The sequence below is a fragment of the Chaetodon trifascialis genome, chromosome 3 (assembly GCF_039877785.1).
Source record: "Chaetodon trifascialis isolate fChaTrf1 chromosome 3, fChaTrf1.hap1, whole genome shotgun sequence".
NCBI classification, from domain to species: Eukaryota; Metazoa; Chordata; class Actinopteri; order Chaetodontiformes; family Chaetodontidae; genus Chaetodon; species Chaetodon trifascialis.
The window spans coordinates 31,990,941-32,133,819 of NC_092058.1; the positions used below are offsets into that span (position 1 = coordinate 31,990,941).

Here is a 142,879-nt window from a genome sequence, read left to right on the forward strand (position 1 = left end):
TATCTTTTTAAGTGTAGTCTACAGCATACAAATTTTACAATTGCTACATTTGCTGGATGCCAGGAGAACCAAGTAGCTAAGCTTATGTACACTTCACTATACCATATAGTGAATTACTGACTGGAATTCCGTGCTCTCATGATTGTAGGTGGGCCTGTCATGACAGCCATCATTATGGCTTTTGGGGATCTTTCATGTGTGCCCAATACAGAAAAGCATACTAAGAAACATTTCCAACAGCGCTGGAAGGTATCATTCTAAGCAGCACAGAGTGGCAGGCAGCCTAGCCACTTCTCATTTAGCTGTCTATAAAGCTTCAGACTATATACATATTGCACAACTCAGTGGTGTAACAGGAACAGCTCCCTCATGAATATCTCAAGTCACTAGGGGTTGACCTCTTAAGAAGCATGTAGCCTGTTGGCCATGCCTCGTTGGCTGAGTCTTTGAGTCTTAGAGAGGGTCATGGTCTGGATTGTGACCTCATTTTCATGAGCTAGCTCCTCCTCTTCCCCCTCCTGGCCCCTGACAATGTGCTGTATGTCAGCCTTAACAGTTTTCTGCTCCCGGGCCAACATGAGGACCATGTCTGCATCCATCGTCTCACCAGAGGAGAAAGGGTGACACACAGTCTCAACCAGTCCAATGACTGTCCCCAGTACTGCAAACACCGAACCCACCAGGTAGACCTTCAGCAAACCACGGCTGGGTTTCTGACTCAGCATCTCTTTGGCAAAGGGGATCAACTCGTGCATGTTTTCCATTTCCACTGGCTGTGCTTCAGTTGAGATGCAATGGGCTGCAGAAAAAAACAAACAGAACACACGTCAGTGAAAAAAAGCTGTTTCATGTTGTATTCGTGTAAAACCAGCAAACAGCAGATGGGTCCAGCTGTTTTCAGAGGTGTATATATATATATATATATATATATATATATATAATATCTCTGTTTCATATCATTGTAAATGCAATATCTTTGGCTATTTAAACTGTTGGTCAGACAAGAGAAGCAAATTAAGGCAAACAAAAAAGCAATTCAATGTGTAAGATGTTGTTCGAGGCTATAGGCAACTCTCTGGCTATTTGAAATTACACAAGCTATACTATACTAACAACAATCTAATATCCCATTACTGTAAGAACAAATAATAACTCACTGTGATGGTTGGTTGTTCTACTCACAGCTTCACCCTACTCCCAAGTTCCAGTTTGTGGCAAGAACACACCTTCACTGACTCTGTGGTCATTTATAGCCCCAGTCTCTCCACCCACACAGTGACAGCTGCTGAATATTCAAGAAGCATGGAGGCTGGTCTCAGGAAACCAAAAAAAACAGGCATTGAGCCAGACACTTTGACCCAGTTGTGTCTAGGCTTATTGCACAGCCAACAGTAAGACTAATGTCTTAGTCAAAGAATAGACTTTAAAATCTTACTGTTGGTTTATAAAGCATTAAATGGTCTAGGACCAAAATATATTCTAGATTTATTGACTCCATATGAAGTATCCAGACCTCTCAGGTCATCAGGGACAGGTCTATTGTGTGTTCCCAGAATCAGAACCAAACAAAGTGAAGCAGCTTTCAGTTATTTTGCTCCTCACCTGTGGAACATTCTCCCTGCACACCTGAGGTCGGCACCAAGTGTCAGCTCATTTAAATCAGGGTTGAAAACATTATTATTTGCTACAGCTTTTACTTAAAGTAAATGTATTTGCTCAATGGTTTTAATCATTTTAAATGCTAAATTATTGTCTTTTACTGGTGTCTGTTTTTAATTTTCCTTCAATTGTATTTTATTTTTATTTTTTTGTTCTCTTCTAATCAAAATGTATGATTTTTATGCTTCTGTAAAGCACTTTGAATTGCCTAGTGTATGAATTGTGCTATACAAATAAATTTGCCTTGCCTTGCCTAATGTTCTTACTAATATTGCATCATACACCAAGATTGTTAGTGTGTTAATTGTAGCCTGTCAACTAGTGAAGTTCTGGTGAGGTCACATGGGTGCCATACCAAATGTACAGGACACAAAACAAGACCAGCACTTAATAGTTCACTTTGTTGATTCTGGTCAGCTCTCAGAAAAGCATTAAGATTCCATCAACCTATGTCCATAGTGTTACAGTTCAAGTTCCTAGCACAACTAATGACATTATTTCTGCCTCAGAAAAGCGTTCTAAAATAGTAAAAACTATTACACCTTTTCATAAGTTTACTTTACTATAAATGTTTCAAAGACTGCTACAAATGATGACACAAGAAGGAATGGGAAATAATTATTATAAATATTAAAATTAGTGTACTATTCAATCAATGGTCAAGATGGTATCAAAAGACAAAAAAAGAAATGAAAGAAAACAGGAATGAGCATGTGATGTTTGTCAGCTGTCTTGTTGTCAGGTCAGTCCACTGTGGCATAAGGTGGCCTTAAAGCCATACAGGCTTTAAGGCCTGTATGGCTTAAAGCCTGTACAGATGAAGTGTTTCCCTTCATCTGATAGAGCCCCTGTGAATCTACACCATCAACAGCGAGCAAATCAGGGGAAAGGTTGTGTAAACCCAGTTACCCGGCAGCATCTCAGCTGCTGCAACACTGGCACTGTCAACTGTGGAGAGTGGAGCCGTAGAGTACAGTAGACAGAGTGGAACGCACGTACCACACACTAACCATGGTGAGTAACATGGAGCAGTACAGGAAGTGCAGAGATGTTTGTTCTGAATCACATCTGCTGACATCTGAGAAACACGATCCCTAACTATGTATGCCGGCTGGTAGACACTACATGATCAGCTGTTTTGTCTTCTTTTCTTTTTCACAAAAGACGAACCAAAGGGTGTTTGTTAATGACATAATACAATAAGACAAACCTGTCTGTGTCCTGTCTGAAATGATGGCATAGACAGGTGAAGAGGTACTCTGTCATCTAAACACAGTAATCTTTAACTTCACACCTCAACTTTTTAATGCTGTCACCTATCATTCTAGTTCACTGGGCCAGTCAAATTGTCTCTATTCATAACACTGTTAGTCTATAATAGACCCTTTTTTGCAGATTGACACAGTTGTAGTTAATAACATCGTTAAATGCCTTCATGGACATTTCAGTTTCAGAGCCTTGCTTTTGTGCATGCTGGCTCACTGGGATGGCTTACATGTATTACATTTACACAACTAAATGAAATGGAACCATCATTATAGTCCTCAATATTAGTCATACCTGTGTGTCTCCTGACAAATCAAACTGTCAAACTGTTGAACTAGCTTCTCTGAGTAGCATGAGTGAAAGGTGTCTCTTTGGGATATGCCCCCTCATCTATTCTCAGAAGCACTTATACCATTATGCCATCCCTGAGTTGTGATGTCTGCCTTCATATGCTGCATACACTATACTGGATGGTGTTAAAGGCAGAGCTAAAGTCCACAAGACAGACCCAAGGCCCGGTTGAGGTGGATAGGGTGGGGATGGGTGGATTGGAGATGGCGGATGGATTCACAGGGATGGTGTCAGGGCTGTCCTGTTGTCTTTGAAAATGAAAGCAGAAGTCAACCTTACCACCAGATGCCACTAAATCCTACACACTGGTCCTTTAAAATCGGTGTAGTATTCCTCTTATAAGATAGCTAGGCTGTGTCACATCTTTCTCTAAGGCTCAAAGAGTAGTGGGGGATAAAGCGCAAAGGGCTTCTCAACTGCTGCTCCAGATTTGCCACTTCTGCTCACAAAGGATCTTTATTGAAACAGCTCCTCCTTGTCTAGACAGACTGTTTCTGCACTGTCCATCAAGTTTTCTTTGTATTTTTTAAATTAGCCTTCTGAGAATGACTGTTCTTGGCAATTAAGCTAGTATATAACAAGCTTGGTAAAAGAAACTGCGCAGATGTGCACACTAAGTTCTCTTTTTGTGACATATTATTGAATTATTCATATTTTTGTGTCAGTTCAGATTGTAATTATTCTACAGCTTGTTGCGGTAAATGCATTGCATTCAGCCTCAAACTTTCACCTTTCTCAAGGTAATTTAATTAAACAAACATTGTAGTTTGCATCTAGCTGTACACAACTGTTGAAGAAGCTGCAGCAGCCTCAAACTATGTGATAGCATAGTTACAAGCTGTGCCTGTGTGCCTGGACTTGAAGGAGTCATAAGGAAGTCATAAATTCATTCGGAGAGAATATATATCACAGAATCTCTTTGTTGTTTACAATATATATGATGATCACAGAAGACCTTGCCAGCTGGAACCAGATCTTGTCTAAACCTTTTTATAGTGTGTGTGTGTGTGTGTGTGTGTGTGTGTGTGTGTGTGTGTGTGTGTGTGTGTGTGTGTGTGTGTGTGTGTGTGTGAGACCAGGTATTTATCATGTTGTGGGGACAAAAATTTGTTTACACAGTCACATTGTGGGGACTGACCTCCCTTATGGGGACAAAATGCAGGTCCCCTTAATGTAAATCATTAAATTTTAGGGTGTAGACTGAGGTTAGGGTTATGGGTTAGGTAAGGTTAGATTAGGTACAGGGTTAGGAACAGGCAAGTAGTGGTTATGGTTAGGTTTGGATGAGGGCAGTTAGGGTTAGGGTAAGGCTCCAGGAAATTAATGTAAGTCTATGTAATGTCCCCACAAGTGATATAAACACAACACGTGTGTGTGTGTGTGTGTGTGTGTGTGTGTGTGTGTGTGTGTGTGTGTGTGTGTGTGTGTGTGTGTATGTGTGTGTGTGTGTGTGTGTGTGTGTGTGTGTGTGTGTGTGTGTGTGTGTGTGTGTGTGTGTGTGTGTGTGTGTTAACAACATTAACAACCTTCAGAGCAGAAACATTTACAGGCATATGTTCAGGCACACAGAAGTGTACTTAAAGGCTATTATGTGATTGCGGCCGTCTTTAGACTGGATTCTTTTTCCCACTGTCTTGGGTGTTTCCTGCTTATCTACTCTTCACTTCGGAAGGGGAGGTGTATTATGATAGCAATAACTCCAATAAAGTAGCCTTGAAGAAAGAGAGGAAAACACCAGGCTGTTACCAAGAAATAAAACACAGCTACAGGTACTATCCAGTGCGATTGAAGGCGTGACTGTACTTGTCTGAAGTTGTATGTGCACGGTAGCCTATGCGTGTTAGCTGAGTCAGAAGACACACCCTGTACCTGGACTTAGTCAGTGTGTCTGCACAGAGTGGAGAAAAACGTAAGGTGTGTGTTCAGCTGTCCTCGGGCTACTATTTCTTTTCACATAGGTGATGATCAGCAGGCCTCCAGCACACAGCAGAGTCACCACACAGCCTGTCAAGGCTTAAACACTGCCTTCAGGGCATGTATTGTGTCTGGGGAGGAAAGACATGGCAGTGCTTCAACCCCCCCCCCCCCCCCCCGATATGTGTTCTTTCTTAATGGAAAACACCACAAAACAATGTTTATACAGAGTTATGAAATACATTTTTATAATGAAATCATTACAGACAAACATTTCTGTGTTATGACTCTGGACGTACAATATGATACAGTTGGACTTTGTTGAGACATGCCTGTTAAACATGGCATTTAAGGAATTTAAGTGTTTCACTCTTCTTGTCTCTGTCTGTGTAAAAGAATCTCATCCATACATTTAGTGTGTTCACATCTGTAGTACATACTGACTCTTAAAGATATACCCCATGTTCCAATATAGTCAGTTTTGATGTCTCATTTTTCAAGCCCCTCGCCATATTTCCACCATGCTCTGCATCATTCTATCATGTCCACTGTCTTAGTCTGAGCCATTTTTATTTGCTTTGTTTCTGACTTCTGAGATCTTAGGTTTGTCTTTTTACTTTTGTGAACTTATATGAAAAACAACACTCAAAGTATGGCTACTAGTATTATTCACATGGAATATTCACCTGCATTAGTATGTTCTTAAATGTTCATGTTATTATCTATTACATCCTTTTCAATTTTCATCTGTATTTAAATGAAATACTTCATATTTTTTTTATTATTTTATCTATTTATTTTCTGCTGATTATGACATTTTCAGTGTGGCTTTGTTAGTTGAGTTTAGTCTTTAGATTATTTTAGGTTAATCATTAATACTTTTCATTTCACTTTTCATAGTTTTATTAGTAACTTTCTCTTAGAAGCCATATGGAAATGTGTAATGTGTTGAATACATGTATGCTTGTTATACATACAACAAAGTAAGTCATATGTATATACTGCATGCAAACGCATAACCATTCTCATACGTATAATGCAAACTTTTGGACAAGTTTTTGCACCTCTTCTTATGGCTTCCAAGTACACGACCACTATTTTGTCATGAACACAATTCCAAGCTATTTAAAAAAACTAGCATTTTTTAAAATTACATTTAGCATGTAGTTTCCAAAAAGTCTAAACCTGTGTTCAAATTCCATATTGCATACAAAGTCTATAGAGCAGGACACAGACTTGCTTGTAGCTCTGTGAGGCTGTACATGGTTACAGTAATGCTTTGGTCAAAATGCTAACATCAGCATGTTAAAATGTTCACAATGATGCAAATTTTTGCATCATTGTGAACATTTTTAGCAGGTATAATGCTGGCCATGTTGAACCATCTTAGTTTACAGTCTTAGCATGAAAGTATTTGCAAATAAGAACAAAACACAACTGAAGCTGATGGGAATGTCATTAGTGTTATTTGGTTTGTCACTAGCGTGTCACTAAAGTTATCAGTATTCATCCTCTGGGACCCTGAATACTGACTTTATGCAACATTTTGCATCATTCTTCGGTTAGCCTGCACATCAAGAAAAAAATCTATAAACAATAAATGTTTTTTGTTTTTTCTTTAATAAGTTTAAGTAGATGAGCTTATTTGAGCTCACTTTTAGTTTATTATTTGAAGACAGTGTTTTATTACACTTAGTTTAGCATTTGTTTGTGGCTTCATTGCGTCTTTGTGTTGGTGCCTATGTCAGCCTGCGTGTATGTGTGTGTGTGTTGATTCATGGAGTGAAGGGAGTGGTGAGGAAGGGTGTGACTCTGACACACACTGCATCATATCGTCCAGGTGAGCTGGTGTTTATAAAGCAGCAGTCTGATAGCAGCACACTCTTAAATACAGCAGATAACAGAGCTGATAGAGTACCGACTGCCAGGTGAGTCTCAATCAAGAAATCGTCAAATGGCTTTGATTGTATTGTTGTTTCTAGTAGATTGTTTCTACTTGCTGATATTCTTTGTTTTTCTCATCTGCTCCAGAGTTTTTTGTAGGAGACACACAACATGAAAATATTTTTACTTGTAGCTGGTAAGATTTTTGTCTTTTTTTCTTTTGCTTTAATATTTCTGTTATTCTCTTAAGTGTCCTCTATCAGCTTCATGAAGTGGAACTTTCCCTTTAAACTTTCCACACGCATCCATAAGTCATTGGGAGTCAACAGTATGCACGTTTTCCATCCAGCAAAACAGAGCAGCAACTGATTATTCTGATCATTCCATTTTCCAGCAGAGAGGAGAAACTAACCTGAATAGAGACAGAGGTGCTGCAGTGAAACTGGAATGAAAAACCTGCATACTCTGTGTCTCTGGTCATGATGGCACATGTTTAAAGAGTTGTTATCCTCATCCAAGGAGGATTGAATTAAAGGCAGTGGGACTTGGTTGTCTGTCAGTTAGAACTGAAGAAGGCACTTGGATGAGAGGCCGAACATTTTCCAGTTTCCACAACCAAGTCCAGCTGCCCTTGATTCTACCCTCTTTGGATAACATGACCTGTGGAAGCCTGCTTTCATTAGTCTGGGTCTGCTTCAGGCTCTCCCACCCTGAAAAGAACATTACATCAGTGAAAATGCTGAAAACCTGGACTTCTTCAAATTTAAAGAAAGAAAGAAAAGAAAAATGATAGATAGATAGATAGATAGATAGATAGATAGATAGATAGATAGATAGATAGATAGATAGATAGATAGATAGATAGATAGATAGATAGATAGATAGATAATATTGTGCGTGCGTGCGCATGCGCGTGTGTGTGTGCTGGAAAAACTTTGAGTTGAACGTGACTTTTTCTATACCATAATTACAAGACTAGTCCTTCTTTCCTTGTGTTTTGGACTGTTTGTATGTCATGATAAATGTCAGTATTGATTGTGAACTGGAATATTGATGAACACATTTCATTTCTTATGTGCTGCGTCCTGCTGACAGCCATAGCTGCAGTAACACAGGCCCAGACTGATTGCTCTCAGGGGGCTTGTTACCCACCCAGCAATGACCTGCTGCTGGGCAGGGTTAACCAGCTCCATGCCTCCTCCACCTGCGGCCTCACAGGTTCCGAGATCTACTGCACCCCATACCAGCAGGTAGGAGCAGTAACAGTCCTGTGTTTAAAGGACATTTCATCTTCTTGTTTGCACTATATTAGCATTAGCTGGCTGTCAAATCTTCATAAATCATCTTGATCAAGGGAGAATTCTATGAATATGAAGGCTTGTTGGAAAAGCTGTTCAGTTAAAAGTGGTGGAAAGTAAATATACTCAAGTGCTGTACACATTTGAAGTTCTTGTACTTTACTTGAGTCTTTTCTTTTTCATGCCACTCTCTACTTTTGCTCCACTACAATTCAGAAGGAAATATTCAACTTTTTTCTCCACTACATTCATCTGACAGCTTTGGTTCCTACTTTTCTTTTTACAAATTCTGCTTTCTATATGCGAAACATATGAAGAGCTAAGAAAATATATTTTGCTATGAATTAAACCACCCAACTGTTTTTAAAAGCACAGCTGATGATTAGTTGATTAATCAGTACTGATATTGGTTTAATAAAAACTTCAATATCAGTTAAACCAGGGCACACATACTCACTGGCTCAGCCAGCTGTGTTTACCCAGGCCACGCATGGGTCTCTTACATGGGGTTAGCAGCATCAGGAGCGAACAGTGTAGAGGTCATGGCGAACAGACAGAGGTTCAGGATGGAGGGTGTGGTGGTTTTGGCTCGAATGCCCACCATTTGTGAAACAGTCTGATTTCAGTGCCAGACCATCATGTTGCAACTGTACTCTTTGACCAATGTCTGACAAACTGCTCACCAGCCCATCTGCTGCCTCAGCACAAATTACTGGATTTAAATACTGATTTTGAAAACACACAGACACACCACAGCAGAGGACATGCAATGAGGAAAATTCAAGCCTGCAGTGTTGAAATTTTATTTTTGCTCAAAAAACAGAGAAAAATGCTTCTAATTTCAGCTACAATCTTTTGAATGCAGTACACACCATCTGTTTGCTATATTCAGGTATCATATTAAAGCCACTAAAATAAATTAAAGTGCATTGGAACAATGTTGAACAGCCTCAGTTTGGGACCACCCAATGCTGTTAGATTAGATTAGATTAGATTAGATTAGATTAGATTAGATTAGATTAGATTAGATTAGATTAGATTAGATTAGATTTTAGTTCATTCATATATTTTGAATATATCTTTTTAGACTTTATTGTCATCGTCAGAGTGCAACAGAGAGACAACAAAATGCAGTTACATGTACAGTTTAAATTAGGTATTGTGTACCTGCTGTTACATCAGAATCGCCACAGTCAGAGTTTTTTAATAGAGATGCTTTAAAACATGTTTAATATTTTAGTTTTGTAATAATGTAATAATAAAGTTATGCAACACAGAGCAAGAGGGCAGCAAAGATCAGGAGTTAGACTGTTGCCCAGCAGTTCCCAAACTATGGTCCTAGGTACCACAAGTAGTACTGGATGTTCAATGTGAAATCTTCACCTGCAAAGTAATTAGAAACTCCTGCCTTCAGATAAATGTAGTAGGGGGAAAAATATGTCTTCCACCTGAAAATAAGTACATAAGTCAGTAAAGTATAGAACATAATAACTAAGTTACAACACCTCAAAATAATGACTCATCAGTTCATGCGCACCAGACTAGATAGGACAGCTCTAGTCCAATGAAATGGTGTTAGGTTCAAGTATTTATTCTCTGAGTGAGGCCAACCCCCAAAACCAAGGATGGTATCACTCTATTGTGAGGCAAACGATCCCCATTAAGGCGGGGTAGGGTGCGACCCTTGGGTGTCAACGACAGTCGTCTGCCTCGTTAGTGTCCCATTCTTGTCATTGGGAGGCTCCTTGAGCCATGTGTGAATGGCTTTGTTGTTTATTTTCAGAGGCTAAGTTTTTGAATCTCTTTGGAAGAGATGAAAGGACAGCATTGTATGTGAGAGATAGGTGGTGTCTCAGACCTCCCCCTCTGTTCAGAGATGGTTTTTCAACCTTGACATGGATGGCTTCTCTCACTCCTCTTTCAAACCATCTGTCTTCTCTGTCCAGAATATGCACATTTTTATCCTCAAAGGAGTGTGCTTCCTCCTTGAGGTGCAGGCAAACAGCTGAGTCTAAACCTGAAGAGTTAGCTCTTCTGTGTTGTGCCATGCGTCTGCTCAGTGGCTGTTTTGTTTCCCCAATATATAAGTCTGTGCATTCCTCACTGCACTGGACTGCATACACCAGATTGTTCTTTTGAGTATGAGGTGTCCGGTCTTTGAGATGCACCAGCCTTTTTCTGAGAGTGTTCCCAGGTTTGAAATGTACCGGGATGTTGTGTTTATTAAAGATTCGCCTGAGTTTCTCTGATACACCAGACACATATGGAATGACAATGTTATGCTGTCTGTCTCTCTTTTCTTCCTCTGTCACCCTGTTCTTTCTGGAAGCGGCTGAACTTTTCACAAAAGACCAGCTGGGATACTTGTGGTTATCCCAGCTGGTCTCAGAAAAGAGAGACAGACGGCATAACATTGTCATTCCATATGTGTCTGGTGTATCAGAGAAACTCAGGCGAATCTTTAATAAACACAACATCCCGGTACATTTCAAACCTGGGAACACTCTCAGAAAAAGGCTGGTGCATCCCAAAGACCGGACACCTCATACTCAGAAGAACAATCTGGTGTATGCAGTCCAGTGCAGTGAGGAATGCACAGACTTATATATTGGGGAAACAAAACAGCCACTGAGCAGACGCATGGCACAACACAACTCTTCAGGTTTAGACTCAGCTGTTTACCTGCATCTCAAGGAGGAAGCACACTCCTTTGAGGATAAAAATGTGCATATTCTGGACAGAGAAGACAGATGGTTTGAAAGAGGAGTGAGAGAAGCCATCCATGTCAAGGTTGAAAAACCATCTCTGAACAGAGGGGGAGGTCTGAGACACCACCTATCTCCCACATACAATGCTGTCCTTTCATCTCTTCCAAAGAGATTCAAAAACTTAGCCTCTGAAAATAAACAACAAAGTCATTCACACATGGCTCAAGGAGCCTCCCAATGACAAGAATGGGACACTAACGAGGCAGACGACTGTCGTTGACACCCAAGGGTCGCACCCTACCCCGCCTTAATGGGGGATCGTTTGCCTCACAATAGAGTGACACCATCCTTGGTTTTGGGGGTTGGCCTCACTCAGAGGATAAATACTTGAACCTAACACCATTTCATTGGACTAGAGCTCTCCTATCTAGTCTGGTGCGCATGAACTGATGAAGCCTGCTCGGATGAGAGGCGAAACGTCTTCCAAGACAAACTGACAAAGTCCAGTTGCGATCGATTGACTGCCCTGAAGCTTACAATGACCTGGATGAATGAGAATATTCACAGGCATATTTTCATTCTCTAATAAAAGTTATTTTCCAGCTTTCAGTGATTTTCATTCTAAACCTAAAAAAAACAAACCTAAGATGAAAGACAACACTGAAGACAGGCAGGATAATGTATGTGCTGATGTTACGTAACCTTCACAGCTTACAGTGCTACAGTGTATTTGTGCTGTGTTGAATCTGCCTCTGGGAATGGATAGCTGTGCTCGGCACAGACTCTCTCCAACACTTTTCTTTTTGTTTTGTTTCATTTTTTTCTTTTTTCTTTTTACCTGAGCCACACCTTGTCCAAACAGGGAGGGGCAGGAACACTCAGCTGTATCTCAGAGCAGAGACACACGTGTGCATTACTACCAATAAAGACCAACAATGGCAAAGCCCTTAGCAAGGTCTTAGAAAACTAGTCAGATTTTGTTGGGTGTGCTTCATCGCACTGCTGCAAGTACCAGATTTTGTAATAAAAAAGTCTGATAATCAAATGAATAGATGAAAATGTAAGCCTCTCCAGCAGAGAGTAGTGTTGATTGGTCTTGAATAGTTTGATGTGATGTAGATAGAATTTGAAAGAAGTTTTCATAGTAATGTGGCCATTTTGTGTTTCCATATATGCTGGAAAACCTGGTATCAGGTATTGCAGAATTGTTCAGTAAATTAGAATTTAGCTCATGGCAATACAGTACATAGATTTGGTTTAGCTATTTATCATAATGTCCACTGTAGACTTTACACCTTTAGAATTAAGTACACATTTATGCAACAGTCAGCTGGCAAGGACAACATGCAAACAGTGTGTGCTTGCATGTGTGCTGGAGGTGACACACTGCCAGAAACCTTGGAAAAAGGCCACGTTGAATCACTTTTAACCTACATATACAAAGTTAAGAAGAATCTCCCTGTCATGATAAGTGAGATGAAGTAGTGGTAAAACTGACACGGACATACTTGAGTCGTTGAGAGGGTTAAATCTTTATCACCTAAGATTAGATAAGATTCACTGTTTTGCAATAAGCAAAAACAATACACACTTTTAAATCAAATGCACTGAAGCTGAAGTGAAGTCATTATTGTATGGTGTCCTCACAAGGCTTACAGGACAATGATATAGCTGCGATCAGTACAGGATTCATTGAAGCTGCTGTTTGTAGGTAGGAGGACCTGTGTGTTGAGGGTGAACTGACTATTTAAATGCTGGGCTTTATCTGACTGACATGCTGGTCAGCCTGGGTGAGGAGAGAAGGTGATGATAATTCAAAGATAAAGGAAACTGCTAGTTTAGTTCCTTCCGAAGTGGAAAGAAAAACATCTTTCATATATACATGCATCAGCAAAAGCCAAAAAATAGCTAACTTCTGAAAGCACTACTTGTGAAATGTAATTTTTGTGTTCTTACAAATTATTGTTGCAGTTTATGACTCCCAACAAGTAGGAGAAGCTGTAACCAAGTGACAGCTGAAATCTGAAACCTCCATGCTATCTGAATCTCCTGATGATGGTTTCATGTTGTCTTAATCATATCAAAGATACAGATACAGAACTATCGTCCTTTTTACTACAGTGGTGACTTCAACTGATTAAATACAAAAGTGAATTTCACATATAAGGCATTTTAGGTAACTTATGCATGCAATGATAATAATAAAGATAATAAAGAATAAAGACATGGTAAAATGTGTATAGGTATATATAATGCAGTATTTCGAGATGGGTTTTTTGTGGTTTTGGATGAGTTTTGTCAAGTCTGAGAAAATCAGGTTATCTCAGTTTGGGCTGCTGTATAGAATACAAATAAAGCCTGCATTACAAACTGGGGATGTGTAGTTTGAAAGACATGCACATTTAAAAGACAGACAGAGACCAGGACCTTTCAGTGAAAACAACAGTCAGGGAGCCAGAGGGAACTTTTACCTACAGGGAAAGCAGCCATGGTCTGTGTGCCAGAGTGGCAGTCACGTCCAGAGTACCAGCATAGAGGGGAAGCAAATAAATATTGACTAATGAAAGCAGCGGCCCAGCTGCCAGTGGTGTGAGCACTTATGTGGGGAATGGGGGAAAAAATATATATATATGCAAATTCACAAACATACTGGGTGTTGTTGTTGCTCCAAATGTTAAAGGAAAATTTCATCCTAAAATAGAAATTTGGTCATTATTTGCTTACTTTTTTGTTTGTTTGCACATGTACATGCAGGGGTGCTTTGACTGCCTCTTTAAATATTAGACATACACAATTGTTTCAGTGGAACTGTTGTTGGTGGAAAGTGTATGAATTTTACCAAATTCTGATTCTGTCAGGACAAATTCTGCAGATTACTTCCTCTCCCTGTGGCCCAAAGTCAAGTTTCACTGGTGTTGCAAAGTTGAATTTATGCAAAGCATGATGAGATTCAAACTCGGACAGCACGTAGCTCCTTTCTCATCCGGTACAGGGCAAAGTTTCCCCCACATTATTGACCAGTTCTGTCACAATATTGTTAACACAATATAAAGCTTGAACTGTTGGTCATCAGACTTCCCATCTCAGGCATATTGATTTTCTCTGTGATGTGCTCATTGGCACAGCTTATCTACCTGGCATTGAGGCGAAGTCACAACTTTGGAAGCTGGTCTTATTTCCATGAGTCAATTTCAGGACAAAAGCTTGACACTCACAGTGACACCCATACATACACCCAATATTACAGAGAAACTCTGCAGGAAAGTCCAATGTTACTGATTTGTTTGTTTGTTTGTTTGTTTGTTTGTTTGTTTGTTTGTTTGTTTGTTTGTTTGTTAGAGGAGGATGAAGTGTTGTCCATGTGACTCCAGGAACCCAAACGGCCAGCTGGCCCACACTGTCAAAGATGTCCTGTCCACTTCTGGACCAGATAAATGGTGGCAGACCAAGAAAGGTGAGCTAAGACAGAAGCAGCCTGTAAACTGTGCTGAACAGTGTTCTCTGGCTGTAGGAGTTAAAACAACATCAAGTCAATCTCAAAATGAATTTTAACCTAAGTATGTTTCTATGAACATCTGTCAAAAACAGTGCACCTCAGTCATTTGTAGTGTACCTGATGGACGTGCTTGTTTGTCCTGTAGAGGTGAGTCCAGTCACTCTCCAGTTGGACCTCAACAGCCTGTTCCAGCTTGACAACCTGGTGCTCAGCTTCAAGGTATGATACAGTCTGCAAACACCGCTGGGTCCCATGAATCTGTCTAAAACATAAGATAGCTTATCATTATTTAGTGATTCATGAAACATCTCAGTGCAAACACAGTAATATTTGTTTTATTCTTATATGTAATTTATGGATTTTAAATGTGAATTCTTTACTTTATTTTTTACTGTCAGGGCCCTCGACCCAGCGCCTTTGTTATAGAGAAGACACTGGATAATGGCAAGACATGGCAGCCTGCTCTCTACTTGGCTACAGACTGTCCAAAAGCTTTTCCTGGTGTTCCCACAACAACACCTCTTAGCCTGGAGGACACGTACTGCTACACTCTGCCCCCTACTGGAGCAAATCCATACCAAGATCACACAGTAAGGACAAACACTGTGTGCCTTGGCTCGTTATTCAATATGTTTTGTTTTGTCAGATTATAAAATACTGTTTGCAGGACAACCTCCATCGCCAATACTATCTAAGCTTTTGATTAGTATTACTTTGAAGAGGTTTACAAACAATCAGCAGATTATTTGCTTTTGTATTTTCTCTACGTCTCACCTCAGTTGTTGAAGCACTTTCTGAGATGTCTTCAACACAAGAGGACCACATTTCAGTGTCGTCTTCATTTAATTCTATTTTGTTTTCTCTTCTTTAGATCCAGTTCAGCCCTTTGCGTCAGTATGCTTATGTCCCAGCTCCCAAAAGCCAAAAAATTGAAGGTAAGTCTCTGCCTGTCATGAGTTGCTTCTGTGTCGTGACTGATGCACTGCAGACTCGGTTAAAGGTTATAGCCTGCTGATTAACAGCTGTCTCATCCACAGACACAACTGGGTTAACGGGGCTGAGGGTGAGGCTCACAGAGCTTGGTGATGTGCCACGTCTACCAGGAAGAGCTCTCAGTCGATTTTATGCCCTCAAGGAGATGAGGGTGATAGGAAGCTGTATGTGCCATGGGCATGCCAACCGATGCCTGCCAGAAGCCTACAGCAACCCACTGTCCAACAGCATACAGGTATACAGGTGTTTTAGAGGTTTTGAGGGAAAATTTCAGCCGTGGATTAGTTGATCCACTGTTTTTGTTTCCTCTGACTTCCAGTCTTATTCCTAAGCTTGGATAAACACATCCCAGGCCTACAGCTCAGTGTCTCTGTAGTGGAGACACACACACATGACGCTGATATTGATCTTATCATTGGACTCTGTCTTACAGCAAGTAAGAGGGTATTACAAAAAAATCTCCCACGTGGTGCAGGCTGTAATAGAGATTTTTTCACTTGAAAATGCTTCCCGGGATAGCTGAGTGATGTAATGCACAGGCCTGTGTTGATTACAGCCTGAGTGAATCAGCTGACCTTTAATTAGACATGTCTTCATGAGCCTTTTTTCTGTGCCGTGTTGCAGGTGAATCCTCAGTGTGACTGCCAGCATAACACAGCAGGTGTGAACTGTGAGCGTTGTGCTGATCTCTATAATGACCTGCCCTGGAGACCTGCAGAGGAGGGCAACACTCATACCTGCCAACGTAAGACTTCATCAATACCTGTTACACACCTCTTTAAACAAGGCTGATCAGCATGATAACATCATGGCACACTACAGACTACAGAAAAACATGCACGTAGTATCTGTAACATTACCCAGATTTCAGAAGGCAACCACCACTGCTGAGTGTGAAAGGCTTAGACACCTGGCAGTCAAGCAAAACACATACCAGAACAAATGAGTGACTTTCAAAAGAGATAGCGTGGGAGGGAGCTTTCTCAATATAAGTAACATCAGTGGTCTGCCAATACTTTCTTTTTCAACAGACACGTGTGCACACAGCAAATGAAGTGAAGGACTAAAATCTAAAAAGAAATGTCTGATATCCCAGACTGTTCTGTTTTGGAGCCTCCATCATGTCTGAACTGGACAATAGTGAAGGCCTAAATTGGCCCACAATGGAGGCAATCCAATATATTAGTCACATTTTTTTTAGTAGTTTGGTGTTTTTTTATTTAAAGTGCATTTGTGATATCAAAAAGATCTTTTAAAGCAAGTTAATAATTGGGTTTGTTTGTTTGTTTGTTTGTTTGTTTGTTTGTTTGTTTGTTTGTTTGTTTAAGTATTAAGCCATACTGTAAGAACTGTAAACTGACTGTTTGCCTTCTCCTCAGGCTGTGAGTGTAACAACCACGCCCAGCGCTGTCATTTTGACCAGGCCGTGTACAAGGCCAGTGGGTGGAGGAGTGGAGGTGTGTGTGAGGATTGTATGCACCATACCACAGGGCCAAAGTGTGACCAGTGTGCCCCAGGCTACCAGCCAAACCCCCGCAGCCAAATGGACCGTCCTGATGCCTGCATACGTAAGTGGTTCATCAGCAAAATGAAAAGCACTCTGAGCTTTAAGTGAGGCCCTTCGCACATCGCAGTGTAGAAAGTACAACGCATCAAAATCTGATGCAGTCATACAAAAAAGAAAAATTCTTATTTGCATGCAGGATGACACGTGGTTCAAACTTGAACATTAGAAATGTGCAAAATGTTTTTTATAGTATTTAGATAGCGTCTTTTTTTGAGTGGCTCATGTTTGTGTTGTTGTGTCACCGGCAGGTTGTATCTGCAGTGCTGAGGGGACAGTGAATGGGGGCCAGTGTGATGACAGCTCAGGCTCATGTCAGTGTAAAGTGAATGTTGAAGGTCCGCGCTGTGACCGCTGTAAGAGAGGCTACTATGGCCTGAGCGCTTCCAATCCTCTGGGTTGCTCCAGTGAGTCATCGAATACCTTCATATCACACTTTATAACACAGTCTTCTTTCTTCAGAAGAAAAAATGTATGCATGCTTGTGAAAGTGAGATACATAAGTGCACAAATCTAACATAATTTAATTATCTTTGGATTTGATGTTTTTAATTCCAAAAATCCAAGAACTAAATGTTTTGTATTGAAGCCCTCTTTACACTTCCATTGTTACTGTAACTAATAACATAGTTGAATGCATTTGTGGAATCTGATCAAAATGTCCAATGTCTCTTCCTAACTCTGATGTTACTTCTGCTGTCCAGAATGTTCCTGTTCTCCAGATGGGTCACTGTCAGACGTTTGTGACGCAGTGACCGGCCAGTGTCCCTGTCGTCCCCACTTCCATGGCCTGACCTGTGAGGTGTGTTCCAAAGGGTACTGGAAACCATTCTTGTCAGGACACTGCGAACCCTGCAGCTGTGACCCCACCCGGTCATACAGTGACACTTGTAACCAGGTATGTACTCAATGGCAATCATTTCCCATAATGTAGTTGTGTTCCATCAACAAAACTAAAATGAATAGATATAAACTTCAATAAAACTTCACTGCTCTGTAAATTTTAGGAAATGGTGCACAGAAAGATTTATCAATCCATTATCAGAATATTAAATCATATTGTTATTAATATAATATTCACACACGGTTTGGGCAGGGCCTTTCTGTGTTTGCATGTTCTTCCCATGCATGCGTGGGGTCTCTCCGGGCACTCTGGCTTCCTCCCACAGGCCAAAAACGTACTCATTAGGTTAATTGGTGACTCTAAATTGTCCTTAGGTGTGAGTGTGAATGGTTGTCTGTCTTTGTATGTTGCACTGCAATCGGCTGGCGACCGGTTCAGGGTGTACCCCACCCCTCGCCCGTTGACAGCTGGGACAGGCTCCAGCCCCCCCGCAACCCCAAAAGGGATAAGCAGTATAGAAAATGGATGGATGTTTTCAACACTGTATTATATTCCCACTGAATAATGAACTTTTCAACAAACTGTTGACAGACGAGAACAGAACAAAAGAAATCAAACCTCTCTGTTCACTATTCAATAATTATTACATTTGTTTACCATAAGAATATTATTAACATGTTTTGCTTTTTTGCTTCTTTTTTTCTTAACGTCCCTCCAGTTTTCTGATGCCCCCATAGCACCCCCTGGCAGCCACCCAGGGGGCCCCAGCCCCCACTTTCAAAACCACTGTTCTAAAAACCAGTGAAAAATTGTTTCATGCAGCTGGCAGGAGGGACACTGTGGAGACAGTTGGATTCATTTTTAAGATTTTTAAGATCAGAATGAATTAGGATGGTTACTACCACTACTCTAGCTGCAGTTAGTGCTGCTTTCAATGTTTACTGGTACTGCTAGTCTTCAGAGGTTGCAGATGTTATGCTGCTGGACCATCAGCAGAGAAGAGGATTTGGAGCCATAGTTTGTAACCAGTTTTTATTTGTCCTTATTGGTAATGACACAAAAATCACTTCTGTTTCCTTCCTACCAGGTGACAGGTCAGTGTCAGTGCAGGCCGAACTTTGGAGGCCGCACATGTGGCAAGTGTCCAGACAACACATACGGAGACCCTCTCTTAGGCTGCCAACGTGAGTTAGCACCTCTTTGATTTCTCCATATATTGTTCAGAGCTCATATGTTGAATTTGGTTAATTTTGGATTCACGCTTTAGTAAAGTGGTTACAAGTAAACCTGGCTTGTTCACACGCAAACCCCACATTTAAGGCTAAGTTAAGTTAAGTTAAGTTAAGTTAAGAATTTATTCATCACATTACACACAACATGCATAGTTGAGGAGGGAAACTGCACATGCCATGCAATTGTGAAATTGCTTTTTGACCCATCCATGGTCAGTTCTTCCTCCACGGCAGACCAGGAGCGGTGGGCTGCCAGTCGACCAGCGCCCGGGGACCCAACTCTCATTTGTCACCATTGGTCAGGTGGTGATGCATGTTTTTAGTGGGGCTATTTTTTATGGAGGACACGGGGAGGTGAACATGGGGAGAATGGGGAGAACATGCAAACGCCCCTTATTTTTCCTTGAGCAGCAGGCACCAGCAGCAGGCATGGTGGAGGACACGCCCCCTGCACCCACAGCGGGTTTCGAACCGGGGACCCTCTATCTGTGAGGCGACAGTGTTACCACCGAGCCACCGTACCACCAGTAACAGTAGTAATAGTAACAGAATTATTGGCCAGTATCAGTTTATACAACCACAGCTTAATTATTTAGACATCTTGTGTTTGAGCAGGTGGAGAAGTATTTAGGCAGTTAAAGCTGGCTGCTTTATTCATCCGTCAGACAAAACTTTGATGAAGGAAAAAAATTTGGCATGAACTTGCTTAATTTGCAAAAAGCCTTTGACACAATGAATCATATATACTGTTGTCATAGCCACAATGCATGGGTTTGAGACACAGTGATGTAAAATGGTTCACCTCTTACCTTACAGGAAAAACTCAAGCCTGTGATGTTGACGGGTTATATTAGAACCTCAGCATATATCATGTGGGGTGCCACGGGGTTCTATTCCAGGCCATCTTTTATTTCCTACGCATATAAAGGAAATGCCAGGGCCTGTGAAATGCAGGCTCTAGTTGTATGCTGATGATTCTCTGTTATTGGTATGACTGAGTCAATCCTGTTTGTTGAATATGAGAGGAGGTGAGGAAGCTTTTATGCAAGAGGGCAACAGAATTGAAATGAAATCTGCTGCACCAGTGTTGCTTGTGGTGATGTGTTTTTGTTTTTCAGGATAGTGTTGTTTGGTTTTTATCTTGTACTACTTTGCGTGTTCTTTGTCTTTTGACATTTTAGGACTATGTTTAATGTAAGATGTTTTGTTTGTTTGTTTTCTAGTGATGCATAAGTAAATTCAATCATCTTATCTCTTCCTCCACAGCATGCCAGTGTGATGCTGAAGGAACCCTTCCAGAAGGTTGCGACAAGCAGACTGGGGCCTGTTTGTGTCGTCCAGGTGTGACTGGGGCTCACTGTGACTCCTGCAGTCCTGGACACTGTGACTCCTTCCCTGCCTGCGAGACATGTCCCTCCTGTTTCTTCACCCTGGACGCCCAGAGACAGAACCTCAGCTTAGCTCTGGAGAGACTCTCTCCCAGCTTCCCTTCTCGTCCTGGAGGTGGTGTTGATCTTGGAAATTTCGGGCCTCGCATCCACACCCTGGAGACCAGCCTGAACCTGATTCAGAACTCCATCTCTCTTCCACCCAGTACAGCCAGACAGGTCGATGATGCTTTGTCCCAACTGGACAAGCTCAGGTGACTGCTGAGATCTTCAGAAGAAAACATAGCCAGAACTTATTTTTTTTAATATGTAGACACATATCAGCTGATTATAAACCCTTCCATCATTATTGTAGACTTATTTTCTGTCATTCATTCATTCATTCATTCAATTCAATTCAATTCAATTCAATTCAATTCAATTCAATTCAATTCAATTCAATTCAATTCAATTCAATATTCCTTTATTGGTCCCGCGAGGGGAAATTCCAGTATCACAGCAGCACCAGTAAAGTGGATAGAATAGTAAAAGACAACAAGTGCATGCAAGTTAAACACAACAAGTATATACAAAAGGGTGAGATAAAAAGAAAAATGTCATCCTAAAAAAATTGTAAATAGTATTTACAGACTGTTATGTACCAGTAGTATTGCACAGATTATTGCAAAGGTTATTGCACAGATTATTGCACAGGTTATTGCACAGATTGGATTACTACAGATTCATTCATTCATGTAATTTCTTCAGCCCATTCTAACTCTTGGAGGATAACCAATTAAGCCTAATTGAACGACTCTTGTTTCTGTCTCACAGGGATAAGGTAGAGAAGGTTAACAATGCCCTTTCACCCCTGGCAAGAACTCCTGGTCTGGACTCAGAGCTGGACAATCTACAGGCTCTGCTGGACCGTCTCACTGTTGAATACAAAGTTAAGAAAGATGCAATGGAAAACTCCACCAGTCCCAACAATGCAGGTCAGAAACAAAGACACTAATCACTGCTTTTAGTGGTGGCTCATTGATTGTAGGCCTTAGTTTGCTGCTATTCAAAAATCAGTCTTCTAATAAAACGTGAAATATAGAATAAACACACCTAACATTTCAACACAATGTCTCTCTGAACCATCTCACCATCTCAACCAATTCTCAAACAACAATCTAAAATGGAAACATCATAAAATATAAGTTGTTTTTCTGTCATATTCAGGAGCATTTTCTGCCATCAAGAACGCCTATGATGAGTCTACAGATGCGGCTAAAAGAGTGGGTGCCAGTGAAAACAAGGTGAAGGAGTCAGCTGATGTCAGAGAAGAGACTACAAACCTTCAAAACCAAGTACAACCATCAAACACCAGAGATCTGGACAAACTGAACCAGAGTATGGCCTCCCGACCTGACCTCACTCCTGTTGCCAAGCAGGTAACTACCAGTACATTTCATCGACTTGATGCTGTGATACATGCTATCTTGAGCAAATAGCTCAAGATAGCATGTTCATGTCCATCCCAAAGGTCCATTAGAATCTGTTGTGAAGGGAAAAGGTTGATCATCTGCAGAGCATGAATCTACTCAATTTTAATGGGATCATTCACCGCACATTTGAAGCAATTTGGCAAGAAGTTGTTGATATTCAATATTCCTTTATTTGTTCCTCGAGGGGAAATTCCAATTCCACAGCAGCACCAATAAAGCGGATAGAATAGTAAAAGACAACAAGTGCATGCAAGTTAAACACAACAAGTACAAAAAAGGGTGGGATAGAAAGAAAACGTCATCCTAAAAAATTGTAAATAGTATTTACAGACTGTTATGTACCGGTAGTATTGCACAGATTATTGCACAATGATATATCATTATATTGAGATACTATTGCAGTGCTTATATTTTTTGTTAATGTGACCCTAGCTTCCGTATTTCTCCTTTTAATCTTTACTGTGACTTTTCAGGTATGTGACAGTGCTCGTATTGAACCCTGCACCCCTCTCCAGTGTGAGGGTGGAGACTTGTGTCCACCAGACAGAACCCCACCTTGTAAAAAGGGACAAAAATGTGTGGGTGCCCTGCCTCTGAGCAAGAGGGCTGAGGCTGATGCTAAGGATGTGAAAGATCGACTAGACAAGCTCACTGGGAAAATCACAGAGGCTGCAGAGAAGGTGCACGCACACACTAGCATGATGTGATAATTTCGCTTCTGGTGCTGCCTCCACAGGCACATCACTGTGACTGTTTTACAAAAAGCATGAGTAAATTAAGATTTTCAAAGAATATTCAAGATTATTCTCTGATTAAAACAGTGTACAGTGTCTAAAGCATTATTTAAGTTCATTTCATTTCCTTACAGCTCCAGGAAACACAGGAGACCACTAACCAGGTGAGACTGTCTGCAGAGAAGCTGTCCAATAAGATGAAGCAGGCCAGAGATGAGCTAGAAGAAGACTTAAAGGAGACACATGATGTTGTAAAAGAGCTCAAAGATTTCCTCTCAGGTAAAGACTGTTTCAGTCCAGCGGTAGATGGATGAGTGGATGGGAAGTTCACTTGGTTTCAGTAATCATGAGTGATTTTGAATCATTCATCAGAGGGTGAGCCAAGGTCAGTCACCCCTTTACCATTTTGCCTTCAACTATTCCTGTTTCTGTCTGCACAGACCCATCCTCCAACCTGACCCACATCCAAGACGTGAGCGACTGGATCCTGAAAGCCAAACTGCCTCTCAGCCTGGCTGCTCTGAAGAGGAAGCTGGAGGAGCTGAAGAATCTGGCAGCCAATCTGCCTGACAGCACGGCTGTGCTGAACGAGGCTGATCCACAGCTGGACGCAGCCAAGAAACTGCTGCAAGAAGCCCAAGATGCCAGGTGGGCCTTCATGCTCCATGACCAGACAACTGTTACTGATACTCAGTACTGCTTTCTCAAGCATTATCAGCTTTACACATTCACAGCATTTAAATAGCCAGTGATAGATATTAAACCATTTCATAAGAGCGCAACCTATTGTACACAGAGAAGAAGAGTCCTGGTTTAATCAACATGCTCCATTTTTTTGAGTCTGTATAATGTGGTAAAACATATCATTGCTTTTTATAAAGTTTTATTCAGAACAACAAATCTAAGATAACCAGGAGTGTACTTACCAGGGTTTGAAAATACCAATCCAATCCAAAATTGGTCATGATGCAACAAAGCTTTTTATTTGTATATTCTGTTTCTGAAACTTAAATATTAGTCATCTAATAGTCAGTCAAGAGTTGTTCTCGCAGCTTTTATCATTGCTGTCTTGTAGAAATGAATTTTCAGGTTAAATCTAAAAAAATTTTGGGCTTTCTGAAAGTTTTTTGGGCACACCCTCAGCATGTGTTCTCCTCCTGAGGATGAGTCAGAGCTCTGTTATGTCCTTGTAGTGATGATAAACGTCACACTGATCTAAAGGATTTTTCTACTGGTTGCACATTCACAGGGACAGGGCACAGGGAGTAAAGGCTGACGTGGATGGATTGCTGACCGGCTTTAGCTCAGTGGAGGGCTCCCTCTCTGACCTTGAGGATAGGCTGCAGAACAGCATGGATCTCATAGACAACTTGAACAACAGCCTGACTAAGGTAGGAAGCATGGCTACGTCAAACAATGAATGACATGATCCTGCTCGCCAAGCATTATACTCAGTTTTAGAGTGGTTCTCATCATGCAGGCCAAAGACCAGCTGAGCCCAGCAGAGAAGGCTCTGGACGATGTTTCAACACTGATAAAGCCAATGAAACCTCAGCTGGATGAGCTCAAAGACCTGTTACAGAATGGCGGCCAGCAGGCTCAGAATGCACAAGAAAATGCAGACAATGCAGAGGGTGAAGCAGCTGCAGCAAATCAGGTGAGAGACCTGCTGTAGCTGTTCTAGTTTGAAATCTGAAAATTTACTTTTACAAGAGGCAAGTCTAGAATCTGGGCTGGGGATAAGGGCTGAGAGTATAGCAACTATGAGTCTGCAGTGTCAATGTTGAAGGAAGCTTTTGTTGCCACATGAACTTAGTCAACCCCCCTGCGTTTAGTATTAATGTAAAATTTAAATCAGCTGAAACATTTCAATTGTAACTTATGTTTATGATTAGAAGAAAAGGGCATCATGGCCCTTTTGCAGTTCATTTCAGCAGCCAGTGTTTGCATTTAGAGAAAAGGATTTGTTGAAACATGTGGGCACCCTATTAAAGTTGCTTGTTAAAGGCAGAGAGCTAAATTGGAGTAAATGAGGTCAGCAAAATGTCCACGTAAGTGTATTAATACAAAAACGTGTGCATGTGTAGGACCTGTTGTCTTTGGAGAAGCAGCTGGATCGCCTTAAGGATAAGGCTCCAGCCAGTGGGTCGGGTGGAGAGGCGGTACAGGTGGGGGATCGGCTGGCAAAGCTGCAGCAGGATGCTGGAGTTCTGGCCAACACCACTGAAAACATGATGAAGGCTCTTGAAGGTAATGCAGCAAAACCACACAACCACAAGCCTGGGTTTGAAAAAAAAAAAACTTTTGCTGTCATCTCAAATGAGAGATCTTCTAAAATAAGTACTGAAGTCCTCTTAGAACGTTCAGTTCTATCCCCAGGGGTGAACCTGAATGCTTGATGAATACAGCTGAACTTGGACCTTTTAACCCGCTAGATTCTGACTCGACTACTATTCCGTCTGTGAGCAATTACAAGTAGCAGCCTATGAACCAGGATTTCTTCTAATTTGGATTAATGTTCTGAGGGGACAGTAAACTTACAGAAAAAGACACAAAGCAATGTTTTTATTACTTTGTGTTTCTTTTTTCAATTTACAGTATCTGTTCAATTGCATTTGCTGTTACTTTTATCATTCATTTAAAGGCAGTTGTTTGTCCCAGAGTTTACCCTACATGATGGTCAAATACTTAGTTTAGGTTTTTTCTATTGGCCCTCCTCATGCCTCATGCAAACCTTTTTAAATTACATATGTGTCTGAATGACAGAATATGCATCATGTGTCACAACCAGTTGTAGAATGTCCATAAATCGACACAGTGTTTATATGCCCTGAATTTGCAGTAAACAGAGGATGTCACCATTGTGCCATCAGCTGGAGCTCTGGTCCTGTGAGGGAATGTTTATTTAGTCTTTTGCATGTGGTCACTCCCTGTCACTCTTCTCTTTTTCCAGGTAAAGGAGATTCCCTCAGGTTGCTGCAGGATGAAATCCTTCAGAAGTCAACAAAGCTTGAAGGACTTGACACAAAGCTTAAAGACCTTTTGGCAAAACTTCGGAAGAAAGCCCAGGACCTCAGCACCTGCCAGGATTAAAAGTCACCGAGCTGCTCTCTGAGCAGCGTCTGTTGATGCTGTAACTACAACACTTCAAACCGGCCTTGCACACATTCGCACCTGCTGCTGTCAGAACAAGTCTTCACTTCACTAAAGGAGGATTCTTTACTTACTCTGGGACACAACTATAACTCTTCTCTATAACATTGTACCTCTACTTTGGCAGTTGTCAAAGAATTGTGGGAAATGTAGGAAGTCACTATCTGGGGTTGAAAGAGGTAGGACAGTTCAGGGAGATGTAAATATACTGATGATTGCTCTTCATCATAAAATAACTATGACCACAATGAGCATTCACGACCAGTGTGAGTAACAATGTTTTTCATCTTTAATCTTTAATGATGGAACTGTAGGTTCCATTTACTGATCAGAAACCACAATCTGTGTAAATATCATTCAAAAGCACCATCGCTATCACATTATGTTGGTACATATCAATATTTGGTGTAAAACATTGTGATATTGTGAGTTTGCCAGTATCCTTTTCATCACTTTGTGTTTTATCTAGAAAAAGGCCACAGTCCTGACAGCCCTGCAAACGGCCAACACAAACTTATTTGCCAGCAGTGAATATTGCACCACAATGACTGTATATGTCAGAACTGGAGAAAGGGTGAATGTTAAATTATTTATTTGTCTATTCTGCATGTGTTGTTTGTGCAAACCCCACAATATTTAAATAAAAGCATGTTAATACTTTGATTTCTGTCTCGATGGGAGAGGCTTACATGGTATCGCAGCTATTCATTCAACACAAGAAGAAGCATGACGACTGGTTACTAAATATAATATATAATAATATTGAGAAAATAATACAAAAGACATGTTTGTCACTACATTTGGGAATTCAGAATCAGCCGATGACATCACTAGTGTTGACAGCATCTTTACATTAGCTTGTGGCACTTAATGAGTTCAGTTGTTGAAGAAGAGAGCAGGTTATGCACATGACACTGACTCAACCTCAAAATATAGTTTAATCTCACAAGAAGAGTTGTAAGGTGGAAGTTGAAATCCATCAATGTAATCAATCATAAATGAAAAAATATCAATATAGTATGCAAAATTCTGCCTGCAGTTAAAAATAGATTGCCAGATGTCATTATAGTGTCCAATGGTGGATATCTTGACAAAGATATTGCAGAAAATACAAATGACATGACTCTTAAGTTTGGAGTCTGGAAAAGCTTATCAGCTTTAAAAACTAGAATTGAAAGTACAGCCATGTCAGTCTCCAAAAAAATCCTAAATTAGCTTTCACATTGCATACAGTATGTCAGCTAAGACCATTCAAAGCAAATACATTTTTAATGAATGGCATTTAGTAACATGTTGACAATAATATACAATAGATAATAGTATTAAAAAATATGTCATCACTATAACAGCATTTTGCATGAATTATTAATTATGAATTCTTCTTGTGTCTGTCTTAATGTGGTGTAACTGCATACACACATCATCATTATCATTGCACATTAAAGTGTTTTTTACAGTGTAGATACTGGTGTCTGTCGATGGAACATGTTTTGTGCAGCAGAAAACCATGACAGGCAGAAAAAGCTGAGCACCAGATGTATCAACATCTTCACACCAGGATGGATGCCACTGAGCGCCATCAACTCAAGACACAAACTAAAAAAAGAGATTTTTGAAAATGATTTATTAATTACATCCATTTGCATAGCCGACATCTAAATTCTGAGAAAAGACTCTTTACCTGCATGAGATTTATCTCAGGTTAGCCAGCCAATCACATGACAGAGCATACTCCGGACTGAAGAGGCTGGTCCTTCCTCTGAGCCACAGCATCCAGACTGCAACACATCACACAGATGAATTAGAATAACACAGTGACGGTGCGTGAGAGAAAATCATACTTTCAACAGCTGAATTTCTCTGGCTGAAGGTATTTCTTATAATTGTATTTACACTGAAAAAACAGAGAATGTCAGAGAGGATGTCAGCAGAATAATGTTCACAAATAGTGAATTAAAAAAGCAATAAAGAGCTTTTTCACTAGTTTTAGTCTTTAACTTTGTGCTATGTTGTTTTCAGCATTGGAAAATATTAATACTGCAAGACTGGATTCATCCTGAGAAATTACCAAAAACGACTGGGTTTATCAAACCTGAAAATCAAAAAACAGTGGACCTTGAAAGCATGTGAACAATGATAATATCATTAGTCTGTACAGTTCTCATAACAATTATTCAACCTCGATGGACAATGTTGCAAATCATACTAGAGGTATACTGTCCACTGCACCTGGAATATATCATGAACAGCTTTCAGAACCGACAGACATGAAGTCCTGCTTGATGAATTATCCACATTATCATCAAATAAATAATTCTCCTAAATTTCTAGGGGAGCAATTTGTCAGTCAAATTTACTTACTATTATTAAAATAGCAAAGAGATTTCTTAGGGATAACTTGAAAATCACCTTGACACCTCCTAGACTCATCTATCTATATATGAATTACTAGAATATGTTTGTGGTAACTCTGGTACGTCAGGTGGGACAGGGCAGCAGCTCTTACCTTTTGGATGGCATGATAGAAGCATCAATCTCTGAATGGAAGTTGTTGACTTCTCTTGTCTCATCAACGGTGAGGGCGTTGCCAGGCTCACTGTGACTGGCTCTCAGTGGTGTAAAGACACCTCTATGCAAGTCAGGATTACTGCAGGATAGATGATTGGTGGCATGAATGGGATTGCCATTTGGATCAAAGGTGTCAGCCTCATCGTGGCAGGGTCCCAGCATCTCAAGGTCATTCTGGGAGGAGGACTGTACTATGATGTGGGGCATGGAGAGGGGGGAGAGGGGAGGCTCATTCTGGGACAACTGCAGTTTCTTCATGTGATGGATTACTGTGGCTGCATTGAAGGCTTGCTGTTGGAAATGACACACAAAGAAAGAGGGTTATATTGGTGCCTACATATGACATGACACATCTTTCTTGAATTAGTCAGGACACAGCCTGTCATTAATATGTCACAGCCAGGTTCACATATTAAACTTCTAATACCCTTTCAAATACTCCTGGGATTGCGTCAAGAATAATCTACTTGACCTCAAGTAAATTGGTACGGCTTGGAAACTTCATAATGATATAGTTGAATGTAAATTGTTCAAAAATGCAACAACAGTGTTGAAGAGTGTACAACACTTAAGAGTGTCATTAGGTATTGAGAGTTATTGGCTATTTGTATCAAAGACTTTCCACTCAAAGGCTATAAAAGATAATTAGAAAATGTTGAGTGTATTTTCCCTTTGCCCCTGTTAACAGCCACAGTATGTTCCAAATGCTCATATATTGTTAAATATGGCTACTTACACTACATTTGTTTGTATTTGCGTGGTATGTATTGTTTGCCTATAACTAATAAAAGCAATACAAAGTAGTCCATGAGCCAGCAGTGTTACTTACCTTCCACTTAGATTTGGCAAAGTTTCTCTCCATCTGTTCACAGACAGACTGAAAAATGTCGAGGTCATTAGCTGTGTTTCCAGCAATCCTGCAATCATACCAAAGATACTAGTTGATTTGGAAAACAAAAAAATATTGTGTGTGTGTGTGTGTGTGTGTGTGTGTGTGTGTGTGTGTGTGTGTGTGTGTGTGTGTGTGTGTGTGTGTGTGTTCAAAAAGAGACAAAAGACTAACCAGGGGTGTTTGAGTGCCTGTTCAGTGAGGAAGCGTTTTGTGGGGTTTTTCTCCATCAAATTCCTAATGAAGTCTTTGGCTGTTGAGAGATGGCATGGACAGCTGTTCATTTCTGATTAGAATTAAGTGCTTTCACCTGCTGTTAAACATATCCTTGACCTTTATGTGGATGACCAATACCTCATTTTCCATCACAGTGCAATGCTCATATTGATCATCAAGACAAACAGAACCTGTCTGTTATCCCCTCTTTCATATATTACACCATTTTATAGCTTCTTCACACCTTATATGACATTTACTTTTTTTAGTATGAAATGACCAAGAGAAGCCCCACTCAACACCCCCTGCCCTGCCTCAACCTCAGGTAACAAACAAAACAGAACAAAACAAAGGACACATTAAGGGAAAATAAAATAAAACTAAATAAAATAAGGAGAGAAAATGCATCTGAGCCACGAGAAATAAAAGTAGGTCCTGCAACTTCATGTTTTTTTCTAAATATCTATTTGTATCTTTCCTCTTCATAAGTATGTTCACTTCTCCAAAAGTTTTTCAATATAAATCTAAAAATGAAGTCAGTCCTACATGTTTTCATTAGGAGAACATTCCCATCTTTTGATGTCAGCTAATTTAGTCCCTCAGGTAGGTGAGAAGTGTCCTTGCCCATTTAGTGCTGGATCTATAGTAATCATATCCGACATATCCACTTGTCCTCAAGTGATGATGTCAGTCGGTATGCTGATCTAAGGTTAGGCCTTAAAGATACATGAACAAATCATGATCTATAGTAGTTAACACTGAGGCTAACCATAGTAACAACACTCTTTTTGTCACATTTTATGAAACAACCAGAGCTGCATTGAGGTCTTTTGAAGCAAGTCACAAACCAAGTCTATAGACTTTATAGGAATAGTCTGATGCATGCTGACCTTATCCTGCAAAATAGTATGAGACTTCTTGCTTTCAACACTCCCCTTTAAATGGGACAACAGGGCAATACATCAGAAACAGAAAACTAGTTACTCAAACATTAACCCCATAGGCCTGACAAAAATGACTACAGGTGGTCAGGATTTTGAAGTGGTAACGTGTGTCCACCTTTTTGAAGTTTCACCTCATCACGCCTTCACATTTCAATTCAGGCTTAGCCTTAAGGCAATCAAATATTAAATAAGTTCTTACTAGTTAAATCCAAGTCAAGTTTCAAATTAAATCCACAGAAAAGACTTTAATAAGAAAATATTCATTACAGCCACTTTGAGTCTGGCTCAGCTCCAAGCTGGATTAGCGTCAGTGTATAAAAATAAATGAAACTAAAAGAGAAAGTGCAGTCATCTTAGATCTCTAAACATTTTTCAGCACTGAGATGTGAAATGTTTTCTACAGTTTTCACACCTGACTCAGAGATGTTGTCCCAGAAGGGTGAATGAAAGGCATACTCGGCCCTCATGATCTTTGAAAACAGACGAGTTTCGTTCTCTTCAAAGAATGGAGGGTAGCCACAGAGCCTGCAACACAGAGACGACAACTTAACTCAGCTGATCTCTTTATATCCACTTTTTGAAAATCCCTTACACCTAGATTTTGGATGACTTAAACTATGATGCAGTGTTTTGTTCCTGGTTACAGCAACCTGGTACTCTAAATATGATGTCACTGTGGTTCCTCCACAGTCACTCAGGATCACAGGCTTTGTAGTATATAGCACAATTCCACAAACCAAACTGATGGATAAGTTCTAAAAAAATAAATAAGTATTAAGAAGAGTTTAACTTATAACCTCTACATAACATATGATCAGCTGATCCAGGAGACATGAAAGAACTCTCAGCTATAAGTTTATGGTGGGGAAAATATTTACAGAATCTGAAAATAAATTATTTTGAATGTGTAATGACTATTTATGAATAGCCATATACTGTGCTATGTTACTGTTCAAGAACAGAACTCACAGGATATACGTGATGACTCCGATGGACCAGCAGTCCACTGCTTTGCTGTAGGGTTTCTGGGCCAAAACCTCAGGGGCTGTGGAACAACACATGACAATGGGTAACAGGCAGGTAAGAGGACGAAGAAGCACTGTTCAAAGTGGATTACTTTTACCATGGATGTCCTCTAATATTTAAGTTGTTGTAATTTCAAATGTCACTATCAGCTGCCAGCTGCAAAGCTGCTATAATCCCATAAAGTTCAACTTATTTGAAAGCTAATAAATGAACAAATAATGTTGAATATTATAATGGGTTCGCTTGTATAAATCACACTAATGGCAAATTTAGACATCATTTCAAGTGCAACAACTCTAATAGTCCTGTAGTCCTAACAGAGATCAAATCACAGCCAACAAAAAACCCTAAGCATGTCATTATGACAATGTGAGCTTTTTATCTGCTAATACATTTGACACATTTGAACAAATAATATGATATATTCCCTCTGATTATGAAAACATGTATGCCAAGACTGACTATTTCATTGATTTATGAAAACTGATTTAACTCACCAACATATCCTGGTGTACCGCAGGCCGTGGACATCACACCATGCTCCAACGCCTTGGACAAACCAAAGTCACTGACCATGATCTTCGCATTCTCATCTGTGTTATAGTACAGCAGGTTCTCAGGCTGCTCAGAGAGAGAGAAGGAGAGAGAGAGCAGTAAAAAGTAGGGAAAGACAAAGTGTGTGTGCGTGTGTGTGTGTGTGTGCGTGCGTGCGTGCGTGCGTGCGTGCGTGCGTGTGTGTAAGCCTTACCTTAAGATCCCTGTGTACAATGCTGTTCTCGTGCAGGTAGTTGACGGCCTGTAGCACCTGTTTGATCACTTTACTGGCATCCCTCTCAGTGTAAACCCCCTTGTCTAAAATGCGATCAAACAGCTCCCCACCCGACACCCTGCACACACACAAATACACAAGGTGGTGCATTCTTTCTAAACATGGAACTTTGAATATTTCACTCATTCTAAACATCATTTAGCTTCAATGAAAAGATAAAACAATCTGATACAGAACATTTATTATACTGTCAATGCAGAATAAGAAATGAGACCCATTGTAAATACCATTGACATGAGGTGATAATAATGAGCCCACTTACAATTGCATGACCAGGTAATAGTGCGTTCGACTCTCATAGAAATCCTCCAGTCCCACTACGTTCTCATGCTTTATCCTGAAATAGTAAGAAAGAGGTTGAGGCATCATTTGTGTCTTCACTGGCAAATGTTGCATGTTTATAGTGTTGTTACAGCTGTTATACTTGTCCCTGTTCTTCAAACATGGTTTAAATAGTTCAGGTTATCATGCTGTTATCAGATTAAATCATCCTGTTTGTTCTCATTCAGCTAATAGTGCAAAAGATGTGTGTGTGGTTATGTCGCTCTGCCTATGTTGCAAAATGTACATAAATAAATTGATCCAGTGCCTTTTTGTTGGGATTCAACCTCACATTTATGGGTGCATTGTCGAAAAATAGATGAAGAGTAAATGAAAGCATCAGGTCACGGTTATGCCTGAGACACAGGTGAAATGCTAGCCTGCAAGGAGCTGGCACAAACAGCTTTACAGAATAAAATGAAAATGTATCTAAGCTAACTTTTCTATTGCAAACCATAATACGGCTGTAAAATATAACTCTATACGGTTGGTATTTTGGTGAAAGTAAAGCAAAAAGAGTGTAATCAGTAATGCATTGCTCCAGTCCACACATACAATAATATTGTAAAGGAACTTATTGATTTCAAATATATTTCAAACATACATCACAGGGAGAAAGTTTTAAATCAGTCTTGGAGATCATGTGTTTGAGAAACATGACATCTGTTCTGGGGTTGCACAGGGCAGCTGCCTAGGTCCATTACTCTTCTCACTATACATGCTGCCACTGGGTGACATCATCAGAGAACACAGTGCATGTTTCCATAGTTACACAGATGACACACAACTGTACATCTGTGCTGAACCAAATGATGCTGCAGCTGTAGACTCCATTGTTAACTGTCTTTTGACAAAAAATAAGTGGATGAGCAATAATTTCCTGAAGATAAATGAGGCCAAAACTTCTTTTAGTTCTTTTAGAGCTTCATCCAAATAAACTTTTAACCTTATTATACTCTAGTATCACCTAGATTTAAAAATTTTATTGTGTGATTTTTTTTTGTCTTTATTTGTATTTCCACTCTTGTTTTCATCTTATTTTACATTGATTCTTTATGTTTTTATGTCCATTCTGTTTTTTCCATGTAAAGCACTCACTTGGTGTATGTGATATTTTTCTTGTAAAGCACTTCGAGCTGTAATACCTGTATGAAAGGTGCTATACAAATAAAGTTGATTATTATTGTTGTTGTTGTTGTTGTTATCGTGAAATGAAAGTAAGGGTAACATGTTATTTCTAACATTTTTAAAAAAGAAAAAAAAATTTGGATAATTGCACCAACAGATCATAAGAATTTCTGAATAACCTGCATGTTTTCATTCAGAATCAAAATTCTATCAACACTCTTTCATTATAAATCCCTTTTGCATTTGAAAATTACTTTGTGTATGTGGTTCCCAGTAAAGTGGCTCAGTCATGATCCAGCTAACTGTCAGTAGGACTCTACTTGTGCAGGTTTGTTCTTACAGATGAATTTATGAATTTTAAAATAGTTTTGAAAAACCAAAAGAGCGAGATGTATGTCTATGTAAATTTGTCGTGTCTCGTTTTGTTTGTTTGTGTGTGTGTGTGTTTGTGTGACCAGGTATTTAGCACGTTGTGGGGACAAAAATCTGTTTACACAGTCACAGTGTGGGGACTGACCTCCCTTATGGGGACAAAATGCAGGTCCCCTTAATGTAAATCATTAAATTTTAGGGTACAGACTGTGGATAGGGTTACGGGTTAGGTAAGGTTAGATTAGGTACAGGGTTAGGAATAGGCAAATAGTGGTTATGGTTAGGGTTAGGGTTAGGGTAAGGCTCCAGGAAATGAATGTAAGTCTATGTAATGTCCCCACAAGTGATATAAACACAACGTGCGTGCGTGCGTGCGTGCGTGCGTGCGTGCGTGCGTGCGTGCGTGCGTGCGTGCGTGCGTGCGTGCGTGCGTGCGTGTGTTTTACCTTTTCAGTACATTGATTTCATTTTCCAGGTTGCTATGAACAAGGTGTTTTTTCTTCAGACATTTCAGGGCATACAGCTTTCCTGTGTTCTTCTCTCTCACCATAAAAACCTCTGAAAAAGACCCCCTGCACAAAAAAAGAAAATACAGAGACAGAAAAGTTGAAGTGGGGTTAACTGAGAGATATTTTTTTAAACGACTTAAGATACAGTATACTCGCAGAGTAATACTTTAACATTTCACTCTCTGTGTTGCTTGGTTGGATTTTTCAGTGCAGCTTAACTGTGAACAGTACTTGTGTTTCTGACAGTTCCAAGTTGTCGTAGCACTCAAGTCTGTTCATATGTTAGAAATGTTTTGAGAGACTCCATGGTGCAAATATTCACACTAACTACTTGCAAAATGAATTATCAGAGCATTAAAAATGTAATAACATTTATTGTCCACTTCATAAGTGTGTCTGCAATGTGCTTTGAAAGCTGTGCTGATCTACTGTAATTGGCTGCCTGCAGTGTTGCTCCAGCCTGTGTTCCATTCCACTCTGAGTTCATATTCCAACCCAGTCGTCAGAATAAATGTTGGTATTGTAAGTTTCTGCAAACCACAGATATATTCAAACTGCGTTCTCAGCGTCTTGGTTCCATTTAGCAGCAGCTTTACCATGAAATCTGCCTATTTCATGGAGCCTTTGAGGTTGCACTATGTCAGTCATTGAACCTAACCCCTGACAACTCAGAGTTGAGACCAGGAGGCAGAGCTGCAGTCCTACACGCTTACTGCGCCTCCATTAGAGCAGTTACCCACCCAACACTCCATAGAGACTGTGTCTGCCCGCCGACCACGTAAACTAAGTAAACCAAAAGTACAGAGAAGAGGAGTTAAACATAAGAATCTAATTAAAATTAAAACAACCTCTGCAATAGTACAACAAGATAGGAGAATTAAATGTGGACTCCTTAACATCAGATCTCTGTCCTCTAAAGTTGTTCTAGTAAATGAGTTAATATCAGACCATAATATTGATTTATTTTGTCTGACTGAAACCTGGCTGTGTCCTGAAGAGTATGTGAGCCTGAATGAAGCTACTCCTCCGAGCCATATTAATACTCACATTCCTCGAGGCAGCGGCAGAGGAGGTGGAGTTGCAGCCATTTTTGACTCAAGCCTTTTGATCAACCCTAAACCTAAACTCGACTATGACTCATTTGAAAGCCTTGTTCTCACTCTTTCTCATGAAAAATGGAAAAACGTGCAGCCAGTTTTATTTGTTATAGTATACCGCTCTCCTGGTCCTTACTCCCAATTTATAGCTGAGTTCTTGGAGTTTCTATCAGGATTAGACCTTAAAGCAGATAAAGTAATTATTGTAGGTGACTTTAATGTACATGTCGACGTTGATAATGACAGCCTTAGCACTGCGTTTATCTCAGTATTAGACTCAGTTGGCTTCCATCAGAATGTACATGAACCGACTCACTGTCGACTCACTCCTTGTTCTGACATATGGCATTGAAATCGAAGACTTAATAGTCTCCTCACAGAATCGGACCATCATTTAATAACTTTTGAATTCATATTACCAGACTACCAGCCAGTAGGCAAAAATTCTTATACCAGACTCCTGTCTGATAGTGCTGTAGCTAACTTTAAGGATATGATCCCATCAGTATTTAATTCAATGCTATGTTTCAATACAACAAAGGATTCCTATGCTAATGTTAGTCCCTCCCAGATTGACTACCTGGTTGATCGTGCTACAGGTTCATTGCGTATGACACTTGACTATGACACTATGACTCTGTTGCTCCCCTAAAAAAGAAGAAAATTAAACAGAGGAGGTTAGCTCCATGGTATATTCCTCAAACCCGCAAATTAAAGCAAACTTCACGGAAAATAGAAAGGAAATGGCGTTCTACCAATTTGGAAGAATTTCAGTCCGCCTGGCAAGACAGTCTTAAAATATACAGGAAAGCCCTCCGCAGTGCCAGGGCAGTCTATTACTCTGCACTAATAGAGGAAAATAAGAACCATCCCAGGTTTCTCTTCAGTACTGTAGCCAGGCTGACAGAGAGCCATAATTCTGTTGAATCATGTATTCCTTTAGCTCTGAACAGTAATGACTTCATGAGCTTCTTTAATGATAAAATTCTGACTATTAGAGACAGAATTCATCGGCTCCTGCCGTCAACAGGTACTGTTTTGTCTTCAAACACAGAAACCGTAGAAACTGTTACTCAGTCTGTCGCAGTTTTAGACTGTTTTACTCCTGTCGACCTTCAACTAATTTCAATAATTTCATCATCAAAATCATCAACCTGTATTTTAGATCCTATCCCGACTAAGCTGTTTAAAGAAGTATTACCTCTAATTGACTCTTCAGTATTAGACATGATCAATCTGTCTTTATCAACAGGCTACATACAACAGGCTACTTTACTGTCCTTTAAAGTAGCTGTGATAAAACCGCTACTTAAAAAGCCTACTCTTGATCCAGGGGTTCGGTCGAGGCAGATGGCCGCCCACCCAGAGTCTGGTTCTGCCCGAGGTTTCTGCCTGTTAAAAGGAAGTTTTTCCTCGCCACTGTCGCCAAGTGCTTGCTCATGGGGGAATTGTTGGTTCTCTGTAGATAAAAGAGCTTGGTCTGTACCAGCTCTATATGGAAAGTGTCCTGAGACAACTTCTGTTGTGATTTGGCGCTATGCAAATAAATTGAATTGAATTGAATTATTATTTACATTTACATTTAGTTTTATCTTGTACTCACTGCTGCTTTTTCTGTATATATTCTGTATCACTTTTTTGTTTATTTTTTTAAATTCCTTTATATATTCTATGAATACATCTACCTGTATTTTAGATCCTATCCCGACTAAGCTGTTTAAAGAAGTATTACCTCTAATTGACTCTGCAGTTTTAGACATGATCAATCTCTCTTTATCAACAGGCTACGTACCACAGTCCTTTAAAGTAGCTGTGATAAAACCGCTACTGAAAAAGCCTACTCTTGATCCAGGGGTTTTAGCCAACTATAGACCGATATCCAACCTTCCCTTTCTCTCAAAAACTCTTGAGAAAGCAGTTGCCAATCAGCTGTGCGACTTTCTAAACAATAATAGTTTATTCGAGGATTTCCAGTCAGGATTTAGAGTGCATCATAGCACAGAGACAGCACTGGTTAAAGTTACAAATGACCTTCTAATTGCATCTGATAAAGGATTTGTCTCTGTACTAGTCTTACTGGATCTTAGTGCTGCATTTGACACCATTGACCATGGCATCCTATTGCAGACACTGGAACATTTCATTGGCATTAAGGGAACTGCGCTAAGCTGGTTTAAATCCTACTTGTCAGATCGCTCTCAGTTTGTACGCGTTAATGACGACTCCTCTGTGCTCACTAAAGTCAGCTATGGAGTTCCGCAGGGTTCTGTGCTTGGACCAATTCTATTCACCTTATATATGCTTCCTTTAGGTAAGATTATCAGGAAGCACTCAATAAATTTTCATTGCTATGCAGATGATACCCAGCTATATTTATCAATGAAACCGGAAGAAACCAGTCAGTTAACTAGACTACAAGCATGTCTTCATGACATAAAGACCTGGATGACCTGCAATTTTCTGATGCTAAACTCGGACAAAACTGAAGTTATAGTAGTAGGCCCTAAACATCTTAGAAGGTCACTTTCTGATGACATAGCAGTTATGGATGGCATTGCGCTGGCCTCCAGCACCACTGTAAAGAATCTGGGAGTTATCTTTGACCAAGACATGTCCTTTCACTCCCATGTAAAACAAATTTCAAGGACTGCCTTTTTTCACCTACGTAATATCGCAAAAATCAGGCATATTTTGTCTCAAAATGATGCAGAAAAACTAGTCCATGCATTCGTAACTTCCAGGCTGGATTATTGCAATTCTTTACTATCAGGCTGCCCAAATTCGCTGCTGAATATTCTCCAGTTGCTCCAGAACGCTGCAGCACGTGTTCTGACAAAAACCAGGAAGCGAGATCATATTTCTCCAATACTCGCCACTTTGCACTGGCTCCCTGTAAAGTTTAGAATAGAGTTTAAAATTCTCCTCCTTACTTACAAAGCCATAAGTGGCCAGGCACCTTCTTATCTTAAAGAGCTCATAGTACCTTATTGCCCTACTCGAACACTGCGTTCCCAGAATGCAGGTCTACTTATGGTTCCTAAAGTCTCAAAAAGCAGAACAGGAGTCAGAGCATTTAGCTATCAAGCTCCTCTCCTGTGGAACCATCTTCCAGTCTTTGTCCGGGAGGCAGACACTGTCTCTACATTTAAGAGTAGGCTTAAAACTTTCCTTTTTGATAAAGCTTATAGTTAGGGCTGGCTCAGGCTTGTCCTGGACCAGCCCCTAGTTATGCTGCTATAGGATTAGACTGTTGGGGGACATCCAAAGATACACCGAGCTCCTCCGTCCTTCTGTCCCTCTCCATCCGCACACTCTCATGTCCTACCACGGCGTGTTACTAACTTAGCTCCTTCCCCGGAGTCTCTGTGCTTTGTCGTCTTGCAGGTTCCCATGGACAGTGGCTGAATCTGGATTGTGGATTTCAGCTGCGTCTCCTGCCTTGGCCCTGCCTGACATCCACTGCAACTGCTACTGCTGTTATTACATCCACTGTCACTGTTACTGTGACTGCATGTCTGTCTCTCTGTCTCTGTCTCTCTCTCTCTCTCTCTCTGACTGCTTTTCTTTCTTTCTGTCTGTCTGTCTGTCTGTCTGTCTGTCTGTCTCTCTCTCTCTCTCTCTCTCTTGCTCTTCCTCTCTCACCCAACCGGTCGAGGCAGATGGCCGCCCACCCAGAGTCTGGTTCTGCTCGAGGTTTCTGCCTGTTAAAAGGAAGTTTTTCCTCGCCACTGTCGCCAAGTGCTTGCTCATGGGGGAATTGTTGGTTTCTTTGTAGATAAAAGAGCTTGGTCTGTACCAGCTCTATATGGAAAGTGTCCTGAGACAACTTCTGTTGTGATTTGGCGCTATACAAATAAAATTGAATTGAATTATGGTCATCTGTATGCTTTTTGTTAATTTCTACTACAACAAAACAATTTCCCAGATTGGGATCAATAAAGAAGCAGTCTAAAGTCTAAAGTCTAAATTATGCTGCAGCTCCAGGAATAAATTTTTATTTATCACACATTTTTGGAATTATCTATCTCACCCAGTAATTTGTCAACATCAAATTCTCAGTCATCAGAAACCCTGCAATGCACATGTAAATGTAGCTGAATGACCAAATTGAGTGTTAACTGGGTGTGTCGTCAATCAACGTGTGCTGTCAATCAATGTGTGCTGTCAATCAGGTAGAACAGTATAGGTTTGATTTAAAATGCCAACCTCCATTAAAGACACCATATAACGTTCAGAAGCACATCAGTCAGTCAGTCTAAACCAGGCCGTCTTGAGTTACGACACCATGTAACCTAGACAGGCCAAGACAGTCTTGGCTGTGTTTCAGCATGGCACCTTTTTCTTTAGGCTCCCCAACAGATTTCATCTAGGGTTTAATCCTACATTTTGGCCTCTGAGTCAAGCATTTGTACCAGTGATACTGTACTGCAACTCTGGCCACTAAAATGACTTAAAACCTAATACTGCCAATGGTACTTGCCATGCATTGTGTTCTGAATTAAGGTGAGAATTTGTGGAGGATTTGAGTGTCCTGTGAACATGCTGATTTACACCTGTTTCTACTTTGAAACTTGACAGTCAATCACTTGGAATGAAAACCATGGATAATCCGCAAAAAATCTGCTTTTTTATTACTTAAAACAAACTGAATGCACCTTTGCAAAGCAATGTGAGTCCATCTCTAATGTATTTGCAAAGTAACAGATGTGTTGACTTTCCTTTGTCACCTTTGCATCTCATGTTTACACAAACATATACCTGCACCTGCTTACACAACCTCCCCTCATATACTGTACATTCAGACCACCAATGCACCAATATAGTCACACTCTTAATCCTATAATGAAGTGGTACCAGGATGTTCCTGTACTGCTGTTCTGATGTCAGTGCTACACACACCTGACTCATTCACAGCCAGTTGAGGACTGAGCACTAAGCAGCTTTGAGAGTGCAGGACAGCTTTGAGTAATCTACACCTATAGTTAACAAGCATTTGTTACAGGTCTGGTCTACTGGTCTACCTACATTTCAGAAAATTATGCAGATAAAACAAAACTTTTTCAGTGCAGGACAGGAGAGGAACACTTTGCTAATAGCTACTAATCAAATTTAATTCAAGGACCATTCCAGTGCTTTTAGGGCACTGACAAATCACATATAAGACTGAGTGTGAAATGTCAATATTAGTTTCCACCAACATTGGAAAACTTTGGTATTCTTTACTATTCATATTCTTATTCTTTGTTAGTATATTTAATTGATTTAAAGCTGATGCAAAGCTGCTTGTCTTCTGAACTATACATCAATGAATTTGCAAAGCAGGCTTATTTTGTTAAACACTTCCATAAAGTTGGGACTGATGAGAGACAGATTAAAAAAAAAATAGAATGGCCAAAATAGATGCAGCACAGGCCAAGACATCCCGACTTTCATTCCCTCGAATGGCTGTGATGTTTCTCATAACTGGCAAATTGACTTTGATATGTAACACTAGTGGAGCCGCCCTTTAAATAGAAAAGTCAAAGCTTTCTGTCAAATCATGGCTTACACCCAGGAAACTAAACTACTGGCATAGCATAGTTTGACATTAGTACTGAGGTACCATCTGGACACAGGTATCAAAACAGCTGTTTGGGGCTAGAGCAAAATCAGGTTATTTACCTTAAAATCTAAATAAGAACTAAACTTTTGCTGGCACAAAATGTCAATATTAATATCACACCTGTTCAAGCTTTAACAGCAAAGCAGACATCAGGACCGACAGGTTAACAATGTAAAATCTTCCACTGGTAGGTTCAGCTGTGAGTAGATTACTCACAGAGTAAGAGGCTCCATTGATAAAACAAGCTCTCAGGGAGGTGATGAAAGGGATTAACCACAGCCTGGAGAGCCCAATCTGAGCCTGGTAACTGGGAGATAGATAGCAGTAACCCCTTCCATCCACTTAAACCAGTGACAGCCCTCTGAACTTGGGCAAAATAATTTGTTACTGTAGAACGATCACTGAAAACAGACTTGCGGTATTTAAAAAAATCTGAAGAGAAATCTCCAACTTCAAGGGGAGCTGAGGCAAAGCACAAAGGAAGCTTTTGTGAATGCAACTGCACCTGCCATTTTCAGTCCTGTCCATTGTGTTTTGGACTGTTTTGATCCTGCTTTTTTAAGACCACACCCTCCGCTTCTGCTGCTTCTTGTAGTGCATCTGCAGGATTTTCTGACACAACTGCTCATTCCCACTAGTCATTGTACAAAGCCCAGCTGCTGTCCGAAGTCTGTGCCAATTAGCATTAACAATTGGTATTTGGTGTGAGAAAGACATCAGACATGATTGACAACCTGTCAAATAGCAGTTTGGTGTAGCATGGTGCAACAAGTAGATATGATAAGATAAACTTTACTGATCTCACACTGGAGAAATTCACTTCAAACGAATGCTCATTACTGCTGAATTGATGGTCTTCAAGCATAACTTCCTTCTCTCTTTTTTTTTTTTTGCAACATTTAAATAACCAAGTAACCAAAAAACGTACAAGTGGCAATTCCCTGTCAATGAATCTTGCCACTTGTATGTCGGACTAGTCGTTCTCTTCCTCAGGTAACACACTGAGTAACCACCGTGTCTTTCTTGTCCATCTTTATTTTGAACAGCAGTACTTACGATCCCATCTTCCCCTTGAAGTCAAACACATCCTTGATGTTACTGGTGCTTTTCTTCCAGCTGCAGATGATCTCCTTCCGCCCCATCTTGGCTCTGACGTTGCCGTTAGACTCCTGAAACACAGATGACATTAATTATTTATATGAATTATGGGTTAAAAAACACAGAGATCAGATCCAATCTTATGACTGGAAAGCCACCAGTGTTAACCTGCAATGATTTTCATTTGATCAGCATCACTTTAACATGCCTCTGTCCCTCACATATGAAAGCTAAAGTTCAGCCCTCAATAAATCTCATTCTGTGAACATCATGGTGTAAGGAATATAATGTATGTCTAACTATCTTTAACTGAATCTGTTTACTTCAAAGAAATGTGTTTATAGCTTTTGGAAATAACAAAACAAATCAAACTGAACTGGATTAAATCATGGGCAGAGTAAGAAATATGTGATGCAGTGTATCTTTGCTGAAAGAATCAAAATGGAATCCTGGAGGATTATATCATGAAAACTTTTTTTTCTTTTAGAATCATTTTGGTCTCCTACTGAAGGAAGGATGTCATTTGCAGGACAGATAACCTCAGTGTCCAACTTCAAGTGCAACATCTGTTGCTTCTTTTGTTTAAATCATATTCTGTGATGCCCTCAGCCTGTCAGTTTCATCTGGTCCATGTGGATCTCTGCAGGAAATGTGCCGTATGGAAAAGCACATGCTGTCTTGTACTGTAGCAGTGGCTGTATCACTTCATCTTCTGAGATTGCAGGGTGTGTCTGCAAAATCAGAAAAGGCTCACATGTCCTTTTTGGAAAAGACATGATTTTTTTTTTTGAAAGACACTGACAAATGGCCTTCTTTGTTATTTAGGTATGAGGACTGGTTGAACCTCTGTGGTGAGACAATTAGCTGATGATTAGTTGATGAACAGCAAATGTATTTGTTAAATCTTTAATAGTATATTAATCTTTTACTTTTAAGTTATTTATTCAGTAAAAATAGCAAACGTTTACTTGTTCAAGCTTGTCAAAAGGGGGAATTTTCTCCATGTCTCTGCTAATATCACTGTAATTAAATAATGAATTGTGTTTGTTGGCTCTTGGTCAGACAATGGCCAATATTTACCCATACATTATAAAGACATTAGGCTTAGACACTTTAGAGTGAATACTTCTCTTTTTTAAAAGAATAATTGTTAGTCGTCAACTACAATTAGTGCTGTAGCTACCATCAATGACACTGAGGTCATGTCTCCTGTACTTCTTTTTTGATGGACATTTTAGCAAGTAATCCCATTATTTTTTGGATGTAATTAGTTTTATTCAATTTAACTAGTTTTGGTAAATTAAAAATCTATTTCCCATCATAACATGAATCTTGCAGAGTTGGTGTTTCTTTCTGGGTTTAGAAAATTTTCTTATGTGTCTGTCCAAATTGTTGCTTGAAAACCCTGCTGACTTATCTGAAAAGACATTGTCACAATGCTGGAAAGAATTTCTCTTAGCTCATGGAAAGTTCATGTTTGGAAAATACAGGTTTTTTTGAAGGACAGACACATGTTGGGAAAAAATATTACCTCAGTATTTCTAAAATCCTGACTGCAGCCTTGACCATAATGATCAGACACATGATTACCAAAGTCAGTGTGAGTGCTTCCCTGACCCTAACCTTTCCCTGTTCTATGACCCTTTAAGACATCACCCCACCTTCCCCTTGTGTTCTGGTTACATAAACAGTTGCATGTCCATGACTGATGTCAGTCCTCACTGGGTAAAGCCCATTTGTACCTATCAGCTACACAAGATTGAAAAAGACTGAGGATTAAAGAGGTAAATAGCAGTGGTTAGTTCATCTTCCCAGCCATCCCCCCTGCCCTCCCTCCCTCCTCCTCACCTCTTGTACTCCCTCTGTCTGCAGAAAGAACAGATTAGTGGCTGATTCCCTGACAGGACAAAAACTGGGTCATTTTATAAGCTTGGCCTTGAAAGGAAATGAACTCTGACCTTTCAAAAATATTTGCTGAAATGCACCAATGTTATGTATTACATCCTAAAACTGATTTGCCAATTTTAGAATGCAGTTAATTAGAGTTAAAGCCCAGAAAATCACTGTCACATTTTTGAGATTACAAGGAATATTTCACAATCACTTTATATGCTAACTGAATTCTATTTGCTGAATGACATTATTACAAAATCATTTGAATTTTCTAGGAAAACAAATGGAAGTACAGACTCAGTTCCAGCTTTTCGTCATGCCTTTTACTCAGCAGGGAACAGAATCCTTTGAATCACTTTGTTTCAGCTTTGGTTGTTTCTAAAGCTCTAAATGTTACCAGTGGCTCTTCAGGCTGAGGCACCAATTTTTGAGAAGTTAAGGGGTAGAGATTAAAAGACCATAAAGATATATTCAAGATGAAGTTTGAACTGTTTGTCCCTTAGTGATTCCAAAAAGCAAACCCCAAAATAGGCTACACTGAAGCAAAGAGAGTAAAGTAAGTAAGTAAAGTCCCATTGGATTCATGTGAGTAGTTTTCAGGAACCCTGCCCGTTCATTCTGTTTCCTTATTAAATATAGAACTTCCACAGATAAGGCTATTAGATGGAGGTGACGAGAGGACAGAAAGGATCTCGGAAATGTCTGAAATGAGCTCGTCTATTATTTAAATGTTTAAATTTTAAACATCTTTTTTATAACTCATTACGACTTTGTTTCACTGTAGTTGTACAGATATAATAAAGAATAGATGCAGAAAGAGTTTTACCTGCGGAGCGGCGTGGAACTGGTGGAGGTGAGGCGCTCGTGGACGGACCTGACTGTATGAACCACGGTGCCGAGCTGCACGCGCAGGGGGCGGAGCCTCGTCCATTCACCGCTGCTCAGTCTCAGTAATCAGACGACGTGCTGCATTTAAGGACTCCTGGAAACTGCTGCACGCCGGTTACAATGCTGTCCCTCCTCTGGAAAACTGTCAGTCTTTGCATTTGGTTAATTATAGCTCGTTTTCTTCTACATTTGGGATGATGATTCTTTCATTATTTGTCATTGATTTAGCAAATTAATTCGTATCTCAGACAAAATCTGTCAGGTCAAGTGTGAAGGCATCTTTATACGGTATAAATACCATATTCAAAATGATTTGCATCTTGTTTCGACTATTTCCTCATGCATTGGATATAGTCCATGCCATCATTGTTAACAATAAAACCACCAGCTAAATGAAGTTAAGGTAAAAAATACAATGGAGTTTGATTAAATTAGTTAATTACCACGTTTGCAAAGTGATGTTTCTAAAATCTTTAATTTGTCTGACCAACCGCCCAAAGACTTCCAGATATTTAATCCCAGCAATGATATAAAACAGAAAAGCAGCAATCCTCACACACGTGTGTGTGTGTGTGTGTGTGTGTGTGTGTGTGTGTGTGTGTGTGTGTGTGTGTGTGTGTGTGTGTGTGTGTGTGTGTGTGTTATTATGTATTTATTTTTTGACAGTGAATGACAGTTGAAATTTAGGAAGAAAATAATTTTCATTACTAAAATAAGCAACTAATATGACAAAAACAGACAGAGGAACCATAAGAAACACAATAGTTTAATATACTTATTATGCAGCTTAAAGTGCAAGCTGTATCAGCACCATTAACAACAAAACAAAAACATTATTATTATTATTATTATTATTATTATTATTATTATTATTATTATTATTCTCGTGACCGCAGAAAGCAAAGCATTAAAGAGCGACTTCTGATAATACGGACGGAAGAGAGACCTCTGAAGGTTCCGCATGGATCCCTTCCTCCTTCTAGTCACAACAAAGAGGCGTCGCCAACGTCACTTACTGACGTCGTGTTGATTTTGAGCGGAGTAATTATATATTTATAAACTGACGTAAGGGCGCTAAATCTAAATTAAACCGTGAATAAAATGTGAAAATACATAAAATATTTTGGTGAAGCAGCTGCACGCATGAAAGGTTCGATATTATTTGACCTTAACATAATAAACTCGTTACGTTAGCGTCAGGTAGCGTTAGATGGAAAATGCAGGGAAAATGTCTTGCTAACACCGGTCGAGCTAGCTAGCATTAGCACGAGGGTAGTCCTACTCCTGGCGTTACCCTGTAAATACTCTGTGTCGTGGTTTATTGTATTTCAACTCTCTATGTTCCTTTGCTGCAGTGTGTGGTGTAATATGTACACTTTTTTTTAATTCAATAGGGTAACCACATAACTACTAAGCTAGCTGGCTAGGATAAGTAGCACAAAGTAGCTAACGGTAGGTTTCTTCGTAAGAACCAAGCTATGACCTGTAAAAACTTGTTTAGCCCGTATTGGTTAGCCGGCTATGTTAGCATTCGTGGAAGCAGATTGGCAAACGTTAACGTTAGGCCATTGTAGTTTTCGACTCATATATGACTGTGTGATCAACGTTACATCGTAGGATTATGGCGCCCCGCTTACAGCTGGAGAAAGCGGCTTGGCGTTGGGTGGAAACGGTGAAACCAGAAGAAATCGGGCAGGAGCATATCGACCTAGCATATCGCGTCAATCTCCCGGCCTGCAAGAGAGGAACCTGCAGGTACAGTATTAATATTTCTAAACAACATGCCCCTGTCGTGCTACCATGTTCAAGTTGAAATACCAGTAGCAGATGTTAAATTTGATTTTAAGAGTGAGGGGTGCTCAGCTCTGCAGAGGACTGTCACTGTGCATCATAAGTCTGATTGTTTTCTTGCTTGTGGACAAGCTTTCATAGCATGCAGGGCAGTTCTGTAGACTTTGTATGAAAGGTCATGACGATTCTCTCCACTCTTCAATTCAGCATACCACAAAGTAGCTCTAATTTACAGGATGGTAGTTTGTAGGCATCACAGTAAGCACTAATTAGTACAGTTGAAATGATATTAAACTTAATTTTGCCCTCTTTGGCTGTGAACTGCATATAAAAGGCTATTTTTAAAGGGTATATATCTTTGTATGCTAGCCACCATTCAAATGTTAGCTTTTTAGATGGAGTTAGGTGACTGTTGTCTCCACACAAGAGAGAGAGAGAGAGAGAAAGGTGAACTGAGGTGTTACTTCTAAGGTAGGTACTGAAGGACTTAAAGTTAATGATGATGACATGTTTTGCAGGAGGAACTGCAAAGGGAATCCCAACTGTCTTGTCGGTATTGGTGAACAGGCGTGGCTTGGGGAGATTGATGAAAACGCTTTCCACAATATCGATGACCCAAATTCAGAGCGACGAGACAAGGTATTTCTTTAATAGACCGCACAGACTTCAGACTGTTTACTCACCTGTCTGTTCTCCTCATATCACAAGTCTTTTGCAGGTGGACTGCTGAAGTCCTGGCAAGTTATCACAAGACCAGAGATGGAACAGAATCTAAAGAGACAGCTGATCCTATCTCTTTCTCGCTGTCTCTCTCTGTCTTCTTCCAGAACACATTTGTTGGCCTGACCAACCTGGGTGCAACATGTTACGTCAACACATTCCTGCAAGTGTGGTTCCACAACCTGGAACTGCGTAGGAGCCTCTATCAGTGCCATAATTCCCGAGCACAAGAACACAATATTAAGTCTGGTACAAATGAAAACTAATTACTTCTTTATATATCAGCATATTTTCAGCAAATTTTGTGAATTACTGTATTTTCAGAATAGAATAACATTGTCCAAACAAATGTAATGTACATTAGATTGTTTGATATTTTTGCACAATTTAAAGCAGAAAACAATTAGAAAACTTCCAACTTCCACCAATACACAATGTTCATTTGGATGTTATACACAAAGAAATCACAAACATTCATTCATATCAAATTTCTTCCAATTATTATGATTATTATGTGAACCAGTAGATCTTAAATCTGTTCTCCTGCCAACTTGATTTAGTTGTGCCAAAGGCCCATCTCTCCATGAAAATTGTAATTAATTAATAAGTTCTTTATTAATTTTGCTGACAGACAAACTAACAAAGCAGTAGTTACGGTCTTGTCTTGTAAACTAAATATCACCATGTTGTTGTTATTTTATTTGTTTGCACATCAGCTGTCTTGAGTTTTTCCTCGAATAATTTCATGATTAAAATTATTTGACAGTAGCGAGAGCTTGTATACATATTGGCTAATGGAGTGTGGCTGAGGCTAGCATCAAGCTGCAAACTCACACTCAGTGGGTATTTGCCTTTTCCTGTAATGAAAGCATTTCATTCTCTCAGACTGGCATCTCTGTCTTTTTCAGATTACGAGCCTCAGTCCATCTGTGAGCACCTACAATATCTATTTGCACTCCTGCAGAACAGCAACAGAAAGTACATCGACCCCTCAGGGCTGGTCAAAGCACTGGGCTTGGACACAGGACAGCAGCAGGTAACTCACTACATGAAACTTCCCATTATTTTAATCTAGAAATAAGTTGGTTACATACATAAATACCACTGGTTTCAGTGTCAAAGATGATAGTACATATATATTTCACTACGGTACCATTTCCATAATTTTTCCTCTATGTAAGAATGGTGATCAGACTTTTCTCACTTCTCTGTAGAGCTGAGCGGTATATTACCTCATGGTCAAAATTAATATCCATCAGAACTTTTGGGTTGCAGAAGTACACAGCAGAATGGGAGCTCTAGCATGTTTATTAAAGGTTAGGTTTTTGAGACATGTTTCCTTTACAGTACATTCGATTCTAACCTTTCATTTTCAGGATGCCCAGGAGTTTTCAAAGCTTTTCTTATCTTTACTGGAAGACACACTGTCCAAGCAGAAGAACACCAACCTGCAGAATGTCATCCAGCGGCAGTTCTGTGGACAGTTCTCCTACGTTACTGTGTAAGACGACTCAGTGCTTAAACCTGACAGTTTATAGTTAAATGAAAAAGTGTCATATGATAAAGTTTTTGACATCAGAGCTCTTCAAAATCATAAAGAGTGTGATATTTTGGCGAATGAGGGAATTTTATGTTCAGCCTAGTTGTCAGGAAGAATAGAGAAAAGAAGGTGGCCAATATGTTTATAGTACACAGGAGATAAACAGAAAACTCTGGCTTGTCAGGCAGGCAAAGGAAACATCTTGCGCCACTCTCGAAGGATGTTTCTTAGCATTCTGCCATCTCCCACCACAGTTTTCTTCTTCTTCGTTCTTGTTTTTTCAGTCATGTTCCATCGACTGTGTGAAGATGTCTGTGACTTTACAGATAGTAGTAGATGTCGACACCTTTGCTGATGTATAAATTAAGCCTTGACAGCCTCAGGGCGAGGCGAGGTGGTACGCCTTGCCTCATAATGGTGACAAATGCATAAGTTGGCCTTTCCATTTTTCACATTAAAATAAGACTGTGTCATTTATTTGACTCGGTCATGTCAGATAATGCAATGATATGGAATAACCAAACAGGTAGAACACATGCAGAGGGTGATGTGTTCTGAAGACATTTTTTAAAAAGTCATGTCTGGTTGTGTCACACTATCAGATGTGGTATTAATCAGAGGTGAGATTAGGTTTAAGCCATTTATTGTTGTTGTGTTATGTTGGTACAAGCTAGGTAACAGGTATTTACTTGCTTCATAAGATTTGGTTCAGTGAACGTAATGGTTGTGTTTCTTGATTTGGGAACAGAATTATGCAGAGTTTTTGGCTGACTTGATTTTTGCGAGAATAGGTAGAATTACTGTTCACTGTATGTATGTATGTGTGTATGTATGTATGCATGTATGTATTTTCCAGGTAGGAAACTCCACTGACAAAATAATGTCACACTGCACTCACTGTGGTGGAATCTTTTATCATGTTGTGGTTGTTTTCCAGTTGTAACCAGTGTGGACGATCATCTGCACTGCAGTCCCGATTTTATGAGCTGGAGTTGAACATCCAGGGCCACAAGAGCCTCACAGAATGTGTCACAGAGTTCCTGAAGGTAGCTTTCATTCCCTGCCACACTGAATGTCTTAACATTTACTCCAGTAAATCATATTTGGGATGAGTGTATTTTGTTATGTTGACTGTATCAACACTTCATAGCACAACATAGAGTGAAGATGGCAGTGTAGGACACATAGAATATCAGTCCATAGGCGTACACACATTTAGAACTGTGTTTTCGATCAGTGAGAGGAAATATCTTATTTGAACCGAAGGGGATTTTTGATAAAAGCTTATTTGGATCAGTAGAGCAGCATGCTTGATCAAAATACAGTCATGATTTCAATTCAGGCTACTATGCTAGCTGGGCAGGACATTGATGTCAATAAATCTTAATATGTATATGAAGAGAGTGAAGTTAAATGTAGTGAAAGAAATACTCTTTAGAACAACAAAAAAGTGTTAGGGTTGTGGAAATCCAGTGACAAAAACACTGTGCTCATGCCATAAAAAGTTGTGCACTCTGCTCCGTGAAACTTGATTCAAAGATAATAATGATAGTCAAAAGTTGCGGCAGTTAGCCAGCAAACAACAGATTCATGCTTTACCAAACAAATCTAACTCGATGAGCCTACAGACTATGGCAGAGTGTTTTTTGCTTGTTTGTTAATAAAAGAATCGTGAGAGAAAATAGTGATCTCAGTTATCTCAGAGCGGAAAAGAGTCTTGATTCTCATTTTCGCCAGAATCATGTTGTGATATGAGTTAGTCTATATAAAATATAAATCTACACAAAATGTAAAACACAGAATGAAATGAAATCAGTTCACACTTGTGCAGTTTGAATTGGAATTAGATTTTTAGTTTTGTGTGTGGGTCCCAAAGTTAAATAACTGCCTCTGAAAATGTCTTGACATCACCCCTCATGCTCCAACTTTGCAGGAGGAGAAACTGGATGGGGAGAACCGCTACTTCTGTGAGAGCTGTCAGAGTAAACAGAACGCCACCCGAAGGATCAGACTGCACAACCTTCCTCCAACCCTCAACCTGCAGCTCATGCGCTTTGTCTTTGATAGGTCAGCCATCACTTCGTACTGCATTGTGCGAAAATACATTAATCAAACAGACTGAATCACTTTGGCAATAGTATATTCTCTTATTATATACCACAGGTCAAAGTGCATTTTGGTCTTAGTGACCAGTAACTAGTTGCTCATTAACATGCATATTATCGGCATATTGGCTCTTTCTTCGTCATTATAAAGCACTTAGTAATGCCTTATTTTGGGGATTGGGGGTTGGGAGCAGTTTATTAACATTGTAATTGTAATTCAACTTCCTTACTTTGGCACATTATTTCAGAGCAGTAAACCCCTTGAGATGAACCACCTCATTTTCAAGAGAGTCCTTGACACAACTTTATAAAAATACATTACATAAAGCAAAACAACACAGATACACTCACACATACACAGACAGAAGCTCTCCCAGGCCTAGCCACTCCCACTCCCACACCCACAGATACCCCTAAAATACCTAAGCACATACAGTAAATGCACAAATCCCAATGCTGTTGGCTTTGGCTTGTGAGTGTGTTAATGTTCATAATGAGCAGGTGGCCACCATCATATGAATGTGTGTGTGAATGGGTGAAGCAGACTTGTGTTTAAAAGCACTTTAAGTGGTTGTTAAGACTAGAAAACGGTTACATTAATACAGTCTGTTTACCATTTATAGTTTAAAATAACCATTTAAAAATAAGCAGCAACCAGTGTTAATGTCTTCTAGATTTAGGTGTTAACCAATTAAGCTACTGACACTATCAATCAGCAGTGATCACCAGGTTATTGAGGAAGAACTCTTACTTGATGGCCTAGTAGTGGCAGAACAGGGCCTTTATAACTGCTTTATAATGACTAATAAAGAGCCAGTATGCTTCTGATATGCATGCTAATAAGCAACTAGCTTATGGTGAATAAGGGTACCTTAATATTAAGTGTTGCTTGCTTTCTCATAACAGAACTGACAAAAAACAGTTTTGCTGATTTTTGTTTAAGTACTGATTTAACTACTGATGCTATTAGTGTTTGCTTTCTATTGGTATGAGAACAAACCGTGTTTTCTTCTTTAGACAAACGGGCCACAAGAAGAAGCTCAACACCTTTATAAGTTTTCCAGAGCAGCTGGACATGGGGCCTTTCTTGGAAGGAAAACAAGGTATTAGCAGTGTGAATCTCTGTGACACATACGCACACCTTCTTTGCTTCTTTGGAATTTAGAAAGCAAGAGTGAAATTTTCAGTAGTGCTGGGGATGAATTTTGGTTAACAGTGTCAAGCTAGGCTTCCTTGCAATGGTTACTAAATCTGTATTAGTATTTTCTTGGCATTACACTGCTTCCTTGACTATACTACATTTATCCCCAGGCAACAGAAGACATTTTTTGTTGACGATTCTTTGAAAAGTAAATGTATTGACATTTGACGCTGTCTCTCCAGATCAGAAGTGTGTTTATGAACTGAGTGCAGTGCTGATCCATCGAGGCATCAGTGCCTACTCGGGCCACTACATTGCCCACGTGAAGGATGCTCGTACAGGCGACTGGTACAAATTCAATGATGAGGAAATTGAGAAGATGGAAGGCAAGAAGCTGCAGCTTGGCATTGAGGAGGACATTGGTGGGTAGTACTAAATGAGCACTGTATAGTTCCACTTTTCTGAAATCCATAGGCATGGATCATTATTGTTATGTCATCCATGTTATTTGTTTGTAGAATAAAAACATGTTGTAAGCCAGCTGAAGTTTTCAGCTACGGTCAAGAAGCTTATGTGTTGCCACCATGATAATGGTGCTTTGGTAAAACAAAGAATTGTAATTAAGGAGTCTTAACCCGGGAGTCATGTCTGCAACTGTATACACTTTCTCAAAGTTGTTGCTCTGTCTTCTTGGTCCCCAGCTGAGACGGTGAAGTCCCAAACACGAAAGCCAAAGTGCAGCAAAGGCTACCACTGCTCCAGAAATGCCTACATGCTGGTGTATAAGGTTCAGGAAGAGGAGAGCTCAGATCCCTCCGCAACCAACGTCGAGGTGCCAGGTGAGCAGCAGAATTGTAATTTCATGCAAAACAGAAATGGCCACCAGACAAGGAAGCAGCAATAATCTGTGGTTTCTAGCTTTGTTTCCAACAAGGAATCAAGTCATGCCTTGAAAAACATGTTTTATGATAAAAATACAGCCTGGTCCATGTGGCTTTGTCTGATGGTGTCTTTTCCCCTCTGTCCTGGCTGCCAGCCTTTCTTCAGAGGTTGGTGGACCAAGACAACCATAAATTTGAGGAGTGGTGCAGTGAGATGGCTGACATGAGAAAACAGAGCGTGGATAAGGGCAAAGCCAAGCATGAGGAGGTGAAGGAGCTCTACGAGCTTTTACCCGCAAAAGACGGTCGGTAAAAACATTCCCTAATTGCCCACAGTCCACTTAACAGAAGCACTAAAGAGAGTGTACATGTTTGCTGTGAATTTCAGTTCAAAACTTACTAGAAGTACAGACAGTGTCATCAAAGGACAGCTAAAGGAAGGGGGTGGGGGCGGGCTATTGCTTAACTTGTACAAGTGTCTGTAGTAATACTGCTAGTACAAGACAACATCCTACTGAACTGGTATGAGTCAGGTGTTGAATGGAAACTACTAGCTGTGTCTGATTCCACAGTTTCTATAGTTAAATGTGTTATATATGGATATAAATGAAAAGGATAATATACAAAGAGACAGCTGTTTGGAATTTCCCCTCGTGGGACTTGGAATTTCCCCCTCGTGGGACTAATAAAGGAATATTGAATTGTTATCACAGAATAAGCCTGGACTTTATGAATCAAAATCAGTGGTCCTGTGTCTCTTGTTTGATGTGTTTCTCTGCCTTCCCTCCTCAGGCGAGCCTTATGAATTTATCCCCCTGGAGTGGTTGAAGAAGTGGCTTGACGATTCCACGGCCACAAAAGAAATCGACAACTCCCTCTTCTTGTGTTCTCATGGCAAACTACACCCCGACAAGGTGGGAGAGTCCAAGAGGGTTTCCCTCCAAGCTGCTCAGCTCTTCTACGAGCGCTACAGTGGAGGGCCGAGACTGGATGGTTAGTCAAATAGAGGATGTGGTCTCCTCTCAACTCACGGCCTTCTGTAAAATGTTGAAAGTTTTAGTGCTTCCAGTTCACTACACTATACACAGAAGTAGGTGTCATAATGATCAGTTTTAAAATCCTGAAAGTCATCAAATTAAATATGTACGCATCTAATCAACTTTAAGCACCCTAATAGTTGTATGAGGTATGTTTGAGACTTAAGGAGTAAACACAATGCCTGTATTTACAGGCTTTACCCTACCCTTTACCATTACCCTAATGTTAGCATATGTACGTGTTCAATGTGTACGTACATATATTCATATATACGTGTGTGTGTGTGTGTGTGTGTGTGTGTGTGTGTGTGTGTGTGTGTGTGTGTGTGTGTGTGCGTGTGCGTGCTATGTGTGTATAGCAACTCAAAAAAGAAATTGCCTGATATGTTTTGCAAGTGGTAATACAGGAAGGGAGGAATAGTTAAAGAAGCAGTGACCACAGCAAAGCAACTGGGTAGGCAGGATGTTGATCCTCATCGATCAAATTCTTAACTGTGATTAAACAATCACTGAAAAATCCTTGACATCAGGAGTTGATTGAAACATCACAAAAGGAAAACAGTGGTTGAATTTGCTTTTCTTTGTAGGAAATACTCTTGTTTGTGGTCAGATTGGAAGCTTGGATCTCCAAACACATCTCACAATCAATAATGTCTCTCATCCAAACTGCTCCTAAAACCACCTCTTTACCTCTTTACATACCCTACTTTTCTGTGTTTCAGGCTCCTCTCTGTGCAGAGAGTGTGTCGGCCAGCGATGCAGGGTGCTGCGGCTGAAGAACCAGCTCAATGAAGACTACAAGGAAGTCTCCAACCTGGTCAAACGCACACTCAGGTAGACACCCTCAGGATAAATGTTTGGTCAATGGATTGTCGTTTTGTGCATCATGTAAAATTGAGCTCAAATGACATTTAAATAGCTCTTCACAGACATGACTCCTTTATATTGATATGATTTTAATTTACCGTCGAACCTAAAACATTTGTGTATTACTTTCAACATGGCTGCACAGACAGAAGAGAGAGATTAAATACATTCAGGCTGAGGTCACTTTGGAGTGAGATTTAGTTTGCAGTAGGCATTCATCATCACATACATTTTCCAATACAGATAGTTGACAACCATGATAAAAGTGCTCAATGCTCCAATAATCAGGACGTCAAAAGAGAAAAATAACAACAAAAACTCAAATTGATAACCACTAGAATCAATAAGGTAAAATGCAGTTAAAGAGAAATGAAACAAATAAATAAATAAACATTGCTTCTATGGCATCTGTTCAGAGTTGCTACTACTTATTCATCTGAGTGATGGCTGCTTGAACAAAGCTATTTTTATACCGCTTTGTTCTACACCCTGGGACTATAAACCTCCAGAAAGAAGCTTACATACACTGTGCAAAGGGTGGGAGTCACTTAAAATTGAGTTGGTTATGTGCTATCAGTGTCTCTTGTACAGGGACTCTGGATCCCTGTATAAGAGACACCACCACCCTGACACCAATCAGCCTACGAGGCCATTTAACAATTTGATTCAGAGAGTTTTTGTTCTTTAATGGATATAAGTTTGTTTGTGCGCATGTCTTCTAAAATCAATTATTATGTCTTTGGTTTTTGATATGTTTAATTGAAGATAGGACTGGTCTCATTCCTGGCCAGACAGTAACAAGAGTCACCTACATACTGTGGAGTGTCCTGTTTTCACACCTGCTCTGACACATATTTGCGTAGAGAATCAATAATAGGTACAAAAGCACATATCCTTGTGTGGAGCCAGGAGTGAACTTGATAAGACAGAATTCTAATTACCCTCACTGTTTGTATACTGGGCAGCACGGTGGGGCAGCAGGTAGTGTCCATGCCTCACAGCTGTGAGCGTGAATGGTTGTCTGTCTGTATATGTTGCCCTGCGATTGGCTGGCGACCGGTTCAGGGTGTACCCCGCCTCTCGCCCGTTGACAGCTGGGATAGGCTCCAGCCCCCCCGCAACCCCAAAAAGGATAGTCGGGTATAGACAACGGGTGGATTTTGTATCCTGTTTGTAAAAAGGTCAAGTTAATTAGTCAAGTTAATTAAAAAACAACAACCAACAAATTAAAGTCAAGCACAAGACCAATCTCAAGTGTTTAAAAGTTATGTAGTTATATAGGTCTCATGCCCAGATTCTTTGCAGCCCTCTTGTCCTCCAGTTCAGATTTATAATTCTGTGTTACACACTGTTTAAAGATGAGCTTCATTTTCTGTATGCTGGACTAAAGAGATTTGGCCTGCCATGGTTTGTTGTTAGGTTAAATTTGAAATCTCTTACAAGGAATTCTCGTGTCCCTAAAAAAGGCAGCATATGAGCATGTGTACATCAACAACTTTGTCCAAACCATCGCCACCGGACTGTTTAAATGTGTCCTAGTCAGTGCAGTCATAACATTCCCTTCAGGCAGATGAATGTAACCAGTATTTTTTAATATATTGTATTTTGAAAGTACTGCCAACATTTGCAGCATTACTACTCTGTTGTACTGTGTACCAGCCTGGCAAACAGCCCTGGTGTTGTTTCAGGCGAGCAGCAGTCTAAACAAAATCCACAAAATGACACGATGAAGATGGTCCATTTTAGATTAGCAGTGCTGGGAACGCTCATTCCTCACAACACTCAAACAATTCATTTACAAAAAAAGGAAAGGATGCATAAAAACATTTAAAGCAAGTATGAAACATTAACACTAGGATGCCAGACTCTCACTGCTGGTTGCTGCATGCACCCATCTTAAATACATGTCCTGTATCACCTTCTAAGATCACTATAATTAATGCATTGTTTCAACCATTGTCTCTTATGCACAAAATCAGTTTAATATGAAACACTCTGAAAAAGTTGTCAATAAAAACTATTTTTCACAAAAGAGGTTAAAAAACCCATGCAACAGCAATCTGACCAGTTGCCACTTCATGTATTTCCAGTCTTCATTCATCCCAACTGTATGGATAAGGAAGTGAATATCCAGCAAAACTCTTCGCATTAATGTCCTGTCATTCAGTGTTTGTGCACTGATGGACATAAGAATAAATTACACTGTAATAACATGAAATGATGAAAGTTAAGTGAAAAGGTATCTGTAGATTTACCAATAGAAGTGGCGGTTCCTCAAAGCCTCAAACGGTGTTTTGGGATCCAGTCTGTGAGAGAACAGAAAACCTTCTATGCTTGCTATCATAACTTTTCTAATGCAGCAGTGTCTCCCTCCCTCCCTGTTATGCAATGTCAGATTTTCCACGTCTGAAAAGGGCAAAAGATTCTAAGTTAATTAGGGGTGATTCAGAAGATGCTGCAATTCCTCAGTAAGAGAAAACCTAAGTCCTCAAGGGGGCAATACAGAATCATCATCTAATGTGATTATGGGTGTTTATCACCCTGTGTCTGTGTTTCAGTGGTGAGGGCTACTGGGTTGGCAAAGCATCTCTGCGTAGCTGGAGACAGTTGGCTCTAGATCAGCTGGAGGAGGATGAACACGAAACAAAACACAGCAACGGCCAGACAAATGGACAGGGACCACACACCACTGGCAGCAAAGGTGAGAGGAATGGATGTGATTTTGTTTCTCTGTCTGTGTATCATGGTTCCTTTTTTCAATCTGTCAAACAAACTGGAAACAGAAAAGTGTGTCACACTGCTGCTTTTCATTGCATCAGTGTAAATTGATTAGATGTGGCTTTTGGAAGGTGTGCCACAAAAACAAATAATTTCTATGTTACATGTAATGACTATTGTTGTTCTTAATGATAATTTGAAAATCATTAGATTAATAGATTAGCTGTGCTAGTGGCTTTATGAGGTTGTATTGAGGTAGAGTGGTGCTTTGATCAAAATGCATTCATTCACTTTTGATCAAAAAACAAAATATTGATAAAAAATGACATGTTGACCTCATGATGTCCCCATGGACTGTAAGACAAGGATGTAGTCTCTGTGACATCACCCATGGGTTTCTGAAGAGCTACTGTGAAGCTCAGTGACAGTAGCTGCAGCCATCACCATCATGGCAGTGCCTGACTCGACCAAGCTCTCAGATAATCTAAGAATGGGAAAAAGAGTGGAGCATGGGTGGAGCTGTGGTGGGCCAAATGAAGCATCGTTGCCAGAGCCTGACCAGTTAGCTGATATCCAAAGTGACCATGCCCATAATTATGCATATCTTTAAGGCTGAATGTAATTTAAATGAGTTGTACAAGAATTCACCCCATGCAGTTGTCATGAAGCTTTAGAGACCAAAACCTTTTTTTTTTCGTAAACATGTTTATTTTTGTTGCATGGTGACGCAGAAGGTAGTACGCGTGTCTCACAGCAAGAAGGCCGCCAGTTCGATTCTCGGGTCGGGCCTTTCTGTGTGAAGTTTGCATGTTCTTCCCATTCATGCGTGGGTTCTCTCCGGCTTAGATTAATTGGTGACTCTAAATTGAGCATGAATGGTTGTTGTGGGTATATATGTTGCCCTGCGATTGACTGGCGACCAGTCTAGGGTGTACCCCGCCTCCTTGACAGCTGAGATAGGCTCCAGCCCCCCTGCGACCCCAAAAGGGATAAGCGGCATCGATGGATGGATGGATGGATGTTTATTTATTTTTTCTGTCATTTTGGGCTTTTTAATATGGGGGTCAATGGGATTGACTACTTTTTGGAGCCAGCCTCACGTTGCCATTTGACGAACTGTAGTTTTTGACACTTCCATGTTGGCTTCATTTTTCAGCACTGTAGATTGCTGTTTGGATGGTGCTACATGAAAAGTTAAAGGATCACCAGAGTTATCACAATTCATCCTGAGGGGAGCATGAATGTGTGCACCAGATTACATGCAAATCCTTCCTCTAGTTGACCTCATGGTGGTGCTAGGAGGTCAAGGGATCACCAAAGTCATCAGGGTTCATCCTGTACGAACTACCAAATTTCATGACAATCCATCTGGTAGATGTTTGGATATTTCACTGACTAAAAACTTTGACCTGCTGGTGATGTTTCAGGAATTGATTATCAAAATCAATGGGATTCATCCTCTGGCAACCATGGATACCAAATTTTATGGCAATCCATCCAGTAGTCGTTGAGACAATTCAGATCTCAAATCTATCTGTTCTATTATAACAGGACATTGATACACTGGCTGATCCACATCTACATGAATTAGTCTGTTTGGTGTCCTTTTCATTTAAGTAATAATTGTACCAGGAAGTCATCTGAATAGTGAGCGTTGACATTCTCAGCGTATTGTTTCATTGTAGAGTTCGGCCCAGAGCTCTCAGAAGGCAACGAAGACGAGATGAAGACTTTCAATGAAGACATTGTCTGCAACCACGGTAGTGTCCCATCATCAGCATTTAGAATGATCTTAGCAAATGCTTTAAACAATGACAGTGTACAGTTTTTAAAGAGAAATGTGTTTTTGTCGCTATTACATATGCATGCATAGTTTAATATTTCAATATGTTGGTTCTAAAATATGTTTCTGCTGTAGGGAGGCTGAGTATTCTCGAGACTGAACGGAAGCTGGTGTCACCTGAGGTGTGGACCAAGCTGAGGGCATACTTCCCCAGAGCCCCAGAATTCACCCAAAACCAAGAGTCCTGTCAGCAGTGCCTGGTGAGCAGACAGTGACGAGCCTTCCAGTGTGGCACCACACTGATCCCTCACTTGCATCTTTCATCCGCATTATTTTTTGGTCTCTCAGCCTGCATTCAGATCATAAGTGTAAAGGTGGAATTACACACAGTATCCAGCCATAGGTCCTGCAAATGTAGTTGACTTATAGCTCAGACTTGGATGTCACCACTTTATAGTGTCACTACAACATGAGATGGACATTAAAAGGCTGTTACCTTCTTCTGTATCTGCTGCTGTGCAACCATGAATAGCTTTGCAGTGGAGATGGTTTAGCTAGCTCTGTGTGTGGTGTGGTGTGTGTGTGTGTGTGTGTGTGTGTGTGTGTGTGTGTGTGTGTGTGTGTGTGTGTGTGTGTGTGTGTGTGTGTGTGTGTGTGTGTGTGTGTGTGTGTGTGTGTGTGTGTGTGTGTGTGTGTGTGTTTGAGTCATGGCAGCCACAGTATGTGTCATAATAGTGTGAACCATCGGGTTAGTTGTGGAATTAAATCTTTCTGTGTTGTGTGTCCAGACGTTAGAGCAGGAAGAAAAGGACAATGAGGCAGTCAGTAAGATGATGGCCCTGGACCAGAAGAACCAACTGCTCAACCTTTTCCATGAGAAGAACCGGCCAACACTCACCAAGTGGCCTCAGGTAAACACAAAGTCAAGCACCAGTCAGTCATGCTACCTCGTCACACCAATGAGGTTTTTGAAAAAGGCAAGTTGAGATCGATGCCTGTGGGAAATATTGGCATTCTACAGAGCAATGTGGAAATGACACCTTGTTTGTCTTTCCAGGGCACAGACGTACTTTACATAGTCCCTCTTTTTTTTGTGGATGAGTGGAGAAAATTCATCAGGTATGTTTGTTTCAACAATGAAATAAAGACAGTGATATTATTGTGTGTGTTGTCACATTGTTAAAATAAAGTTTGACTCTGCACTAGAGAATGGGATCAGAGTTTGGCATTAACATCAGCTGCATGTTATTAGGAGCGGCTAAAACCAATTCTTATTTATTGAGTCTGTATTAAGGTCGACCCTTGCATATCTGACTTGGCCAGTCCATAGTGATGTTGAATATGACTGGCAGTAAAATTGCCCATCAGTCTTTCAGTGGTCATTTTTCTCTGTCTGTTTGCTTTTCCAGGAGGCCCACGAAATCCTCTCCAGTGTCTAATGTGGGCAACACTCTGCTGCTCTGTCCCCACGGAGGCTTCATGTTCACCTACGAGTCCCTGATTAATGGAGATGCTCAACAGTGAGTTCTGCTTATTTAAATGAAAAAATCTTATGTTTCCATGCATCACGCATGCACATAGTCAACTAATTTTGCACAAATCAGAAGAAGCAGGATAACTAAGCTGTTGTGTGATCAGAAAATGGTCTGTGTTCATCTCAAACTGGCCAAGTCAAATTCAAATCAAGAAAGATGTGCAGCTTTTAATTTAACTGGGAAGGTTGCAGGAACAAAGTGAATATATAAAGCAGCATAAGCTGATATATGACTAACTGGACTGCTGTGGTCTCATGTTGTGCTGTTTGTCCTGCACAGTATAGCTCTTCTCTGGCCCAGTGAATGGGACGTGATCAGCAGACTCTTCATTGTAGACCAGCCAATCTCCATCCACTGCTTCAAACAGACCACATCCAGTGGTCCCACCACTCAGTACACAACTCAGCCTGGTAATAATGGTTCATCTCACATGTTCACGGCTCTGTTTTAAAATGTTTATTGTAATGCACTTTTTTCATACACTTAAAGTATGCATCTGTAGTCAGTCATCTGTAGTCTGGTTTACAGTGTCAACATGCATCAGAATGTGCTTAGAGGCTGAAGTGGATTAATAGGAAGAGATGAGCATTTCAATGGATGCTCCTACAGTTTGATACTGAAACATTTTGGGTAGGGCTGCTTTGACTTGTTTGGCTTCTCAATGTCCCTGATTCATTTGATATTGATATGCATGTGTTGATGTGTTCAGATCTGTGTTGGGAGTGCAGAGAGAGCTTCCTTTTCCAGCAGCAGAGGGACCTCAGAGAGTATACCCAAGCAACCATCTACATCCGCAAAGTCATCGAAGACAAGCGGGTATGAAAAACAAGTCGCTGTCTGTATTTATTTCACTAAATGTCTCAAATGAGATCCACAGATTTCCATCGTTGATGCAGAGTGTTAACTGTGTTTTCACGTTGTCCCCTGCGAAGATGATAAAGGAGGCAGCTCCAGAACTGAATGCCAGCAGCTCCGAGGCCGAGGAGGAGAAGGAAGATCACCCAAAGGTGGATGGAGAAAGAGACCCAGACTTCAGCCAGGTGAAGTCCATTACCACACTGTAGCCGTAAATGAGAGGATGCTGCCACACATCTGTTCATCTGTGTTTGTTTTCTCCACTGTAGCTGCAGCTGTTGTTTTTTCTCTTTCACCACAATTTCTAGTTTTCTTTGACTGTACTGCTACATGCTCCACGGGAGTACCAATAGTCAAACAGTTGAGTAACAACTGACAGTCAAAGCAGCAGAACTAATGAAGGTAGCGGTACACAGAGATTAGCTTCATGTTTAGCATTTTGTCTGGGGACTGCCTTGACAGTACAGCTACTTTTTGCTATTAGCAAAGATGAAGAATAGTAAGTATCTCCTATTATCAGCCCTAATAGCTCATAATTACATTACTTTCTTTCAGTCAGAAGATGGTGCAAAGCGGCTAAAGCTGAGTGACAATAGTGCAGCATCATCAGCTGTTGTTCAGGTGACCAGTGTGACCAAAGTAGGTGGAATCAGAAGAAGCACCCGGCACAGGAAACTCAGAGGAGAGAAAGCACTCATTGTTTCAGCCAATCAGACACTGAAAGAGCTCAAAATACAGGTGAGAGCTCCAAATTACCCAATACAGTACGGTATTGTTGGATACAAACCTGAAGCATCTAAAATGATGACTGAAAAAGAAGTGTTTTGTGACATCTTGACATTGGATTGAGTGAAGATTGTTGACATGAACTGGTTGTTAGAGCATCAGTAATTCTACACAGGCATTTGGAAGGCCTCAACCAGACCTTATACTACGAATAGCATTTTGTAACAGAAGTACTGTGAATGTTGTAATTACTCTACATGTAATAAGTAGTCTGTATTCACTCCACTGTAGATTATGCACGCCTTCTCTGTGGCTCCGTTTGACCAGAACCTCTCCATTGATGGAAAAAGTCTGACGGATGACTCAGCCACTCTGGGCAGTCTGGGTGTCATTCCTGAAAGCATCATCTGCCTAAAGGTACTTCTACCTCTGTTTTTAAATAGAAAGCTTAACCACTGCAGCTTTAATCTGGGCTCCCATCACATCATCGAGATGGTGAATGCAAACATCCTTTCAATCCAAACCATTCATTCCATTGTTTCCTTACAGGCTGACGAGCCAATAGCAGACTACGCTGCAATGGATGATGTCTATCAGGGTATGTAGCATTACCATCCACCCCCACTACCTTGATTTAAACAACAAGAAGCTTGATTATGATAATGCTGTTTCTCATACAGAGTTGTCTGCTTCCTTCACAGTGAGAATGCCTGAAGAGGGATTCAAAGGTGAGTCTACTTGGCCTTCATTTGCTTTGAAAGGGTTTTTTTCTCCATCCATTGCAAAATTAGCATTTCTGTTATTTGCAGTGATGCATTAAAACTGAGAGGGCCGACTGATAATCAGACTATATTCACCTCATTGTTCTAATGTAATTGGTGAAAAAGGTTGTTGGCAGCAGTTGAGAAGTGTGGAACCAGGCTGCAGAAGCACACAGGATGCAGGACACTGACAGGCACTAAACTTCAGTGTTAGTGTGGATCAGTTCACACACTCACACACACAGCTGATTCTTGTGAAGGATTTGACCTCATGTTTAGAGCTTGGTATTGAAGCTCAATAACCTTTTTTGAGTCAGTCGTACTGTGTCTGTTCTGCTGAGTTTTGATGATTGTCGAGTGCTGAAAGTTGACCAAATGCTTGATAATTCACTGTGAGATTATTTTGTAAATGAAATCCCAGTTTTGTGCCTGACTGTATTGGGTACTGTTTGCAGCGTTGTTTTGTTATTTTTTGTGGTTCTGATGATTTGATCGATCCTTTCTGTCCCTCTCTGCAGGCACTGGGCTTCTCGGGCACTGAGGACAGCTGTGCTGTAGCTATGCTTGAATTGGATGAATACTGATGGAAGTTTTAAAAAGGCTTGAATTTGTCAAGTGTCCATATATAAATAAGTGCTTTAATTTGTTTTTTTACGTTTTGAGTAGGCTTTCTTTAATAAAACTGTGACTTTGTTGCAAAGCCGCTGTTTTTCTCTACATGAGGTTAGCTGGCATTTGATATTTAAACTTCCTAATCATTCTGAAGGACTTCCTGGTAGCGCCTCTGCCTGACTGATAGAAACAGGTTGAGGAAGCTAGGTGGATCTATTTTATTCTGAGGCTTGACTTCAATTAACTTCTACTGTTACTCAAGAAAATGGGCTTTGTTTTTTTGACTCTTAAATTATGGCAGAAGAAAATTTCAAGACAATGTTTTTTCTTTCCATTATGTGGAAGCTTGTGTTCTCACTGCAGAGTTTCAGGTTTGTCAAAAGAATGCACGAGTAACTGTTAAGTATTACAAATATAACTGCTCTTAATGTTAGAACATTTATTACCTCTACAGCAAATCTATATCCATATACTCCATGTGGCATTTAGAGATACATAGCTACACGGTATGTACATATAGAGGCTGATTCCTGCAGACGCTCCAGCAGTGCAAACCTCGAGAGTTGGAAGTAAGAATCAGAATGCAAGCAGTGATATGTCTTGATCAGTGATATGTTCTTTTCACTGTTATTTCCTATGGACAATAAAGTTATTTTCAAAGCACCTTGTCCTCACTCATGTAATTATTAAATTTAACAGATTGCCGAATAGAATGTGGTATTTGTGGCTAGTGTTTATTAGTGTAAGTCAGTGGCATTGGGATTCTCTCAGTCATATCAGCACCTGATGACGACCACTTAAGTGCAGTCAGTAGTCACTGTGCCAAAAGGCTTCATCTTCACTGCTGAAACTCATTTGCATGTTTAAACTTTCCTCTAATTTACTGCTCAGAGGACTGAAATAGTTGGTTGTTCCATGTCAATCAAACCAAACCAAAGAAATATGTGGAATCCTCCGAACATTTCATTACCTAGTGCCACGTGCTGTGGATGAGGTATGATCGAGCGGAATGGAGGCGTTTACCTCAAATATTTGAAATTGTGGCATAGCATTATCTATACATGACGTACACTAAAAACAACTATGACAGAATTAATAAAAACGTCCTTCATCAGCTAAGATGTTCAATTGTTAATCATCGTCAGTCCAAGGCTGGATTTAGGAAGCACTTTTCTTTGTTATATTGTGATGATGAGCGTGCAGGTGTTTATTCCTCCCGTACGGGAAGAAATAATCATAAGAATAATAATAGTAATTGTTGTTGTTGTTCTAATGAATGAATGAATGAATGAATAAGTAAAAGCATGCCACATTTTTCATGAGCTTGCTGTCTCGTGCTCCGCGGAGCTTCATGCTCCATCTGTCTGCCGTTCCTGTCCCTGTAACATATAATCAATTCATTTACGCCACATTTTCTCTGGACAGGTTCACATCATGGCAGCTTGGAAGGCAAACTCCTCGGAAAACAGCGGAGCTTTCCTTAACCGGAACTGTCCCCATTTCGCTGCCGTACCATCTGTCTCCATTTTCAAAACGGCTAAGCTTTATTGCGCGCAGCAAATTGTCAGCAAAGAAGTTTAAATAAAGAGACGGATCGTTTGAATTATTCAAGGTAAAGGAAACCGTTGAGTGGAGGCTGGAAGTCGGGTGGTTGTCAGGGATTTTTCAGCGAATCATAGTTTCTGTATCCCAAAGAGTTTGACAGACCGAACATTAGTAACCTTTTCTCTTTAACATTAGCATCCGAAGCTAAAGCTAATGACGAAGAGGCTGCTCGAGCCGGCTAGCTCGTGTGTAACCTTCTAAATATTGGCCGATTGCTCTGCGAACATCAGAAACCTACAAGCAAACAGTGGGCTGACATTAAAATGTGGACCACTTGCGTTGTTATGTCGTGAAGGCACTGCAGCTCCCAAAATGCTATCTGACACTTTAACATCCGAAAATTCCGCTCTAATCGAAAAGAGATGCAAAGCTGCTTATTGGCTCACGCGCAAAGCTCCAAGAACATGAGCGACTGGAATCTTTGTGATGCATTCACTGATTGCTAATGACACGTAATACACATAAGCATTGTGCCCATAATCGACTATAGTATATATGTGTGTGTGTGTGTGTGTGTGTGAGAGAGAGAGGGAGAGAGAGAGAGAGAGAGAGAGAGAGGTTCCACTGGTAGATACATTCTGTGCTCAGTACTCAGGCAACGTTCAACACTGATGTGTTTGCTGATGGCTGAAGATGATTTCTAAGAATAAACTAACCTGATGTTCTCTCCATACAAGAGAGCACAGAACAGTGTCCTCCTGCAGACCATCACACACAATGATGGAGCTACCCAACTACAGCAGCCAGCTGATGCAGCAGCTGTGGGCCCTCAGGAAGGAGGGACAGTTCTGTGACTGCACCATCCTGGTGGGAGACAATCCTCACCGCGCACATAAACTGGTGCTGGCTGCCTCCAGCATGCTCTTCAGGTAGTGTGAGCTCCATTTAGTGGCTTCATATTCAGCACGTTTCAAGATTTATTAACACACATATCAAGTCTCACACTTCAACTTAGTGACAACAAGTCCAAGTCAAGTCTGGAGTCTTGTTAAAGCAAGTCTCAAGTGAAGTCTCAAGTCCTTCAGGTCCAAGTTCAGTCACAGCTTTTGTCAGTGCAAATGTCAAATCCTGTCATAGCAAGTTGCAAGTCATTCGTGACGAGTCCAAGTCTCCTGTGAAATCTTGTCAAAGCAAGTCTGGAGTCAAGTCTGAACCTCATCAGCCTTTATTAGCAAATTAGAAGTTGATTGCAATGACTGCTGCACGTTAAATTGATGCTGCAGTTTCGTGCCTCTGTACCGATGACAGCGGATTGAATGTGTGTGTGAAGCATCCACATTTTACAATTTGTAGCTTCTTTGCAGCAGCATCCATATTTGAGGTGTTGTAGTCTACCACAGGCCGATTGGTTCTGCTGATATTGAGCTTTAAAGATTGTTGTTGGGTTTGTTGTTTGGTTATTTCACAAATTCATATTAATCGCAACAGACAAATGGGTAAGAAAAGGAAAGGCAGCATAGTAACTTTGGGACCTGTGACTCTTGCTAAATGGAATAAAATGAGCTTATCTCTGTCAGGTCTCTCTTGGATGGCTCTGACACCATCTCCATCGACACAGCCATGGTTTCCTCGCAAGAGTTCGGCTGTCTGCTGGACATGGTCTACACAGGGAAGCTGCCTCTCGGCAAGCACAACGTCAGCCGCATCATTGCAGCTGCAGACAGCCTACAGATGTTTGACGTGGCTGTCGGCTTCAAAAACGTCCTCACCAGTCTTGTGAACCAGCAGCCTGCAAGAGCAGTCCTTCCTACATCGACCCCAAGCCTGACCGTGATCAACAAAGATCAGAGCCTGAACCCCAAAGGTTCAGCTTCACCCAGTGAGGATGACTTGTCTTCAGACAAGACAGAACCGATGACTGAGCTGAAGGAGGAAGACTGTCAGAGTGACAGTGAAGACACAGAGGAACCAGCATGTAAAAGACCCTGTGTGAAGCTCTCTGAGCCCTCAGGTCAGTGTCAGCTGCTTGTCATGTCAAAGGCCTGTTTTGGGGAGTTTAGAAACATGTTGAAGGCATGAAAACACCAGATAGCAGTTTCTTAGATCCAGTTCGATACAGCAACTGTACTGTATACAACACAACACCCTGTTACTATCCTCAAACTTTTTGACTGTAGTCTGTCTTTTGATATGTGTGTGTTCACAGAACCTGAAGAGCCCAAATCCTCAGAAAGTGTAGAGGAGGAAAGCAACATATCGGCAGCCAAAGTGTGCAGTCGGCCTGAATCTGGTTTGTTGGAATGCTCTGCTGAGCTCGTGGAGCTCCTAGCCGGCATGTCCTCTGTCCTTGAGCTGCTGAGACAGACAGCGGAGAGCAGCCTGGAAGAGCATGAGAGACAGGTAGAGCAGGTCACCAGTGGAGTTTTCTAAAAATAAATAAATTGAGGAAAAAAGTGATGTTTACATTCACTGTTACTCATCAAAGCACACTGTGTGTATGCTTCATCTCTAGCAAACGTTTGTAAAGCACTTTTGGTGCAGTGCTGCATTTCTCTGTGTATTACTGCCACCTGTAGACCATCAGTGGAATAGTGTGGGACTGTGGACAGGACTATAAGATCACATGCATGTGTCTTTGATGCTTTATGCATCTCAGTGCTTGTCATCTGCACTACTCTGCCTCTGGTTGGTCGCCTTTGTCGTTTGATTTGGCTAAGTTTAGACATGTGGGGTGAGACGGGTTAGAGAGTGTCAGGGGAAGCCCGTCAGAGGCAGAGTGGGTCAGATCAGAGGCAGAACTGGGCAGGTGTTGCTAAGAACAGCACTGGGATCCATAATACTAAACGAAACAGGGACCAACGCACAGAGCAATGCCTCCACAGCTCGACTAGAGGTCTAAAACTGTGCAGGGTACCTTTAAAGCTTTAAATCTAGAATGTCTACTAAGATTTAAGATGTTAAACCTTTTTTTTTTTTTACTGGTAGTGTCTTTTACAAATAAGATTGTTTTCCTTTGTTATGTCAAGTTCCATGCAGATTCATTTTACATTCCCTGCAGTTGTCTGTGATCCTCCTTTCTGCTGTATTTCAGTAATTTCTTCATCTCCATTCATTATTCATTTCAGTTTTATTTGTATATGTATAAATCACAACAGAAGTTGTCTCAGGACACCTTCCATACAGAGCTCTTATAGACTAAACTCTTTATCTGCAGAGACCCAACAATTCCCTCATGAACAAGCACTTGACAACCGCGGCGAGGAAAAACTTCCTTTTAACAGGCAGAAACCTCAGGCAGAACCAGGATCAGGGTGGGCGGCCATCTGCCTCGACTGGTTGGGTTAGAGAGGGAGAGCAAGAGAGACAGACAGACATGCAGTCAGAGAGAGAGACAGGCAGAGAGACAGACATGCAGTCAGAGAGAGAGACAGACAGAGAGACAGACATGCAGTCACAGTGACAGTGACAGTGGATGTAATAATAGTAGTAGCAGTTGCAGTGGATGTCAGGCAGGGCCAGGGCAGGAGATGCAGCTGCAATCCACAATCCTGATTCAGCCACTGTCCATGGGAACCTGCGAGACGACAAAGCACAGAGACTCCGGGGAAGGAGCTAAGTTAGTAACACGCCGTGGTAGGACATGAAAGCGTGCAGATGGAGAGGGTGAGAAAGACAGAGGAGCTCAGTGTGTCTTTGGAGGTCCCCCGACAGTCTAATCCTATAGCAGCATAACTAGGGGCTGGTCCAGGACAAGCCTGAGCCAGCCCTAACTATAAGCTTTATCAAAAAGGAAAGTTTTAAGCCTACTCTTAAATGTAGAGACAGTGTCTTCCTCCCGGACAAAGACTGGAAGATGGTTCCACAGGAGAGGAGCTTGATAGCTAAATGCTCTGACTCCTGTTCTGCTTTTTGAGACTTTAGGAACCATAAGTAGAAATGCATTCTGGGAACGCAGTGTTCGAGTGGGGCAATAAGGTACTATGAGCTCTTTAAGATGACATGTTGCCTGACCATTTATGGCTTTGTAAGTATGAGGGAAGATTTTAAATTCCATTCTGAACTTTACATGGAGCCAGTGCAGAGTGGCTAATATCAGAGAAATGTGACCTCTCTCTCTATGATCACTACGTTTTAAAAATAGGATAATTTGACTTTTTGACTTTACATACAGTAACAATCTCTATGAAGAATGACAGAATGTCAGAATTCAGGATGTATATTTATTTTGCTGTGGGTTAGTACTGGGTGTTGAAAGGTTGGAAATACAAAAAGTAATGGTAGTAATGCATTAGTGTTGTAAGGAACACAACAATGGAAACAACATTATTGTGATAGTGGATATAAAACCTTTGTAGAGGTATATACCATGTATAACACTGCATGGCTCTCTGGTGCTCTGTCTCCAAAATGTTTGCTCCTCAGCTTTTGTAGTTCATCTTAATATACATTTCACCTTTATGGATGGAACAGTAGATGAAAAGAATCAAGTGAGAACAGAAAACTGTAAGTTCTCAAATGTAACCTGGTATTCATAACAAATAGGTAAAGGCAGCTGAAGCAGGTTGGGATGTCCTGTATTGTCGTGGCTCACATAATGAATTGAGCATAATGTACATCCAATTTCTGCAGGCATCACATTAAAAGCCCACCAGGGAAAGGTGGTGCTATGGTCTGTGAGATACCGGGAGCCTTTTAATTTGAAAAATATTCAATTTACAGTAGCTTAACACTCAACAAAGAAACAGAAAGGTAGAGGTAATTGGAAGTAATTTGTCAGTAAATTTGTCAGTAGTGTTTGCAGTGTTTCTCAACTCCGGTCCTCGGGCCCCGAGTAGCTCGTTATCAGACCACTGCAGAGCTCGATGACGAGCTGATCACAACAGCCAAACCTGAATGAATTGTTAGAGTTTGCATTAACAGCAAATTGAAATAGAGCAGGTGAGAAAACGGGGAGGCTTTTTACTAAAATCTGATTAAATATTCTCATAAAATAGGTCAATCAGAATCAGAATTCCTTTATTGATTCCCGAAGGGCAATTGTTTTTGTTGCAGGTTCTCCTTACAAGAATAGAATTAGAATAAAATTAGAAAAGAAAGAAAAGACAAAGAAAATATATATATAAATAAAATATTTATATTGAGAATATATGTAAAACAAAATCTAGAACAGAATATAAAACAAAATATATATACTGAGAAAAAATAAACAGTGTATACAAAAGGATGTGCAAAGTTGAATTGGTCAGATATGTATCAGAGGGAGGAGGTGTACAGGTCGATGGCACAGGCAGGAATGACTTCCTGTGCCGTTCAGTCCTGAGTTTTGGTGGGATGAGTCTGTCACTGAACGTTCTCCTGTGCCTGGCCCGCACATCGTGAAGTGGGTGTGAGACATTGTCCAAGATAGTCCATAGCTTAGTCAGCATTCTCCTCTCTGACACCACCATCAGAGAGTCACACTCCACCCCCACCACGTCGCTGGCCTTGATCAGTTTGTTGAGTCTGTTCGGCAAGGCCAGTGACGTAGTGGGGTCAAATTAGGAATAAAGGCTTGTCTCTAATAGAAGCACTTTTTCGAGTAGAGGCCAGGTCCTGTCTGTAGTTGAGGTAAATAAAGGTACATTTCTGCTCCTGCCAGGCTGTGTGTCAGTGCTGTGAGGAGGCTGATCCCAGCTCTGCACTGGAGAAGCTGCTGAGCAGAGTGACTGAGGGGCAGCTGAGTGAGGGAGCGCTCCTCCAGCTCCTCCGCGCACTTCAGCAGAAAGCTCCTTCCTCCTTCCCCACGCCATTGCTCTCTCTGCTTGAGGAGGTGGAGGGGAGCACACAGGAGCTGCAGGGAAACCAGACTGGAGGTAAAGAGGAGCATTTTATGACTCTGTGAGTGGAAATCCTCTCACTTAATAAAAATGCATCTCCAGATTTCAGCCGCCATTAAACCCATTTCTATTCAATGCTCTGTCGCTGTGGTTCTCTCTTGCTGCTGTGATAATCTTAATTGTTCAAACACTTTTTTTAACCTTTTTCCATCCCTTACAGTTGACTCAGAAAAACAGAACGGCACCAGAAGTGAAGAAAAGCAGGAGGAAGAGGGAGAGGAAGAAAACAGTAAAGAGGAGAAAGAGGAGGATGACTCCCCTCCCCCCTCTTCCTCTTCTCCACCCCCCTCTAAGCCCTACTCCTGTCGCTGGTGTAAGAGGGGTTTTGCCTACAAGTGTCGAATGCTGGCCCATATGAAGCGCTGTCCCATGTCCCAGGAGTGCGAGCAGCAGTGCCCACAGTGCCCTGCGAAGCTGCCCAATCAGCGGGCCCTGCAGCACCACCGGGCTGAGGCTCACCGCAACGCTGCACGAGTGAAGAAGAAGGTGGCCTGTGACCTCTGTGGGCGAACCTTCGCCCACCCATCAGGTGAGAATCAGCTGGTCCAGAGAGAGAAATGCCTGGAACATCGCCTTTGCACACAGGACAGATGATACTGCCAGCTTTACACTCCTAGCTGTGACTCCCCACTCCTTGTGGTCTTCGTCAGCAGGTCGACTGGTACTACCAGCCATCAAACTCAGTTCATGTGCTCCAGCAGTATCTCTTATGTTGCTTCCAAACTTTAGAACTCATTTCCCTCTCACATGCACATGCTGAACTCTGAATATAGAATCCAAATTGACGGGTTGACAGCTTAGTAGATCAACAGGTTTTACAGCATCCCAACGTTTTTGGAATCAGTGATGTATTGAAGCATAATGTACATGAAGCCATGAGTAACTATGACTCTCTTAAGGTAGCCAAATGCCCCGTCATCTAATTAGTGACGCGCATGAACGAGATTCCGACTGTCCCATCTACTATCCAGCGAAACCATAGCCAAGGGAACGGGCTTGGCAGAATCACCGGGCAAAGAAGAGCCTTTTGAGCTTGACGCAGTATGTTTTCAGGTGTAGCTGGCTCTTCATGGTATTCATCAGGTGCTTGAAGCAGTCAGAATGGTCTTCTGTGACTGTTAGCATTTTTGAACAAATCTTTTCAGCTCCTCATCCTCACAGAGTCTGACAGCAGTAAAGACATGAGGGCATGCTTTGGACTTTTTGGACTTTTTCCACATTGAACTGAACAGATGCAGCTGTACAGCTGCAGGTCGCTCTGTAAACTTCACCGTAAATGTTCTACAGACACAGTTTTTGCGAGTTAGGTGAGCCTAAGGAGATTAAAGTGTGCCGTGTTTCTTCTCCCACTTTTGTATTTCAGGCATGATTTACCACAAACGCACTGAGCACTTTGAAGAGAAACCATTTGCTTGTGAGGACTGCGGCGCAAAGTTTGGTGCCAACTCATCTCTGAAGAATCACATGAGGCTGCACACGGGGGAGAAACCTTACCACTGCAAACACTGTAACATGAGCTTCAGTGTGGCTGCTGCCCTCGCATACCACACCAAGAAGAAACACTCTGAGGGTAACACGCACACACATTCACACACACCTGTGTAGTAAAAAGGAAAATGGTTTTGTTTCCAGGCCTGTTGGGACCACCTCTTTCATTTGAAATACAATATGTTTAAAATCATTTAACACAGATTTGTGTTAAATGCTGACATAATTATATGGTTCCTCTATATCTGACCGCCCCGCCATCAGTGAAATTGTGATCTATTCAGTCAAGCCAAACATTCACTTGACTGAGTCTAGCTGTGTTTGAATCTTGTTGTGTCATTGAGGTGTGTCACTGATGAAGAGGCAGTCTCATCTGAAGCACTGAGTCATCATGATTGGACAAATCTCTTGTCAGTGGTGTCTTTGCATGTCTGTGCAGTTTCAGTTTTTAATCATTCTGCAGCACAGGGTTATAGTCCCTTTATGCTACTCCTCAAACCACAACCATATAAATGGAATAAATAAATAATAAAGATGGAGATAGCGATGTGTGATGTCCATTGGAGGCTCTCTGTGATGCTGATTCACAGGAACCTAAAAATGTTCACCTGCTCCGCCTCAGCTCCACTGATGTCTGAGCCTCTTCTTTCCTAAAATCAGCTCCTTGGTTTTGCTGGAGTTGAGCAGCAGGTTGTTCTCCGTGCTCCACCCTGCCAGGCTGTTGATTTCCTCATCATATGAGTTCTCCTCATCTGTAATCTGGCTGATGACAGTGATGTCGTCCACAGACTTCACATCAGCATTGTCTCCATGTTAGGGGCTGAGTCCTTTGTTCATTATTTGCTTTGTCTTCTTTTGCTCAGGGAAGATGTATGTGTGTCAGTATTGTAAGGCCGTATTCGCCCAGTCCATAGAACTGACACGTCATGTGCGCACACACACTGGAGACCGGCCTTATGTGTGTCGAGAATGTGGCAAAGGCTACAGCCAGGCCAGCGGACTCACCGTGCACCTGCACACCTTCCACAGTAAGAACACACACACACACACACACACACACACACACACACACACACACGGATCATTTACTGTCATGATTAGTTCTAATCTCTGTGCTCAAAATGCTTAACTGTGATAGTGTCCTCATCTCTACACTGGCTTTAACAGCAATAGGAACATTTGTAGGGTCATTGTGTGTTTGTTCCCTCGTCAGATTTGTCGGAGCCTCACGACTGTCAGAAGTGTTGTCTCAGCTTCTCGTCGTTGGAGGAGCATCGGCAGCACATCCAGGAGTTCCACCCGAAAGAGTTCCACAAGTGTCCCACCTGCAGCAAGGTGTTCACCAGCGCTGCCCTGCTGGACAAACACAAGGGCACACACAGTGGAAACAAGCCCTTCAGCTGTGACCTCTGCAACAAGTCTTACCAGGTAGGGTGAGGCTGTTCAGTTCCACAGCTCTGAGGTGGTGCTCAGGTGCTCAGTATTGTGCTGTGATTTTGATGTTTATGTCTCTCTCTGTTGACCTAGCAACTGTCAGGTCTATGGTACCATAACAGGACCAACCACCCCGATGTGTTTGCTAACCACACCCGGCAGCTCAAGACCCTGGTCCAGTGTGACGTCTGCTTCAAGTTCTTTCCTAGTGCTGCCAGTGTGGCCAAACACCAGGCTGCTGAGCACCAAGGTGAGGACCACACAGGCCTGGATACAAGGTCTGATACAGGAAATCTTGTGCAACATCTCAACTTCAAGGTGTGCTTCAGAATCTGTGTAGCAGTAACATGAATCTTTGATGAGGGGAAGCCCATGTGAAGAGCTAAATAACACAGTGCATCACTGTGGCCTTGTTCACCCTGAGCAATGGTTGGACAGCTCCTGCTGCGAAAATGACCTCTGAGAAGAGATGAAGAACAGATGAAAAACAAAACCAACCATTACATTAAACCACATCTCTTTCACTGAAACCTTTAATCCCTCTTTGTTGTGTAACTAAATCAGATTAGAGATGGACAAAACGGAGAGATTATATTCCATAGATTTCAAAGAGCAGCAGGCTTTTGCTGGTCATTGAAGAGAAGCACATACTTTGCTGTCTGCTCTCCTTTAAAAGTCCCATTTGCATTATCCACTGTTATCTTCGCTCCTATGTTTTTATCAGCAGAGGTGCTGGCTTTGACCTTTCAAAGATAATGTCCAGTCATATTTCATGGGACTATGGGTCTAAGATGGGTCACTACACAGGACAGAACATACACTCAGTTATGGAAAGTAGAATCAGACGTCACCACTTTTATAATTAAACTTCAAGGAATTCAAATGTATTACGAACTGTGTTTCCTTCCTCTAATTTTATACATCATCATGTATGTGGAAACATTGTGACTGAAGGCAATAGAAATTAATGAATAACAGCAGCGCCTCCTTTGACTTTACTGCAGGCTCAGAGGCGTCAGCAGTGCATTGTCCATACTGCCCGGCTGTGCTGGGCGGGGAGGAGGAGATGCAGGAGCACATCAGCAACCAGCACGTCAGCCAGAGCAGCGAGCCGTTCAGCTGCCCACTCTGCTCCCTGGTCTGCACCTCCCAGCTGGAGCTGCAGGAGCACCTGCTGTCCCTCCACATGGGGGCGCAGGAGGAGCAGGCCGCCTCCTCCTCCTCGTCCCATACAGTAAGGAGCTCTGCTGCTGTCAGACAGGAAATATAGAACTCACCAGCTTCTCGCTGTCTGTCACCTCAGTCTTCAGCTGTTAATGGTGAAGATGTTCACCTCAGCTCAGATGGTAAAAGTAGTAGAGCTGAAATAAAATCAAGATGAGAAATAATGATGACGTGATTAGTGAAATAATTCAGCGAGACAGTGTCAGACATTTGTTTTACGTCATTATTCTTTGAATAATTTATTATGAATACATTATTATTGAAACAAGTTATTTCAAGATTGGTCATACATAGATAGGAAGAATTTGCATTGGCCTCAGTGAAGTGCTGAGTAGTAGTATGAAGCCTTCAGTGCCTCCAGAAGGAGCTCAGTGAAGTCTGATAAATGTCTGATGAAAGTGATGAGAGGCACTTCATAGGAGTGCAATGCTAAATCAATAGAGCACTCTTTTCAGCACTAAATGTAATGCAAGCCACTGGCCTCATCCCAGTCAGTGAAGTTAGCGTGACCAAAGTGCAAAAAACATTCAGTGACTGAAAGAACACAGCAGTGCATCTGACGAATGTCATCTCTGTCCAATCAGGTGATTTCAGCAGATCCGACAGGCGGTGAAGGGGCAGAGGCAATCATCTCTGAGGAGCAGTCACAGCTGGCCGCTGCCCAGCAGGTGTTTGTGGCTCTGGCAGGTGGAAAAGAGAGTGAGTCCTCAGCGGATGTGGTGGAGGTCAACATGTATGACCTGCTGAACAGCTCGGTCACCTTCATCTGTGAGGACAAACCGTTAGGTCCAGACTCTTAGCCGGGAACTCTGAGTGCTGTCGGATCGCTCCGGATGCCGTCTCATAAATACACCTGCAGACTATTAACTGACATAATTCACAAGCCAAGGACTCTTTATGTTGTACAGTCATGTTTAGTCCACCAGTCTTTTCTCTGGTACAGTAGTTTGAATATATGTGGTGAATATGTTTCATTTTAGTTTAACCCATAAAGCCTGTCCTGAAACAGCACAGGCCTTCAGCCCTAATGCTGCTCAGATGGGAGGAAGCAGTGCACTTCATCCTTAGGGTAGATTCATCCACATTTAAACGTAAGGTAGGATGTGGCTGCATTGCATTCTGGGTTATTCTCTGCTGCTGAAGGTGTAGAAACTCTTCGACACCGGATTTGTTTGTGTGGTTTTTAAATGTCGGTGAAAACGGTGGCTCAGGAAAGTGCTCTTCATGTGTCACATGGTCACCTGTCTGAGTGCTTTAACCAGGAACGTCAAGGGACACAATCAAACAGAAATAGTCCAGAAATGGCTCATTTGTCTCATTAGGAATAAAAACAGAACAATTCAAATGTTTTTATTTGTTTATTACACAAGGTCCACAGGCAGCAGCCTGATGATAACCCACATTCTAATGGTCTCATAAACACGCTGAATGGCATACAGCAAAGTCCTGAGTTGAACAAAGAATACATTTGTGAACAAGTTGTGAATATTTGTACCTTCAATGAGGGAGAATATAATTTAAAGTCTCTTTAAAAAAAAGTTAAATCCATATTAAATCTGTAATTTGGAGTTCCACTGTTTCTTTTTAAGAAAATCTGACTGACATGCTTTTCATCCGAGCTGGACTGAAACCAAGTCAAACATTTCTAACAAAAGCGGCAAATGAAAACAGTCAAGAAATCATCTTTCTACCAGCAGAAACCAAGATTTTAATGGACAGCTAAAACGTCCAACCCAGTCCATGACTGATGTCCTGGAGGCGGGACTGCTGACTGACCTCCTCCGGCTTCCTGCATTATGTGCACTTCTTGTATAAATGCCACTGCCTGCAGCCTGAAGGCCATGCAGTTATCTGTGAAGGTCTAACTTCTGTGCCAACAAGGAAATACGACTGATTTGCATTTGCATAGGATGCCCAGTAGTGAATAAAACAGAAGAGGTTGAGGCAAGCTGCTGGAGGATCAGTACATCCAAAAAGTTCTCCAACAGTTTAAAAACAGTCCACATTCATCCTAGAAAGAAAAGAACCTGCAGCTCCACAAACCTGTTTTGTCCTGCCATCGGTCTGTCAGGTAAAACTCGTTCCCAGGCTGTGAACCTTGCGTGCACAGTAACGGTTAGTCAGGTGGCCTGAAATGGTTGTGAAACTTACAAGTTGTTTGGTAAGATAGGAAATGGTGGTACCTGTTGGGGCCAATAAGGTAGAGATTACTGTCCGCCCTGCCTGGGAATACAACTTCAGACAGAGCTAAGCCCTGTCATGCTGATGTCTTTGACCTTGGTTTGTAACAGGATGGAAATGGGTGGAAAGGTGCAGTGATTGGACCTTTTTTTTTTCCAAGTCTTCTAATTTGACCAGATTGTGAGCAAACTGCAGTGAACTTCAGGCCTTTGCAAGTGTGATGGGATTGGTTGAATCTGTTGGAGGGACTGACTGACATCTTTGCTACAACACCGTCACAACAAATGCTTTCTTCTAGCAAAGATGTCAGTTGTCAGCTGTCAATCAGATGTCAGTAACGATGTCAAATTTTTTTCCTATTGATAGCAAAAGCAAACAAAACACCAAGAGCACAGCCAGCAAACAACCACAGAAAAGGCAGTTGGCAAATGTCCACACTGACAAAAAGAACAGCACATAAAGCAGAGATGCTACATGGAGTTCTTCACATGCCGGCGTTAGCCTGGCAGTGCTAGCATTTTTGAATCAAATGAAGCCTCACTGAGGAATCAATGCCCTCACAGCGAGGCCAGTGCCAATGCTAATATTTTCCAATGAGTGCTATTCTCATCAAACGTTTTTGCTTTTTGGCCTGATGAAGATTGAAGGGCGTGTGTTTTCTGTCAGCCCTGATCACAAACGCTTTCTGCATGTTGTGTGTGTCTGCAGTTGGTGCAGCAGGTTTATCAGAGCTCTGCTGTGACACTGCACCAGTAGATCTGCCATAAAACCAGAACAATGCGCTGAAAGCGGCTCTGTAAAGCTGGGTGATCGCACTCTGCTGGTTTTTCCTGTGGATGACCTCTTTCACATCACACTCATTTAATTCAGTGTTGGATCGATCGATGGAACTTAAATGTTAAAATGCTTCATGTAGCACCTATGAGCAGCCAGACAGCTATAACACAAAACCACCATGAATGGATAAATAAACAGAAGTGACTGGCTGGTGTATAATCATCCACAACACAGGAGCTTCATCCCTTCAGACACCAGTCTACACACACCGTCTTTGACTTCTGCTTCTGTCGCGTATGCAGTGCAAATATTCCTCTCGAGAGGCAATGGACAAAAAGTTCAGCGCATCCACACACTCCACTGGTGAGGCAGCCTGCAGTAGACTCCTGTGCTTCGTGTGTGCACATTAGGCATGGTAATCCACATTTTGTGCATAGTGTCTTTGGATTCTTATTTCAGCAGGAGTCAGAACTTTAAGAGAGACAGGATGCCAAAACTGCAGCTTTAAGCTGCAGTTCCTCTACTGACCACAAGATATCAGTTCTAAGAAAACTCAAATGACATGGGATGGGTCTCAAGGGTATGTGGGTGTTAACACTTTTTTTAAATTTATGCACACAACCCTGAAATGTGTACCATCCAATGAGTGCATTTGTATTGTGAATCCTAAAATTTAATTCCTCTAATTGATCAAATGGAATAAATACAGCTGCTAGCCTGCTGCTAGCCTGCTGCTAGCACTCTAGTTTTTGCACTGGATTCACAAAATGCAGCTTCAGTTCCTGCTGCTACAATAACTTCACGCCTTCATTTGAGAGCACTGAAATAAACTGTGTGCACTAATTAGTAACTTAAGGGTACAAACTGATCATTAGTGAGTACAAATGAAAATCAAAATCAAATGTGGTGTTTGACAATTGTATGTCTAATTTCAGCAACACCCAGACTTTGACCCTTTTGCAAATGAAGATTTCATTGCTCCAGTAGCTGTCAAAGATCTTGGCAAGCAGCAAAACCAAATTACAAGTTTGAAATCTTGAGATAATTGTGGTATAAGACTGTACTTTTGTTTTTATGTTCTTCCATCAGCATGTGAAGCTGGTTGCTGTTGCTTCTTCAAAGACTCCCTACGCAGAGAACTTAGTTTCCATCTGATTCTCGGGGTCAGAGTACAACGTCAATCCAATATGGCCACTGAGTGAATAAAGCCAATGCGCCTCACACTCCATGCCTCCTAGCTGGTGATCTTCTTGCGGGGCAGGTAGGCATTAGTGATCTGGTTCATCACCACCAGGGCAGGGAAGATGGGCAGCAGGAGGAAGGCCCACCAGGCCACCCCTTTCACCGTGGCCTGGAACCAGTCTGAGAACATGGCCGACACTACAGTGACCGTGGCCAGCAGGTAGACCACCAGGCCGCAGGTGGCGTGGTACAGCTTCAGCCTCGGCAGAGAGGACAGACGCAGCAGCTTAGGGAAGATCACACAGATGCCGCAAGCTGCTTGGAGAACAGTGGCAACCAAGGTGCAGATGCCCAGCCAACTGTGCCAGGTGACCAGGTGGGGGCGCTCTGACACATTCTTACTGGCCACCATAAAGCCCAACCCAGTGACTCCAGCTATCAGGACCAGAGCCTGACAGAACCAGTGGAGACAGACTTTGCCCGTCCGAGACTTGAAACAAAAGGGGGATCCCTCAGCGGAGAAGAGGAGGATGCCTTCAGTCATACACAGACAGTACTGCAGAGGGGAGCAGAAGGAAGGTTACCAAAGGTGTTTAGCAGAGCAGGTATAGAGCGAGCAAAGAAACACAAAACCATGAGTGTCTCACATGAGAACACCTCCTGTGTAAGTATGACTCAATAGATACTTCCAGTTCATTACGAAGACATTGTCGGTTTTACTTTTCATAGGGTTTGCTGACAATAACCAAAAATATAGAATAATACCCTTTTTATCTTTTTAGTGCCAGACAATCAGAAAGCAGCTTTATTACAGTATGTTTGCAATCCTTTTCAGCTACTGAATAAAAACGCTGTGAAAGAGAACACTGGGGCTGAACAAGACGAGGCTTCATTTTTAATTAACTGTACATCATATGAGGGAGGGAGGGAGAGAGAGAGACAGAGACAGAGAGACAGAGACAGAGAGAGAGAGATAGAGAGACTGACTGAGAGAGAGAGACAGAGAGAGAGACAGAGAGACTTTTTTTTTTTTTACTTTTTAACAGTACTTTAATAAAACATCATCATAAAAACAGAACAAAACACATGAACAACATGTTCAATAAAAAAAACGGATTCACAGAATCCAGGTCATTCCAGCACCCCTCCCAGGATCAGCTGATCACCTACAACACGGCAGATCACCAAACATTGGAAAAACTGTCCAGGTCCTTCATCATCTTGTAATAGTTCAAATCTAAGCGTAAACGAGCTTTCAACATTTTAAACAACATTAGGACAACATCATTGTCTGTAATATTTTCTATCCTGTTCCTTCTGCTCAGATAAATGGCCAGCTTTGCTCTTCCCAAAAGGAAGTTGAAAAGCTGACATTTATCTTTGTGTTTCTGAGTGTATCTGTAACCCACAATGAACATATTCTTGGAGAAAAACTCTCCAAACAGACTAAAGATGCATTCCAATGTTGTAAACAATGGCACCAAACGAGCACACTCCATGAAACAATGACAGTCTCACGATGAAGACAAAATGGACAGTCATGACTGATATCTGAATTAATAACAGACACAAAAGCATTTACAGCCACAATGCCATGCAAGACCCTCCACTGGAGGTCTGCAGCTCTCTTGACCAATGGTGGTTTGTACAGTGCTCTTCACTCAGGTCCAGCATTGTCACTGTACCCCAAACGGGCTCTCCATGGAGTGTCACTTTTTTCGTTCAGTTTGTCTTTGTTCAAGAGTCTGACAAACACATGATACATTAATTTACAGTTGGCATCCTGGAGAGGAAGCTCAGAGGAACCCCCCCTCTTTAACAACCCCCTGGCAACCTGAGCTTCTTTTCCAGTACGCCAACACTGAGGGCTTCACTTTTGTCCCAGTTAATCTTGGCAAGATATCCGACCAAACTGGGTGACATCCTCAACCAAAACGTCAATGTCCTTCTGGTTATCCACCAAGACGACCACATCATCTGCATATGCTGACAGTTTTAAAGGTGCAGCACAGCCTGGAATAGTCAGCCCCTGAAGGTCCAATCGGAGTCTGTGCAGCAAAGGCTCAATGGCCAACGAGTACAACATGCCAGAGAGCGCACAGCCTTGTCTCACTCCCCTCTGAACCCAAAGGGGGGCGCTCAAACCACCATTGATTTTCAGTACACTCTGAATGTCACAATACAAAACCTTAACACTATTAATAGAACCAGGACCAAGGCCAAAGGCCTTCAAAGTGAGCCACAAATACTCATGCTCAACACGATCAAAAGCTTTCTCCTGATCAATTGATATGATTCCCGCTTCTAGACCAAACAGGTTACAAACTTCTAAAAGGTCTCGAATTAAGATGATGTTGTCAGATATTAATCTGCCTGGAACACAGTAGGTCTGATCACGCTGAACCAGCTGCTCCATCATCCTGCTCAACCGGAGCAATGACACCTGCCTCCAGTTCTTAATAAGCTGCAGGTCACCTTTCTTAGGCAGTAAGGTGAGAACTGCCCTCCTGCAGCTCAGCGGCAGACACCCTCGGGTAAGACTGTCACTCAAGACTGCCAGCAGGTCGCCTCCCACCACAGACCACAAACATTTATAAAAGTCAACAGGTGGGGGTCACGTGACGCAAATGTCGGAGTAGCAGCTCATTACTTGTGCTCCAGCAGCTCGGCATCCTTTAGCTTATTTTTTGCCGTGGTCACAGTGAGCGGACATTGTAGTTTAAAAGTAAGAGAATGCCTATCACACACAACCTTATCGCGAAATCCGCTAAATCAGCAGGGAATCAGTCGCCTCAGAGCAGTCAAGATAACATGGCAGACTACACACGGCCATTCTTCGGTCAAGTCGACGCTGACAGTTATTCTTTCCACAGTGGAAAGAATAACTGCTAAAGTGCTTGAAGGCATAGAGGTTTCCTTTGATAAAAAGATCGATCCGGTTCTGAAGAAACTCAAAGCCTGCTTGTCTAAAATCGCTACACTAGATACACGGATTACAGAGGCTGAAGGCCGCATCTCAAACTCCGAGGACACCGCTTGCCGAGGTCGAGAGCAAGCTGGAGGCGGCCATGGACAAGATTGATGATTTGGAGAACAGGAGCCAGCGGTGCAACATACGTGTCATCGGGCTCCCTGAAGGTAGCGAGGGCGCTAACCCCGTAGCTTTCTTTAGGACCTGGCTGCCGGAGCTACTGAAGGTTAGCTTCAAAGGAGGGTCTGTTAAGGTGGATCGCTGCCATCGCACCCTCGCACGCCGCCCACCCCCCGACCAGCGACCTTGGGCCGTTATCCTAAAGCTTCACAACTTCTAGGATAAAGTCCGGATCATGCAAGCGGCGAGGAAAGCACAGTCCCTGGTATATAACAGCGCCCCAATCATGATATTTGAGGATTTCTCCGCTGCCGTTATACGGAAGCGACAGGAATTTTACCAGGTGAAACAACAGCTTAAGGAGAGAGGGATCACCTACACCATGCTGTACCCAGCCGTGCTCAGGATTAAGCACAACGGGCAGGAAGTCTTTAAACATCCTAAAGAGGTGGCTGCCTTTTTGGATAAAGAGTCACAGCGTAGAGGATCTTCCCCCATGTTCCCTGCTGACTGAGAGTTTCCCTTCATTTCATATACAACATGCTACAGTGGTCATCTACTGAACTTCTCTGGAAATACCAGGTTTGACTGTTAGAGGAGCGGGTGAGCATAAAACTCAATAACATGGCTCTGAGACCGACACGGCTGTCTCTTAATTTTGTTTATTCCACTCTCTTCTGTTGTCAGTAGGAGATCTGCTATATGTTACTGAATGTGCTATATGGATATCCTAGCTGCATAGTCTGTATGTTAATGTTTTCTGGGCAATGGATCCCTTTTTTTCTCTCTCCTTGCTCACAAGCTCACTGTTGACTTGTAATTTGTTTATCTTATTTTATTTATTTTATTTATTTATTTATTTTTCATTTTCTTTTTTTTTTTTGCTCTGATCAGAGCTGCAGGCCAGCAGTTGAGATGTGTTACAAATTCAAGGTTTGCAAGGAGTTTGATAGCTGGTCCAGCATCTTCCTCTATTTAAGTAGGGAGGTTAGCTCACACCCCTGATGGGTGAGACCAAAGTCTGACCCCAATGTCTACCTGTTATCTTTGCTTGTTGTTCATTGTACATAGTTCTGTTTTAAATGTTAGCAAAGCAGTGTTTTTATTTTCTGTCTATGTTAAGTTTCTTAGTCTAGCTTCAGGGAGTTCTGTTTTTTTTTTTTTTCTCTTCTCTTCCCACATGTAGTCAGGATAGTTTCTTTAATACAAGATGGCTAGTGATAGACCCACTCTGAAATTGTGCAGTTGGAATGTGGGAAGTATACACAAAGAACAAGTGCATATAGCCTTCCTGCAAGAAACACACTTAACTGTTAATGAGCACTTAGCTGAGACGTGACTGGGTTGGGCAGGTGTTTAGCTCATCTTTTACTAGCAAGAGCAGAGGTGTCGCCATTCTAATAAATAAGCATCTACCTTTATCTGACGTCCAAATGATTTCTGATGAATCTGGTAGATATGTCATGTTAAGGGGCTATCTCCATGGTCAATTGGTGTCATTTCTGAATATTTACTTCCCTCCAGTGCAGTCTAATGACTTTATTTCGCAAGTTTTTTCTTTGTTTGCTGATTGGATTGGTGAGAACACAGTCATAGCTGATGATTTAACTGTTACTTTTCTTCAGTGATGGACAAATCACCGTCAGTACAAAATTCAATGTCTAGAAGAGCTAGATACCTATGGCGAACTCAATCTAGTGGATACTTGGCGTGTTTTACATTCTAATGATAAAGAATTTACATTCTATTCTGGTGTACACAAAACATGCAGTAGAATCGACTTTTTCCTCACCCCCAAAATTTCATTAAGTAATCTTAAGAGCTGCACTATCTGAGATATTATTATTTCAGATCATGCACCTATCTATATAACCTTAAATAATTTGAATCCTATTGGTCAAAGCGACCTTGGAGATACAGTGCGTTTCTGAACCATGACCCCAATTTTGAGAAATTTCTAAAAGTGCAATTGGACTATTTTTTTTAAAGAGAATAAGACTCCTGATGTTTCTGCTGGGCTACTATGGGATACCATGAAAGCCTATGTTCGAGGTCTGATTATATCTTACACCGCTAGGCTTAAAAAGAATAGCAGAGCAGAGCAAAGGAAACTTAAGCTGGAACTGCATGAACTTCAGACTAAATACAACTCTTCTCCATCAGCAGAACTAAGAAATGACATACAAGTGGTTAAGGCGGCATTAGAGAGTTTATTAACAAAGAAGGCTGAAAAATCCATGTTTTTCATGAGGCAAAGGATATATAAGTTTGCTAACAAACCTAATCGATATCTGGCCAATCTTCTTCGAAATGGGCCCCCATTTCATATATCAGAGACTCAACTGGCATACATAATTATGATAGTAGAGTAATCAACGACACTTTTAAAACATTTTATAAACAGTTATACTCCTCACAGCTTAATCCACTCTCAAGGTAAAATATGACAGATTTTTTTGCAAAGGTGGATTTACCAAAAATTGCAGATGAACAGAGGGACGATTTGTGCAAACCAATAACTTTGAGTGAAATTAAGAATTGTATCCAGCTACTCCCCAACAACAAAGCCCCAGGCCCTGACGGATTCAATGAAGAATTCTATAAAAAGTTTAACATCATTCTAGCCAATCCTTTAATTGAAATGTTGCAGTCCTCATTTGCGGCTGAGGCTCTCCCTCCATCTCTCATGGAGGCTAATAACACCTTGGTACTAAAAAAGGGGAAACCATCTGAAGTGTTCTGAAGATTCTGGCCAAACGCTTGGAAAATGTTCTCCCCACTGTTATTGCCAATGACCAGACTGGCTTCATACGTGGAAGATATTCTTCACACAATGTGAGACACCTGCTTAACATTATTCAGCATTCCTCCCTGTACAGTGCAGATGCATTGGTTATTTCTCTCGACGCAGAAAAAGCGTTCAACAGGCTGGAATGGCCCTACCTATTTTTCACACTCCAAACATTTGGCCTCGGTGAAGTTTTTATTAAATGGATTCGGATCTTGTACACATCGCCCCTCTCAGCTGTAATCACAAACGGGCTCAGGTCTAGTAATTTTAAGATTAAACGGGGTACTAGGCAGGGCTGCCCCTTGAGCCCACTGTTATTTGCACTAGCTATGGAGCCTTTAGCTGCCACTATTAGACAAGATACTAGTATTAGAGGAATCTCCTTAAATAATCATGAGCATAAAATTTCACTGTATGCTGATGACGTTTTGATTTTTTTTAAGCTCCCCTGCACACTCCATCCCTAAATTGACAGAACTAATTGATAATTATGGCTCTGGTTACAAAATAAATTTTTCTAAAAGTGAGGCCATGCCCCTTTGTGGCTCACAAACTTTAGACCCAAACATCTCACATCCGTTTCGCTGGTCTCCAGCAGGATTTCTTTACCTAGGTATAAAAGTCTCACCATGTTTAAAGGATCTATATAAATTAAATATCGCCCATCTCTTACAAACTATAAAACAGGACCTTGATAGGTGGTGTGGCCTGCCCCTGTCCCTCTTAGGTCGTATTCACTTGATCAAAATGAATATCCTCCCACGTCTCCCAATATTTCTTTCAGATGTTGCCTCTTATATTGTCAAAGAAAGTTTTTACAAAATTAAATAGTGCTATCATATCATTTATCTGGTGTAAAAAGAGACCCAGATTAAGATACAGTTTTCTCTGTCTGCCTATTAAAAAGGGTGGCTTAGCAGCACCTTCATTTACATTTTACCTATGGGCTGCACAATTCAAGTTTCCTTTGGAATGGTTCATCGGTGACCCTGATTCTGTCTGGCTCAGTTGCGAATCAGCTTCTTTAGGTAGGATCCCCTTGCGGAATTTGTTATATGTCTCTCCTGGCAGAGTTGCAACACTAATAAAAGACAATGTGCTGTTAAAGAATATGCTTAACATTTGGTGTCGAGTCAGGAAAATGGAAGGATATAGTAACTGCTTCTCTTTGTTAACTCCTATTCATGAAAACCCTGACTCAACCTGGCCTTCAGGCTGGCCTGGCTGGCTGGAAGCGCAAGGGCATTAAAGTTGTTGGGGACATGATTCAGGGAGGCTCAATTCTTACATTTCAACAAGTGAAAAGTAAATGTGGGGTCACTAATAGGGATTTCATTAAATTTGTACAAGTGCGTAACTTCATTCTGTGTAATTTGAAGGATTTCCCTGGAGGACTGGATATTTCTCCCATAGAATCCCTATTGGTAAATAATATGCAACTTAACTCTTTCACTAAGATGTTTTATAAGAGTCTGTGTGATCTCAATGTAGATAATTCTGCTAAAGTAAAAGGCAAATGGGAATCTGACTTGGGTACAATAGAACCTGGGGACTGGGATGCCCTGTGCGGCCAGCCCTCCAAGGTCCTGGTGTCTAACTCTGCCTGGGAGAGGCAGTTCAAGATTTTGCATAGGTTGTATATCACTCCTGAAGCCAGACACAGAATGAATCCGACTCTGTCAGAACTTTGTACTAAATGTCAATCTGCTATTGGATCATTTATTCATTGTTTGTGGAGCTGTCCTCATGTCCAGCAGTTTTGGATTATAATTGTTCAACAGATTAATGTAATTTTCAAGCGACCTCTACATCTGAGCACAAGGACTTGCCTGTTGGGACTAGATGATGAATTGCCTGCTGACTTTTGCAACAGAGACCTTTTGTACATTCTGCTACACTGTGCCCGGAAATGTATCCTGGCCTTATGGATCACTGATAAAGCTCCCACTCTCAATCAGTGGAAACAAATTGTGACAAGTATTATTCCATTTGAAGCTTACTCGACAGCACTGAAGGATAAACCCATTTTATTTTATCGGACCTGGGATCCATTTCTTGACTACCTGGGTACCACTGCACCTCATGGGATGAGGTCAGGTCTTATAGACCTGGCCTGGGAAAAGGATCAGACTTCCTGAACTTTTGTCCTTTGTTCTTATTTAATTAATATTATTATTATTATTATTATTATTATTATTATTATTATTATTATTATTATTATTATTATTATTATGTATTTTATTTATTTATTATTACTTTAATTAATTTATTTTTATTTATTTATTTTTCTTTGTAATTAGTTTATTTTATTTTGTTTTATTTTTAACAATCATTTATCTATCTTATTTTATGTATCTCTGTCAGGTTTAAATGCCTGTATTTTGGTACTGTTTCCACACATGCTTTGCAAAAAAGTTCAATAAAAATATCAACAAAAAGTCAACAGCCAATCAAGCCATCAATTCCTGGAGCTTTCCCGCTCTGCATGCTCTTCAGAGCAGCATAGAGCTCATCTGAGGAGAGAGCTGCCTCCAGCTCTACGTTCCTCTGCTGCTCCATCTGAGGAAGACCAGTGTGAAAGCTCTGAGACACTGAGAGCTCCTCTCTGTATTCACATTTAAACAACTTATTATAGAAATTAACAGCATACTTACGGATTTGAGTGTGATCAGACAGCACCAGACACAACCTCTTCTGTCCATTCTTACGCTCCAGACCAAAGAAGAAGTGAGAAGGAACATCCATCTGGGCTACGTTCTGGAAGCAGGACCTAATTAGAGCCCCCTGAGCTGAGACACCCAGCAGGTTGGATAAAACAGACTCTTTCATTTTTAGAGTTTCAGTATAGCGCTGGTCTCCTGTCGCCTCAGCTAAGAGTTCCTCTACTTCAGACTCTAGAGCTTTCACTGATCTGGTCAAGGTTTTTGTGACATTTAGAGTGTACTGTTGACAAAATTGTTTAATTTTGACTTTTCCAAAGTCCCACCACTGCTGTAATGACATAGAATCAGTTTTTAACCTCTGGTGGTTTTCACACTCGGCGCTGGGGCGGTTCGCAGCCGAGTGTGAAGCAGCTGGGATGAGAGTTAGCACCTCCAAGTCCGAGGCCATGGTTCTCGACCGGAAAAAGGTGGCTTGCTCCCTTCAGGTTGGGGGAGAGTTCCTGCCTCAAGTGGAGGAGTTTAAGTATCTTGGGATCCTGTTCACGAGTGAGGGAAGGATGGAACGTGAGATTGACAGGCGGATCGGTGCAGCGGCTGCAGTAATGCGGTCGCTGTATCGGTCTGTCGTGGTAAAGAAGGAGCTGAGCCGAAGGGCGAAGCTCTCGATTTACCGGTCAATCTACGTTCCTACCCTCACCTATGGTCATGAACTTTGGGTCATGACCGAAAGAACGAGGTCCCGGATACAAGCGGCTGAAATGAGTTTCCTCCGCAGGGTGGCGGGGCGCTCCCTTAGAGATAGGGTGAGGAGCTCTGTCACCCGGGAGGAGCTCAGAGTAGAGTCGCTGCTCCTCCGCATCGAGAGGAGTCAGCTGAGGTGGCTCAGGCATCTCTATCAGATGCCCCCTGGACGCCTCCCTAGGGAGGTGTTCCAGGCATGTCCCACCGGGAGGAGGCCCCGGGGAAGACCCAGGACACGCTGGGGTGACTACGTCACTCGGCTGGCCTGGGAACGCCTCGGGATCCCCCCGGAAGAGTTGGAGGAAGTGTCCGGGGAGAGGGAAGTCTGGGCGTCCCTGCTCAGACTGCTCCCCCCGCAACCCAGCCCCGGATAAGCGGAAGACAATGGATGGATGGATGGATGGATGGATGGATGGATGGATGGATGGATGGATGGATGGATGGATGGTTTTCCCAAAAACATGTAAAATTTTCCCTGAAGTTCTTATCCTCCAGTAGAGCAATATTAAAGTGCCAGTAGGCACTGCAGGGTTTAACATATTTAATAAAAATGAACGCTGTAACCAGAGAGTGATCAGAGAAACCAACAGGGATGATCACACAACTCTTAAACACATTAAAATGATGTTTGAAATAGTGCTGTCAGGCGATTAAAAAAATGTATCTAATTAATTACAGGATTTGTAATTAATTAATCTAATTAATCGCATTTTAATCCTAGTCAAAGAGTAGCCGCTCTTCCTGTGAGACCCCATCTGAGAGGAGGTCAGAGACTCCTCATCACTGTCCGCCTCACCCTCACTTTTACCTGACTGTAGGCACTCAGCCTGAGGAGAAACCTTCTTCAGTTTACCAGAGGACTGGCCTCCATCACTCTGACCCTTCCTCTTCTTCTTATTAGAAGAGTCTTCATCCATCAACATCTCACTGTCCTCCTCCAGAGGACCTCCTGCCTCCTCCACCTGTTCACTGTTAACACACTCAGTGTGTGACTGAATACAAACCTCTACAGCAGAATCTGGACCAACAGAATCTGCACCAGCAGAAACCATGCCAGCAGAAACTGGACCACTACAAACTGGACCAGCGGAAACTGGACCAGTAGAAATTGCGCCTGCAGAGACTGGATCAGCAGAAAAAGGAACCTCACAAACCAGACCAGTAGAGTACAAACCTGCAGCAGACCAGGAGCCCCCAAACCAGCAGCCGCCAGACCAGTAGCCCCCGAACCAGCAGAAGCCGGACCAGGAGCCCCCGAACCAGCAGCAACCGGACCAGTAGCCCCCGAACCTGCAGAAGCCGGACCAGGAGCCCCCGAACCCCAGCAACTGGACCAGGAGCCCCCGAACCAGCAGAAGTGACACCAGCAGCCCCTGAACCAACAAAAACCGGACCATCAGAAACTGGACTAGCAGTCCCTGAACCAGCAGAAACAACAACACCAGCAGAAGCTGAACTAGTACCCTCTGAAGGACTCTGTGTACTATCACTTGGTGGACCTGGTGCTGCAGACTCACTGCTGTCCTTCAGAGGACAGGTCTTGATGAGGTTGCCCTCTTTACCACAACCAAAACACTTTGTGTCTGAAGACACATGCACAGTATAATCAAAGTTATCCACTCTGAACTTTAACAGGAGGTTCAACTCCTCAGCGTTGTTCTTCAGGATCATGAAGACCTGTCTCCTGAAGGAGACCACATGCTTCAGGAGCGGAGACTTGCAGCCCAGAGGAAGCATTTTAATCGGGGACTTTAACTGTCCGTGTCTCATCAGTTCCTTCTGTAACATCTCGTTAATAATAAAGGGGGGAACTTTGGACAAAATGATCTTTTTGGCGGGACTAGACAGCAGCATTACCGGAACCAGGGTGCCCTGAATCACCACACCCCGCTCCACAACCATACGGACTTTATCCAGACTGCCCAGAAACAGAACCACTCCATTATTCATTCTAGAAGCGGATTTAACGCTGTCATAGCCGACCATCTCTCCTACAGCTAAACTGTAGCTCTCCATAGAGCAATTCACCACTGGACACAGTCTGACTCCATGCCAGCGTGTGAGCTTCTCCAGCCCTGCCATGCTGACTCCGGGAATCAACATGACTCCTGGCCGGGCCGATCAGAACCGATCCCGAACCAACAACACACCAACAAAACCAGCAAATCCAACAATCTCACACAATACAGATAGAAAAGAGAGAAAAAAGTTAGAAACTCACGCACGCCACGACACTCACCACTCTCACCATCCTCCACTTCCAGCATGCACTCAGAGAGAGAGAGAGAGAGAGAGAGAGAGAGACAGACAGACAGAGAGAGAGAGAGAGACAGAGAGAGAGAGAGAGAGAGACAGACAGACAGACAGACAGACAGACAGACAGACAGACAGACAGACAGACAGACAGACAGAGAGAGAGAGAGAGACAGAGAGAGAGATACAGAGAGAGAGAGACAGAGACAGAGAGAGAGACAGAAAGAGAGAGACAGAGACAATGTGTGTGAGTGTGGCCGTGTATTACTTATGGTGGGGGGACATAAATCTGTTTCCAGTAACATTGTTGGGAATAACCTTCCTCATGGGGACAAAACCCAAGTCCCTGTAATGTAAATCATTAGATTTTAGGGTGAAGACTTGGGTTAAGGTTAGGGTCAGTCTCCACGAAGTCTATGTAATGTCCCCAAAAGTGATGAAGACCTAAAATGTGAGTGTGTGTGTGTGTGTGTTAGTTAGCAAAGTGAGCGAGGAGTTAGAAATGGGCTTTGAATTCATTTTTCATTTCTTTGGAAGAAAACCAACACATCAATCAAAGCTTGACAGCTCAAAGTGAAGAGCTGTGGTGTTTGGACAGGAAGCTGAGGCAGACTGACAGAGATGACGCACTGTGGCTGACTCATCACACCATGCTGCCATGAGCCACGACACAGTCCAACATCAACCTGTAGGCCACATCCGTATGCAAAGCTGCTCTCACCAACATATTCCAGGTCAGTTTGTAACACAATATCTGCAGCACAGCCCTAGGTGTTAGCACGCCCTCCTATCTATTATTCACAGCGGAAAGAAGATGAGACACAAAGGCTCGAGGGTGCGAAGGTAAAGGCATGCTGAGAGCTGACAGGAGAGTTAATATTCAACTGAAGTAACACTTGTTACTTATATACTGTGTTCTTTCATTAGTCTGCATTTGATTAATGTCAAAACCAAGGAGCCCTGAGTTCTATTAGCTTTATACACATCAGAAATGTGATAATCATTCATTAAGTAAGTACACTGGTGTACCATGCCTCATGATAAGCATCTTCATGAATCAGCGTCACATATGCTGAGTTGAACTGAGGATAAAAGCCAGCAAACTCATATCAGGTAACGGTCCCTTATTCTCTAATGTGATGATATTTTGTTGTTGTAATTAAAAGAAAAAGATCTTGAGAGACATAAACTATGGGTTTTGTCATGAATATGATGGGGTTTTCACTATTACTAGATTATTATCTCATGATTATAATGAAGACTTCGTGATTTTGTTGTCATTAGGAGTAGGGCTGGAAAGTGTGGAATAACTTGGTTACATGCAAATGAATTTAAGAATATGCAACATGTGAGCATAATATCAGCTGATGTACTGAAGGCATTAAAACTAGATGTTGAAATGGAGGCAGCCTGAGGAGGAGGTCAGAACGCAGAGGTCATCTTCAGGCACTGACCTTTTCGCTTTTTATTGTGCTTCGTAGTGCTTATGACTAAACGCTGAGCCTTTCCAGAATGCTCCATTCATACCAAATCATGATACCATCACCTGTTACCACGAATGAACCTGTTCACCTGTGGAATGTTGCAACAGGTGTTTTTTGTTGCTCCTGTCCAACCTGTTTGAAACGTGTTGCTGCAACAAATTCAGAATAAGGAGATCTTCACAAAAGTCACTGAAGCTGATGAGCTCAAATGTTAAATACACTGTTTCATTTGCGTAGATGTCAAAAAGGATTCAGTTTTTTATTTATGTGTTACAGTGTCCCAACCTTTATGGAATCACGCTTGTTTTAGTTCTGAAAGACAAAATGTCCCCGTCCCTTGTCTTTGTTGAACTTCCTCCAGTTTGAACAGTGTGATACTTAAATATTTAGGAAATACAGTGAGGACATACACACTTTATGTCACTGATGGTTTTCACATGTCAAGTATTTTTTACTCTGCTTGTTTGTAATAATTGACAATCACGAATCTCTCAAGATCATGAAAAGGAAAAATGATCAAACTAATAATAAATAATTATGGAACTGTCAGTGAGACTGGCAGAACCTACACACCAACAGACACCAAAACCAGTCTGCTTTAATCGTTATGAAGGCTGACAGAAATGCATGGATGCTGTGGCAAACTGAACCCTGATCAGATCTACTGAGGAGAGAGATGACCTTTCAGCCAGCGTGTACAGAACTGACGGGTGGAGAAGGTGAAGTCTACATGGACTGTAAACTTACTGCCACAGACATGCACACGGGATGCCAGGAAAACAGACCTGGAACACAGAAAAACACCAGTCAGCATCTTCAGCCCGAAACTATCAAAACGCATTTCATGGAGTCATCCAGTGTCACTCAGGACAAAACTGCTGAGTGAGCACAAAACAAACAGCACTTGAGATCTGCGCCAATGGCAGGGCTCGCTTTGACCTTTCTTTCTATGCACTTTCTCTCATTTACATACAAACTAATTATCAAATTATAACCATGCACAGAATGCCACAACCCATCTAAGAAAGCAGCTGCACACAGATCTGACAAGATTTTTAGCTCCAGTCAGAAAGAAATGAAAGCGACAGTAAAGGACTGCTACAACCAAAACTAAATATCCACTGAATGGTTGAATGCCGCAGACATGATCCTGACAATGTTTACGGGGGGGGGGGGGGGGGGGGCAAGAAAAAGCTTTCTTCAAGCTCAATGAAGAGGCTGCCATGAATCAGCAATGAATGCCAGCAGTTCGCCGGGAAATCGTACTGTTTTGACAGATACATGAACGTGGTAGCACCGTGTACAGTCCCTCCAAACATCCGCATATTTACTCACTGGTTCCGGGTCTGGACAGCAGGGAGATGATGAGGGTCAGGCCGAGGCCGGTGACGTAAGCCGCTATCACCGCCGCCTTCCGCAGCCACACATACAGCCAAAAGTCCCGCATCCCCAGCCCCTCTCCCACCGGGCTGTACTCTACATCAGACCGCATGCCGCTGAGCCTCCCGCTCGGCTACCTGCCGACCCTGGCCCGTGTCACAGGGGCGCTGAAACGGAGAAACGCGGCGCGTGTTTTGCCGTCACACCACACGAGCTCCATAATCACTAGGTAACGATGCGTCCAAGGAACTACAGAGACAACCGACCCGACGAACGTGACCCCAGTCAGGCTACACACAATGACAGCACATAGTGCTTCCGGTATGAAGACTTTCAAACTCCACGTCCAGATGAAGCGTCTTATAGTTGCTTTCCTTTGTTTTAGAGTGGGTTTATAACAATGTCACTCTCCAAAGCTAATTAATACTAATCATTAAACTGTGCAACGACTAAAACCTACGCTAAAAATTCATATCAGAGTTTTTGCTGATTCGACGACAGCCCTCCCTCCGTTGTGTCGTTTCCTTGGTCCTCTAGCCGTGGTAATCCTCTATCTTGCAGGAAAAATCTTACAGTCCAGATGTTGTGTAATGCTTTCAATGCTGCGTTCGTTTAATGAGGTCTGTTCGGGAAAACATCAACTTCCAGTTGTTTTCGTGGCTAGTTTTGGGCGACTTGACGAAACCAGTCAAAGCGGCGCTCTAATCCCTCCGAACCAAATGTGGCAGGACTGTGGATTAAATAAACGCGGTTGGCCAATGTGTGAAAGGCGGAAACAACACCACCAGAGGCCTGTACCATAAAGCTGGATTACGGTTTAGCGAGATAACTTCAGGCTTAACCCTGGCTTTTCGGTACCATAAAGGTGGCTTACTTTCTATCGGGCTACGTTGCCGTGGTAACCTATGCTGAACACCTAACCTGCTCCGGAGCAGGATAAATTCAGGATAAGAGCTCAGCAGTTATAAAAGCCCCACCTACTGACCAATCAGTTCTCTTGGAAAATGGCCTGTCCGTTTGATGAGAACCCGGTGGATCTTGGTGCACAGCTTGTGCGAAGAGCACTCAGGCGCGAGAGAGTATTTAGAGATCACTGTAATCCGTTCGAATTGTCTGAACAATCACTGTACGAAAGGTACAGGTTTCCGAGAGAGGGGTTACAATACATCTGTCAGCTGCTGGAGCCTTACATCAGTAATGTAACGCACCGCAACCACGCGCTGACAGTCCCGCAGACAGTGTGCATTGCACTGAGGTTTTTTTGCCACAGGTAATATATTTCTTAGTGATGTTTGGAATTATTATGATGTCTTTAAATCCCTCGTTGGATGGGTTACAAGCAAGCCACAGATAAAATGCCATTAATCAATTATTTGTTTAAGTAAATCATGGATTGATTGATTCATTCATTCATAGGTACTTTTATGTATTCTGTTGGCGATGCCGAAAACCTCGGGAAAAACACAGTATGTAGAGCTATTCATAAAGTCGCGGGGGCCCTGACTGAGCTTGTCGATGCATTCGTGGTGTTTCCCGGCCACCTGCCCACGCAATGCATCAAAGAGGGCTTTTATGACATCGCAGGTAAGCAAGGTTGATGTGTAATTTGCATAATGTATACTAAGCCTTGGGATGTTTGCCGTTGTATATTGTATTGTATATAGCCTCCAACATGTAGGCCTACATATACATATGCTACATGTATAAGATATAGTAAGCGTACTGACCACTTTGAAGTATATTTTTATACTTATGTTTGATTTGCTCCCATGTTCTTTGCTCTTTGCTCCACTCGGGTTGCATCTGAAATAATAAGGCTACAATCACATGCCATAACGAAAAATTTCATACACACATACATTTATGGACACACAAATGTTACTGTAGTCAGATATACAAGTGCAGTCATAGTGGGGAAGTAATATTATAATGGCACTAACTTACGCATTGACACAGTCGGCGATTTTTTGCCAGCAATCCTTGCGCCGTTTGGCAGCTGCAACTGTGTTGCTTTTTGCCTGGATTATTGATTTGTATTCCTCGTATTTATTAATTATTATTGTTTGCTCCTCCGTAGTGAAATATGCGGCTCGGGCTGATTTTTCCATGTTTGCGATTGGTCGCATGCAGCAAACTCCGCCCTTTTTGTGAGCGCGCACAGATCTAGATTGGACAAGCCTGAATTGAATTAGTGAGTTGATAGCCGGCTTTATGGTACCGAAAATCCGGAGGGCGGATGTCTCGTTAAGTGAAGCCTGATAAGTAAGAGGAAGCCCGGCTAGGTTAATCAAGCTTTATGGTACAGGCCTCAGGAGTGAGCGCTGAGCAGCCACTGCTCCGCTTTCAGACACGATCACAGTCTGAGCAAAGGTGGATCTTTTACTGTCAGCCACCACCTGTCCAATGAGCACTTCCCAAATCACAGACCGGAACCCTCCAACCTCCACTGTTCGTGGCTCGTGTTTTGGTTTCACTTCCTGGTTTCTTCCTGGTCGAGTCTACCTCGACATCGAATGAGAGATGAGAAGCTCATTTCCGCCAGTGTGATTTAAAAAAACTTCATAATAATCAGAATAAGAAACTTGATTACAATAACGGCTTAATTTCTCAAAGCAATCTTTCAGCATCACAAAATAAAGAATGAGAAAGTTTCTCAAAACGACTTCATACCTCAAAATGAAACTTCCTACAATAATAAATAGTGTTGAGAAAAGCAACTATCAATATTTTGATGGAGGATGTTTCTCATCATGTTGCCAGACTGTCATTGAGACACTAAATCATTATTTTGAAAGGCTCTCGCTGAGGCATTAAGCCATTATTTGTCATTCTAATGATTTCCAGCTTCCTCTGAGATGCTTCACTTTTGTAAGCTGCTTTTCGATGTAGTCCTTGCTTGGGAATTAGATGGCGGTCTGGTCACCTCTTCACAGTATGTTACCTTGGTGTGTACTGTACCACTCATTTATTGTTATTATTAAGTATGAGAGGGACAGACTACGGCTGAGGGCACCATGTCAACAGGTGGAGTGGATCTGGGTACATTCAAGACTGCAGTTTAGTACAAATTCAATATATTCACCACTATATTTTGTAATCAGACAAAGTAGGCCATTGCAGGGCACCATTACTCTAATACATTAAAGGGTTTCATAAAACCCCTTCATGTCACCATGAACACTAAGTAAACAAGACATTCCTTGTTTAGGAACTTGTGATGGCTGGACTGTTTTGCATTGGTCATGTATATCAGACTAAATATATGATCTCCATGGTTACCATTTCTGTAAAAACTACTGTCACAGTTGCCTTGTTAAAAAAAATCTTATCTCACAAACTGCATCATGAAAGGTGGAAATGTATTTAAAGTGATCTGAGGATCCAAAAGTTTCCAAAGACAACATATGTGCAATCAGAAATAAAATGATGCCCAAGACACTGAGCAATGAAGCGTTCAACAAACAGGTACAGAACATTACTGGAGAACTGTCATACACCGAGGACAGTTTACTGAAGCAGACGTGACATTTAAGAGGAAGATCAAGTGTATCAAGAGCTTAAATATAACACATATAGTCTTAAAAATAGAAACCAAGAAACCAAGTGTAAAGGACATTTTTAATTCATTTTTATAAACCAACATATTTAATTTAGCAGCATAACCGGATGGTCTTGAGGTATTTCTTAATCCATACTCTGAATTTTATCCCACCCTCCCACTCCCAGCTTCCCTCAGACATTCATCCAGACAACAGAGTCACACACCAACAAATCCATACTGCACGAACTCTGCACATACAAACAACCTGACACACCCATTCTTGAGCGTTTGCTCAATAGACAAAAGGCAGGCAGACGGGGGCTTGCTCGCTCGCTCTCGCTCACTCTCACAGACACACACACACACACACACACACACACACACACACACACACACACACACACACACACACACACACACACACACACACACACACACACACACACACACACACACACACACACACACACAGACACACACACAGACACACACACACGCACACACACACGCGTGCACACACGCGCGCGCACACACACGCACGAGTCCTGTTGCCTCAGTCTTGGACTGAGCAGAGCTGGCTCCCTCATAGTGGCTTGTAAGGCAGGCACACTTAATGGTGCAGTTTTGGCTGTGGGACAACAGAAAAATATGAAAGTGTTACTTTCATTTTTGACAGCAGGTTTGCATATTCACTTCAGAACTGTACAAAACAGAGTCAATTAAACAAACTGACACAAATGGTGTCAGAAAAGTCAGAAGAGAAGAAGAATCAGAGGGCTGGTGAAGACACTTCATGTTCATCTGATGTTCTATTCAATTTTGGGGATTTGGGGGAGCGACTGAGCACTAGTTAATTAGGCTTCAGCTTAAAACTGCTAACCTTTGCTAACTCCAGCTGAGCAACCTTGTAATCACATGTCACTGACTGTTGCCATGGTAACACAACTCTAAGCTGACTGACACCCTAAGCATAAGGTGACAAAATTATTAATAATATTATTATTATTATTATATATAAATTATTCATAATTTTTTTAGACCTGTGGTTCATCCATTTTTAATGTTTTATTCATTATAGACATGAAATAATATTTGACAAGTCGTGAAACAGTGAAAACCAGCCCACAGAAAACTCCCCATGACGTTCTCAGAGAGGTGACTGATTTTAGGAGATTCTAATTGTTTTTTTTAGACAACATGTAAATAAGTGATGACACGTGTCTTTTTTCACAAACACAAATGTCCACCGAAAATCTGAGTTTCAAGTCAGTCTTGTTTTGAAAGGCAGCTGTGAAAAGCTTGGGGCTCGCTCCGTCACAGAGGACAGTAGCTGTAGTCATTTTCAATGCAGGACTTTTACTTAGAAACAGAATATTGTTACTGTGTGGTTTTACTACTTTTATTTGCGTTTTATTTTGGAATTTCCCCTTGTGGGACTAATAAAGGTATACTGAATTGAAGGATCTGAGTACTTCCTCCACCACTGCCTCTCGATCTATGAAGGCAAACAGTAATTAAACAAACTAATATAGTTCCTATGTTTTTTAACAAGCCAGGTTAACGATGCCCAATCAGTGTTGTGTTTGTCAGTGTTCACCGCTGGTCTCCTCGCGGCCTATGGACATTTTACAGAAGCTGTCACGTCAGCTCTACAAATGACTGCCAATCAAGCTGACCTTTTGACCACCACAGACTGTACACTGCAGCCCGATGGAGCAAAGCTGCATATTGTGACTTTAACCACAAATCATTTTTCCTGTTAACCTTTGATCTCCTCCAAACTCACCTTCTGTGTGCCCAGTTTTTTCTCCACGCCTCCAGCCAGCCCCGCGCCTTTACTGTCCTTCCAGGGGTAGAAGTTTGAGCGCGGAGAGGAGGAGGTGGCAGAGCTGGAAGAGGAAGAGGACAGGCGGTGCGCTGAGGGTTTGGAGGAGGGCGAGTGCTCTTCCATGCCGCTCACCTTGCGTTTCTTCACCAGCCCCTGGTGCTCAAAACCTCTCGTGCTGCCCTGTCCATGCAGTCCTGAGTCCCCCACACCACCCTGGCTGTGGGAGTTGTTGGTTTTGGAGGAAGGGTCTGGGGGTGATGAATGGCTCAGAGGAGTGTGTGTTCGTCTGTAGGTCCAGACTGCCTTGGCGGCTGGTGAGTGGGACTCTGAGGGTGAGGGCTGGGGGCGAGGTTTACTGCTAGGAGAAAGCGTGCCATTGGTCTGTCCATGTGGGAGGGATGAGGGAATTGGCGGTTTAGAGGAAGAAGATGAAGAGGAGGAGGAGGAGGAAGAGGCAGCAGAAGGTGGGCGGCCCCTGTCTTGGAGGATGATGCAGTTCCTGTCGGGGCCTGAGTGCTCCCCTTCCTGGGATGGGGCTTTGCGTTTGCGGAGGGCAGCGGCGGCAGCTGCCTCCTCTCGCAGCTTCAACATCTGCTTGCTGGGACGCCCCACAGGGTTCTTGGGTCGCCCGGGAGCCACCTGACGCACTGCCACAGGCTTACTCGGAGACACCAGATGGCTACCAGCAATGCTGCTGCCGCTGCCACTGCCCCCGGAGTTCTCTGATGGTATGGCTGTTGGGGGTCTCCCGGGACCACGACTGGAAGAGGAGTAGGAGGAGGATGCAGTTTTGAGGGAAGAGCTGATATGACTTCCTGTGCGGACCTTAGAATGTGATGAAGACGAAGAAGAGGCGGCGATGGAGGAGGGTGAGGAGGAAGTGATGGTCTTGGCTGAGGGAAATGGAGATTGAAGGTCTGTGGCTTGAGGTAATTTCCTGGATTTAGAGAAAGTAAATGCATAAATGAATGAACCAAAACAGACATTAAATGAGAGCTTTAGCCCTGAGTTTACAGATCAGCCTCTTCAGATCAAATTTTGTCCAGGACATGTTTTTTTAAATTGGAGCTTCTGAAATCCAACCTTCTATGGCAAAATTTAGGAAATCTGATTAAAATCTGATCAATCTGTTCAAGAATTTGAAGTTACTAATTGAAGAAGGGAGTACTTTTTCCAGATACTATATTTCCTGAATAATATCTTAATATTGTTAAAAATGATATGTATTTAAATACATTTTATTTAAAATGTATTCCTTACATAAGATACAATACAGAAGGCCACTGAAACTATCTAAACAGAACAGATGAAACCCAGGTCAGCTGACAGTTTATCCACTGTTCTAAATCACTGCTCATTATATTGTAAGCTGTAAGTAACATAACTGCTGCTATATGTTACCAGTCAACTCTCACTGGTTTAACTGTTCTGACCATGAATTAAACTTGCAGAAGTGAAGAATGCCATGAGACAAATCAGAGGCAAACTTTCACATTTTGCATTGGCCATTACTTTCATACATCACAACACGATGTTGTACATTATTGCTTACTGCAACTTCTTATGGTACGACTGTTTACATTCGAGAAACTATTAAAACACAACCTTTACCAAAGGTTTCTCATGAACACACTATTGATCTGACCATTCTACATAAGCTGTATAATAATATAAACTGTAAAATACAATGTGATTAATTGGTTTGTGTATCACTTGTTTGTGCTTTATTATACTTGTAATTTCATTGGTTATATATCTGTCTCTACTATGGCTGGGTGGGGGGTTTGCTATTTGTAATTATTATTGTTCTGACATTGTTCTCATGTTCATGTTGTTCTATGTTTTTTTATATAAAAACAATAACAAAGACTGAGTTCAAACACGGGCTACAAGTCCTACAAAGTTCACTTAATGTGTGAGATAACCTTAACACCATTAAGATTAAGCGTGCAAATCTTGGTTCAAATATGCAGTAGTGGGTAGAAATACAATCTGATTACTAACCAGCCAGACAAAAGCACAGATTTGGCTGCAACTAGGTTACTGAAGGGCTCTGATGTTCTGAATCCAAGTTCTTCCAACAAGCTTCTTTTTCCTGTGTGCGTGTAAATGCAGTCAATCTCATCTGATATTCAGGGAAGCCAGTCTCCATCTTCCTTCCAACTTCACAGACTCTTCACCACTGCTATTCTGGGCAGCAAAAAACACCATCTGCTTCATCTATTAGTGACTAAGCAGTGGGTTACACTCAAGTTTATCAGCTAGTATTACCAATACACATGATCTGATGCAGCTAGTCCTCATCCATTTACAGAGGGAAGAATCAACCTGAATGAGGTGGAGGTGGACAGAGAGTGGCCCACTTGATCGGGTACAATCCATCAACTATCATTCGTCACTGTTTGGCTTTTTGTCTTTATTGGACAGTACAAATGGAGAGCAACAGCAATGGGGGAGAAAGAGGACAACATACAGCAAAGGATTCTGGGTTGGAATCAAACCAAGGCCACTGTGGTGGAGACACCATCATAGCAGCAGGAGCGAACATTCTAAAAGGTGAGCAGTCAAGGTGCCACATTAGCTGCAAGCATTTTAAAAAGATCACTGTGGGTTGGCAGATTTCTACTCTGTGATTAACATGGTGGTACAGTGTGTTCCATTAAAAGTAGCAGCCAGTTTGCATTAGTGGGCTGAATAGTTGTAGTATATAGACATGTCACCCATCCATACACAGCGCCATGGTGGCTGCACTGAATGCACTGCATGATGGATGACTGGATGGCTGATGATTTTTTTCTTTAGCACACTGATGGTTCACAAATGCCTGGACGAATTACACTGCCAGATGCAGCACTCGTGCTAAATACTGGAAAAACTTCCAAAATTGTTATTCCCTTTCCCATCCCCATTGTCACTTGGACACAGAAACATGGGAACATAGGGTTCATAATCAGATAAGAAGTGGCCAGACTTGCTCCTGTCAGTCCAGGACTTTAAAATCCAGGGTATGTGCCAAAACCTAGTGGAAACTCTGCACACAACGTCACTTTCATTGATTGAAAATTAAATGTAGGTCAAGCTGAGACAAGTGAATAATTCAACAACAGGGTATAGGACATTATTTCATTCTTCGATTTTAGAATCTGTAGGTATGTGGATCTTTTAAAAGACGTTTATGTTGAAATAATATACATGGTATGTCTCTGTGTTTTGGTTTTCCCTCTTATGGACATAATGCACAAAAATAGATATTCAACTGTTTCAAGCCTATGCATTTTTTGAAAAAGGACTGATTGAACATCATTTTTCATACAATAAAGAAAAACATTTAGAGTAAGATAATATAGGGCTTATCAAAGTCCAGAGCTCAGTCCACATCTGGACTCAATGGAAAGACAGTTCGGACCCAGTCCATTACTCTGTGATGGTTGACCGGTGGCCCATGGGCCACATTCACCCCGCAGATTATTAACGAATTCTGAAAATGCGCGCATCTAACATTAATCACCAGCAAGAGAAGCCCAGTCATCCTGAGAGTGATTGCAGACCAGTTTGCCAACAAGCCAGTAAACACTTAAGTTGACCACGGTCAATTTCCATTATCGGGATAATAGTTAATCAAACTGCCACAAGGGGGAGCCTGCATCTTTCTAGAAACAATCTAAAATCCTAAGTCTGTCGCCATGGCTGAAGGCTGGCCTTGCCCATTATACCCTCAAAAAAAAAGTTCCATCAGATGTGTGGAAATACTATGGATTCCCAACTAGAGAAGGACAGGGAGATGAGATGCCACATGCAGACACTGCTGGAGGAGGTAGTCTCCAATTTGCACTCCAATCTCCATGACCAGCATCCAGCTCTGTCTGTTGCAGTCCATGTACAATTAACTAACGTTACTGTGAGTTACTTGGTGTAAAAAATGTTGGTCAAGTTAGCGTAACGTTGAAATTTATCTAAACGTGGGCTAAATTCCGACTGTGTGTGTGCTGTATATGTTAATTCACACTTTAGTCACCAGTGAATTTAGTTAACATTAGCCAGGTAACATTAGCTATCTAGCTAAATAGCTAATTTGCTTCATCTTTTCCCTGTGGTTGGATGTAATGTAACGTCCGCACTGTGTGGTGCAGTCCCTCTACACCTATCCTACACCTGGCCAGCTCACGAACGACAGATTATTGAGCAACGGAGAACTGACTGCAGTTTGTCCTCATAAACAACTGGTCACATCGAGAAGATTTTACTAAAAGGGATGTTTACTAAAAAAGATGAGCCCTCTATGTCAGTGATTCTCAGCTCGTCTGGGTCCGGTACCCACCATCACCCCTTAATGACAAACCATGACCCAAAATCTAGGAAAAAGACGGCACTCCACACCATAAAAAAATCCCCTTCAAAATAAAAGCACGTGATTTTTTTTTTTCTTAACTTTTTTTTCCCCCCCGGCAACAGAAACAGGTCCCACCAGTTGAGAATCACTGCTCTAGACCAGTGGTTCTTAACTGGCCTGGCTTCGGGACCCACCATCCGGAGAGCCCAGATACAAATAGACAGCGCTCCGCTGCATAAAAATAAATAATAAATGAAAGCACATAATTTTTTTTCTTGACTTTTTTTTTTTTTTTTTTTGTCCAGGCAAAGGCCCACGACCCACTGAAAACGGGTCCATGACCCACTTTTGGGTCTCGACCCACCAGTTGAGAAACAGTGCTCTATGTGACTCAACAAAAATGTTTAAGTTTTAGTGCAATTTTAAGAGTTTTAAGCAGATTTTGATGATTCACAAGATAATATTGTGAATCACAATTAATTTGGTGAGGATTGTCATGACCATCCAAGTCCTAATGGGAAGTTACTCCAGTGTTGTTGGAGAATCATGCAGCTTAACCATGAGATGCAAGTCAGTTGGGTTTTTTGTTAGACTGTAGTAAGTGTCAAACTGACTACTTTTGCTTATTTTTTGATGAGGTAAGAACTTATTCATTGCTAGCTAAGCTGTCGAAGTTGAATTTGATATCAGCTCCTAAAATAGATACGAACGTGCTTGTTTTCTCTAGCACACAACTAGTGTAAACGCAGTTGCAAGAATGTGTCTGAGTCAGAAATAACTTTGGACTAACTGTCTGAGTCGTCCGTGTTGGCCCAATCACAAGAGATGTGACATTAATTCATTGGTTAAATGTTATTTTGTCACTGTCACTCGTTCCAGACCTCTAACCTTCAATAAATATCAGATGCGGAATTTTGAGTAATATGTTTGACAACCCCTGAAATAATATCATATAGCTTTGCAAAAACTCTTAAGAATTAGCAAAGTCAAAAAAGCCAAGCAAGAATGTAAGCTCAGGTTTCTTACTTCCAAAGATGGGCGCTGATGTGCTGCTCCAGCATGCTGCTGAGAGCCGACCTCAGGTGATGAAGTCTCCTGTCAAATGTGTAGATGCCATGACCCAACGCATGGCTGCCAAATGAACATACCTGGAGAAAGAATACTTGTTATAAATTTGTTACAGGCAAATGTCTCCTCTTGTTATCTGTACCAGTGGTGGTCAGTGGCGGCTTTGAAACACCTGTGTTATTCTGTGGTTTCACAGGTAGTCAAATTAAATTTCACTAGAGTCTTGTTTTGATGTATTTCTGGGTAAAGCAGGATAAAAACCATTCCAACCTCTGCTGTGAGCTTGATAGTAAAGCAGTTCATTGGTTCACTGAGCAGCATCTTTTGCACAAACATGATTTGCCATAGTCAGACCTCACAGGGAAAAGTTACCAGTGACCTCATCACAAGATGGCTGTATTCTGATCCGCCTACTACATACTGCCAACGAACGTGTTAGGTAAAACAAAAACTTCCTGTTGTTTGGCCCGGCTAGTTGTTGCCACTCCACTGATTTGAATTGTTGGACACAGTTGGTACTGGACATGTTTGTTGAATCAGTACGACTTCTGGGTATTTTTGGCGTACTTCAGATTTTGCTTTTGTTTGTATACTGCATACTACATATTGGCCAATTCACTATGTACTGCCAGTATAGTAGGCTGTTTCAAATGCAGCCAATGTCTTGAGTGAGCAACGTACCACTAAAGGCTTTTAAGAACACAAGTGCTGTAGTCTGATGACACAAAATTGTCTTGGAGAAAATCTGCGATAACAACACCCAACAAAAAAGCAGTGACGCATCTAGTATGCTTTGTAGAAGCTGTTCTAATGTAAGTTAATTAAAAACATCTTTTTGAAAAAGGTGATCATGATAAAATATGTATACAGAAGCTCAGAGTTTCAAAAGTTAGGTGGACAGACACACCAGCTCAATGAGATGCTCCTGTTCTATTTTTTTGATTGTGCTTTAAACAAAAGAAAAACTCTTTTCCCACAATTAAACCCAAAAACAAACTGCTCACCGCTAGTGGTCTGGGATGTGCAGCAGAAGATGGGAACTCAACGGACTCCTCCTGTCCTTCAGCCTCACTTTCATCACTTGAGATTCGCCCTTGGACAAGTGGTGAGAGGGCTTGCAGACTTCCCTCATCCTGCCACTGCTTCTCTTCCTCTGTGGTACTCTCTGACACAGCAGTAGAACGACTGTAAAAGGAACAAACTCAACTTGGTTTAAATGATACTGCATATAGTTATACCATAATATATAGTACACACGCTCACTGTCTCTAACCCAAACACCATTTATCTCACATTTACTGGCAGTGCAATGCTCCATCAATCACATTCAGAAACATGATCCAGTTAGACCTTCTACATTAACTTGCTCAAGCACTTATTCCCTATGCTTCCATTAGAATTTTCTAGTTCCTTCTCATCATCACCGTGATTCCCTGTCCTTTATTCTACCAGGACTTTGGAATTAGGAATGTGTTCATATTAATTAGGACACACACCCACTTGCCAGTTTATTAGGTTCAAAAAGCTCAAAGTAATGCAGTCTAATACAAATGTCAATACACCTCCCCTTCATGAATAAAGTGGTAACCGAGTGATCAGATCCAGTTATTCCATCACCATCTGTAATAAACCAGCTTCAATCAAGTAAGGTTACACCCAATTCAGACCAAGGGAGTAGCACAGGTTAAACATATTTTGGTGGTCAACCTGAATGGGTCGACATGCTTTCAGCCATCCTGAATCTGCAACCAACCTCTCACCCTCTTTCGCTATGTGGCAGGTATTGACAGGTGTATGTCGTTCACACAATGACGCTGATGCTTAGGATCTTTATTTAAAGAAAGTCAGGGAGAAAGAGCAAGAGAGACACAGAGCACAGCACACAATGAGTGTGTGAGAACCACTCAGGTCTGAAATCAACTATATTTGGTGATTGTATAATTAAATCTTTGTAATTCTGTGGTCTAAAACTGATCAGATAGGGTCTCTAGACTGTAGTCTGAATAGTGACAACTACAGTTCAACCTAGACAGCCAATGAGTCAAGTATGGTTTGAAGGTTGAACACTTTGTGAGCAGATTTGCAATATACACACATCTAACACATCCGTAAGCTTTGGTAAAAATGTTTCCCTGTCTGATTTCCAGTAGCTGACCACGCATCACTGCTGCAAGCCAAATTATTTGTCTGATCAACTAAGGTGGTTAAAAGACACAACTGTTATTATCCTGTCTATGTGAGTGGGCAGTAAAAGTGTGGCTGCTTGAAAAACTGAGGAAAAGATTATGTTTTAACCAAACACAGCAACCTATTTTGTGGATTTTTCATCTGATTTGAAGGTAGACAAAGGTTTAGAATGTCAAGAAATGCCCTCGCTGCTACCATGCACACGTGTGAATACATCACTAACTAGCTTCAGTAAAACTCACTAACCTGAAAGCAGGGAGACTTGTCAGAGGTCTCCTGCAGTGTGGAGCCCCAGCCTGCTCCCTGGGGGCCTCTGGGCTGGGAGAGCGTCCAGTGGAGGAGCCTCCCTCCAGGGATTGGGACCCTTTCTCACGAACCTTGGTCTTGAGTTCTGCCACTAGCTGGTCAAAGTTTTTGCTGCGGCCCACCACCTTCCTACGCTGGTGGATGGAGTGGATCTGAGAACCAGGACACAGTATACTGCCAGTTAGACAGAATTTACTCCTGTTTGAATTGACTTCAAGTAAATGGCTCGACTTGCAACTGGTGAGTTGCACAAAATTGTGGACTGGCCTGCCAAGCACTATTGGTTGGCTTAAAGCACAACAGAATTGTTTTTTAATGAAGATGTGTAACTTCGAACAGGTGACAGCAGGGTGCAACTCCCCCAGCACTGCTGCTGGCTCCCTCCAGTTCTACAAACAACCTGCAGCACAGACCACAGAATCAAGCTTCTCTTATCTCATTACTTAACCAAATATAGTTGGGTGTAAGTTAAAATAGAGGAAATGGATATCAATATAACACGATTAGTATAGCAAGTTTGGCTAACTTATATCCTATTCATTGTTTATTGGCCCAAACCAGATAATCAAACTTGGGTCTGATGTTGCCACAAAGCTGTTTCTCTTCATTGATCTGTCTGATGAAGAGGCGTATAATTCAGGGAACTCAGATACCACTAAACTTTGCTCTTTTTTTGCAGTTAGTAGTAGTTTTTTGTGGTTGCCAATGTCTGAGCAAGCTGAAAAAGTTTAACTATCATCGACTTTAGACTGCTTCTTTATTGATCCCAGTTTGGGAAATTAATGTGTTGCAGTAGCAATTAAACATAAAGACAAACACAGAATGTATACAAGTATTGTTTAAAAAAGTAACACAATGTGACAAAAAATATATACAGGAATAACAGCACACATCAACTCCGACAGCAGCAGCACCAAATAGCCCTGCGTGTTCTCACTGTCTGACAGCATCTTTAAGACGCAAGGGAATAGTTAGGTTTATGATTAGAGCAGGTTGGGGTGGTAAAGGGTAGAGAGTAAGGGTAACTGTGGTGGGATCAGAGAGTGCATGAAAAGAACCTGATTGTACTTAAGGCCCCTACACATGATCAGCGGTAAAAACGCTTTGCGTCGGCTGCATCATTGTTTTCCTATGGAGAGAGCGCTGGCGCCCGACTAAGCGGCACCGCTACCCTCAGCGTGGCGCACCGCTCAGATCTGCCGCTTACCGCTGCGCTCAAAGTTCAAATTACTTGAACTTTGACCTTGTTTGCCGCTGACCTTTCAAAGCGCAACCAATGAGATAACAGTTCCAGGCAGCGTTTATGAACTACCGTTAAGCTAAATACAATGCTAATGTTTGCTTAGCTGTTTGTGTATGCTATTCCAGGCAGACACAGTGACTACTCTTCGCTCAACGCCAGGTATGGCGCAGAGGCGCTGAGCGGAGGCGGCGGAGCTCAGGTATACGTCATCAACAAGTGCGAGCGATTCACCGTTGCTAGGCAACGCAAGTACTTCCTTTCATTCCGGAAAGCTAATCGTTGTTTGTAAATTATTACACACAGTGTATCTGAGTTTGTCGCAAAGAAGGCCCTTGCAGTAGCGTAGTGGCAGTAGTAGTAGTCACTATTCCAGGCAGACGCAGTAGTCACAATTTCTTATCATGTGAAGGCCCCTTTGGCATCAGTCTAAGACCAGTCAATGGTGGAATTCCAGTGTTTCCAGGCAACAGCAGTGGGATGGTGGAGATTATTGAGAATTTAGTGGTTGAGCTTTCACACCCAACGAATCCTGTTGGGGTGTATGCTGACACTTTGTTCAAAGTACTAGAGTAGACTAAGGCTGTTAACAAATATTCTAAATGCAAATTAATGTTTGAATTGTAAAGAGTCCATACAGTCCACTGTGGAAATGAATATTCCATCGCTGACAAAAAGGCAGCACCATCGTGGGAGCGCCTCTGAATGACTGTTTCTGTGAATGCAGTGTGGTGGCTGCTCATAGATAAACAAAAAGGCTCTTACTCTAACAAAAAGCTATCTCTGTATGGATCCTTTCCATAATATTCCATAACTGTGCTGAAGTCTGTGTCCTGTCGATCTGTGTTTCCTCTTTAATCTGCACCCATGCCTATCCCTAACTCTTACCAGTCAGTGGGTAGCACTATGGGAAACACAATCCTGACAGGCCTGGAACATTATTTGATGGGGGAACAGACTTCAACACAACACCGGCACCAAGTGGAAACCACAACATCACTTTCACTGATTGAAAATGAAATGTAGGTCAAGCTGAGAGGAGCAAATCATTCAACAACACAGTATAGAACATTATTATATTTGTTTCTGATGTAATGTGTAGGTATGTCGATCTTTTGAAAGAGTCTTATGTTGAAACAATAAACAAGTGGTATGTCGTCTTTTTTTTCCCCTGAATAGTTCGAACCCATGTGATTTTTTAGAAACAATCTTCAAATGTCATTTCTGGCCAACTGACAGCCCAAACATATGACCCATATGTTTTACGCTTATATTTTTGTCTTTTGCTCAATTTTTATAACCTAGTCCTGGAGAAACAATATTTCCCTTCAACTGTATTTTTTTAAGAGTTAAAACGACAAAATAAATTAGAAACCTTTGAGCTTACCCCTAATTTCCCAAACTAGGGGGTCCTCCTAAAGAACGGAAAATGATTCTGGGCAATTCTAATCATTAAGAAAAATTCCAGTGGAATATAATGTAAAGGGGTCACTTGCAGGTCACAGCTGTATGAGCTGCCCCACTGTTTTAAAGGAGCATATGAAACCTGTACCCAGATCAAACAAAGGATCACAAATGAATCAGCTTTTAAACAGCTGATCTTGTGTCATCATAAAATGTCTTTTTGCTCTGGAAATCCCTGATGATTAATTAAACTAAGAATGATTTTTCAAATAACCAACTGATTTATTCTATTGAATGACAACAGAAATGCCATGGTCATCACACTTTACCAGTTCTAACTGACGTCCGCAAGCTGCCTATTTTCTGAAAACATAAATTTGCAATAAAATGAAACAGAAATAGGAATTCTAACACTGTCAAACCAGCTAATGTTTGATATTTTCAAAATGACACTCATTTTTTGTGAGAAAACTAATCCACTAATTGTTCTGGCAAGAGTCTCTAATAAATTCTTTCAGTAAACAATAGAACATCCAAGAGGCTTTGTGAGGCAGCACTGTTGTGGTTATCATTGAAATAATCCATCAGTAAGGCACATTAAACACACTTCTAATTTCAATCATATTCTAAATGAGTGGTTAAAATGACTGCGTGACATATTTCTCTCCCAGTAGCAGGTGGAAGAGAAAATACAGCCACCTACTGAGCAGGTATAAGATGCAGACTGTCTACTCGCATGTCTTTCCTGTCACTCCTGTCATTTCCTGTTAATCAGGTCATCCTGTCTCTACTCAGCTGGATGTGGCCTCTCACACTCACTTCCTCCTTAACACACCAGCTACCATATAAGGACTCTTCCTGTGCTGGGAGCCATTTTCAGCACTCAGTTTCAGTCAGTGCTGCTCAGTAACAAAGAGCAGCCTGCAGTTTGACTCATTTGAAAAGATCTACTCTGATCTCACATTGCTATCACTCAGATCTCTTCTTTTTGCCCACTTTATCTGAAGCAACTATTAAAACAATGATGAAATGTAGAATACAGAATAAATCCAACTCGTGCATCAAAGCATCAACTGATTGGTAAACAATTCTTCTTGAAAGAACATTGAAGTTGCACAGCAAGATACGAGCAGATCAAATGGAAGACTTGCAGGGCAGAAGGGCTCATTGAATGGTTTGAAGAGTCGAAAACTTACTAAAAATACTGAAGTATGTCTTTGAAACCATGACTAACAATAACAAATACATTCGCACAGAAATAAAGGGGTGCTCCCTGTAATCTTCATATTCCAATCAAAATGCAGCTTTAACAAGAACATATGACATCCAGAAGAAATCAAGAATATCTTCCAGACTCGTTGTTTGCTGCCTGTCTTACTCGCCATATGTAAACTGCAATTAGCCACGTAGAATCTGCACTTCATGTATTTTCAAAAAGCTTCAAGGGTATCACTTTAGTTAAGAGCCTGCATCACACATGATCCCTTCGCTAACACAGACATGTTTCTGTTGCCGTCAAAAGGCACAATGTCAAAAATATGATCTGACTTATTGGCCATTATCTGAGTAATACAAAGACCATGCACTCACAAACTTCTTTTTGCTCTGCTCTTGCTGAACTACACGGAGAAGATAGAGGAAAAATGACATGAGAAAGAAAACTTGCAGAGTCTGAGGAGAGAAGGTAGGGCATTAGCCTAGTGAAGCAGCTTACATTGCATGTTAGGAGGCGAGTGCAGACTTTCTTCCTGTCAGGGTCAAGGACGCCGCAGTGTTTGTCCAAGTCACACTCCCTCTCTGAGGACACACAGAAACAGCATCTCAGCTACATCATCACACAGTATCGCAATACCCCACATATAGTGCTGTCAATAATGCCAACAAAAAAAACAGACATTTCATGCATTTTCAACACAATGTGTTCAACAAGCTGGAATTCCAGTAACTTATGTGTTTTTGATCATTCGTTACTTGTCGTCACAGGGGGTTTGGCAGCCATGTTGTTCAGGTGTCCAGCAGTGTTCTTCTTTAATCAATGCAGCCACCTACACAGGCTGTGTAACGGCTCATGCTTCAGTCACACTTTAAATCTATCATCATGTACTGTGTCTCTTTTGGCTTGCTTTACTCACATGCCACAGAATGGTATGAAAAGTTTGGGCGCCCCTGCTCAAAATTTCTGCTACTGTGAATAGTTAATAGTGAGTAAAAGACGAGTTCCAAACAACATAAAGTTAATACAGAGGACACATTTCTTGAATATTTTAATTAAGATTACTTCAGCATCAGGCTTGGTGTTCCTTCGCAAATCTCTGATGCAGAATTTTGTGGTGTGCTGCTAAATCTTCACAAAGGCCTTTTGAAGTCAAAGTCAGGCTTTGATTTGTGTTTCTAGCAATCTTACGAGCAGTTCTCTCAGAAAGCTTTCTTGGTCTTCCACACCTCAGCTTGACCTCCGCTGCTGCAACAGTTACATGAAAACACTTTACTGTCTTTTTTTAACCTTCTCCTGCTTTGAGGGCATCAATTTTTGTAATTTTCACAGTGCTAAGCAGCTGCCTCTAAGAGCCCATGGCTGCTGATTGTTGGGCCAAAGTTTGAGCAGTCAGAGTATTTATACAGCTTTGAAATTTGCATCACCTGACCTTTCCTCAGGACGACTTAACGAGCCACAACCCCAAGAAGTGACTTAAGCCCTGAGACCTTAATTACAAGTTACTGGAGAGCTCAATTCTCTTGGGGTGCCCAAACTTCTGTATGGCACTTCTTTAAATTTTTTATCCGTTCTAATAGTGTACAAAAGAAAATAATACACTAGTCTTGCTTAAAATGTTGAAGGGAATGTTTCATTATCAACAAATGCCTTTTGGAGATCAGTTCATCTTCTGCTCACTTAACTATTCAGTCACAGGAATTCTGATGAGGTCGCCCAACCTTTTGCATTCCAGTATACCTACAACTGTGTATCAGGCTCTGAGTGCTACCAAAATATACGCAGCAATACTTTCAAGAACATGAATGCGTAACCACTGGCATAAAAGTGAAGGTGCTGCACGGCTAATATGCTTTCTCTACACTTCCTGTATAGACATAGTAGAACCTCTACTATGTAGAACGCCCCACCGGGGGCGTTCTGTCTATGTTCCACAACGCATTTGAGGGAGCTGACTGCTGCCGTTTTAGGCAATACATGCAATTCCATCAGGCGCGTTCCATCTCTCTTTCAGAAGCCGCTTTTACTTTTGTGCCCATTCCTAGTAGATTAACTTCAGAGAAATTCCACTGTTTACTTTGCAATTATCACAAATAGTAAGTGTGCTTGGTGTCTAGAGTAGAAACTCCAAATGTTGCATGCATTATCCTAGAATTTTATACTACACAGTTTCCATTAACAATTATAATTTCCTCTTAAAGAGCATGGATCTAAGAAATGGAACCTGACAGGCTGCATAATAAGCATCCACTTACTCCTTGCATATTACCAAAGTTTTTCCATTGTACTCACTGGAGGCCACTTTGTTGTAGGGTCTCGGGATCCGGTGGCCTGGCACTGCAGAGGCCATAGAGGAGTCCTTCCTCTGACTCTGGGTGGGGGGCCTGTCACTGGATGAAGGTCTAGGCAGGGTGCCTCCGTGTGGCCAGGGTGGATCTCTGAGCGATGGTGGAGGAGAGCTCATTGGAGGCTCCAGAGGTGGCGGTTGCTTGAAAACTGATGACTCTGTGTGGCTGCTGTGGGAGGACTTGTCCAGTGGAGAATGTCTGGGTGATGGAACAAGTGCAAGTCCAAAGTTTAGGAAATGTACTTCTTAAAATAAACGTTATCTCAACTGTGTGTTTTGTGGATGAAGAATCCAGTACTGCTTGTTGACAAAAGGAGCAGATACATTTTTTATCAAAGGCTGAAAAAATTTGAGTTGAGAGTTATTGTTTGGCTTTGATCTGATCTGATCGGGTCAGACAATCGGGGACAGCATACAATCTGTTCATGACATCAGTATTAAACTTTTCCTTTAGATGGTTTCCCCTCTCAATTTAGTGTCTAAGGCTGGTGTGAGGAACAGTTTATTCTTTCCATTCTTAACTTAGTGCATGTTTAATATCAAGCCCTTTGAGGCTGGACTCTAATTCTAATGCATATCGAACCAGCTAATACATTATAGTTTTAAATGCAAATCAATGCCACCAAAATGCATTCAAAATGGTCAAGAGGTTGTCCACCTCTAATTTTTATGTCTGAAATGACAAATAGTAAAAATTTGCACCAAAATGTAGCTGCTTGATTGCAGCATTTCTGAAATGTAGAAAATGAAAAAAATCAGGACATAAACAACAAGCTGTGGGGGTTTATGGGGGTTGTGTGTTGGACCATTTCTTGGCTGGTGCAGTTACTTAAGTCAGGAAATTACTGCTATTGGTCAAAAAATATTCCAGCACAAACAAGCACAATGTGCTATCTTTTTCAAATTTTTTCTTTTAAAATATAAAAATGTTAATTAGTAAGCGTCAGAGATGCTGGTAAGCAGACTGTGTTGAGTCAGGCCAGTTCCAGGCTTTAAGCTACACTAAATTAACTGGCTAACAAGGCTGTGACCCTGTATTTACCAGGCAGACCTGACTGACTTTGATAAAATTACTTTTATCAAATTCAGCCCTTTGTTCTACACATTCTATAAAAACACAAACGTGACTTAAGGCATTTCAAATGTAATCAAACTGAAGGAAGCATTTCATTAGGTGGATCAAAACACTGGACTACACTGCTTTCTTTAAAACTTTTATCTACTTTCCAGTGAAGTTCAATTCTTTGATCCCTGAGCTCAGGTTAGAACTTTCTCCCTTACACGTCCCACTCTGTCCTTACCGTACTCCGTCCTTGGAGTTCTTGGAGTGTCTGTACTGGGGTGGGGTGGAAGGCGAAGGTGGCGCTGCCCGTAGCTGCCCAACCCCCTGGCCACGACCCTCCCAGGATGAAGCGGAAGCAGTGTTGGTCCCATGGGAAGGAGAGTGGCCGTGATGGGGCCTCTGCTGGGGCTGGGGTGCAGGGGTGGGGGAGCGCAGTCGGGCGTACAGCTTGGCCAGAGGGCCATGTCTCCGCTCGCAGTGCTTTTCAAATGCTTGTGGCTTCACTACTTGGCCACAATGGCTGCACACCACCAGGTAGAAGTCATCATGGCCTGGGTAGAGGCCAAAGATGGACATGTCTGGGACGAGGGGAGTGCAGAGAGGATGAGTGAAGGGGAGAGGAAATACAAAGACCATACACATATCAGACTGCAGAGGGAGTCACTTTGTGAAGCATGGAGGGATGATAACTGCATAATGGAAAGACAGTACATCTACTCAAAAGTACTGTCGGAGTTGGACAGCACTGGTAGAAAATATTGATGAGAATAATCTGTTTTCAGATGGTAACCTACAATGTCCCCAACTTCCTGGATTTTGACATCATCAGCTAAGAAATACACATTGTCATGTAAGGTAATGATATATTCACTTTTAAAGAAACTGAGCAATCTTTACATTAACCATTTACTGAGTACTTAGACAATGTCACAGTTCATCACGCAGCTCTACGCTGGTTTAGTGGTGCTTTTGATTTGGCACTGTGCATTGCTTGTGCGGTGGTTAGCCATGGGGCCATCTTGCTGTGTCCTAGAGTTTGGATGCTCTCATTCTTGAGTAGGTTTCCTCCTATAGTCCAAAGAACTGCAAGCTATGGCCAATTTGTGACTTTGCCCATAATTGTGTAAATATGCCTGTGTGTGTGAGTGTGAGACTGCAATAGACTGGCAGCCTACACCAGGGTGTACCCCACAAGTGAGAAAAGGCAGAAAGAAATTTTCAATTACAAACTTATTAAGTTCAAGTCAAAACAAATGTGTTGACCTCTGCTCATTCTTCTGCATCATCACCTTGTTTTGGCCTTTATTCCCATGCGACATTGATGCAGCATGACTGAGAATTTGAACAGGTACTCCTTTTGCTTCATCACATCATGCTCTGACACGCACACACAAAGACAGCTGCTGCTCCACATGGCCAGGCCAGGTGCCAGAAGGTGCCTAAACTAAACACTGGCCAGCTTTAATACCAGCCCTGGTTTCTACAAACCAATTTACTCATTGTCTCTGAGCAAGGTTGGACTTAAGAAAAGCTGCGGTCCAGTTGATTTAAGCTTTACAGGTCAACGTATAGGCACAGTAACTGGAGCACACACAAGTAAGATTAGTTTAAAGCATCTTGTTTTTAAATGTCCCATACAACAACAGACTCACTATGTCTTGTTGATGATCACGTACTTACCCTCTTTACTGAGAGACATGGCCTCTGCAGCCTTTTTGCCATTCTTGTTGCAGTCGTCCACATCAGGTCCTGAAACATCACACATGTTTGATAAGCCCCTTGGAAGGTCAAATGTTTTCCAAAAGTTGTGCGTTAGGTTCATCGGCAAGACATAGCCTGACCTTACTCCACAAATTCTGCACATAAACAGTCCCTTAAGCTGTGTTATATAAAAAGACTGATGTGCGGGTCAACTGTTTCTCCATTGACTGCTGCTGGTCATTTTCAACTCATTTTTCTCTTGGTTTGCTAATAACAGTGGATATTGTGTGGTGGAACAGGACTTCATTTGATAGTTATTGACAAAGTAGCACTTGGAGGGATGCCAGACAATGAGTGAGCGCACATACTCTAAGCTGGGAAGGGCGAGAGCACTTTTTGGGCTGAAGTCACACTTGAGATTTCCTGTCGCATACAGAAATGTTAACATTAGTTAAATGGAAGTGGCGACGCTGGGTATCAAATTGGAACATTAAAATGAAGCGAAGAGAACACAGGGTAACGTTAGCCAATATCAAAGGCTGGGCCAGCATTTACATGGTGGCAACAGCATCAGACTCCTCCTCCGTCACCGGTGTCTACTCTCAGTCCTCCTGCTGCTAGCATTAGCATGCTAACGCTAACTGCCTCGTCGTCAACGGCTAGTCTGGCTTGCTAGCCAGTTAGCTAGCCTAGCTTTCCACGGCAAGAAGTTGCTCGCCTACCCATCCACACTAGCCTCCTTCCGCTCTGATGCCACTGCTGCCGGGCTCGTTTCACTCAAATGAAACGCATCCCTTAAACGCTGGCAGTTTGTTTAATGGCAACAGCCGTAAAACACAAACTATAATGTCTATATCTGAATAAATATGACTTATTTTTTCTTGAAGACAGCGTATGCAGTGGGACCTGGGAGAGAGCAACATGTTAACCACCCAGCGCTAGGACCCGGCAGGGTCTTTGTTTGGGTAACATGGTTAGCTCTGTCCTCCGTTTCCACGAAAATAAGACCCGGTGCTTTGATTAAATGGCCTTACAGCTGCCAGTGTTTGCGTCAATGTGCTTCCTTACCATCCGCCGCCGTCACACCGGCCCAATCGGCCCAGGCAGTCCAGCTTTGACCCACGAAATCATCGAGGCTAGGAAGCCGCCGATCCAGAGCAGCCATTACTTTTACTGCGCGTTCACGCACCGCCATCATCGCTGCGCGGCAAGCAACTTACGTCATATTTCGCGCTCTCGATAGGACAGGAACTTCCTGCGTGCGCGTTCTTGGGACACAGTGGACTAGAACAGAAAGTCTGAAAATGTTTTCTTTTTTTCCCTTGTCTCACCACTGAAACACATCAGTAGCCAGCGGTGTGGCTTCAGAGTCATAAAACTCAAAGATGATTAAAAAAAAAAAAAAAAAAAAAAACAGATTTGTGTGTTTGGTAATTTGACTGGTTTAACACAAACGTGCACAACATAAAATCAAATCATTACAATCTTGAACTGTTGACACTGGGGCCTTATGTGAGAGAAAGCTTCAACATTCCTGATTGATTAATGCTGGAAAAACCAAGGAGCTGGTTGTGGACTTCCATCGGCGCCTGCACTCTTTCCCATCAGCAGTGAACATCCAGGGAAGGGATGCTGAGATGGTGACATCTTATAAGTACCTGGGTGTTCATCTGAACAACAAACTGGACTGGACTCATAACACCACTGCACTTTACAAAAAAGGACAGAGCAGACTCTATCTGCTCAGGAGGCTGAGGTCTTTTGGGGTGCAGGGGGCACCCCTGAAGACCTTCTATGACTCTGTTGTGGCCTCTGCAGTCAGTCAATGACTCCCACCCCCTCCAACACACACTCACTGCACTGAGGAGCTCCATCAGTGACAGGATGCTACATACAAAGTGTGTGAAGGAGCGGTATCGCAGGTCATTCCTTCCTGCAGCTGTAAGACTGTACAACAAGAACTGCTCAAAGTAATCTGTGAATTATCTGTGCAATAATCTGTGCAATCCAACCTGTACATAACAGTCTGTAAATACAATTTATAATTTCTTAAGATGATGTTTATTTTTATTACACTCTTGTATGTACTTATTGTTTCTGCTTTATTGGTGCTGCTGTAAACTAGAATTTCCCCTTGCGGGACTAATAAAGGAATATTGAATTGAATTGAATTGAATTGAATTGAATTGAATTGAATTGAATTGAATTGAATTGAATCAGCTAACAATCGAATTAAAAATCAACTGACAGACAGTGAATATGTTTTTTGGGCCATCTGATGCTTAAGGCCCTGGGGAAGTTACCCGCTTTCCCCTGTTGATAATTCAGCCTTCATCACTTATGTTGAGGCTCTGCTAGAATTGTATCTCCAGATTTGAATAAGTTAAGGGCTTCCTTTGCTCACAATCCTCAAAGGTGCATATTTTTATTCAAAGTGATGTTCTATTAGACAAACACGCCACTGTTCAGTGGGAGAGTGAAGCACAGAGAGAGCATTTTCTGAAATGGTGATCAGAAGTCACAGGTCCACACACGTGAACACACCTTCCCCTTTCCTAATCCCTGTAAGTGGTTAAGCCTCACACAGCTAGCCCAAGCTGTGCTGCAACACAAACATGATTCATCATGAAGATGTGATGTAACTGCATGTCACATGTAGGCCTATGCTGTGTGTGTCTGCAGTCTTGTACTGTCAACACTTAAATCATATCATCATGCATCAAAGTCAGGAAAAAGATGTGTGCATCTGTCCATGGGAATGAAATGTCACTTGTGATGTGTTTCGTAAAAAAGCAGATGAACAGTTCTTGATTTTGAGATCAAAATTCATTAGATCATATGAAAATAGCTGGGATTAAATATGTTTGGATTTATTTCCTTACATAAAACAGTGTGTGGTTGGGACCCTTTGCCACACTTCTCTGCCATTTCCCCTTGAACTAAAATATAACTTTATTAATCCAACACCGGGGAAATTAGCGTGTTAGATAATAGCAGGAATGAAAATAGATGTTAATAATAATAAAACATTATGTGTACACACACACACACACACACACACACACACACACACACACACACACACACACACACACACACACACACACACACACACACATATTGCTGCTTGAACGCTTGTGAACCCTTCAGGCATGGTCACATACATCCAAATCCCAATTTGTAAAGCACACTTTCCAAATAATGGAAAAAAAGAGAGAGATATTTTCATTATTTAATTCAACAAAGGTGGTTTAACAAAAACTGAAAATCTAACATGTGCAAAAGTATGTGAACCCTTTTATTAGTAGCTTGTGGCTCCTCCTTTTGCAGCCATGACTTCAACCAAACGTCTTCTGTAACCACTAACCAGTCTCTCACATCTGTTTATGGGGATTCTTGCCCACTCTTCCTTGTAGAACTCAGCCAGTTGAGAGAGGTTGGAGGGACGTCTGATATGTACCAACTTCTTTAGGTCTCACCACAACATTTCAGTTGGATTAAGGTCGAGACTTAAACCGGGCCAATCCAGAGTACGAATCCTCTCTCTCTGAAGCCATTCCTTTGTAGTTTTGCTGGAATGCTTTCAGTCATTGTCTTGTTGCATAATCCATTTTTGTCCAAGCTTCACCTCCCTGACTGATGGCAGGAGATTCTGGTCAAGAGTTTGTTGATATGCCTGAGAATTTATGATTCCTTGGATAATACAGAATCGTCCAGGTCCAGAAGCAAAAAAGCAGCCGCAGATCTTCACATTTCCGTCGCCATACTTCACTGTTGGGAGGAGGTTATTTTCTTCATGAGCAGTGTTGGCTTTTCTCTGAACATGGTGGTTTTGACTGTGACCAGATAATACTATTTTGGACTCGTCTCTCCAGAGAAAGAGAATGGACTTCCAGCAGACCTCTGATTTGTCCAAGTGCTCTCCGGCAAAGTTGAAACGGGCAGCTTTGTTCTTTTTTGACAGCAGAGGCTTCCATCTAGCAACCCTCCCATGAATGTCATGGCTATTCAATTTTCACCTCATTGTAGACGCCTGCACATTTGTCTCAGAAGCCACCAGAGAGGTCTGAAACTCTCTGGAGGTGATGTTGAGATGTAGAGATGATAGTTTTAATGGGCGTCCACTTCTAGGCAGAGTTGTTGTCATGAAGGCCCTCCATTTGAAAATGATTTGTCTTACAGTGGATGGATGGAGCTGGAATCTTTTGGAGATGGTCTTATAGCCCTCCCTAGACTGATGGGCTTTCGCTACCCTCTTCTTCATGTCCTCGGATATCTCCCTTGCTCTCGGTGTTGTAAATTTATATGGAACCACAGTGGTTTGGTTGATTTCCTCTCTCTTTTAATTAGCGCAGGCCAAACCCTTTCCCAAGGATGTCTCATTTCATTGGTCTGTATAAATGATTAATTAAACACCCAAATGTGTTTCACCTGAGTCTGTTACCTGCTTGACTTAACCAATGCAGCTGGGGGTTCATTTACTTTAGCACATACACTAATTCCATATTTCATATAGTTTTTGGGCTACTATATAAACCTGACATTTCATACATAAAACTGGTTATGATAAAATATGAAAATCAACAACAACATAAACATTGTGTGTGTACACACACACACACACACACACACACGTGTATATATATATATATATATATGTGTGTGTGTGTGTGTGTGTGTGTGTGTGTGTGTGTGTGTGTGTGTATGTATGTATGTATGTGTGTGTGTGTGTGTGTGTGTGTGTATGTATGTGTGTATATGTATATGTGTGTGTGTATGTATGTGAGAGAGAGAGAGAGAGAGAGAGAGAGAGAGAGAGAGAGAGAGAGAGAGAGAGAGAGAGAGAGAGAGAGAGACATTACTTTAGATACATAAAGTGCATTTTGCAGATAATACTTCTGTACTTTGACTTCAGTTGAACACAGCATGTTCGCTTGTAATGCAGCATTTTCACTTTTTTTTATATGTTCTCTTTACTAAAGGATTTGAGCTCTTTCTTCAACATTGTAAAGTATTATTTATTTCTCACTGGCTAACTTAATTTCAAATTTAATGCTTTTCTTTTTCATTGCAACTGAACTTTGTCTCAGTAGTCTTATACAAGCTCAAAGGTATTTCTAAGACTTTTTCATTTAGCAATTAAGTGTCACCTATTTTTCTTTCCTGGCATCTGGTCGTCAAGTTTGTTTCCTGGGTTCAGCACTGAGCAAAGCCTGTGAAATAAATACTCCTACCAGCTAAAGCAGTGTGAGTCAGTGGGCAAAAGGTGACCTGTAGCAAGGAGAGAAACTACCTGAAATAATGCCATGTCTCCTTACTGCCACCAATTTCATCTTATGTCAGAAGAGGGCTGGGTTCAGGGAAGAATACTTCTCACATCACAAACACACATATATCTCACAGATGGCAGTGGCTCCCAACTCCATCTATCTCTTCTGAGTGGTCAAAAGATAAATCTAAGGGGTCACCAGATTATTTAAAGGATTTTTATACAAACATATATGTAGACATCCATTTAATTACATTAATGGAGACAATTGCTCCTGGGTTGAACTCAAAACTGTTGCTAAGGGGTCAAAAACTAAAAGGCTGGGAACCACTTCTCTGTGGCATCTGTAGCATGTTTACTATGGTAGCATCCGGTTCCACACAGGCTTTCCCTCATGGCCTCCTTGTTTGTTACTGGTGGGAGAGAGGAGTGGTGGTGTGGCAGGGCAGAAACAGAGGAGTGACAAAGCTCTGGGAATCTTCCCCGGATGGGCGGCACTGGCACTTTCTTTTATTCTTAACAGTGACCCAACAAACAGCTGGATGATTTTATTTACCTCTACACACATCTGGCTGAGTAGCACAGTTAACTCATTTATAATTCAAATAGGAAACAGAACTCACTATGTATAGAAAGGCAGAATTTCTGAACTTGGCAGCATCCTGTGTTAGTATGATGAAGATACTTTGGCAGACAGATCTGACCCCAGTGACTGAATGAGTCAGCTGGAAGCAACAGATATCTAGACCATCAATTTTAAGCAGGATTGTCTTATTTTATCATTTTGGTGAAAAAAAAAAAAAAGACAAAACAGGCTACTATGAAAAATGTCTGTAAACCATGTGAACAAGTAGAGACATACTCATGTATAAACTGTATGTAATAAAATGTAATTAAAAAAGGAGACAGAATCCAGCACTTGCAGCTTTCATGTTTTAAACATCAATACAGATCACTGTTTCCGTTTGCACAAAAGAGGAATAAAATACAGGAAGTGTAATTCATTACATAAACATCCACATACTCTTGGTGCTCTAATCAAACTAAGATTCATGTTTTAAAAATTGATAAAGCATCTTATTAAATATGTGTATAATTTCAATATGATGTGGAAAATATATTACTTTACTTGTAGTGACTCGGACAGCCCCTCATTTATTCCCTGCAGAGGCTAAGGCAATGAAAGAAAACAGCTGCCCAGAACGCCCAATAACTCAAAACAGTTACTTCATTGAGATCATTAGATCCATCTTAGTGCAAGGCAAATACTCAATATGTTGACATATTAACATCAGCAGTGACTCAGAGCAACTGTAGGCGTTCAGCACAATACCTTCTAATATATTGTACAGGTTATAAAGTTACATGTAGAGCAGAACTACAGGCAGGAGTCAAAAATACAGCAGGATTACATCAATCTGGCAAACACATTTAGCCACTTTTGTTACTTGAACTATTTATCATCACAAGATTAAGCCTAAGCCTACTCAGTGGTCTCACAAATTTAACAGCAAATCTGCCAACATAACAAAAAAAAAGAAAGGGAAAAAAAATCAAAGAGAAGCTACACACTGACACCATCCACTGAGAAATATAAACCGAAACCCAACACTGCTTTTAAACATATGCAACAGACTAATTCATGTACGGAAAAATACATATGAACTGTATATAAATAATGCCACTGCATGTCACCTTTTGAGAAAGACAATTCAAACAAGGATGAGTGTTGCTGTTATTAAGTAGTGTAAATGTAACGTGTACTTTTAACTAGTGTCAATTTTGATCAATGAGGAACTAAATGTGACATCGATCAGTCACTTCCACTGTGAAGTCATACAGAACAGCTATTGGAGTAATCATGCAGAAAGCCTGTCTTATTCTGAATACAGGGGAAATAAAACAAGACTAACAACCTGAAACATCATGCAAAATGATACTTTCAAAATAAAGGTCTCTGCTCATCCATCTGAAGTACAGACAGGTGCAGCACAATGTAGTGTGTTTTCTTCATACTTGGTGTGTACTGTATTTTCTTTTTGCCATCAACAGTTAAGGGCAAGAATATCAAAGTGTGCTGAAACATTTGAGTGCGTGAAGATTAGAATATTAGATGAGAATGATATTGTTGGAGGAATGACATGGCTGTGATTGTAACTGTTAGATGGTCTCGTGCCTCAGAGGCAGAGTTCAGAAAAGGAGAGAGCATTCTATAAACACGTGCCATAGTCCGACTATACAAAAGGAAAAAGAGCAATTAACATATTTGAACCAACAAGCTCATCTACTGAAATGACAATTATTGACATGTTTTTGCAATATGCAGTGCTTGGGATCTGTACTGTAGCACTTCTTCCACATTACAACTGGACTGGCTCAAGAGAGAACCCTGGCTATGCATTTGCTCCCACCTAAAATTAACCTCTGGGTGTCATTTCTTATGGCCGCACTTTTATTGGATGGAAGGGATGTTTGATTTCAACTTCTATTAATCCTTTGCCATTTCCCTGGTTGAAGACCAGTAGAGATTCTGGGCTCTTACATCACAATTTCATCACTAGGTGACTCCCCAAAGGGCAGGCATCAGGGGAGGGCAGTGTGCTAATGTGGAAGCAAATGCACTGCAGGGCTGGGTTATGAACACCAAATGCAGACAGTTTCAGGTTTCAACTCAATCTATTTTCACAGCAGCTCTTATTGTACATAGTGTGAGAGTGTTTTAGTTTGTATTTGCACTTAGTGTTTTCATGGCATATAGGAATTGGGAGTTGAGACATTTTGTAAAAAAAAAAAAAAAAAAAGAACTTAGTGTTGCTCAGTCACTGGGGACTGGATTAACTGCCCAACACTGCCAAGTGTTGCGAGGTATGAGGGGTATGTAGGACAACTGCCTTCCTTTTATTTCCATTTCTGCAGGTGAACATCAGAGACCAGTGTTGGACACAAAGCAGATCTGCTGTGGGTACAGGGCTATGCTTGAGGGCCTCAGTGATGTGGCTAGGGCCCAGGGGCCCCTCCTTCTTCCATGGTGGCCGGTGGGTTGGGATCCTTGTGGAAAGGAGTCTCCTTATAAATGAACCAGCAGTTGCCTGCCCACAGGATCATGTTCAAAAAGCCAAAAATCTGTAGAGAGACACAAAAACAAACGAGATGACTAATGACAACAAATATTGTTTGCTGTGTACTTTTAAAGTTTACAGTGTTTACATTATGTCCTCCTCCTTTGCCTTCCAGCTGAGTTGTGCCATAAGCTTTAAAAGTTTGGTCTGTTTGATCAACACCACCACTCCTGGTAGCGCTATAAAACACACTGTACTATCTGGTAGCAAACATTGAAATTTGAATATTGGTGACCAGTAAGGCTTAAAAACAGGTTTGACCTGAACATCAACACTTTCATTATGGTCAATGAATACAGATGCTGAACATGAAATTGTGAACAGTTATTGCATTTACACATTTCTTTGGACTCAAACAGTACACCCAAAACAGGAAAATAAAAATGCTATCGCAAGATGACATTATCGTTCTACAAACTGTATTTAAATTGTATTATACATAGTTAACTCTACACTGCTGCAGCAAATAGTGAAGCTACTGAAAGGGAATAGATGGTGTGTAATCGAACACCAGATGGCGCTGGCTGTACTCTGCCACAAGAGCACTTATATACAGCAACAAACGACCATCAGCCACCCCCCAGTTTTCTATGGAATGCTGAGGTTGTATTATGCCGCGATCAGACTTCACGTTTTCTGTCTTTGATGACGGTCACTGTGTCAGATCTAATCACAGTGCCGTGGGTGTGGGTGCCGTACTCTTGGGGAGGTGGGTGAAGTATCTGTCAATCACAGTTCCGTGGGTGTGGGTGCCGTACTCTTGTTGTGTCTTGGTTGGGTGACTGGCAAGACTACATGTATGACCCTGACTAATCACAGCATGTCTTACTTCACTATCAGTTCAGATGTCATTGGGGAGGCGGGTGAAGTATCTGTCAATCATAGTCACAAAAGAGATGTGTGTAATGCTGGCACTCTTGTGCACCCAACAAAGGAAAAGAAAGAAAAAAAGAGTTGTGGATGCACTATAACATTAAAAGCGAATGTAAGAGGCAGTGTAAACTTCAGCCACTTTGCCTTTCATTTCTACATCTACTGGGCAGCATCCAGATAGCAATCAGGACAGGTACAAGTTTCACAAAGAGTTATTTTATTTCCATACTTATTTACTCGACGAGAAGCAGGCTTGACTGTGTTGTCTGCACCAAACAGGCTACCTTAATGTTACACCTGGAATTAATACTATAAGCATATTCCCATAGTTAGGACAGGGACAATGCTATGACAGCACAGCCAGCTCCTCGCTGGGCCGATGAAGTGCTTCTGCTACTTCTTGCAAACATTTGTCTTTTTTGACTCTGTCCTCCTCCCTCAAGGACATGTCAAACAGGCTGGGGCACTGTTGCCACAGCTCAATCAACATTTCCTCTCTTTCACTGTCCCACCTGACAGAAGCAACCTCAGCATCCCTCCTCCTCCTCCTCCTCTTTGCCATGGTTACCTGACTGCACTCTGGAGAGAGCACCTGATTGGTAAATGTTCAGGAACATGTGGGAGATCACACTAGATGTGTCGGGTTGTCATGGGGTGTAGTGGGGCGTCGTTTAGTATGTCATACTAAATGAATCTAGACGCCTGATTTTTTGTTCACAATCAGCTATGACGCTGGTAATTAGTTGGCCATGACAAAACTGTCTCAAACTTGGGCTAGATTTGTGTAGTCTGAGCCCAGCATTAGGTGCTAGTCTGTTACAAAATGCTGTGATGCTCCTGACAACAGTGCACAGCTGGTGAAAGCAGTCAGTTTGAAGCATGTTGGCTTAGCTGATTATCAGATCAAGTTGTGTCATGTGGCATTGAGTCATGTTTTGCCACTGATGTTTGTCTCCTATGGTGTCTAAAAAGCCATGACGTTGTGGCCAAATAGTTTTACTGCACATTCTTCATTAAAGATAATACATTTTGGGGGAAGGAACTATGAGTAATAATATTAGGTGGGATACAATAATTTGCAAAAATATTTGACTTTGGGGTGCCAAGAACAAAGTTTTAAGGGGAATAGATGGAACTGCTGCTGTAAGCTCAGTTTCCATGATTAGCATAGCTCTGTGGGCAGACTGATTACATTTTGGACAAAACTGGTCACATGATGTTTGAAACTGATAAATACATTTGAATATCTTATTGCTATTTTGAATCAAAAGTTCTACTGGAATGTGACACCACATGTCTCTGAAACATCTCTGCAGCTCTGCTACTGTAGATCCTGGAGTGGACAGGATACGTTTCCTAAGGTTCTAAAAGTTTATTAAGATACTGTTTGCGCTCTCTGAGAATCATGGGTCTCGTATGAGGGAGGTCTGCAGCGCTACTTTACCATGACTTACCACAGAGGCATTGAGACGACCCATGGAAGGAAAGTCTCCTGGTTTACAGATGTCCTTGCACGACCCCACAAGGTTGTCTGGGTTAGTGGCCCATTTGACATCAGTCAGGCCTTTGCCCCAGGCTGAGGATGACACAAGCCAGAGGAAGGCAAAGGCAGCAGTCACCACCAGGTCCTGGCAGGAGCAGGACAAAGCAAACACTGAGCATGTTTACATACACATTAATGTGCCCTGAGTATTCAGAGGGTTTTTAGGTCAGGTTGAATGGAAATCATGCTGTTTCAACCATACTACATGAGCATGCTCTCACTCCAAGAACAAAAAGGAAGTTTTCAAGTCTTTAACAGTTCTTATTTGTTAAAGAATATCAAACATCGGTTGGTATCTGCATACAGGCTCCTAGAATAATTCATAATTAATAATGTAATGCATAATTTCACAGACTGTATTGGATAATATTTGTATAATGTGCTACTTTTGGCTATTTTGCCATCCATCCATCCATTCTCTATACTTCCATACTGATGTTCATGCTTACATGGGGGCTGGAGCCCCTCGTACATTTTTATGATTGCCTCTACTTGTCTATGCACATGTGCTCCAAAATCAAACGGACACCCTCTTTCTGCCTGAGATATTAAGAATGACATCTTGGAGAATGTTGTAAAATGAAATTAGGGCCATACCAAAATGAAGATGAAATGATCATGCAATTTGATTCTGTGGAATAATTATGGAGGGGGTGGGTGTTGGTGACAAAATAACAGGGATATTTTTCATAGCACAGCACAGCTTTGAAATTGTTTTTATTCATTTTTCACAGCAAACCAACACACCATCAAGGAAGAGTCATTTAAGAGTTGCTGCACAGGACCCTTACATAACATGCACCCACCAGGCTGAAATCGGTTTGGATGCCCAAGATGTTAGAAAAGACAACCCAAACACTCCTCGTACCCCGGGTTGATGATGTGAAGGGGGCTTGTAGTATGAAGAAAGCTCATTGCTGAAAAAAGGATATGTACTCACTATGATGGGGCCGCGGGTGGTCTGGCGGTAGATGCTTTGGTAGCCCAGGTAGAGGATCAGCGTGGCAGTGCAATAAAGGAACCCGAACACACCGATGCAGACGAAGAACTCTGCAGAGGAGGAGAAGTCGCCCTGCAGGAAGGTCTCATTGCTTGGACTGCTGTTACACGAGGGCATCTTATATGGGTGTGCTGGCAACCTGAAAGCAGGTAGAGAGGAGGAGGGTACATTCAACAATCGCTCAAAATCGCTCCGATTTTTAAAACACAAACTCAAAAAAACGCACAAAAAAAGTCCTCACCTGGGTTATTCTTCTATCCGAGGAAAGCAAGGAGAGAAAATATGAAAGGATTAAGGGAGACTTGCAAGATTCTAGGCTGCGTGTATGGTTCCAGATCGGCTCATTTCACAGGCATTTTCTCCAGTTATTAAGTATTATGATAAACAGAAGACACATAAACTGTCTATGTGTCTAACTGATGACCTCATAATTATAATAACCCCATCCACAATGCAAATAATATGGTGTATATGTATATTATTTATACTGCACTATTCTACTACTACTGCTGCTATTATCATTATTACCATTATTATTATTATTAATATTTCATCATCAACTATTGTAACCATATATCATTATATATTGTTATTAATGTTATTACTATAGTTTTAGTATTAGCAGTAGTAGTATTCTCGTATTCTATTACTCTTAATGTAAAATGTCGCACAACAGATACATTCTCTATAGACTGGTATTATTTATTGTAGCACAATACACAAAGTTTAGATATTTACACTCACTGTATTGTATATTATTTATGGTTCATTTATATTGTTGTTTGTTATACAGATTTTTAAATATTCTATATTTAAAGATATCTCTTATTTCCTTTTTTAATTTTATTACTGTTCTACAATGGGAGCAAGGACAATTGACCCAATTTCCCCTCAAGCACTAGTAAAGTATTCTGTTTCTGACACGGTAATGGGAGGAGGACTCTGGGTTAACAGAGATCTACTGAAAAGTAACTTTATAATGCATTTTTTACTTGACCTACTGTATAAAAGCTCTCTGTCTTACACACTGTTTTTATCTCTCTCCCTCCATGAATGACTGATAAAACACATTCAACAACTGCTTTTCCCAGGTGTAAAATTTTTACTTTACCCCAGTGCAGCCCATCAGTACATAACTAGTACAATTTCACTATTCAGAGCCTGCAAAGGGATAGCAATCCTTAGCAAATATCTCCCCCAATCATGTTTCAAAATGACCTAACAACACCATGTATGTTGTGTTTCTTCACCCTGATTTCCTCTAAGTGCTCATCTCTGCTGGCTCTATTCATGCAGAATTCCAGCAAAGTCAGCTAAAGTACTGATAAGTTTCATGCTAGCACCATTTCCTCTACTGACATCCAGTGTGATCATCATCACTTTGATTGACAGCCTTGTCTCTATTGACTTTCAGTGGAAATGTATGGTGGTGATATGATCATATCATATTATCATTTCACAACACTACGCTGTCCAAATTCATATTTGAAATTTGGAGATATTCTTAGTGTGATATTGATTTAACCATGAGGTACAGTCCTTTTTTTAGTGGATCTAAATGCAGGGACCAGCACTTACTGTTCGCACTGGTTACCCAGGAGGATTCAGACCTGCATACACAACATTATTTTCTGCTTCTGTAGTCATCTGGCAACATAAACACAGAGCTATGTCTTTGCAACATCAGGGTTGTGTGTTCACCTACACTGAGAGACAGAATAAGCTACAAATGAGAAGGTTGCTGCAGAGTAGTGGAGTAACCATACTTTTCACCAGATGATGGCAGTAATGAACAATTGTGTTGTTTACTGAAAGGTGAGAAAGACCAAACTCTAAGTGTTTTAGTGTGGGAAGCAAATTTCAAGACCATAATCTTAAAATCCTGTTTAACACATTAACTGCAGATAAACAGCAAAGGCTTTTATGATTAGAAGCGCTCCAGTGTTCTCCAGTACCTGAATGGGTAGCCAAATACAGGGTTTACAGGCTGAATCTCCTGGGATCCTGGGCAGGTGACTGTAAAGTGGGTTGTCCCTGAGTAACCTCCGGTGGTGGCAAAGGCAAAGATGGTGAACACCTATAGAGGCAAAGAAATAAGTGAGGATGGGAGGTTTGAGACAGTTTGAGAGAGAGACAATTTAATGTTCTCATATTTCTAAACATTAAATTGAGACACAACTACCTATATTATCTCTTAGGATCAGAATTAAGCTTCTACACTGATACCATGATGTCTTTTCCCTTCCCTTAGAGAACAAATGCTTTTTTTTCTTCTGAACTAACATGCCTACTTCATTATCACCCCCCCCCCCGCAGCAGTTGTTACATTCTTTTTCCACACAGGAAACTCCCCTTCCTCCCCCTCAGAGGGCTGAAAGCACAAATGGTAAACCCCTAACATGAGGCTGACAAACCAAACTTTCAGGTCCAATCAGTCCAGTTCTTGCAATAAGCCATCTTTTGACAGTTGACTTGTAGTTAGAGGCCATATCCTGCAACTACGATACACTTAGACAGTAAGTAGGGCCCCATGAAATCTGTTTTCATTTTGACCAGATTCCATTTTATTTTTTCCCCAAACTCTGAGGGTTTTTTTGTTTACATTTTTCATTTCTGTGTTTTACATTTTAAGAAATAATGTCTAATCATGTGGTGGATTAATAAAACGTTAGCAATTCAATAATAAAATATTTCAAATTGAATGAACAGTGAAAGGATCTTCTGCAGGGCAGCCTCCACATGCAGCTCGAACACACCGGATAAGAGGGTCTGCGGAAGCTTGTTTACAATGATTGACATATATACAGTGGAGACATATATACCGTGGGCTGACAGCTTCCTACACAAAGACATCAGTGAACACCTGGTTTGATGGCTATCATACAATTTGATTGCATTTTTATTGAGGAATTAATATTGTACTAGTAATCCTGGTGTACCATAAAGCTCCCATATTGTCATTCCTGACAATGAATACACACTCTCTCTCTGCAGTGGACTAGTGCATTCACATTTGGTTTGGTGTTCCCAAAAAGATTATCTTGTAGCACATTCAAACCATAGTGGGTCTGTGATATCTTTAGGAACCAGCCTGGTAACACCTGAGTCAGAACCAAGCCTGTGCCATTGGCTGATTAATTTCTTCTTCTGCAACATCTTTAAGTTTGGCCAAATTTGCTGCTGAACTACAGGTGCATAAAATCAGGTATTTTTTCAACTACCACTGATGTTATTTACACCTTTACATGTAATTCTAATAACTTATTGGGTTACTAACCCATTAACGCAAATCAGTTTTAACTGCGTCATTTTTTTTATTGTGAGATTAACGCTCTTTGTGACCTGGTGAACTTGTAGTTTTTCATAAGCTGTGGCCACTGCTAGTAACTTAAGAAAAACTACAGGATCCGGTTGTAAACCGGAAACAAAATGATAGGCACGCCCCATGCATGTGTTTGGTCTTGCCTGCTTGCTAGCTGTAAAAAAGGCATATGGATACTGGAACCAAGAACAAGCTTACTGCAGCCATAGCCAAGTAGTGTTAATTCTTTCTGGAGAGAAATAAGAGGCTGGGTTGATAAGCCTCTGCTGAATAAACAGAAGAGCAGTATAGCCTGACTGCTTGTATGTTCAAAGGAAACTTAAGAAAGGAAAGTTTAAGTCATGGTTTAAGTGCACTATAGGCTGAGTCCTAGTTTACAATGATGTGCACTTTGTAACTTTATCTTGTATCACCCTGTTTTGATCCCTTAGAAAGGGTTGTTGAAGAGCTTTTTTGTAAACAAATATTAATTTTTTTGTCATCTGTTTATTGACAGTGTTAAATTGTGTGAGATTTGATTCATTGAAATGTGAATGACTGCTCAAAGTGAGAATGTTAGTGTGAAATAAAACACTACGTGTTGTTGTTTTCAATAAAAACATTTGCACAAAGCAAGCCTATGCACTTTTCCATGTTGATAAGAGTATAAAAATGATAATTCAAGGGACATTTAGAATAGATAAAAATGCGCAATTAATCGGGAGTTAACTATGACATTCATGAGATTAATCGCGATTAAATATTTTAATCGATTGACAGCACTAATACAATGTGCTTGGTACAGTTCATAATACAGTACAGCAGCTCCAACCAGGACTCCAGGGACCACAGTGTTGCTGGACTGAGGACAGCCTGGACAAAACAGTAACTTCATATGGCCTCTTGAGGTGCAAAGTGGTATTATGAGACAGGGCAGGCTGGGGCTAGCTGGTTAGCATGCTAACTTCAGTAGATATCTCTGAAACACAATACACACATCTGATAGAATGTCAAAACTGATTTTGTTTTCACATTCAGTTGATAATTTTAGTTAATTTTTGAATGTTTTAAACTAAAATTCTTACATATTGCTCCTTTAAATGTGAATGAATATTTTATTGTGTCAAAGTTGTTTTTCCTATCACATAAGAATGAATGTCAGCAAAGAGTTTCTTCTCATGGGAGAAAAACAAGCTGATATCTACAACTATGCTGACAGACAGCAGACACTGGCAGGAAAAATGGAAAGCAGAGGGTAACCCAGACCATTTCCTCTAACCTTTAGCATGAACTGACTGTGCAGAAAAACTGAGATGGCACTCGGGGGCCACCAGAGAGTCGACTGCAGTGCAGAGCAAAGAGCATTTAGAAGTTTCAATAAATGCATGGTTGGGTTAAAATATGTCCAGTTTGCATCTATTTCCAACAGATTTTTCAGGTGGGTCATGAATTAAGCATCAAGGTTTGGACAAGATTTGAACAGCCTTTCTTCAGCCATAGCATGAACTCCCTGCACTGACACTGTAAAGAAATTGCGCAATCCACATTGTACAAAAAGATTTAGAAGCCTGATTCCTGAAGGCAGTCGTAGTGATTCTATACAACCAAGTCTTCCCAAAAAGCTCTTACACACTTGAGTAGCAACAGCGGTCCTTTCTAAGACAGGAAAAATCTTATTAAAGCTACTTTATCTGTTAACAAACTACAACTCGACTACAATGCCACAGAGATTCTGGCTACTATTTTTAAGGACATTACATGCTAAAATACAGACGCAAACTAGGCACAGAGCAGAGAGGGATTTCATACAGCAGCTCTTATCAAGCCAACGTTGGCACACATTGTAAACATACCACCCATGAAACTAATATGTGCACAGTATGAAGAAAATATGTCAAGTGTTTCATTAAGGCTGGGATAACCACGAAATGTGATGGTCTTTCTTTTATATAATTATCTGTTTTTGTTTCAATGCTTTCATCATGGGATTTCACTAACAATCTCTTACCAACCAACATAATAATACATTGTATGAGGTAACATATACTATCCTAGGATGGTGTTAGAATAACATTTCCAAAAGACATAACACACAAGAGATATGTACATTTATAGAACATTTATTCATCTTACACGTGACACATCTACCTCTCATCCCAGCCCGACTCTCCACAAACATAACAGACAGACACACACACACGACCACACCCACACACACACACACACACACACACACACACACACACACACACACACACACACACACACACACACACACACACACACACACACACACACACACACACACACAGCAAGCAAGTGGCCGTGTTGATGACACGGAGTGTGGCTAACTCTTTCTAAGTATGGAAAGTAGGGGCCTCATCAAGTCTAGTTTGACTGTAGTAAATTCTATCAGGGCGTACTTTGGCTGTTTGATTAATTAGGCCTTTGGTAATGATTTTATTGTCAGTATTAATGAAGCTTGTACGTACCTCCTGCCCTGGTTTTGTCATCACACTGATAATTGTACATTGTTTAGGGGGGAACATGGTGCATCTATGCATTACTAATAACATTTAAAAATAATAAGCTATAGTCCAAACTATAGAATAAAATTCTATTGATAATCCATCTATGACTGGCATCTTTTTTGGAGGAAAGCTGTCAACTGCATTTAGAACATGTAGAACTATTGAAGGTATCATTATGCACATAATTGCAGCGTGATCTGATATGACCATATCATAAACCTTTGTCAATATTACACTACCTAACCCAATACTTAATTACAATGGGAGCTTTCTAAACATTGCCACACTGTTTTTATTTCATGTGTGCTCTGCCCTCAGCACGTAAGAAAGAATTTTGCATTCACCACCCAATAAGGGGGTAGCAGCCTTGCCCTATAAAATGCCAGTGCATGCACTGCTCCTCTCCCTTTCTGACTCAGTCATCTTGAGAAAAGTGTCCCTCAGCAAAACATTAACTCACCATTGGGTGTTGCTGAGAGGATCCTTTTAGTAACGTAAAACTGTTTAATCTTCTTGTTTTTCCTGATTCTCCCTGGCTGCTCCCTCCACTCTGCCCGGTGCTCGGGAGGGACGCAGTGCTGACTACTAGCCATACTGTTCCACAGGGAAGACGAACAATGCATCTGTGAGGGAGTTCATCCATTCCCGCTCCCTCTTCAACAACTTACCGCACTCACTTCTGCTAACTACTAGGTAGTGTCATTCAGACTGCATCACTAGCTTGTCGACTATCTTGGCCTACAGCATGCCTTGCTAGCTTCTGCTAATCGGGTTTTAGCATGAGCTAGCAGTAATGTTTAGGTTCCTCTCACTCCCTCAGCTCTGCCAGGTGCTGGGGAGGGATGCGGTGGTGGTTTGGCCCATCTGTGAGAGAGTTCCTGCATTCCCGCTGCCTCTTCCATGATGTACTGCTCACCTCCTATGACTGGATTAGTTAGTACCATTCGGGTTGCACTGCTAGCTACACTTGCTGCTGAGCTCTAGCTACAGCATGCCCTGCCAATATCTTGTTGCCTGTTTTAGCAGAGCTGTTTCCCCTCGCTGGGAAAGTTTTTGATAAGCCAAAGGGGTTTGGAAAATGACCTCAACCAACCGAAGGCATGTAGGCCTTTACCTTAATTACAAGCAACCAAATTGATTTTCACATGGCAGTGATGATGTGATATGGTCACAAAAAAATGTGTTTCTCACAATCAAATGCTGGTGTTCAATTCAATATACCTTTATTAGTCCCACAAGGGGAAATTCCAAATTGCAGCAGCATCAGTAAGAAAAAATAGACGAGGTAGACAATCAGTAAGTATATACAAGTATAAATAAAAAAAAAGTGTGATAGAAATAAGTGTCTCTAAATTAGAAATTGTTTTTGCAGACATGTTATGTACAGATACAGATAAATTATCAAGATGAAAATTATAAATTGTGTTTCCAGACTGTTATATACAGGATGTATTGTACAGATTATTGCCCCAGTAAAATTTTGCTCAGGTTCTTGAACAGATAATTTACAAATAAATTTCAGATAAATGCACAGATTACTTCACCAGTTGTTGCCCAGATTATTGCACATGTTATTCACAGATGATTTACAGATGAATTATCAGATTACTTTGAGCAGTTCTTATTGTACAGTCTGACGGCTGCAGGAAGGAATGACCTGCGATACTGCTCCTTCACACACTTTGGATGTAGCATCCTGTCACTGATGGAGCTCCTCAGTGCAGTGAGTGTGTGTTGGAGGGGGTGGGAGTCATTGTCTGTCATGGAGGACAGCTTGGCTGTCATCCTCCTCTCCCCCACCTCCTCCACCTGTTCCAGAGGACATCCCAGGACAGAGTTGGCCTTCCTGATGAGTTTGTCCAGCTTCTTCCTGTCAGCTGCTGTGATGCTGCTCCCCCAGCAGACTACACCATAGAACAAGGCAGAGGCCACAACAGAGTCATAGAAGGTCTTCAGGAGTGCCCCCTGCACCCCAAAAGACCTCAGCCTCCTGAGCAGATAGAGTCTGCTCTGTCCTTTTTTATAAAGTGCAATGGTGTTATGAGTCCAGTCCAGTTTGTTGTTCAGATGAACACCCAGGTACTTATAAGATGTCACCATCTCAATGTCCCTTCCCTGGATGTTCACTGGTGATGGGGGAGAATGTGGACGCCGACGGAGGTCCACAACCAGCTCCTTGGTTTTATCCGCATTGATCAGCAGGTGGTTCTTCTGACACCAGTCCACAAAGTCCTGAATGAGTCCTCTGTATGACCTATCGTCCCCATCTGTGATGAGGCTGACAATGGCAGAGTCATCAGAGAACTTCTGCAGGTGGCAGGTGGGTGACAGGTGGGAAAAGTCAGCTGTATAAAGGGTGAAGAGGAACGGTGCCAGCACCGTTCCCTGGGGGGCCCCCACACTGCAGAGGGCAGTCCCTGACACACAGTCCCGTGTCCTCACATACTGTGGGCGGTTGGAGAGGTAATCCACTATCCAGCATGTGAGGTGTTGGTCCACTCCTGAAAGCTCCAGCTTGTTTCTCAGGATGGCTGGCCTGATGGTGTTGAAAGCACTGCTGAGGTCCAGGAAAAGGATCCGAACAGAGCTCCCAGGTGACTCCAGGTGAGACAGGGCTCGATGGAGGAGGAAGATGAGGGCATCGTCCACTCCGATGCCAGGCTGGTACGCAAACTGCAGCGGGTCCATGGATGAGCTCACCAGGGGGCACAGGTGGGCAAGGACCAACCGCTCCAAGGCCTTCATGAGGTGTAATGTTAGTGCCACCGGCCTGTAGCAGCTAGGGTCCTTGGGATGTGGGGTCTTTGGCACAGGTACCATGCAGGACGTCTTCCAGAGTCGCGGCACCCTTCCCAGCCTCAGACTCAGGTTGAACAAATGTCCAATGATCCCGCTCAGCTGGTCAGAGCAGGATTTGAGGAGTCTGGGACTGAGGCCGTCCGGTCCTGCAGCCTTCCTGGTCTTTAACCTCCTCAGCTGATTTCTCACCTGGAGAGGTGTGAGAGACAAGTTGGAGCAGGGGGGCTGAGTGTCTTGTGATGTGGATGAGGGGCTGGGAGGGGTAGTGGGGGGTGGCGTTGGTGGCAGTGAGCTGAATACTGTGGTGGGGGGGGTCAGTGGGGTGCTTGGGCAGAGTGCTGGCAGATCAAGGGAGGGCTGCTGCAGGGCTGGTACAGCTGGGGGAGGGGCAGATGCTTCCTCAAACCTGCAGAAGTAGGTGTTCAGCTCATCTGCCCAATCTGAATCCCCAGCTGCCTGGGAGTTTGGCTTCTGGTGGCCTGAAATGGTTTTCAGGCCTCTCCAGACTCCCCTGGTGTTGTTCTCCTGCAGCTGTTCCTCCATTCTCCTCCTGTATCTGTCCTTCCCCTCCCTTGTTTTTCCTCCTGAGCTCCCTCTGAACAGTTTTCAGCTCCTCTTTGTTTCCTGACTTGAAGGCTTGAAGGTTGCAGTATGTGTTTTGAGAAGTTTGTAGTAATACAGCATTACAGTACCTAGGAGTACTGAGAGACAAAGGTCAGCCCTCCACACACTTCTCCCCTCACCAGGACGTCCTTCCTCCAATGACGAGCATCTGCTTAGCACATGTGATTCTTGCTTCTGTACTTTCTCCCAAGAATAATGTCCTTTGTTCACTTACACCTACATCTACCAATGCATATTCCCAAATCAAATCATCAGGATCCTTTTCAACTACAAGAGTTGCATACAGTGTGCCAAAGCACTGGGTAAGCACAGGCACTGAGGTAAACACTCTGCAGGCTGCAGTAGTGTAGTAACAGCAAGACAGATAGCAGAAAGACACACACAGAGAAATGCAGTGCAGCATTTAGCAAGCTTCGGGCCCACTGAGGATTTCCAGGAATGGGTTTCATCTTTCGGGTGCCTCTGGATATCCACACCATTTCTCAGCTTTCATCTCAGCCCTGTTTGACCCACCCAGGCCAATCTGACAGCACCCCAAATAACCCTCCAGATAGGGCAGGGGTTCCAGATCCTAATTCCAGTATCCCACCCAACGCCTGACTGATGCATTCCTCACTAGCTCTCCTGATCAGGGAGTGGCAGGACAGCAGCAGGCAGTCACAAGGTTCTGACACTAGCAATTTAGCTTTTTATACAACAATCTTTATTTGTATGTAGCACATCATGTGGACATACAACCAGAGTGACCTAAAAAAAAACCCAGCAGGTCATGATTACAAAAATAACCGTACCATCCTTCACCTGACACTGTGAAAAACGACAGTTGCTGGCTTATATCAGTAAGAATGTGGCATTCAGGCCAGTCTGACATCCAGTAATATCAATTCTAAACATCTTCCAAAAGCATGACAATAGAGGAGGGAGGCAAACCATTTCTCCCAGCTCTTGAATACTAAGAATGTCTCACCCTGGAAGAATTTTGTCTATTTCAGCCATGAGACTGAAGCAGACCAACAACATTTGAACTTGTTAAACTTACTGGTTTAATTGGAAATAGCAATGGTTGAAAATTGTATTTCTGTATTGCTGTATTTCTACTGTTCACCTTACAACTGTTGTGACTAAAGAAATGCTGCAGCGGTGAAAACGTTCCAGAGTTGAAACATCCTATCTTGAGCATAACACACCACTGTGTGGTGTTTGCAATCCACAGATCTCTTAATCAAACTGGACTTCCTACATCATACTCTATGCACGACTGATGGAGGAGGTGGGACACGTTAGGACCAACCACAACAGCAAAATGTCCCATAAAAATACCTGCTGAGGTCACTTGATGTATGTTGCCTCAGTATTTCAAGAGAGATGTTAGCATTTTCTTCAGTGACCTCTGTACAGCTGCAGTTTACATGGTGCCAGTGTGTAAAAGTGAGCTTTAAACCATGACTGTTGTGGCTGTTTGCTGTTTCTCAAGACATCAACTAGCGTGGCCAACTCCTCATCAATATGTGCTTTGTATCTATTAATAAGAAGTGGAAATGGTAGAAACATGACCATCTGTTCTGATACCAGTTCCTGCATCAAGTGTACAATAGCCTTTGCACAATCAAGTGCACCTATGCCAATTTACCTAGGGCTGGGCGATAGAACGATAGCGATATGTCTCGCGATGGACACGTAATCAAGATCAATAAAAAATGCATTCGATAAAACATTCGATAATTTTTTTTCTTCGTCGGAAGAAACCTGATGTTGCGAAGCAATGTTGGTTGCATGAACAAAGGCACTCCCTCTCACGTAACCGAGCAACGTAGGGAGTAATCGCTGATCAGTGAGAGAGACACGCTAACACGCCAATCATGTAACAGTATCAAGTTCAGTCGCACCATCTCGTTGTCTTGTGTTTGATGCTCCGCGAGGAGTGAGATGAGAAATAGAAAGCGCTGCAGCGAGCAAAGAAATTGTCAATAAACAGGGAAACTCAGCTCGCCAGTATGGAGTTTTTTGGATTTTATAAGTCGGACCACAGTCATAGTGATGTGGTCTGTAACTTATGCAAGACTGTTGTCCCCACCAAGACTGGTAACACCACAAACTTGTTTAACCACCTTAGCTGCGCTCACTCTTTGGAGCGCAGCTGTATTCGCCAACGTCCAACAACATCTGCAACTGCAGCACCACCGCACAAGCAGCAGACCACCATGCAGAGGTATCTGCTTCAGTGCCTGATGACAAATCATCTAAAAGGCACGAAGACATAACGGAGGCAGCGGCATATCATATAACTAAAGACATGCTTCCGCTGAGCACTGTGGAGAAGCCAGGTTATAAACATCTCTTACACATGCTTTTTTTTTTTTTTTTTTTTTAAACACACTTGCAATAAAAATCTAATTGAATAGTTCATGTATGTTAAGAGTAAGAAGAGTGACTGAAGTTATTCATATGTCTAGGCTGGTTTTATAGTTCAGTCAGTCTTACTCTGCTGTCTATCATGTTGTTTGTTTGTTTGTATGTTACAGATGTCAAGTCTTCCTCAGTTTCTGCTATGCTAACACTGCACATATCTGAAAACATTTTATTCAGCAGAAGGTGAATCAGCTCGTGAACTTTCTGCACTAAACCTGCAGAAAAAAAGTTCTCAGGTTTCTCTCTGTTTACATTTTTACACTTTTTTTTTTTTTACATTTATTATTTGAGTGTTTTCCATGGTTGTGTTGACAATTCCTTTCCTTTCTGCCTTGATAGCTGAGGGTATTATATCGGAGGAAGGTTCAATTTAAAATAAAAATGTTAAAATTGAATGTATTTTTCTCCTGGTCCTTATTTTAAATAGGTCATAAAAAATATCAATAATTATTGATATTGACCGATATAAAACACTTATATCGTGATAGAGTTTTCAGCCATATCGCCCAGCCCTAGATTTACCCCAGTGGTATGTGTGCTGTACACTCATACCACTGCACCCAATTGCCCAAGGAGACAGTCGGAGGATGCTGTGCTGTAGCAGCCACCTGGACCCAGACACCTCATCAGCTCTACATCCGAAAGTCAGAATAGAGAACTGAAAAAAGTTAGTATTGCTAAACTTCTACTGTTCAGATGTTCTTTTTCCCTTTTAAAATTACTGACCTTAAATTTCCACTTCAACGGTAAATAACATGCAAGCAAATAATTGAAATATAAAGTATCATACACAAGAAAGGGCAATTCTGCTTGTTTTGGCATTATTTTCTTGTTACTAACATTTCACTCATGAAATAAGCAGACATTTTGATATGTCATAACAGGAAAAGCACAACTGTAATTAACAGCATTAATGAAGGGTGCACGCTGCTCAAAGACGGTCCTGGTGTTGTGTGCGGGGGCTCACTGGAATAGATTACTGGGACACTTAATGGAAATGAGCCATTGTTGATGTTAATAATTACACCTGTGGTTTTCTTGCAATGACAAGTGAAATGTCTGCTGCATCGCTAAAAATGAACCACACAAGCAAGAAACACGAGCCATCAGACGATCAGACAGGTTGTTAACACAACCCCATCTGTTAAGAGAAAATAAAGGTCAATAAACTGAAAATTTATTAAACAAACAGACTTTCTGATTAATGTTAGCCCTACTGTACTCGCTGGAAGTAAAACACTGCAGTCACTTCAAGTTAAATGTATGACTTATTTGGAACCTTTCCGATCGCCTAACTTCTCATTTTTCTTGTCCACAAATAATGATAATCAAGACAAACAAAAAAAGAACCGCAAAACTAAGAAAATTACACACTTCTGCTACAATTCAGGTGGTATTTAATGTATAGAGGTCTGATAATCCACTATAGCTGAGCATTGGGTAATACACTTTAACAACGGAATAGAAAGCATTGATTTTTAAGCCACCTTTCCTCGAGTGAAACCGCAGCACAGCAGCAGATAATACCTGCTGTATGTGTTAATTACAATAGGACATGGCTGCTCCACAAGTCCACGCCTTAAATACACACAGCACTGCCTGTTGTACTGAGGCAGTTACCACAGTACTAGTACATCAACCAGAAATACAGAGCACTATGAATACTAGCTGTCACATAGCTAGCTGTTGCATTCCTTATCTGTTGTCTTTTTTAGTACAGGGCCAGTCAGATTACTCATTAAGAAGTCAGTCACACACACAGCATGCATCGCAGTGATGTTCTACTGAGCAGCAGCACATACGGAATATCCAAGCTACCTCAATCTGAACAGATGGCCTTCCTCACAGCAGCTACATACAGTAGAGATGGTTCACAGGAGCACCAACTCACACCTCTCCTTTCAATTTTGCCCAGGTTTCATAGTCATTTGCTTTACTGTTTTGTTTTGTTTTTTCTGTAACAGTCCTGTTCTGGGTGGCACTACGTAACTATCTGAAGTGCAATAACTATTATCTTAGCTGTACTATTTCAACACAGAAGTCACAAAATCCTGGAATTTCCTGGTTATTGTTTGAGCTTCCAGTTTGGTCCACTCATACACATAATCAAGTTATGTTGGGGGGCACGTAAAGGTTTACAGCAGAAGGTCGACATCGTATGTTAGGTTAACGTTTCATTTAGGACATGCGGATCTACCAGCTGTGGTATAATTTAACTCCGTGAACTCCAAAGTTACAGATGCGCAAAGCAGAGACAGAGGCACCTGCAACAGCTAATGAAGGACTTTTAAGTCTTTTCATTTTAGTCTATATACTGGAATATGTATCTGACCACTGAGACACACTTGCATGTTGCTTTGTACATGGAATTAGTGGAATAAAAAGGCAAGAAATATCAGCATCATGAGGATCAATGGTACGGTGGTTAAGATTAACTTGTAACTCGTAACTGACTTAACTGATGTTAACGTGGTTTGTTGCCTACTTTAGAGACATTCTAACTACTTTTTGGCTTGACTCACCCATTCCAGGACGCGAATAAATCCAAGAGGTTCTTTCAAAGGTCCCAGGTCCAGAGAAAATCCAGACACCAGTTTCTGGGTATAACAAACAAGGTGTGTAAAAAGACTGACAAAGACACACAAATAAGTCAGTAGGTAGCCAG

The 142,879-nt window shown here is 41.6% G+C and overlaps 8 protein-coding genes across 11 annotated transcripts in view; 3 read left to right on the top strand and 5 right to left on the bottom strand.

Annotated features, from left to right (window-relative positions):
- Window positions 1–401: 401 nt before the first annotated feature.
- LOC139328695 (G0/G1 switch protein 2-like) lies at window positions 402–755 on the bottom strand. The gene has a single exon (XM_070958635.1). The coding sequence runs from the start codon at window positions 753–755 to the stop codon at window positions 402–404; it is 354 nt and encodes a 117-aa protein (XP_070814736.1).
- A 6,334-nt stretch (window positions 756–7,089) lies between these two features.
- Window positions 7,090–26,007, top strand: LOC139329079 (laminin subunit beta-3-like). Its single transcript, XM_070959215.1, has 23 exons — window positions 7,090–7,118; window positions 7,222–7,270; window positions 8,170–8,324; window positions 14,420–14,534; window positions 14,722–14,795; window positions 14,975–15,166; window positions 15,448–15,511; window positions 15,614–15,804; window positions 16,194–16,314; window positions 16,949–17,137; window positions 17,385–17,540; window positions 17,838–18,031; window positions 19,065–19,161; window positions 20,476–20,851; window positions 21,411–21,571; window positions 21,804–22,015; window positions 22,543–22,749; window positions 22,938–23,082; window positions 23,244–23,451; window positions 24,053–24,194; window positions 24,284–24,460; window positions 24,891–25,053; window positions 25,757–26,007. Exons 2-23 carry the CDS (start codon window positions 7,246–7,248, stop codon window positions 25,894–25,896), a joined length of 3,504 nt encoding a protein of 1,167 aa, XP_070815316.1. The 5' UTR covers window positions 7,090–7,118; window positions 7,222–7,245; the 3' UTR covers window positions 25,897–26,007.
- Window positions 26,008–26,722: 715 nt separating this feature from the next.
- Window positions 26,723–45,379, bottom strand: LOC139328085 (calcium/calmodulin-dependent protein kinase type 1D-like). Its single transcript, XM_070958185.1, has 13 exons — window positions 45,275–45,379; window positions 42,514–42,626; window positions 34,696–34,821; window positions 32,691–32,765; window positions 32,348–32,486; window positions 32,097–32,220; window positions 31,543–31,618; window positions 30,986–31,098; window positions 29,588–29,666; window positions 29,354–29,441; window positions 28,463–28,815; window positions 27,638–27,734; window positions 26,723–27,552 (listed from the first exon to the last, which is right to left on the bottom strand). Exons 1-12 carry the CDS (start codon window positions 45,377–45,379, stop codon window positions 27,671–27,673), a joined length of 1,455 nt encoding a protein of 484 aa, XP_070814286.1. The 3' UTR covers window positions 26,723–27,552; window positions 27,638–27,670.
- Window positions 45,380–46,321: 942 nt separating this feature from the next.
- usp48 (ubiquitin specific peptidase 48) lies at window positions 46,322–65,071 on the top strand. 4 transcript variants are annotated; one of them, XM_070959841.1, is made up of 28 exons: window positions 46,322–46,401; window positions 46,954–47,091; window positions 47,646–47,766; window positions 47,955–48,096; window positions 48,756–48,883; window positions 49,224–49,348; window positions 50,325–50,433; window positions 51,321–51,454; window positions 52,510–52,595; window positions 52,876–53,055; window positions 53,335–53,472; window positions 53,670–53,819; window positions 54,307–54,507; window positions 55,274–55,385; window positions 57,977–58,119; window positions 59,822–59,896; window positions 60,055–60,179; window positions 60,708–60,830; window positions 60,977–61,038; window positions 61,329–61,439; window positions 61,734–61,864; window positions 62,164–62,270; window positions 62,387–62,494; window positions 62,865–63,047; window positions 63,327–63,452; window positions 63,585–63,633; window positions 63,737–63,763; window positions 64,315–65,071. In XM_070959841.1, the coding sequence occupies exons 2-28, from the start codon at window positions 46,958–46,960 to the stop codon at window positions 64,335–64,337; spliced, it is 3,153 nt and encodes a 1,050-aa protein (XP_070815942.1). In that variant the 5' UTR covers window positions 46,322–46,401; window positions 46,954–46,957; the 3' UTR covers window positions 64,338–65,071. The 4 variants fall into 4 exon arrangements, 3 of the variants coding, with proteins under 3 accessions (XP_070815942.1, XP_070815941.1, XP_070815943.1); XM_070959840.1 differs by having other exon boundaries at window positions 46,347–46,486; XR_011602075.1 differs by having other exon boundaries at window positions 46,362–46,486; window positions 61,739–61,864.
- Window positions 65,072–65,914: 843 nt separating this feature from the next.
- zbtb40 (zinc finger and BTB domain containing 40) lies at window positions 65,915–77,541 on the top strand. Its single transcript, XM_070959843.1, has 12 exons — window positions 65,915–66,020; window positions 66,691–66,882; window positions 67,531–67,964; window positions 68,160–68,353; window positions 71,592–71,805; window positions 71,990–72,358; window positions 73,193–73,399; window positions 74,181–74,345; window positions 74,531–74,745; window positions 74,845–75,001; window positions 75,756–75,985; window positions 76,560–77,541. The coding sequence occupies exons 2-12, from the start codon at window positions 66,731–66,733 to the stop codon at window positions 76,773–76,775; spliced, it is 2,553 nt and encodes an 850-aa protein (XP_070815944.1). The 5' UTR covers window positions 65,915–66,020; window positions 66,691–66,730; the 3' UTR covers window positions 76,776–77,541.
- On the bottom strand, window positions 77,339–94,832 carry cyb561d1 (cytochrome b561 family, member D1). Its single transcript, XM_070959846.1, has 3 exons — window positions 94,474–94,832; window positions 93,886–93,923; window positions 77,339–80,671 (listed from the first exon to the last, which is right to left on the bottom strand). The coding sequence occupies exons 1-3, from the start codon at window positions 94,628–94,630 to the stop codon at window positions 80,168–80,170; spliced, it is 699 nt and encodes a 232-aa protein (XP_070815947.1). The 5' UTR covers window positions 94,631–94,832; the 3' UTR covers window positions 77,339–80,167.
- A 3,285-nt stretch (window positions 94,833–98,117) lies between these two features.
- Window positions 98,118–117,944, bottom strand: atxn7l2a (ataxin 7-like 2a). The gene is made up of 10 exons (XM_070959845.1): window positions 117,815–117,944; window positions 116,726–116,794; window positions 115,284–115,623; window positions 113,928–114,181; window positions 112,137–112,219; window positions 107,719–107,930; window positions 106,290–106,470; window positions 105,244–105,365; window positions 99,846–100,824; window positions 98,118–98,687 (listed from the first exon to the last, which is right to left on the bottom strand). The coding sequence occupies exons 1-10, from the start codon at window positions 117,942–117,944 to the stop codon at window positions 98,670–98,672; spliced, it is 2,388 nt and encodes a 795-aa protein (XP_070815946.1). The 3' UTR covers window positions 98,118–98,669.
- A 6,123-nt stretch (window positions 117,945–124,067) lies between these two features.
- sypl2a (synaptophysin-like 2a) overlaps window positions 124,068–142,879 on the bottom strand; it is a 19,199-nt gene continuing 387 nt past the window's right edge. The window contains exons 2-6 of the mRNA XM_070959847.1: window positions 142,737–142,811; window positions 130,506–130,627; window positions 128,491–128,689; window positions 127,462–127,635; window positions 124,068–125,138 (exon numbers count right to left, since the gene is read on the bottom strand). Of these exons, the coding sequence (XP_070815948.1) occupies window positions 125,013–125,138; window positions 127,462–127,635; window positions 128,491–128,689; window positions 130,506–130,627; window positions 142,737–142,811 (696 nt within the window). The 3' untranslated portion in view covers window positions 124,068–125,012. The remainder of the gene's footprint in view (window positions 125,139–127,461; window positions 127,636–128,490; window positions 128,690–130,505; window positions 130,628–142,736; window positions 142,812–142,879) is intronic.

Excerpts from the sequence above, each read along its gene's own strand:
- LOC139328085 (XM_070958185.1), bottom strand. The coding sequence starts at position 45,379 with ATGGACGAGGCTCCGCCCCCTGCGCGTGCAGCTCGGCACCGTGGTTCA. Across the intron at positions 32,221-32,347 it reads TTGTACACAGGGATCTTAAG|CCTGAGAACCTGCTGTACTA; the intron begins GTAAGGCTTACA and ends CTCTCTGAGCAG. Across the intron at positions 29,442-29,587 it reads CAGGCACTCAAACACCCCTG|GATTGCTGGAAACACAGCTA; the intron begins GTTAGTCTTTTG and ends GTATGATTGCAG.
- atxn7l2a (XM_070959845.1), bottom strand. The coding sequence starts at position 117,944 with ATGATGGCGGTGCGTGAACGCGCAGTAAAAGTAATGGCTGCTCTGGAT. Across the intron at positions 115,624-116,725 it reads CATGTCTCTCAGTAAAGAGG|ACATGTCCATCTTTGGCCTC; the intron begins GTAAGTACGTGA and ends CCCTCGTCCCAG. Across the intron at positions 107,931-112,136 it reads CTCGCCTCCTAACATGCAAT|ATCCACTCCATCCACCAGCG; the intron begins GTAAGCTGCTTC and ends CCTGGTTCTCAG.
- LOC139329079 (XM_070959215.1), top strand. The coding sequence starts at position 7,246 with ATGAAAATATTTTTACTTGTAGCTG. Across the intron at positions 17,541-17,837 it reads CAATCCTCTGGGTTGCTCCA|AATGTTCCTGTTCTCCAGAT; the intron begins GTGAGTCATCGA and ends TCTGCTGTCCAG. Across the intron at positions 22,016-22,542 it reads TCACTCCTGTTGCCAAGCAG|GTATGTGACAGTGCTCGTAT; the intron begins GTAACTACCAGT and ends GTGACTTTTCAG.
- zbtb40 (XM_070959843.1), top strand. The coding sequence starts at position 66,731 with ATGATGGAGCTACCCAACTACAGCAGCCAGCTGATGCAGCAGCTGTGG. Across the intron at positions 71,806-71,989 it reads GCAGGGAAACCAGACTGGAG|TTGACTCAGAAAAACAGAAC; the intron begins GTAAAGAGGAGC and ends CATCCCTTACAG. Across the intron at positions 72,359-73,192 it reads AACCTTCGCCCACCCATCAG|GCATGATTTACCACAAACGC; the intron begins GTGAGAATCAGC and ends TTTGTATTTCAG.
- usp48 (XM_070959841.1), top strand. The coding sequence starts at position 46,958 with ATGGCGCCCCGCTTACAGCTGGAGAAAGCGGCTTGGCGTTGGGTGGAA. Across the intron at positions 49,349-50,324 it reads CAGTTCTCCTACGTTACTGT|TTGTAACCAGTGTGGACGAT; the intron begins GTAAGACGACTC and ends GTTGTTTTCCAG. Across the intron at positions 55,386-57,976 it reads CTGGTCAAACGCACACTCAG|TGGTGAGGGCTACTGGGTTG; the intron begins GTAGACACCCTC and ends TCTGTGTTTCAG.
- LOC139328695 (XM_070958635.1), bottom strand. The coding sequence starts at position 755 with ATGCACGAGTTGATCCCCTTTGCCAAAGAGATGCTGAGTCAGAAACCC.
- cyb561d1 (XM_070959846.1), bottom strand. The coding sequence starts at position 94,630 with ATGCGGTCTGATGTAGAGTACAGCCCGGTGGGAGAGGGGCTGGGGATG. Across the intron at positions 93,924-94,473 it reads GCTGTCCAGACCCGGAACCA|GTCTGTTTTCCTGGCATCCC; the intron begins GTGAGTAAATAT and ends TCTGTGTTCCAG. Across the intron at positions 80,672-93,885 it reads CCGTGTGCATGTCTGTGGCA|TACTGTCTGTGTATGACTGA; the intron begins GTAAGTTTACAG and ends TCCCCTCTGCAG.